Raw genomic sequence first — 121,896 nt, forward strand, 5'->3', positions numbered from 1 at the left:
TTTAAGGGAAATAAAATTGACTACATTTTACCTTTAAAAAGAAAAAAGGAAGTTAAAGGGAAATATCCCAAAGACAAAAACAAAAACAAAAACAAAAACATCAAACACTAGGAAACAACAAACAAAAAACAACTAAGAGAACTTAAACCATTCTCATTAAACTTAGTATTAGTAATAATACCATTGGTGTTGTAATTTCAAAACTATTTTATGGCCCAGCTGGTTTGGCTCAGTGGTTAAGCGTCAACCCATGAACCAAGAGGTTACCAGTTCGATTTCCGGTCAGGACATCTGCCCTGGTTGCAGGCTCGATCCCCAGTAGGGGGCGTGCAGGAGGCAGCCGATCAATGATGTTTCTCTCTCATTGATGTTTCTACCTCTCTATTCCTCTCCCTTTCTCTCTCTCTAAAAATCAATTAAAAATATTTTAAAAAATAAAAAATTTAAAAGTAGTCTACCTAATAAATGAAGGAGTAATGAAATGAGAATAGCACCATTCTGCAATGCCACGTCAATAAAGAGATCATCCACCTCACACACACACCCCCCACCCCTCAAAAGGCTACCAGACATCACGTGCCTTCTGATAAAATAACTCAGCTACCTAGGATAGCGATTTTCAATCTTTTTCATCTCATGGTTAACTGATACTAACCATGACACATACACTGATTACTAAAATTCTGTGGCACACCAAAAAATATATAGGATGCCCTCCAAAATGTATACACACACTTTGAATAATGATAAAGGCAGTGTTTATTAAAATACGTTTCCTTTTCAAAACTGAGCTACCAGCTGTTAAAGTGTGTATACATTTTTGGAGGACACCCTCGTGTTATATTTTTTTGCCGATGCGACCAAAACAAAGGTATCGTTTTGATTCATTCACACCAGGCGAATATGTGGTGCTGGCTGTTGTCATTTTTTTTTATTTGACGGTCGAAAGGAAAGGAGGTCAGTGCCCCTGACTAAGCAGTCAGGTATTGCATGTTTTAAAAATTCTTGCAGCACACGAGTAGAAAATCGCTGACCGAGGACATATTCCTGCCCAAAACTCTAACCTGATTCAGATCAAAAGTCTGAATCTAATGACCAATTTACAGGAAAGACAAAGGATTGAGGAACATAGTAAAAAGGACCACGTTGCCCTAGCTGGTTTGGCTCAGTGGATAGAGCCTTAGCCTGCAGACTGAAGGGTCCTGGGTTCGATTCCAGTCAAGGGCACAATGCCATGGTTGTGAGCTCCATCCCCAGTGGGGGGCGTGAAGGAGGCAACCGATCCATGATTCTCATCATTGATGTTTCTATCTCTCTCCCCTTCTCCCTTCCTCTCTGAAATCAATAAAAACATATTTTAAATAAATAAATTAATTAAATTAAATAAAAAGAACCACGTGGATAACAATGAAGAAAACCCAGGTTGTGAGAAACTAGCTCAGGGCCCAGTGTTTTGGTTGTTGTTGTTTTTTTTTCCAATAAACAAATTGCAAGGAAATAGAGAAAAACATCGATGTGTTGTTCCACTTATTAATGCATTTACTGGTTGCTTCTTGCATGTGCCCTGACTGGGGCTCGAACCCGCAACCTTGGCGTGTCGGAATGACCCTCTCACCGACTGAACTACCCGTCCGGGAATAAAACCAATGTTATGAGGGGACGGTGGGGATTATTTTCATGAAGTGTCTGCCGTGTTGAACACACGGTGCCTACCCTGGGAATGGCTACACTTTATTTTTTTATTTTTTTTAATATATTTTATTGATTTTTTACAGAGAGGAAGGGAGAGAGATAGAGAGCTAGAAACATCCATGAGAGAGAAACATCGATCAGCCGCCTCCTGCACACCCCCCACTGGGGATGTGCCTGCAACCAAGGTACATGCCCCCGACCGGAATCGAACCTGGGACCCCTCAGTCCGCAGGTTGACGCTCTATCCACTGAGCCAAACCGGTTTCGGCAGGGAATGGCTACACTTTAGGTGATGATTACCTATAGGAGGAAATGAAATCAATGAGAAAGAGACGTGTTTGAAGAAAAGGCTGTGGCAGAAACCCCTGAGCCGCCCATGATGTACCCGCGCCATGTACGATCAGCTCTTCTTCCCTCTGGTAGTCCGTCCTGGGAGGGGCGCCGCTTGCTTTTCCTGGACGGGCGACTTCACCTCCGTCGAGTCACCATAAATCACAGCCGGAGAAGCCTGGCCGGCCCCCAGGTATTTCTGCAGTCCTCCCTCGTGGTCAGCGAGGGCTGCGATAACGGTGCATAGCAACCCCCAAACCGCGGTGCTTTACAACAAACCACCCGGCTCCTCTGGCGCGTGGGCCTTAGCCAAGGTCCGCTGGCCGGGACGCAGGGCAGCTCCCTGGGCCGCTCACGCTGGGCCCAGGAGGAAGGCGCCCTGGCCACCTGGAGCGGGGCCAGGTCACAGCACACAAGGGTATTTAAAGCCTCTGCTTGCGTCACGTCTGCGCACAGGCCATCGGCCAAAGCAAATCTCACGGTCATGCCTCAGTGGAGAGGGGCGTCCACTCTGTCCGCCCCGCAGCCGTGGCAGGAAGCTGGGGGCGGGGGGAGAAAGAGCCCTGGACGGACAGTGTGACCGACCCGTTCTGGCATAGCCTGCCTGCCTATGCATACTTCTATCTCATCGACTATGAAAATTATTCTCTATTGCCAGCCTGCGCAACCTGCTGCGGGCGTTGACGCCCTTGTTAATTATTGGTTAGGCAAGTAGACGTTCCCCGATTTATTCTTCCTGCTGAAAAGCAGAGGTTTATTACTTCTGACCAATTTACCATACTGATGGAAGATATAATTAATGTGGATAAGGGGAAGCTGGGTGGTCTGTTAGGGCTCTGGACTACCCTCATAATTTACCTGTGAGTCTAAATCTATTCTCAAGTAGAAAGTTTATTTTAAAAAAATAATAGAGCCCTAGCTGGTTTGGCTTGGTGGACAGAGCATCGGCCTGCGGACCGAAGGGTCCCGGGTTCGATTCCAGTCAAGGGCACGTGCCTCGGTTGCAGGCTCCTCCCCAGCCCGGGCCCTGGTCAGGGCACACGCAGGAGGCAGCCAATCGATGTGTTTCTCTCACATGGATGTTTCTCTCTGACTTCCCCTCTCTCTTCCACTCCCTTTAAAAATCAATGGAAAACTATCATCGGGTGAGGACTTAAAAAATATATATATATATATATTAGAACCTAATTCGAAAAGATGTGTGGACCCCTGTGTTCATTGCAGCATTATTAGTTAAGAGGCAAGATATGGAAGCAACCTAGGTGTCCATCAGTAGAGGAATGGGTAAAGACGTGCCATATACAATGGAATATTACTCAGCTATAAAAAAGAATAAAGCCTTGCCCTGTGCGATAACATGGCTGAACCTAGAGAATATGATGCTACATGAAAGAAGTCAAAGAGAGAGAGAGAGAGACAGGTGCCATGTGATTTTACTTATAGGATGTGGGATCTAAAAAACAAAGGAATAGACAAAACCGAAACAGACCCATCGATGTAGACAAGCTGATGGTTGCCGAAGGGAAGGGGGCTGGGAAATGGGAATAAAAAAATGTAAGCAAATAAAAATCCAGGTAATATGTTTTAAAAGTTTATTTAAAAAATAACAGAACCAGGGCATCTATTGAAGATAAAGCAGTTGAGCCCTGGCTGGTTTAGCTCAGTGGATAGAGCGTCAGCCTTCGGACTGAAGGGTCCTGGGTTCGGTTCTGGTCGGGGCTATGTACCTTGGTTGCTGGATCAATCCCCAGTGGGGGTTGTGCAGGGGGCAGCTGATCCATGTTTCTCTCTTATCAATGTTTCTAGCTCTCTATCTCTCTCCCTTCCTCTCTGTAAAAATCAATAAAAAATATATATATATATTTTTTTTTAAAAAGAAGGAAGTTGAAGCATAGATTTGTGTCACATTGCTTCCCACGTATTAGTTGTATGACCCTGGGGAAGTCACCTGACTTCCCAGCGTGTTAGCTTCCTCATTTATGACATACAGTTACCATGGTTTCTTTCTCATGGGCTGGAGAAAGACATACAGCTCACATACCTTAGCCAGGGGACATGTGGTAGGCAATGTATGGTGATCGTCCTCATTATTTATGAAATGATTTATTCCATTACGCATACTCAAAGTATTCTCAGTGGATCCCGCATTATCCCTTTTATAATCCAATAAGAAAATCTAATCAGAGAATGTAAAATGGTAAATGATATTGCAATAGACGACTTGAATTCAGACACGACGTTTAGGTCTAACATTTAGACTATATAAGGCCCAGTGTATGTGTTGACAGTAATCTATACACGGAAATATGTTTTTCCTGGTAACTGAAGAGCGTGTAATTATTTGGAGACTTCAGTCAAAAAGATTATGAGTGTTCCATAAAGGAATGACCTGGCCCATCCGTGAGCAAAACCCCTCCGTGGCTCCCTGTGGCTCTTACAACGGGCCGTACAAGACTCTGTCTGACGTGACCCCTGCCCATCTCTCTCACCTTATCAGCTGTGCTCCCGTCCATCACCCTCAGCTCACTGACCTTTAAATTCCCAGAGCTTGTTCCTGCCCCAGGACCTTTGCACTTGCTATTCCCTTTGCCCCGAATGCTCTTCTCCTGGCTCCTCCTCTTTCTGCAGATCTCAGTCCCTCTTCAGAGACCTTTCCTGGCCACCTCTCTGGCACTCTTCCCCAATCCCCGGTGTAGTTCCTCACAGCACTGCCAACAGCCTCCCAGTATCTGGCTCATTTATTCATCTGCTGCCTCCATCTCCTGTTAGCGTAAGAGTTCCTCGAGGGCTGGGCCCTTGTCCAGGCTGGTGTCCCAGTGTCTCCAGCACTGTCCTTTGGAGAGAGCTGGGAAATGGGGGGGGGGGGGGGGACTCTCGATGTTGTCCTGGGGGTGCGGTGGGAATTAGGGCTTTACCGGAGAGAGGCCGGCGTGAAAGGGACCAGGGACGGGCTGTTGCGTGGGACCCGTTACTTGAGTCTATTCATAGAGTATTTTATCTTTTAATTTCTCTATGGATGCACTGCTACTCCTTTTTTAACAATAATTTCTTATTTTTAAATTACATTTGGTGTGCAGTATTAGGTTTATTTTAGGCATACAACCCAGCGATTAGACATTTATATACCCTACGGAGTGATCACCCCAAGAAATCTAGTAGCCATCTGACACCACCCATGGTTATTACAGTGTTATTTCTAAAAGGAATTGGTGTATGTGTGGGGGGGGGGAGGGGGCGAGGGGGGCGGAGAGAAAGAGAGACGGAGAGAGACAAAAGAAGAGAAGCCCCCTCGTCTAAAAAAGAATGGGACTGGCTTAGAAGCTTCGTGGCCACTTAGTTTCTGCCTGGAGTTTCGGGGCCTGCGCTCGCTCGGGGCCTTTCTATCGGTCACAGGAGCTTCTCCAAGCTGCACTCTGAGAGGGTCCACCAGCGGGGGGGGGAGGGGGGGAGCACAGAGGGCACTGGCCATGGCAGGGTAGCAGCAGCAGTTCTTTCCACTTCCCTGTGAGGAGCTGGGAAGAAACGTAGTTCCTTCATTTCAGAAGAACTGAAAATGACTTCTCCGTGGGCTGCTGGGCAACCCCCTCCCCCACCGCCACGGGCGGGCTCAGGTCCACACCCCCCTATTTTCAGGGCTCCCTTCTCGATCAGACTGTTGTCATTGAAGGTAAATCTCAAAGCAGGAATTCAAAAGAACGCCGCTCACGGCAGCTGTATCTTTTTTTTTTTTTTTTTTTTTTTACCAAAAACCAGGATATACAGTCAGAACCCACCCTTCTCTTCCTCATTTTCCTCTCTTTTTTCCTGGCAGAGAAGGGAAAACGTAGGTGCTTCTATCAGGGCTTCATTCTCAGAAAGGTAATGTCATCCTGAGGTGTAGCCGCAGGAACCTGCTCTGGGAATGGGTGCGCACACGGCCCGTTCTTAAACCGGCCTGGCCAGGTAGCTCAGTGGGTTGCAGGCGTCCTCAAACTACGGCCCGCGGGCCACAGGCGGGTGTTTTTTGCCGTTTTGTTTTTTTTACTTCAACATAAGATACGTGCGGTGTGCATAGGAATGTGTTCATAGTTTTTTTTTTAAACTATAGTCCGGCCCACCGACGGTCTGAGGGACAGTGAACTGGCCCCCTGTTTCAGAAGTTTGAGGACCCCTGGTTAGAGCATCGTCCCCAGACATCGGGGTTGCAGGTTCGATCCCCGGTCAGGCCACATACAAGAATCAACCAATGAACGCATAAGTAAGTGGAACAACAACTCAATGTCTCTCTCTCTGTCTCTCTCTCTCTCTCTCTCTCTCTCCTAAATAAATTACAAAAAAAAAAGAAGTGTGACTGTGGAAACAGCTGAAATGGCAGCGGTTGGATAGCGAGGGAGACGAGGGTGTTATTCTTCCCAATGTTCGTTTTTTGAACATGTCCCCGCGGCGGCTGATGAACCGGCCTCTGCAAACGCGGCCGTGTTGCTGTTGTTTTAAAATGTCCCCTCTTGTCCGTCCTCTCAGGGCCGCTCACCGTCTCCTCTGGCCCATTTTGCTCACCTGGTCCGTGCGGCCCCTCCCTTAGGGGGCTCTGAGGTTCTGCGTCGCGTTTCCCTGGGGGGCCAGGGCCCAGGAACCGTCAATATTTGCTCCACGAAGGGGGTCGATGACCTCTCACGCCGCGATTAAAGTTTAACTCTCCTTGGACGGCTGCTCCATCCGCGGCGGTGAAGATAAATACTCGGGGACGCGTGCGACGTCCTGAAAATAGGCATCCGGTCGTGCCCTGCGCCTGTGTAGCACCTTCCGTGGCTCCCCGGTGCCCTCGGGGTCCGGCCCGTGCCCCTTAGCCAAGGCTGCAGGTCCCGCAGGGTCTGGCTCTTCGGGGGCATCTCCAGCTCCATCTGGGGGGGCGGGGACTGGAGCCTGGGTGTGTCCCTGTGGGGCCAGTCACAGACGCAGCACCATGAGGTATCGAGGGCCAGGGACCCTGTTATATGAATGAGAACATGCGTTTGTGCAAGGATCTGGGGAGGCAAAGGTGCACAGGGGGAAGCTGAGACGAAGAACATTCGCGAACTAGTGCTGGTGCAAGTACTCAGCGCGTAGGGCAATCTGCTCCGTGTGCGGGGCGGGGGCGGGGGGGGGGGATGCGTGCGGGGGCCTCTGAAAGGGGCTGCTGCGGAATCTATAGGAGTTCGTGGCCGCCGCCTGCGTGGACTGCCTGCTAAAGTGTCTAGAGATGAGCTTGACATCGCTGCTGCCCAGCAGGCCCTGGGAGAGGTGGGCACGGTGCAGGAAAGCGTCTGTCTGCCCCCCCCTACACACCCCTCCCCCAAGGACCGCCTTCCCCGTGTGATGGCTCCTGCTTCCCCGGGGGGCTCCCGGGGCCCTCACAACCTCACTCTTGGGCAACTCGAACCCACAGCCACGAAGAGGAAGTGGTCTGGGAAACGTGGTTCCCAGGGTAAGCGAGTTGCCAACAAAATCCAGCCGAGTGGGGTCGGGGGAAGGATCAGGAAGACATGGTCCCCGCACCCAAGGAACAGGGAGGGGGGGCAGGGGGCCCCAGGAAGGCATCTGGGCAGTGTTGCTGGGAGATGTGGGATGCCATCCCCTTCTCCCTGTCTCCACCAGATCTTCCGTGAAACCCACACTCTTTGCCATATGCTCACATTGGCCTCCCTCTCTCCCTCCTCCCTCCTCCCTCCCTCCCTCCTCCCTCCTCCCTCCTCTCTCCCTCCCTCCCTTTTTCCCTTCCCTTCTTTCTTAGAAGGTGTCTTGAGTCAGATCTGAAGTTGGCCTAGAAACAGCAGAGCCTGCAAAGGTGGCTCAAGCACACACAGTCTCCATTTCACTAAAAGGGGACACGAGTCTCCAACGTTGAGAAATCACAGTGTAGCTTCGCTCTCTCCTTTTAATATTAACTTCAGATCGCGTTCCAATGAGCAACGCCTCCTTATTGGAAACCAAGCAACACAGAAGCGTAAAAAAAGGCAAAAAGGAACGGCTGTGTCTCCCCCCGCTGCCTCCCAGCCCCACCTCCTCCTCGTGTCATCATCACAAATGCAGAGGCCCAGAGAGGTTAAGTGCCTTGCCCCAGATCACACAGCACTCCTGTGGGCCTCATAAAGGAGCTGCTTAGGAGCGACCCATCTCTGAAGAGGCCACGCCCTCAACGCCTGTTCTCTAAAGTGCGGGTTGTCCAAACCAAGACGCCCCGAGAGCCTCTCCACCTGAAACGATGGGCAGAGGTCACGTGGCGGCAGTTTTCCAGGAAAGTGGGCAGAGAGGGCGCTGGCCACTCACCACGGGCTGAGCTCCCTTTGGGGTGCTCGTATCTTGGTGGGAGCAGCCCAGGTGGGGTCAGGGACTGGCCTCTGTTTTAGGGACTCGATTTTAGCGTTCACTTGCGTGACGTCAACGTATTCGTTTTGTTTTTATTTTTTTTAATTGATTTGAGAGAGAGAGAAACATTGGTGTGTTGCTCCACTTACTTATGCATTCATTGGTTGATTCCTGTATGTGCCCTGACCGGGGATCGAACCCGCAACCTTGGTGTTTTGGGACGCTGCTCTGATCGACTGAGCTACCTGGTCAGGGCTCAACTTACTCATTTATCTTGGCGGTAACCAGGGTGCGTGTGGGCACATTACCTGGCTCGGGGACTTTCAAAGTCTTTGATCATGGCCCAAGGTAAGAAGTACATGTTCTAAAGCAGCCCAGCACACACACACACATGCACATGCACACGCATGCACACGCACACAGACTTGCACCTCTTCAGATAAATGTTCCCCAAAACAAGCCTTACAACTAACTGTGGGGCCCGCTGTCTGATGGTTTTTCTTACCGTCTAGTTTCCTTCATTCTTTCACGGTGCTGCTTGCATCCATCTCAAGGTATTCCGCGACCTACTCACGGGCCCTGCGTGGCGGCTCCCACAATGCCCATTTAGGGGATTTCTTCTTGTAACCAAGAATCTCAGAAGGTCACAACGTTAGTCATTAAGAAAGTCCCCTCTTCTCTCAAATCGGGGTTGAGAGCATCCGGACATTTGGGGGGCCAAGGGCAGCCAGGCTGCCGTAGGTCTGCTGGGCGACGCCTCCTCCACAATGGGGCTCCCTCCTCACGTTTGCCGGGGAGCGATCATTGCTCCCACGCGCCGAGTGCTTTCCGTGTGCGAAGTGGTGGAGAGTTAAACACATAAAAGAAAAGAGGCCTGCTGACAGGGTAGCCCTGCTGAGGTAGATGTAAGCCGGGGGGGGGGGGGGGGGGGGGGGGGCGGGGGTAGCAGCCCTCTGCCCAGGGTCCCGCCCAGAGGTGGGGATAATGGAAAGGGACTTGTGCTAACACCTGCTGGCATCAGTGAGACGTGGAGGAGGGCAACATCTGCCGCTGACATCATTGTGGTCACAGAGTGTGATCTAGTTTTCACGCCCTGGGAAGCAAAGCAGCCATTGGGTTTGTACAAGAAGGGCTGGCTGCTCAGGTTCTAAATACGGGGGGCTCAGGACCCCAGGTCTCCCCCCACACCCTCCCCTCCCGTGTTACTGTAGCAAGATAATGAGAAGCGGCAGACGCACAGACCTCAGAGGGTCCCGGTGGGATGTTGCGGGCAGGGTCCCCCACCGCGGGAAGGGAGAGAGCGGAAGGAGAGAGGGTTGGATGGCTTGCACTGGAGAGCCCCGGGCAGGATGTGGGCTGCGCGTCTCCATCTGCCTCTGATCCAGTTCAAGTAGATTGCAGGTCACGTGGCTGCAGGCCCATGCTGCTTCATTGGTCTGTATCCGCCTGTGGAAGAAACCTTGGGCTGGGGAAAGACAGAGGCCCCCCCCCCCCCCCCCCCGCCGCCCCGTCTCTCCCTATGCCCAGAACGGCACAATCAAGGCAGTCTGCTGCCCTATAACCAAGAAGGGGGAGAGATTAGAACCTAGGATCCACATTCAATACTTCATGTGTATTTACTTAGATCAAGCAAGTAACAGCTACATCGTCCTAGAAAACATTTCTTTCTCCCCTCTCCCAGCCAATCCCTAGCAAAGGCAGCCGCTATTCAGACCGCTATCCGCATTTAGTTTTGCCTGTTTTCGTTGCATATAAGCGGATTCATACCATACACGTGTTTTTGGGTGTGTCTGGCTTCTGTAACTCGGTAGCATGTGTATATCATTTATCCATGTTCTTGCTTGTCCCAGTGGTTTGTGCTTTTTCACTGCTGTGTAGTATTCCACAGAGTGGCCGTGCAACCTTTTATCCATTCGATGGTTGGTGGATATCTGGGTTGTTCCTGTTTGGCCTGTGCATCAAGCTGCTGTGAATGTTTGCGTAAAAAAATTTTTTTAAGTTATACATAAACATTCATTTCTGTAGGATATATATTTATCCTGGAGTAAAATTCCTTGGTCAGATGGTAAACACCTTATTGTAGTCATCCTAACACACAACACTGTCCTATACATCATTCTATGTTATGTTGTTATGTTGTGTTATGTTATGTTATGTTATATGGATTATCTCAAATCGTCATGCCAAGCCTAGTATTGTTCCCACTTTCTGAGTAAACAACCAGAGAACTTGGGAGGTCAAGCCCCTTGCCTCAGGTCCCTTGGCCCGTGTAAAGAGATTCACACTGTACACTCATCGCTCTGGGTTTCTGTGTCCTGGTTCTGGCTGGATATGCTGAACTATGACCAGTTCTCCCTCTGTCACCTACCAAGTCAGTGTTTAGGGGCACAGTCCCCATGGGCCAGGTGTGATGGTGGTATTTCATTAAGTGTCCCCTCTGGGTCTGGGCGTGCGCCCTCACTCAATCCTACACCCCTTGGTGTACTGTGTGGATAGAACTAGTTCTTTTTTATTATTCAAAGTATAAAAATTTTGGCCAAACCATACTTATTATTATTAAAAAAATAGCAAGTTACTTGAACCAGGGACACAGGATTTCATTCTCCGCAATGCAGGCAAGATTTCCAGAGCTGCAATGGACAGACTCAGAACCACAAGGAGGGGCCCCCTGGGATCCCGCCTCCTGGTATTCATGCCCTTGCATAGTCCCCTCCCCTGGGGTGCGGGTGGGCTCTGGGACTGGCTTTTAATCGGTACAACATGCAGAGAGGTTGGGATGTGTAAGACTCGCATGCCCACCCTGATGGAGTAAGGAGCCGTGCTGGGGAGGCCCATATGGCTAGGTTCTCAGGGCAGCTTCTAGGAGCTTAGAACCACCTCCGGCCAATAGTCAGCAAGAGTCTGAGCTTCTAAAGCCAACAGGCCACGAGGAACTGAAGTTGGCCGTACCCACATAACCTCGGAAGCGGACCCTTCCCCGGTCGAGCTTCAGATGAGACTGCAGCCCCATGAGACCTGAACAGAGAAACCTCCCTTCCCCCCACCCCCCCACCTCCCCCATTAAGCCATACTCAGATTCCCAACCCCTGGGAACTGCGAGAGGCTAAATGTGTGTTGTTTGAAGCTGCGGAGTCTGTGGTCACATTCACTATACAACAAGAACGAATGCAAAGGCCTTTTCTCTGCAGAGAGATGCGGAATGCAATCGGGAAATCGGATGTGGCCAGCCGACTGATCTCGCCCCCACTGAAGTGCCTGTCCTGGACAACCACACCCTTTCTGGATGGGCGCAAACTCCCCATGCAGCTGCTGACATCCTGTAAGTCATGGCCCGCCGATGAAGGCCTTCGGAGCCAAGCCCCTCATGATGTCTGGGCTGTCATCCCACGGTCTTGGGAAACCACGTTCTCTCTTGCACATTTGCTGGTTGACTCTTCACGTGTGAGCAGAATCGTCCCGAGGACTCCCCAGTGGGCTGCTAGTTGTAGCAACATTTCTTGAGCAAGGGCTCAGCCGAAGGAGTTTCCTAATTGTGTGCTGGGCGTCCTCGTGGAGGGTAGCTCCCTCGGGGATGGAGCAACAGGGATGGGCGCCCGGAGGGGAGAGGTCAGACGCCGGCAACGACCGTCCTAGCACCCGGATCCCGCAGTGACCCCGGAGAACCTTGGTGGACAGCCCATCCGGCCCAGCGAGTTCCTGTTTGCATGTGCCACCTGTTTGCATGGTACACGGTGGCCCCTGGCACTTCCGAGGAGGGGCAAAGCGGGCGTTGCTTTCCGAGGCCTCCAGGGTGGGAACCCGTTGGCCCCCTGTTGCTCCTCGTTCTTGTTTGTTCAGGAAAATGAAGGCCAGGATGGACAGAACTAGCTTTTGTTTGCTTCCTCTCGTTCCCATGTAAAGCAGTTTATAAGGAAAGTCTTTTCAGAAAAAAATCCGGCCTGGCCCCTCCCCGCCCCACGCCCGCCTCCGTGCATACCTGTTCTTGGACCAGGTTAAAGGGAGGGGAAGGTCATTACCCAGAGAGCCGCTAAAGCGCTCGTTCACAAGGGCAAGCAGATCATGCCATCTCTCTCTGTTTAACGCTGTCCGTGGCTCCCTATTGCTCTCGGGACAAAAACCCAGCTCTTCCGTGTAGGCTCCGTGGCCCTGATGTTGGCCCTGGCTCAGGCCTCACCTCCTGGTTCTCTATCCATGCTCCTGCTCAGGGCTTCTCCCTAGGCCATATCTTCCACCAGGAAGCCAGTTTCCTTCCCCTTTCTGCTCATCCTTCAGTTCTCAGCTTCCGTGTCACCTCCTCAGAGAGGCCTTCCTAGATCCACATCTGATGGGGAGGCCCCCTGTGATAGGCATTCACTTAATTAAAAGACCAACTGACTGTCAATGAAGTCCCCCTGCCGGGAGGTTATTCTGTGAAGGTAGGGGGTCTCTGCCTGGCTCCCACTCTCATCCGGGTGCCTGGCACACAGTAGGTCCACAATAAGTATTTGATAAAGAAATGATTGATGGAATGAAGGAATCTGAATACATGAGTGAATGGAGACCACTCAGTCATTTACACTTTAGTATGAATTTTTTTTTTTTTTTATCTGAGACCTGGTGAGGTGGGGAGGAGAGCCTTCATCATCGGCCCATCATCAGACTTAGCTTTAGGTTTATGGTGGACTCTGATTCCCTCCAGGGGACTGATCTCTGCTCTCAGAGAGGTCAGGTCTGGGATGCTGACTGACTCAGTGTCGAATGTTGAATGTCATGGGCTGGCATGGCAGGTGGGGACATGGGCTGGCCTGTGGGACAGGATGAAGAGCTTCAGGATGGAGTGATTCCAACCCCCAATGAAGACTTAAATCAGGGGTCCTCAAACTTTTTAAACGGGGCCAGTTCACTGTCCCTCAGACCGTTGGAGGGCCGGACTATAGTTTAAAAAAAACTGTGAACAAATTCCTATGCACACTGCACATATCTTATTTTGAAGTAAAAAAAACAAAACGGCAAAAACACCCGCATGTGGCCCGCAGGCTGTAGTTTGAGGACGCCTGAAGTCTTAAATGCTTCAGAATTGGCCTCAAGAAGGTGGTTGTCTGACGGAGAGCATTCTAGACCTGCAAGGGGCCCAGATTCTGGGACTTTCTGTGATCACCGGCCAGACTCCATGCTCAGTTCTTTCCGGAAGCAAGTATCTGCCGTGGGGGGCCCTGGGAGCATCTGTGGGTGTCCCCTGGAACTCCAGCCAGCAGAGTCTTACAAAAAGGCACATCGGATGGCATCACGCTTGTCTTTGAAACCTGCCCCTGGCTTCCCCGACGGTACTTCAATTCCCTTCCCAGCAGGCCCTGCATGATCTCGCCCGCTGACCGCCCCCCCCCCCCCCAGCTGGCCCTCCCTCTTCTCCTTTCTGTATGGGCTGCCCGTTGGCTCAGCTGATCTGACCCGTTTCTAATCTGGAATCCTCCCATGTGCTGACTTCCTGAACAATGTCAAGGCCTGAACTGGAGCTTCCAGGGCGACCTAGCAGAACGCTTCTTACACTTTCACGTGCCCGGAAATCGCTTTGGGTATCTTGTCACGGTGCGGTTGCTGCTTCCGTAGGCTGGGGGTGGGGCCTGAGGTTCCAACGTTTCAGTGGAGGCAGCCCCGGAAAGCTCATGAGGAATGCAGGCTCCCGGGCCCTGCCCCAGACCTCATCTGAACTTGAATCTGCGCTTGCCAGTTTCAGCACACCAGCGTCTGGGAGTTCTGGTGCAGAGCAACTCTTAGGGGGGCATGCGACCACCTTTCTGGTGGCCCCTGGGGGTCCTCTTGGTTTGGGGTGACACCAAGCCTGGCCCAGACACCATGATTTTGTTACTGAGTCCGGCCTGTTGGAATCTGTTTATACTCATGAGCTCGGACAAAATGAGACCAGTCCTGCCCGGCTGTCGTGGGTCAGTGGTTCAGTGTTGGCCTATGAACCAGGAGGTCACAGTTCGATTCCTGGTCAGGGCACATGCCCAGGTTGCGGGCTAGGTCCCCAGTGGGGGGCATGCAGGGGGCAGCTGATTGATGATTCTCTCTCATTGTTGATATTTCTCTCTCTCTCTCACTCTCCCTTCCTCTCTGAACTCAATAAAAAAAAAAAAAAAAGTAATGAGCCTTAGCTGGTTTGGCTCAGTGGATAGAGTGTCAGCCTGCGGACTGAAGGGTCCCAGGTTCGATTCCGGTCAAGGGCATATGCCCAGGTTGCAGGCTCGATCCCCAGTGGGGGCGTGCAGGAGGCAGCCGATCAATGATTCTCATCATTGATGTTTCTATCTCTCTCTCCCTCTTCCTTCCTCTCTGAAATCAATAATATATATATACTTTTTTTTTTATTTAAAAAAGTAATGAGACCAGTCCGGGAGCTATTACCCCCAATGGGGAGACAAGAACAAGGAGGGGTGCTGAGCGGTGGGGGTGGGTTCCCTGAGGGCCGGCAGCCCACGCGGCATGCCCCCAAATGACTTGTGTGGCCGGGGCGATGGCCAGGACTTTGCTTAGCAGAGCCGGGTGGCCTTTCTTGGGTTGGCCTCGATGACATTTCCCAGCCGAGCGGCCCACGCCCTTTCCGACAGGATCTCGGAGGGAAGGCCACCAGGTTACGGGGAACTTGGCAAGGCAGGAAAATCCTGGCCTTCTGTGACCTGCATATCGAGGTCATCTTCTCGCTCCTGGAGAGGGGGGACGAGGTGGGCTCCCCAGTCCCACGGGAAAGCCAAGGCCGCCCTGGGTGTCCGGGGATTCGGGGCAGCCCACTCTCCCAAGGTCATTGCTGGCCCCCACTTCCTGTTTCTGTGGGGCTCTTGTTCTCTAGGTCTTAGGGCTGTCCCTTTGTGGCTGGCAGAGATCCCAGTGTGTGGGGGGGAGGGCTGGCTCCCCACCTCCCCTGCCACCCACCCTCACAGCCCCCACGAACACGCGTCACGGCGTTGTAAGCCTCACGGGAGTGGCATGACATGGGCGTGCGGATCGGCCAACTTAAAATGGCACAGAAGGTAGAAGGACAGACTTATTCCTGAATGTTCTCTGGACCACCCCACCCTGCAGGGCTTTGCACTGGCCACCCATCCTACAGAGTGCCTGACCTTGGGCCATCGCATTGGTCTCTCTCTTACTTCCTCCTTCACATCCTCCTCCCAGTCTCCCAGGCAAAGGAGTTTGGCTCTCTCCATCCCCAGGCCTGAAGCTCCCGGACCCGCCTCTGCAGAGCCCAAGGGCATCATGGTCTCAGCGGCGGGGGAGCTTTCTGGGCCATTAGCAGCAGCAGGGACCCGCAGGGGCCTGGCCGCGAGGGCCCGCCCCGTACAGGATGCACCCTCCTGAGTGGGCACTTGCGGTTTCCAATCGCATTTTCTTCCCTCTTTAGATGGGCTTCTGATAGAAGGCCGAGTCTCCGAGGCTCACCATCGGCAATCTTTTATGCCATTCATTCCTTCACGAACTCGTTCGATGCGTACTTAGCGAGCAAGGTCGGCGCGGTGAGTGCAGACGCGGGAGGAACCAGGACAAATGTGCTTGTTTCTGGAATCTTGGTGGCGGACGGCTCCCTTCACCTGTGACCGTGGGGACAGGGAGAGCGACGGATGCTCTAGGTGTCGCCTAATCCGGTAAAAGCCGGAACTCACCAGCTGCCCTGGAGGGGTGTGCGTATGCTCCTCGCGAAGGGATTCAGGGCAGGATTAAAGAAAGCCCGAGGGGTCCAGCCTTGGAAGGGACCCCGGGAGCAGCTCATCCACGGCTTCACGAGGCAGCGGTGGAAATGGAGGTTTAAAAGCTTAAAAGAGCCGAAGCCGGTTTGGCTCAGTGGATAGAGCATCGGCTTGTGGACTGAAAGGTCCCAGGTTCGATTCCGGTCAAGGGCATGTACCTTGGTTGCGGACACATCTCCAGGAGGGGGTGTGCAGGAGGCAGCTGATCTATGTTTCTAACTCTCTATCCCTCTCCCTTCTTCTCTGTAAAAAATCAATAAAATATATTTAAAAAATAAATAAAATAAAAAATAAAAAGCTTGAGAGACTTGCTTCTAGTTAGTTACTCTGCAGTGCCAGACCCAGCCGGCCCTATCCAGCTGTGCCGTTTCACTCCCAGGACTGGTCTCTCTCCATCATGCCTTGCGTCAGGCGGAGATACTCCAACGACTATGAGGAGGATGATAATAATAATAATGTTGTGTTGTTGTTTTCTTTGGAGGGGGGTGCTTTCTATGTCCCCGACACTGTCCTGCGTGCTTTCAATTTACCACGTTATTCTCTTAGAAATCCCAGGAATGCCCTCGAGAGAGTGCCCAGGCACAGAGAGGTGAAGCCACCGGCCTAAGGTCACACAGCACAGAAGCACTGGCGGCAGCGTTCTCATTCAGGCCGTCTGGGTTCCTGGGCCCGCACTCTGAGTCACGGCCCTCTCTAGCTTCTCTTTCAAGGGGGACGCCCTGACCAGGAGCCCCTGTAGAGGAATCTGTCTCCACCCCCCTTTGGAAAAGGAGGCTCTTCTGTATTGAACAGAATTTCCGTGCCCTGTCAACCAGCGCTGGGCTTCTTCCCTTTCGGCCGATCTTTTAAAGTACGGAGTGGCTGTGTGTAGAGCCGCCTTTAAAGTCTGTAAAGCTCTGCCGTTAAAATAGCATAAAGGCAGTTCATCTGATGTGTGTGTGTGACAATAACGGAAATGTGATCAAAAGATACAGGTGAAATGCGACTGTGGGCCCAGCGCGCATTCGAAACGCCGCAGACTTTACGGAGTGAGGTGTCTGGGAATAAACTCATTCACACCCCAATTGTGTGTGTGGTCTTCTTGAGAAGCAACTAGATGTAAGGGGCTGCTTCCCACCCCAATCAAGTGTCCCTTTTGGATTAAATATTGGGATTAATCAAGTAAGGTCAAACATCTTCTCATTGGAGCCCTGCTGGGCGTGGCTCAGAGGTTGAGCATCGACCTATGAACCAGGAGGTCACGGTTCGATTCCTGGTCAGGGCACATGCCTGGATTGTGGGCTCGATCCCCAGAGTGGGGCGTGCAGGAGGCAGCTCATCAATGATTCTCTCTCTTCATTGATGTTTCTATCTCTTTCTCCCCTCCCTTCCTTTCGGATATCAATTACAAAATATTTTTAAAGGTCTTCTCATCGGAGTCTTAGAGTTGACTTTCCCCACGTATGCTTAATTTCCAGAATAACCCTCCCATCACCCCCACCCCCAGCTTTGATAGTCCAGGGATTTCTCACTGTGAGTTGGAAGTCCCAGTAAAACCCAGAATCTCCAACAGATAATAGTAGTGAGTTCTCTGGTTAGCTTTCTCCTTTGAAGCTCCTATCAAAATTAACCCTGGAGCCCTAGCCGGTTTGGCTCAGTGAACAGAGCATCAGCCTGCGGACTGAAGGGCCCCAGGTTCAAGTCAAGGGCACATACCTCAGTTGCAGGCTCCTGGCCCTGGTTGGGGGCATGCGAGAGGCAACCAGTTGATGTGTCTCTCTCATCGCTGTTTCTCTCTCTCTCCCTCTCCCTTCCACTCTCTCTAAAAAAAAAAAGAAAAGAAAGAAAAAGAAAACAATGGAAAAAATATCCTCGGATGAGGATTAAGAAACAAAACAAAACAAAATTAACGCCGGAGAGTATAAACTTGAATGAGTCCATCTCAGCAACACCTTCCCTAGTCCAGGGAAGTGCTAGAAAAGAGAAAAAGAGAACATTCAAAGTGTGGAGTTTTGTCCATTATCACAAGCAGCCGGGAGCCCAAAGTCATTTAAATCATCTGGGGGAGGCGGAGGGAGGACACTTGTTTTCCAGGGAGCATTTCTGGCGGAGTACAAATGGGTGGCTGTTTATCTTCTCTCCTCCTTGTAAAGGCTGTAATGAGGACAGGCTGGGGATGGTGTTTAGCAACCGGATCCAGCAGGTCAGTTATGACAACTTCATCATTGTCATCCGTGCTTTTCGTTTGCAGCCAACACAAAACCCTTCAGCATTAAGAGAGTCCAGGGAAAGAAAGAGGCGGGGGGGGGGGGCGGGGGGGGGAATGAGAGAGCAAAGGAGAGGGACAGGGAATCAAGGCTGGCACACCATCAATCCCAAAGAAAGACACCCTTGGGGGATCCAGTCAGCTGACTTCAGTGGCGGAGGGGGAGATCCAATTTTGGACTCCCCGTTTTTCCTTCTAAAAGGGCAGTTGCTTGCGTTTAAGAAGGCTAATCACAGTTTGCCCGTTTGGGTTCCTAGAAACGCCCCAGGGAGCTGTTATTTTTGGTAAGGGGTCTTCCCGCTTCCAGGGTCATGACCGAACAGTCTGAGGATCTAGCATGCTAGGGTGAAATAAAGCAACATCGACAGAGGAAGTGCGGTAGCCTTTGTTGGAGACCTACTGGGTGTCAGCCAAGGTGCGCAGTTCTTTTTGTTTGTTTGTTTGCTTTGTGGGGTTTTCTTGCTAATCCTCACCCGAGGACAATTTTTTCCATTGATTTTTAGAGTGGAAGGGAGGGAGGGTGGGAGGGGCAGAGGAAGAGAGAGAAAAAAAAACCAATGTGGGAGAGACACACGGATTGGTTGCCTCCCACATGTGCCCTGACTGGGACTGGGGATCGAACCTGCAACCCAGATACATGCCCTTGACTGGGAATCGAACCCAAGACCCTTCTGTGCACAGGCCAGCGCTCTAACCACTGAGCGACACAGGACAGGGTGCAAGGTGCATTTTGGCATGCTTTATCTCCCCCGTCTTTTCAACAGCCCTGGGGGTAGTGGCCTCATGCCCACTGCGGTAAGGAGAACAGTGGAACCCAGAGATACGGTATGTTGCCTCTGGGATCACCCAGCTAGTCTGAGCAGAGCAGGGGTACAAATTCAGGGGCGTCTCCTGTCCCAATCTTACGACACCATGCTGCAACCCCCCAAAACAAACATTTCCCCCCCCCCAACAACAACAAAAAAGAAAAAAACCCTCCACCACCGAAGAAAATTCTTAACGGAGTCAAAGAGGCCAGTTTCAACATCTCGGCATTTGGAAGGCCATACAACTGCAGGCAGACGTATGTATTTATTTGATGATCTGATCATGACAGAGATGGAATGGTAAAAAGACACCATGGAAAGAAACTGCATTAATGAAATCATTACATGTGAGAGAGGATTTTTTGGGGAACTTACCCTTCCTCCTGGGGTGATCCTTGACAAGACATTCTGTGTTCCTGTTTTTAGGCAAAAAAAAAAAAAAAAAAGTGGGTGGGAGTTGAAAGCTTGATATTTGGCTCATGCAAATCAAAAATCTGGTCTCCTTCCAGCATGTTTGTGCTGCTCCTTGGTCGTTTAGAGTTCCTGCTGCCCAACCGAACTCCTCCGACGCATGCTCTTACTTCTCACACCCCGCTTGTCCTTTTCTGGACAACTTGACTAACATCGCGCCGTGGATCTTGAGAAAAGCGTCTGATAAAACTGGCCAATTGTGGTGGCAGGCATACAGGGGACAGACAGAGGGGGGGTTGGTGTGGTGAGAGAGGGAGGGAGAACCAAGGAGGGTAGGGGTTCTTGCCATGACCAAATCAGGCCGCTCCTCTCCTGCTGAGACACGACATGTAATGTCCACAATTCAACTGGAACATTTCCGGTGGATCCTTGTGGACCTCCTAAGCCCCTGACAGGACACTTTCTCAAGTCCTAGTGACTTCTAGGCTCGTGGGGCAATGGGATCCATGCGGATGAATGAAAGGGATTTAAAAAAAAAAATTAGTTCATTCCCAGCTCAGGTCTTCGGAAGGCTTCTGGGTGTCCCTGAAGGACAGTCCAGCGAGCCGCAGGGGCTCCGAACGTGCACCGGGGTGTGCACACACCGCTGCGGAAAAGCAAGAAGCAGATGAAAACCCCAGGCCCACGTGGGGAGTGGTGGTGACCAGACTCTGAGAACGCAGATCAGGAAGCTGGAAATTCCCCCCTTCGCCTTGGTGTTTCAGCTTCTGGCTTTCCCACTTCCCCAAGTCCCCCGTGGGGGTGCACACAGCGCTCCCCAATTGTCTAGAGCTGGTCACCACCAGGGCAGGAGGACTAGGGCGAATTCTCAGAGACCCCCTGAGGACCCCCACGCAGCCCTCTCGCCAGGCCGCAGGGCAGCCGGGCCCTGCCTCAGTGGGACCCCTCAGGGCAGCTCGGCTCCCAGGGGGTTGCTGTCCCCCCCACGTTGCCCGGCTGGGCATGAAACAAGCAAACTTTCTCCAGCTGTTGGGTTTCTCCTTGCAGCGTTTACATTGGGGGTGTTCAGGGTCAGGAGTGCGTTCGGGGGCGCTGTTTAAAGGGCGACCTTGACCTCGGCTTCTGCATCCCCGGCGGGGGCCATCGCTGGGGCCGCCCCAGACCTCCTGCAGGAAGGCGGCTTGAACTCCCCAGTTGGAGAGCCGCCGTGTCCCGGGCACAGAGACCTCCCTCCCCGCGGCCCCTCGGGTGGTGGGCCTCGGGTCCCCCGCACGTGGTCCTGGGGGCGGGGGCGGGGAGGTGGGGGGGGGGATGAAAGGGGCGTGAGAGCCAGAGGCTGGGGGCGGGAAGTCGGGAGGAGGGGGAGGAGAGGAAGTCCCTCGTGGCCACCCCAAGGGGAGGGCGGGACGGTGCCTGCGGGGACTCGGTCGGGAGGCGCGGGGTGGGAGGGCCCGGCGGTCAGTCCAAGAGCCGAGGGGCACTGACGACGGGGCGCGCGCTCTCCGAGCCGACCCCCCGCGGAAGGGGCGGGGACGGGGGCGCGCGCGCGGGGCCGCGGGCGGGGTGACCCCGCGGGCGCGAGGCAGCGGCGCGCGCCGGGCACTGAGCGGGGCGCGCGGGGGGAGCGCGCGCGCGGGAGGGGGGGGGCGCGTACAGGCGGGAGCGCGCGGGGGGGGCTGCCCCGGGGCGGCCCCCCCACGTCGGGGCGCGGCGGGCGGCGGCGGCGGGAGCGCGTCCCGTCCGGGTCCCGAGGAGCCGCCGCCGCCGCCGCCGGTCGCCAACATGGCGGACCTCGAGGCCGTGCTGGCCGATGTCAGCTACCTGATGGCGATGGAGAAGAGCAAGGCGACCCCGGCCGCCCGCGCCAGCAAGAGGATCGTCCTGCCCGAGCCCAGGTACCGGCTCCCCGGGTCCGCGCCGCCGGCCCTCCCCCCCCCCCCCCCCCGCGGCCGCCAGCGACCCCCTGCGTCCGGGGAGGTCCGGGCGCTCGGCTGCTGCCGCCCCGCGACTTTGGGGAGTGGGCGCTGCGGGGCTGGCCTCGCGGTCCCCGGGGTCCCCGTCTCAGAATCGGGGCGGCGGAGAGCTGTTGGGGGGACTCGGGGAGAGCGCGCCGCCAAGTGCCCCGCGCGCAGCGAGCGAGCGCCCGCCCCGGCGAGGGGCTGCGGGAGGTGGTTGTGACTTCGCTGGATCCGCTCCAGACGTGTCGCCCTTCGGTCCCACCCCGGTCTCCGCCCAGCCCCACCTCGGTCCACCCTGCGAGCCTCAGCCCTCGGTGCTCCCCTGCTCCCTCGCCGGGGTTCCCCTCCTGCCCCATCGCTGTCCGCCCCTGGTGCTCCCTTCCCCGGCTCCTGGCGGCCCCCCTTCCAACTCCAGCCTCCCTCCGCTCCCGCCGGGCTCCGGAGCCGGGGAGCGCAGGTGGAGCGCCTGTGGTCCCAGGGGCTCGAACCGCAGTTTCCAGAGCCTGTTCCCCTGGAGCTTCCACAGTCTCTAGTCACCTTCCACCCTCCTTGCCCCTCTGCTGTGTGGCCCCGGCAGGAATGAGTGGATTGGGACCCGCTCGGTGTTCGTTTTGGAGCCGAGTGCGTCACCTGAGCTGCTTGCTGCTCCCCTCAACTTGCAGATCGGCTGGCGGCACTTTGCGAAAAGGTTGAAATAGGATTCCCTTAGATGTGCACAGGGAAGGGGTGCCCCCAGGCAGGGATTTGTGGTTGAAATGACCAGAGAAGGGGCCCTGGGGAGAATTGGCAAGGGGCTTGGTGAGGGCCATACCAAGTTGTCAGTTTTTTTCTCGAAAATGGCTTATGACGGACGAGCTAGTAAAAGACTTCGCTAGTTCATATTCTTAGCAGAAAACATCCCTCATCAGATTAATGGTGAGTTTCTCATGGTGTAGCAAAAGCATTAGGATTGCATTCTCCCCTCCCCCCGGTTTCTTTTCCTAAATGAACACCATCCCCAGTTGTCCAGGGAATGTGGCTTCTTGACCCTAAGGAGATGTTGGTAGACTTCACGATAACAAGGGACATCATCTTGGCAGTGACTTGGAAGCCATGCCATTTTGTAAAATCTTGCAATCTACACCAAAGCCCTCCTTCTGTTGGAGAGCATCAGGCCTTGAAGCATCCTGCTCCCCAAGATTGCTTCCCTGATGCCTCGACATGAGGAAACAAAATCTTTCCGTCTCAGCCGCTTGGAGTTGGTTGTCGTGAAAAGCCAAATTGTGTAAATGGCTCCTTATTTTTTGGCCTCCTGGCCCCGCTGAGCCCCGGCGTCGCTTTGCTCTTTGCGGGACGGCTCTTTGGTGAGCAGTGCCAGGCGGTAAAAAAACCGGGGCGAAGGGCAGACGCTTGGGAGCGTTGTGAAATGGACACTCCTGTTGCAGGCTGGAACCCATCTGAAGCTCATTGACAAATCAGTTCTGTTTAAAATGTCCGGCACATGGGAAGGAAACCAAGTACAACAAGAACCCCCCAAAAATCAAGCCTGAATTTCATTCTTTTAAAAACTGCGTTTCTCTAAATGGGGTATAAAATGCCGAATTCCCTTTTCTCCTGCCTTTCCCACTCTTCCCTAAAGGGCCCTACATATATAGTTCCTCTATATAAATTTAATAAATAAAAACTGAAGCCGAAACCGGTGTGGCTCAGTGGATAGAGAGCGTCGGTCTGCGGACTGAAGGGTCCCAGGTTCGATTCCGGTCAAGGGCACGTACCTTGGTTGCGGGCACATCCCCAGTGCGGGGTGTGCAGGAGGCAGCTGGTCGATGTTTCTCTCTCATCGATGTTTCTAGCTCTCTGTCCCTCCCCCTTCCTCTCTGTGGAAAATCAATAAAATATATTAAAAAACAAACAAACAAAAAGAAAACTCAGGCAGTTTTTTTGGGGTGTGTGGGTGAGATACATAATATTATTAAAATTAGGAACTTCTGCTAATTTTTCTTTTTTTCCCCCTCAATGTTTCGAACTTAATGTGACTTCTGCTTTTTAGTCTCCCTAAGAATGTACTTACGTGTGAGGGTATTCACTTCCTTGTACAAATGCCTTTATTTAGGAGGTGTTCTTGAGCAAGGCTTTTTTTTTTTTTTTTTTTTTTTTTAAGGCAGAATTAGTGACTGCGAGCATATTTCTTACGATATTTTAGAAACGAGAAACATCAACAGGAGAGTAATTTTAGGAAACAGCTCCTTAGCAATTGATACTCTGTTGCTATTTTTAAAACAGACTCTTGAGTTAGGCAGTTAGGACCTCCCCCAGGGATTCTCAATTTTTTTGATTTGTTTGTTTTGGTATTTATCTCAGTGGCTTTGGCTTTAGATTTGTAACGTGACCCTTTACACCAGTGGTTCCCCAACCTTTATTTTTTGGCCATGCCCCACCTAAACATCTCTAAAATCCTGATGCCCCCTCCCCCCTCATGACACAGCAGCCTTATTATTAAAAAAAAGTGAACTCCTGTTCACGTGGAGGAAGCTGAAAAGGCCATTAGCTTGGTCTAAACAAGCGTCTAAAGAACATGGCATCCACGAAAGAGAAAAATGAAAGAACAAAAGGACAGTTGAAGTCCTGAGGAAGACATCACTAAGAAATTGTTAAAAAAAAATAAGAAGAATATGAGATATGAAGTGATATGAAAAAATAGCAAATCAAGTTTCAAAACATATACTAGAGAACTGAAATGCATAAATATGTCACAATATATATTTATATACTGTATACGAGGCCTTTTGAGCCATAAGAAATGCAAAAAACTTCTCTGTTAATAACCCATTCTTGAATTGCCCCCCTTAAAAATCAAATTGCCCCCCCGTGGGGCGTGTGCCCCAGGTTGGGAACCATCGCTTTACACTGTAGCCACTACTGCTTGGGCTGAGTTAGGATTTTTTTTTTTTTTTTTTTTACATTGAGATTATCAGGTGAAACATCTTGCAATTTTTTTCTACCCCTGGATGGCAGTTGGCGGCCTGCCTGCTTGGATTTCAGGGTGGAAGGTTGGGGGATTTCTAGATACGGTAAGAAAGTTAACTTCATGTTAAAATGCCTCAGCGGAGTGAGTCAAAAAGTCTGGTGTGATTTCACTCTTTCTGTAAAGGTTACTGGTCAGATGTTCTGTGCTTCCTCCTTCATTGTGGAGCGATCCATGTGACCTCCCCGTCTTTGGTAGAGAGAGAGGTTAGCTGTGTGGCTTTGGTATCTAAGTGAGAAACATAAAACCAGCCCCTGGCTTCTCACTGGTGACTCTTTATTTCCAGCTGATGGTTTGAAGTCACCACCGTCTTCTGTGTGTGCTTCCTTATTTTAGTGACTTTGCCTTTTCCCCCAGTTTGAAAAGAGAAAAGCATCAGAACGAAACAGTATCTGGCTGTTTTCAATGAAATGCCGGGGCTGCATGCCCCTGCTTTTCCGGGGGGGGGGGGGGGGGGGGGTGGGGGGTGTGGAGGGAGGGGGATGGGATATCAGAAAAATGGAACATTCTGCCCAGAGGAGATGGTACTTCTGTGAGATCGCAAGAGGCGACCGGTTTGTCATGTTGACACATTATTCAATTAACGGACCCCTGAGCCTAAAAGCTGACTATTGGTTCAAATCAGGTAGCTGCTTCTTTACTGAAACATTTGTGGAGCTAATGAAGCTGATAATGGGACCTATTGGGAAGAGTAAGCTGACCCGGGGAACTCCCTGTGCAGGCCTGGCGACAAACACCACCAGCATGGTAGAAAAGAAATACTTTTATTTAATAGGGTCCCGATTCATAAGCCGAGGCCTGCAGAGGGTCAGCCTCTGAAGTAAGGCCTGGAATGATCCAGACAGCTTTTGCTTTCGGCGCATTCCTCTTTTAACCCTTTTCAGAAAGAATGAAGTTCGGTTGACTGGAACTCCCACGCGGTTGCAAGAGGTTGAGTGACAGGAAACTGATCTCTCCCCCGGAGGTGTCATCTCTGCTTCTGTGGACGTTGAAAATTTTGGATCATCCGTTGCAAAGCTTGTCCTTTCGAAGTATTCATATAGTATAATAGGAAGGCCTGAAAACAACATTTTAAAAAAGATATATTTTTATTGTTTTTTTACAGAGAGGAAGGGAGAGGGATAGAGAGGTAGAAACATCGATGAGAGAGAGAAACATCCATCAGCTGCCTCCTGCACACCTCCTACTGGGGATGTGCCCGCAGCCCAGGTACATGCCCTCGACCGGAATCGAACCTGGGACTCTTGAGTCCGCAGGCCGACGCTCTATCCACTGAGCCAAACGGGTTAGGGCTGAAAACAACATTTTTAAGATCCCTTTTCGCTTCCGTGGATCGGGTAGACCACGCGTCCTCAAACTACGGCCCGCAGGCCACATGCGGCCCACCGAGGACATTTATCCGGCCCGCCAGGTGTTTTTGCCGTTTTGTTTTTTTACTTCAAAATAAGATATGTGCAGTGTGCATAGGAATTTGTTCATAGTGTGTTTTTTTAAACTATAGTCCGGCCCTCCAATGGTCTGAGGGACAGTGAACTGGCCCCCTGTTTAAAAAGTTTGAGGACCCCAGGGTTAGACCGTCTGTAAGGAGATTTGTGAGATTGTTTCTCACATCCATTCAGTACATGGTTGTAGAGCCATTTCTCCGAGCCACCCAAAGGGGGCGCTCTGAGGAGCCCTACCTGGACCACAGCCCCTTTTTTCCCCAGCTTACCGTCTAGTGGGAAATGCACAGAGTTGAGTCAAGAAAGATGTTTGCTCCAAAGTGAAGTTGCTTGAAGATCCTGTAGCATCTGGACGGCTGTGATGAGTCCGAGTTCAGAGAACACGTTACGTTGGCTCACTGTTTTAACAATACGTTGTTCACGAAGGAGCTCTCTAGCCATAATATACATAGTGATGTCACGTGGGAGTTTGCATCTTCCTATTTGTGAAACCATCACGTGGAATTGATCTGGAGACCGAGCTGTTTGTTTCTTCTTTAGAAGTGGAGTATCTTTCTTTTTTTTTTTTTAAAATATATTTTATTGATTTTTTACAGAGAAGAAGGGAGAGGGATAGAGAGTTAGAAACATCGATGAGAGAGAAACATCTATCAGCTGCCTCCTGCACACCCCCCACTGGGGATGTGCCCGCAACCAAGGTACATGCCCTTGACCGGAATCGAACCTGGGACCCTTCAGTCCGCAGGCCGACGCTCTATCCACTGAGCCAAACCGGTTTCGGCAGAAGTGGAGTTTCTTCGCTCATTTCCCAAACCCCAATCCCTGAGTGATCGGTGGGTAACTTGAAATAGTCCTGCCTGTTTCGGGTGTAGGGATATTCTCTGCCTGCACTCTCTGTTACACCCCTCGTCCTCCTCCCCGCCCCAGCCTAACTTTGAGCTGCAAAGTCGATGTTGGAAGAAAGAATCGTTTCCGGGAAGAAAGGACTCTGTTGTTGCTGGGAGCCTGTCTATGGATCACACAGCGGTGATGGTCTTGCTTCTTTTTCACGAAGGTACAGATGTAATTTGCACGCTCCAGCCATTATTTGTTGTGCCCTCCCAGCCGTTATTCCATTCTCGGTCAGAGCCGATTTGTGCCAGGGACTCGCAGATGTGAGTGCTGGGTGTAGCTGTCGGTTCTTAGAAATAGATGCTCCAGGGCCGTCAGCCTGGGACCTGGAGTCGGCCCGCGCCCAGCGCCGCGCTGTGGACGGGCAGCGCGTTTAGATCCCCGCGAGGCCCAGGCAGGCCCGTCTGTGCCAGGCAGCACCTCAGACTCGGCACCCCCTCAGCGCGCTGCCTGCGGCTCTGCCAAACATCTGTTTGGACCAGGACGGGAACTTCTGGCTCAGGCGCCGGAGCTCGCCGAAGGAGAGAGACGAGGTCTTCGGCAGCCAGGGGCTGGCCAGCGGAGTTGGGGGATTCGGGGTCTTAGAGGACAGACGCTGGGGTCCCTGTAGCCCTGACCAGGAAGGGAAAGAGAACTTGAACTTGCACGAAGCAGCAGTATAACAACGACCATGTATCGCGAGCTCGCCCTCCACCAGGCGGTTCGCAGAGGGGTCCCTTCCCTCCCCTCTGTCATCCCGGGAAGCGGCATCGGCCCCGTTTGACTGATGGAGCAGGTGCCCGGGGAGGTTTACATGAAAGACCTCTGCCCAGTGCCCGCTGAACGTGGCTCTGGTTTCCCTGCATCCGGGTTCTCTCTACCTTGCTGTGCCCTCTCTCGGACATGAATAATGCACACCCGCGCCTCTTATTGTACAAGGGGTGGACAGAATAGCCATCTTTTTGTTTGTTTGTTTGTTTGGGGAGAAATCACTTGGCGGCGTCTCCATCAGCTCCCGGCCGGCGCAGCGTTGGAAAAGTGAGGACGGCCCTCAGACAGAGCGGCTGCTCCCCCGGGCCCACGCGAGCAGTAATTATGACCAAGTGAATAAGCAGTTTGTTCCTTATTTCCCACGAGGAGCGGGAGGGTTAAATGCCCGTTCTGTTTAACACAAAAAGTGCAATCTTGCCGCTCTTAATGAGAAATCGTATAACGGACCGCTTCTCCCCCGGGCCCCCCCCCCCCTCCAGCCTCCAAATAATATTTCCACAATTAAGAAAAGAGGGCAGCTCCGGCTCCTCCCCGCCCCTCCCCGCCCCCTGCCCTCTGCCCCCCGAAATCCCCATTTCTGGGAAAAAGGTGAAAGGGCAAGACAGTATTTTTGTCTTTCTTGGCCATAAAAATCGCTTTCCATTCAAAGAGCCGTCCTTTGTGAATAAAGCTGTGTGCCCGAAGGGGAAGCTGGGTGCCGTGTGTGTGCACGACGGCGCGGTCTGGCCCTGTCCTCCGGGCCCTGGCCGCGGGGAAATGGGAATGATTTAGTTAGCCTCTTTTACTTTATTATGAAGTCATCCGTATGGTAAGCCATTTGCATGCTAATGAGGCTGCACGTCCCAGACTGCCTCCGCTGCTGCTTCTGTTTCTCGCCTCTTTATCCTTCCCCGTTTTTATCATTGATTAGAAGTCAGAACCCCCGGGTCTCTTTTTGATTACTTCGGGGGCCTAACGTGCAGGAGAAGTGATACGCCGGCTCCTCGCTCACGTCCCCCCTAAACGTTCCTTCTAATTCGGGAAGTCTTCTCCGAGGTCGACGGGGCATCAGCTTCAGCGCGGAGGGTAAACATGTTCTAGTGCTTTCTACAGGACGCTGTGGGAAGAGCCCGCCAGAGGAATCAGCGGGAGCAGTCTTGCAGTTCTAGGCCCCACGATGGGTGGTTGGTAACCGTCCGCCTTGACCCAGCCTGGGGCCTGCACCCCTGTTTGCTGCCACGTCCTTCTTCCAGGGGCTCCGGAGCCGGAAAAGGCGATGATGTGAAAGGGGCCAGGCCAGACCTTCACCCTCAGTGAACCTGAAGGCCAGCTGTCATCGGTGGCCCCTCGTTTTCCTGTGTCCTCTCTACTGTACGACGTCAGGCGCCAATGAAAGAGAAAGTTCTAGATTAGGAGCCAGGAAACATGGGCCCGATATCACTGGCAGCTTGCCACAGGGTCTCGTTAAGTCACTTCCATGTCCCCGATTCAGTTTCCCTTCGGTACAATGTGATAGCCGTTCATTTCTGATCCTGAAATGTCCCAATAAAAATCTTAGTCTCTCTGGGAGCCTTTTCTACCCATGCCATATGTTTGTAAACGGGAGAGAGGCCCCGTTTCAGACACAGACAACTCAAGAGAAAATGATTGGAGGGCGGATGAAAAGATGATTTTCTCTCCCCTGCACCACGGGGTGGTGGTGGATGGGACTGTGGGCAGGACAAGATGTAACGCCTTCTGAAAGCACAGCATGGTGGCAGGAACGAGGCAGTGCTGCACGGAGACCCTGGTGCCATGCGCTCTGAGGGACCCGGTCGGGAGGCAGGACTTCTGGACAGTTGAATGGTTGACGTGTCAGGGAAGAGCAGATGTTGACCTTAGACCCGGAAGCAGGTGCATTCCCCAGATTTCTTCTCAGTTTTCTTCCTCCAGCTCTGTTGTGGCTGTGTGTCTAGAACCTTCTCCACATGGTGCCTCACTCGGTTACTCTTCTTTCTTCCCTTCCTCTCCCCATTTATCCCCTCCTTCCCTCCCTCCCTCCCTGCTGCCCTCCCTCTTTCCCTTCCTCCCTTCATCCATCCATCCATCCATCCATCCATCCATCCCTCGGGCTCTGGGCTATGCTGGCTTCAGTCTGAGTTCACAAGCGTGCTACCCTTGAATCTAGAGAACTAAGCAATTAGGAGGGTTGACTCACGCTTCAGAGGTCTTGGCTTTGGTAAAATGCACCAAAAATCATCACCCCAAAGCAGCAGGCTTCAGTGCATTGAGCACAAGGCGACTCATTCCAGACTTCCTCAGACACCAACAGGTCGCGTATTCCTAACGTAGCGTGTAGTGCCTCGCGCTTGCAGAGGTCTTGGAGGACGGCCAGGCGAGCCTGCACGGGACGGGTGACTGCCCTCTGACATCTGGGCCACCTTGGAGGAGCGCCTTTCTACGGCGTTAGGGAGTTCTCTTGTAAACCCTCCGTGCACCCGTCTCTTCCTGTCACTTTGTGGTCCTGCAATGCAAGATCTCCTTCAAAGGTGGGAGACCTTCCAATATTGAAGGCAGCCACCCTAGCCTTTCGTAGGAAGTTGTGCCCAGTTCCTTGGGTCATTCCTCATGTCACGCCGATGCCTGCGAGTTCTGGAATCTCTGCTCGTCCGTCCGAACATCACCTGGCTAAGGAAGACCACTCAAGCTTGCCCTGGCTGGCTTGGCTCAGTGGATAGAGCGTCAGCCTGTGGACCGAAGGGTCCCAGGTTCGATTCCAGCCGAGGGCACATGCCTGGGTTGCGGGCTTGATCCCCAATGGGGGGTGTGCAGCAGGCAGCCCATCAATGATTCTCTCTCATCATTGATGTTTCTGTCTCTCTCTCCTTCTCCCTTCCTCTCTGAAATCAATAAAGAAACATATTTAAAAAAAAAAAAAAAGACCACTCAAGCTTATGAAGACTAAAAAGGTATCTGCAAAATTTACTGTGATGAATTCAGTGATGGCAAAGCTGGTCACAAATCCTATTTCAGGGGGTGTGTTCCAGTCCCTGAAAAGTCCCATTCTAGGGAGAAACTCTTTGGTCCCTCAAATGTCTTAAAATTCATTCCAGCAGTTTGATTAGGGGAATAAGGTTTCCATTAGCCGGAATCTGGAAGCTAGACACGGGGCCGCGATTGTCATTTACTTGGTGCTAAGCAAGTGCTAGGCACGCATGATTTTTAGATTGTCATGAGCTAAACTGTTTTAGGACAAACGCGAGCTTTAATTGTGTTGAAGTCTCCCTGTGAGGGTTTCAGGGTGTATGTTGCACGTATTCAAGGACTTACAGCTCTGTTCGCAAGAAAAGGCAGCAGTTTCTTCATTTTCAGCGGCACCGCTTTCCTGAGTAATCCGCTCTTGGTTTGTGCTTTGTGTAATTAAGTCAGCCCATTGCTATCCGTTATCTTATCTGGAAAGATAACGCCGGTTATATTTTCAGGCCATTTCTTCCAAGTTTTCTGTGTCTGTATGGCTTTCTGATAAGGGCTTAAGTTAAAAATGAACTAGAAAGTTCCACGGGAAGGCATTTACACAGCTGCGAAATACTGCCGACTTTCACTTTGCCTCGTGACCAAGGCTGTGATGACATTTTAGATGTATCTTTTAAAAACCACGAGGCTTTCGCTGTGTGGTATAGGGGAGTTTCATCCTCCGGTTAGAAATGGAATGAACCCTGGTGGGCGAGGTCATGGGGCTTTACTACATACACATCTTTAACGGGCCACGCTTTTTTTTTCACCTGCATTTGCTACCGTCTTCCCTTATAACTGGGAAAGGAATCATGCAGTGACTCTTGCCATGACGGCATTAAGGATGGAGTGTCAAGCTTTTATGCTCTCTGTGCTTCTTTTCTTATGTTATAATGACGCCCTGACTGGGAAAGATATGGTACAGTGCTTCTTGTCATGACCACGCTAAGTATGGAGTATCGAGTTTTTGTTTTCCATGTAGGACCTGCTTCCTCCTGTTTTGTTTTCGGTGGCAGTGGAGGGAGGCTTTTATTATTGATGCAAAACTTCTCAAATAGAATTGGTCTAGAAGGGAAAGGTGTTTTCTGCACAATAGCAATTTCTAAGTAATGAATGAGAAGCTACTATGTCAATAATGTCCCCTCCCCACCCCGCCCCCCCCCAAAAAAAAACAAGAAAAAAAACACTGAGTTTTTGTGGTGAGGAATTTCTTAGGGTTTAGTCATTGGGTTGATTGTTGTTGTTTTTTTTTAAATTTCGGGTGGAAAACCACTAGTATCTTTGTGTTTCTGTCCTTTAAATCGAGCGACCTTATCGGGGATTGATGTTTTAAATTATTTTTTTAAGATCAGGTTATTTTATTTTTAAAAAGCATATTTTTTCTCTGATCATTTCATCCTGGAAGAGTTTAATGAGGTAGATGGTGGAAACTGCTTCAGATGAGATCGGAGTTTCAGGTGAAGCCCTATGGCTTATGCAGGCGTCCTCAAACTACGGCCCGCGGGCCACATGCGGGTGTTTTTGCCGTTTTGTTTTTTTTTTACTTCAAAATAAGATATGTGCAGTGTGCACAGGAATTTGTTCATAGTTATTTTTTAAACTATAGTCCGGCCCTCCAACGGTCTGAGGGACAGTGAACTGGCCCCCTGTTTAAAAAGTTTGAGGACCCCTGGCTTATGGTTACCTCATGACTCTGTGGGGTCGGTCGGATATATGATGGCAGGACAGACAGCAAAGCGAGACTCTCCTGACGTGCCTCAGTGGACCTACCAGTTCTCACTCCGTTTCTCCCACCCTCAGGAAGCTCTCTGGGAACCGGCGTATAACTTGGATCGGTATTGACACGATCATGATGGGAGATTGACGTTCGGACTTAATATTTAGATCTGTGTGTGTATGTAACTTATTAAACCCAGTGACATCTGATACCCTATTTTATATTTATGTGATAGATTTAAATTTAGAGGAGAATAAAACCTCCACTAATACTTACATAGAGAGCTTTTTTCTAAAAAAATTTTTTAATTGATTTCAGAGAGGAAGGGAGAGGAAGAGAGGGAGAGAGAGAGAGAGAGAGAGAGAGAGAGAGAGAGAAACATCCACGATGAGAGAGAATCATTGATCGACTGCCTCCTGCACACCCCACACTGGGGATCGAGCCCGCCATCTGGGCATGTGCCCTGACCGGGAATAGAACTGTGACCTCCTGGTTCATAAGTTGACGCTCAACCACTGAGCCACGCCGGCTGGGGCTTGGTGCTTTCTAGTTTTACATGTATTAACTCTTTTTAGTTCTTACAATTCTCTGTAGTAAGTAGAAATTAAAAAAAGACACATTTATTCTAGACTTGTCCTCGATGTGGAGATGTTGAAAGGTGTGTTTTGCTTATTTGGGGGGGAAACTGGCTGGCTGCCCCCTCGCACACTCGTGTCTTTCCTGTGGTCTTGGGAGGCGACCCTCAGCCTTCAGCCTCACTGCCCCGAGCATCTCTCTGTCTCTTACTGTGAAATTCACGTCTGTCAGCCAAGTCGGCCTGACCAACCCATTCTCTTCTTAGAGGCTGGCGGTTCTTATTTTATTTATTTATTTTAAAAATATATTTTTATTGATTTCACAGAGGAAGGGAGAGGGAGAGAGAGATAGAAACATCAATGATGAGAGGGAATCATTGATTGGCTGCCTCCTGCACGCCTCCTACTGGGATCGAGCCGGCAACCCTGGCATGTGCCCCTGACCGGAATCGAACCTGGGACCCTTCAGTCCGCAGGCCGACGCTCTATCCACCAAGCCAAACCGGCCAGGGCTGGCGGTTCTTATTTTAAAGTCAAAGACCCCTTTGAGACTCTATGCAGCTAGAGGCTCCCACTCCCCAGAACGCATGAACCCACACAGTAAGTAGATGATCTGAAAGCCAAACTCTAACGAAAAGGTCAAATCCGCCACCTTCCACGCGACGCTCACTCTCCCAGGAGCCTAGATGCCCGAAGTCTGAGTGAGCAGCGCCCGCTGTCCCACGGGTTGCCCCCTGGAGGTGGCCCGTGAACGGGTCAGAAGGGGGCTTTGTGGCGTTCAGCTCCAGCCGTGGCCAAGCCATCCCTCCCCGGGGGGCCTTCCCACTGGATGTGGAAGGCTGGGATCCCCTGCCAGCCAGCGGCTTCGGTGGCACTTGTCTTTCCGTCTTCCGTTGTTTCCTGTTCTCACGGGTGGCCGGCCGGCCTCCGCTGGGTTTGGTGATACGGTCAAAGCCACGGCCAAGGCCAGCCCGCTCCCGAGCCTTTGGCCTTTCTCTGCCCTCGGTGTTACGTCCTGACTAAAAATTGTTGTTCTCCGAGGGCCGGCTTTCCCCCTTATTTTTAGATTATTTATTTATTTATTTATTTATTTTTTAATATATTTTATTGATTTTTTACAGAGAGGAAGAGAGAGGGATAGAGAGTTAGAAACATCGATGAGAGAGAAACATCGATCAGCTGCCTCCTGCACACCCCCTACTGGGAATGTGCCCGCAACCAAGGTACATGCCCTTGACCGGAATCGAACCTGGGACCCTTGAGTCCGCAGGCCGACGCTCTATCCACTGAGCCAAACCGGTTTCGGCCCCCTTATTTTTAGATTCTTGAAAACATCTCCACGATACGCAACATCTCCGTTTTTTTAGAAGGAGGAAGTTCAGGTTCAGAGAGAAGCTAATTGCTCGGGGGCACATGGATAGCACAGGGCACCGTTGAGCCACAGTGGAAATTCTGTGCACTTTATTTTATTTTTTAATATATTTTATTGATTTTTTTACAGAGAGGAAGGGAGAGGGATAGAGAGTTAGAAGCATCGATGAGAGAGAAACATCGATCAGCTGCCTCCTGCACACCCCCTACTGGGGATGTGCCTGCAACCAAGGTACATGCCCCTGACCGGAATCGAACCTGGGACCTTCCAGTCCGCAGGCCAATGCTCTCTCCACTGAGCCAAACCGGTTAGGGCAATTCTGTGCACTTTAATAGACGCCCACAGACTCTCTTTCGCCATGGGAGTCATCTCAGAGAAGAAGGTTCTTCTACTGGAGTAGAGGAACATGGTCAGTTTCACACGGTACCAACACAGCTTGCCAGTGCGTTGTCTTCCTTCAACGAAAGGTTACCAGCTACAGGAACCCGGAGTGGTGCTCCAGCAGCTCACATATAATTTCCCTGGAGACACTGATTTAATAATAAATACACGGGCAATTCCTCTAGAGAGATAAGATGTCGGCAATTTCACGTTGAGGTAGTAGGATAGCTATCCGTGAGGATGGCAGTGCTATAAATTAGGAGAAGCTACATGTCACGGGTCCTGAATATCTTCTTACCCCAAACATTGTTTTGTAATTTCACACGCACCCTTATCTTAAAAAAAACAAAATGCAAATCCCTCTCTCTCCCATGTCGTCACTAGGCACATGGGTATGCTTGGCTCGAACGTACTTGTCAGTTACTCTCAGTACGTGAAGGTTTTGTGTGGTTTTTTTTTTAATGTTGAACTTGATCATGTTGTCAGTGGCACATTCTGCGCCGTGATAGGAAATGAATGAGACAGGTCACGTGTTTGACTTGCAGGCAGAAAGGTGGTTGAGGTCACACTGGGGTGGAGCCGTGTTTGTCAGGAATTCCCTGGTGCGCCTGTTTGCGGCCGGCCCTCTGCGCGCAGCGGCACGTGGCGGGATGAATCTCAGTCGTCTGAATTGCTGCTTGATGTGCCATAAAATCGCGGTTTACCCAGCCCGTGCTCAGAATCACAAGTGCTATTGCAGGGAATAGCTTACCTGTGTGTCTTTGGACATGTGTGTGCTGCAGAATAGACCCCCCTCCTCCCCCCATAGAAAAGAAGTAAGTAAGATACGGGCATTTTCCGTTTTGCTAGGTGATGCCACATGGTCCTCTAGATGTCTAAGGATAAATAGAACCGCATTCAGAGGTCTTAATGTTATTATTTCAAGTTGTTTCGTATAGACTCCATAGATACCGCTGGGTAATAAGAATTAAGATTTTAACTGTAAATGAAGAGGTACGTGAGGACGTGACAAGAGCTGAGTAAAAACCCTGGACGGTTAACATTTGAATTGGAAAGTCATTTTAAATTCCTGATGTTTTTATTTTCTTTTCAAATACATGTATGTGTCATCCCTAGTCATGGAAAAATCTCATCTCAGCGGGCGACCGGGCCGCCGCACCTGCCTCGAGGTGTGGCCAGGGGCCGGGCCAGCAGCCAGGGACCGGCGCTTTCTGTTCTGTCCGGAAGCCAAGGAGCCCTGCGGGAGCTGGGAGGGGCTCCGTCGAACAAGTGCGAGGCCAGAGGAGGGATTCTCCTGGCCACAGGCTGGACAGCGCGAACGTCCAAAGAACACGGCTGCCGTTGATTAAAATACTTTGTCTGGCCCTGACCGGTTTGGCTCAGTGGATAGAGCGTCGGCCTGCGGACTGAAGGGTCCCGGGTTCGATTCCGGTTAAGGGCATGTACCTTGGTTGCGGGCACATCCCCAGTAGGGGGTGTGCAGGAGGCAGCTGATCGATGTTTCTCTCTCATTGATGTTTCTGACTCTCTATCCCTCTCCCTTCCTCTCTGTAAAAAAATCAATAAAATATATTAAAAACACACACACACACACACACAGAGGGTCGGTTGCAGGTGGAATTCAGGTGGCCAGTGTGCTGACGTCATGACACAGAGATGATCCCGGTTTCCGGGGGTACTGGAGCCAACGTCAGGCTGACAGCGTAAGAAGGAGTCGACCTGCCGGTGCTGGCCTTGAGGATGGAATGGGGGCCGCGGGCCCGGGAATGTGGGCGGTAGGGAGATGGAGTCTCCCCTAGCTTCCCAGCCCTGCTGACAGTTTGAGCTCAGCCCAGCGAGACCCACATCGGGCTTCTAGCCTACACATCCTTTAAAGATAATGAATTTCTGTTGTCTGAAGCCGCCGAGTGCGCAGTAAAATGTCCCATCGGCAATAAATAGGAAGCTACTATACACGTGTTTCTATAAAAGAGATTCCCCAAACAAATAGGAGCACACAACTCCTTATTGGTCCTCCTTGGCAGTGAAAATAGGGCACCCGCTCTGTTAGTGACCATCAGGAAGGCCGAGCAGTCAGCGTCTCTCTTGACCTTCTTTCTTCACTTTGCTGTAGTCGCCATTCACTGAGCAGGACTCGATGGGACCCCGTTTGCCCCGGGGCTCTGGGTTATTCTTTCTGTCTCAACTGACATCTGGTATACACACACACACATTTACAACATATATTTGTTTATATGTATATGTAATATATTTTCTATATATTTATATATCACATATTTGCCATATGTTTAGATGTATCTATTCATATTATAAAGTCTATATACTTGCAGTGCATTGTGGGAAATGATGCCATGGTGCCATTGGACATAACGGTGGACACTGAAGTGAGACTTACCTGTGCAAGAGCTGGGGAAGGCATCGCAGTGTTAGCCAGCCCGACCGGGATCCCGCAAGATGTGTAGAAGGTTTTCATGTAAAGAGAAGCCTTCGAGGGAATGATACAAGCAGGATGGTGGCAGGAGGTGGCTGATGAGCTGGGTGGGGGCTCCTTTGGAAATGCTCCCTGTAATGTGCCAAGGAGTTTGGACCTTGGGCCAAATAGAGAGGCCCTGGATATCTCTTTAAATGAGATAATTCCATGTAAAATGGCTCTTGGAGGCCAGGAGGATGCTCCAGGCTCTCCTGCCGACTCCCCTCCCCTCGCCTGCAGTCTCCCTCCCTGAGGGCTAACTTCACACAGACAGCAACACAGCAGTAAAAGGAAGCTGCTTCTGTACTGTTGCTGATTCAAAAGTATTTTGATAATAAGTGAATGGATTCTCAAGTGGTTATTGTAACCCATTGGAAGGGCAAGTTTAGATCCCCAAGTTTTAGTAGCTCTGGTTAGGTAAACCGAGGACCCCATACATTTGTTCACCCTTCAGATTGCATCTGTTTGGGGATGGATGGCTTTCGTATATGATGATGGCGCTCTGTGGCTGTGAAATTCAAGTCATGCTACATGTCACTTTAATATCAGGTCATACATTGCCAAGAAAAAGACCTTAAGAACATGATGTGGGTTGTCAAAACGTTGTAGAAGAACCGCCAAGGAATTCACATTTAGCTTAATTGGGTTGTGATCTTCTGAATGTAAATGGTGTCTCATGCCGAATTGCCTAATGATATGTAAATTATATGCAAGACTTTCCTGCCAAAGATCCGATGAACCCAGGACACTGGAGACGCGTGGAGAGTAAGCTGTACCGGGCACTTCTACAGACCTCTTCCGAGCCGATCTGGCGGAGTTCGGTGGTTCTGAACCTAGTGGTAAACTTTTTATTGCGACATTGGCTCACGCAGCTCTATTTTGAGTGTTTAATGAATAGTTAGTGGAAAATATTTAGTAACTGCAAACGAAAGAAAGCAATTTCCTTTTTGGGGGAATTGCATCTTGGTCTGACTGCTTAGTCATCTTATCTTTGAAAACAATCTGCCTTCTTGGTGGTTCGTGATGATAACGACTCTCATTGTGTGGTGCTTCTGGCCGAGCACTCTCACCACCCCTCTTCCTTGATCCTCACAGCTCTCCTCTGCGCTCTGCCTCTGGTCGGTGATATGTTGGGTGCCTCCTGCACGCGCCCGCCCCGACCAGGGCCCAGGCCAGGGAGGAACCTGCCGCCGAGGTCCGTGCCCTTGACCGGAATCGAACCCGGGACCCTTCATTCCTCAGGCCCACGCTCTAGCCACTGAGCCAAACCGGCTAGGGCTAGACTATAGAGGCTTTTCATAATGGGAGAGATCTAGCTATGTCACATGTACGGTAGTTTCTCTGCTAGTAAGGTGGAAATACAACTTAGCTTTTACCCTGTTCTTTGGCCAGGAGAGAGCAGATATCTGGTAGCTAATATTTCAGCCACAATAGTAGTAGACATTTTTAAAAAATGATGATACAGTACTTATTATACTTACCTTGTGCTTATATAGCAGGGCCCCAATAGGTCAGGACAGGGAGGGTGGATATATCTCCAGCAAGTTGATAGTAAATTAAAAAAACAAAACCAAAAAACATTAGGCCTTCAATCAGTATATTATTATCACATAACCCGTCACAGGACTTGTTTCCAGGCTATCTGAAGAAATTTTACAACCAAGTCATAAGACAAACAACTCAGTTAAAAGAGGCCGAAGATTTCACAACACATCTCACAAAAGAAGATACACACGTTCCAATAATCGTGTTCAAACACGCTCAGCATCATGGTTCACTAGGGACGTGCAGATGCAAATACAGGTCAATACAAGGTGCCACCACGCACCCAACAGCGGCTAAAAGCAAAAAGATTGACAACTGAAGTCTTGGCGAGGGACGGGGAACATCCTCCATTGTTGTGGGAAGGAGCAGCGAACAGCCCGTTTGGAATCTAGCTCAGCGCCTCTTCGTACGGTTAACTGCGATTCAGCACGTGGCCAGCAGTTTCACTTCTAGATACCTACCCGTGGCAAATGAAAACACGTGTCCATAAAAAAAAAAGACCTACACACAAATGTTTAAAGCGGCTTGATTCAAAATAGCCCCAAACCGAAAACAGCCCATATGTCTGTCAACAGCTGAGTGGGTAAACAAATGGTGGAATACAAGGCCATACTGCTTGGCAGTTCACAAAAACTACATGCTTCTGCGCCCGGCAATATGGGTGGGGCTCGCTGATGCCCAGCGAAAGAAGCCAGACCCCAAAGGCAATGTGCTGTATGAGTGCAACGAGATAAAATCCTCAAACTGGAGCGAGTCACCTGGATTAACAGGAAGGGGATCGGTAGTCACCTGGATCCTAGACTCTGGGGAGATTGATTGCGAAGAGGCACCTTTTGGGGTGATAGGAATGTTTGATATGTTGATTAGGATAGTGGTTATTTGTGAAAACTCATTGAATGGGACAATTACATAGACATTTAATTGTATACCAATTATCCCTCCAATAGTTTGTTTTAAAAAGTAAAAAAAAGCCCTGAAAGGTTTGGCTCAGTGGATAGAGCGTCGACCTGCAGACTGAAGAGTCCCGGGTTTGATTCCGGTCAAGGGCATGTACCTTGGTTGCAGGCACATCCCCAGTACGGGGTGTGCAGGAGGCAGCTGATCGATGTTTCTCTCTCATCGATGTTTCTGGCTCTCTATCCCTCTCCCTTCCTCTCTGTAAAAAAATCAATAAAATATATATTTTTTTAAAAAGTAAAAAAAAATAAAATAAAAACGCAATGCCAAATTGCTGCCCATCAATGGGTGATCGAGATTCCATTTCTACCCTTTCTACTTGGACACTTACTTTTGGGGTTCACTTCCTGAATAACCCCTCCTTCCCTGGTTTGTCTGCCTTGCTGCTGCTGCTGTTACATGTCGGAGTTCCGTGTGTGTGTGGCCCGTGTACGTGATCTCCGGTCCACTTCACTGTTTATCCGGTCTTCATTCTCTTAGCCTCATCCGCAGCCCCACTGTCGTCACTCGCTCTCTTCAGCGATGTCTAGGCCGCTCCTGAGCCCGTGCTGTTTCGTAGGCATTCTGCAAAGAGCCCCCCCTGTTACTGTGCTCCGAGAAAAACCCCCTTGGAATATTGATGGGGGGCTGTATCGATTTTATAGATCAACTTGGGTAGACTTGGAATTTTTGCAATATTAAATCCTTTGGCTCATAACAGCGGTGTATCTTTTTATTTGTTAAGATCTTCACGAATGTCTCCCAGTGCAGCTTGTAATTTTCCCTGTAAAGTTTCTGAACATGTTTTGTATTTATTTCAAGACATTTGATGTTTTTTTTTTTAATTTCATTGTCAGTGAAATCTTTCTCCTAATTATGTTTTCTTGCAGTTTTTGTTGTTGATGTGCAGAAATATGATTTTTTAAAAAAGTTTAATCATATACACAGGTAACTTTAGATTTTGTTTTAAAAAGAAGTCCATTGAACCCAGCCGGCATGGCTCGGCGGTTGAGCATTGACCTATGAACCAGGAGGTCATGGTTCGATTCCCGGTCAGGCACATGCCCGCAGGGAATCGTGCAGGAGGCAGCCAATTAGTGATTCTCTCTGATCATTGATGTTTCTCTCTCTCTGTCTCCCTTCCTCTCTAAAATTATATATATATACTTCTTCTTTTTCCCCAGATAGATATATATATATATATATCTATCTGGGGAAAAAGAAGAAGCCCATTGATGGATGAGCAGAATTGGTCACGTGTGCGCACGCATATTTTGCAAAGCAGCGGTGTTAAGGACACACTTTCCCCAAGTCCTTAAGTTATTTTTTAGGAGGAGGGTTGCTGCAGGTGAGGTTGGCCCTGGGTCGCAGGAGAGGGTAGTGGCTGGAGCTGGGGTGCTCCCAGCTTTACGTCGAGCCCCATTCGTGCAGTCACGGATGCCAGCGAGAGGGGCCTCTGGTCAAGCCAGCGTCCTCGGGCTATAACAGACGCCCGCGGACCTCCCGTTGTAGCGATGGTTAGATGGTTCCGCGCGGTGCCGGCTGCGATTGCTGAAAACGTGCCGCTCTTCTCTTTCAGCATCCGGAGTGTGATGCAGAAGTATCTCGAGGAGAGGAACGAAATAACCTTCGACAAGATTTTCAATCAGAAAATCGGTAAGTCCCGCCTAGGCATTCAGCATCTGCGCCTTCACCGGGGATGCGCTGTCACTGCAGTGATGTCCGCGTGCGGGCCCCACGCTTCGTGTGCCTGGCCCTTCAGGCCGGGAGTGGAGAGTTCCTGTCATTAACCAGGTACTGAAGGATCACTTCCATTCGTGGGAACCTGTCTTGTGAATAAGCCCGTGGGAAACAGACCAGTTTGACTCGAGGTCTTAAGGACGTTGGGGAGGTGGCCAAAACCGGGCACTTGGAACCAGAAATAAGCTCCCTCTATGGGGACCCACCTCTGAGGTCCCCAGCTTCTCTCAGGGTGTACTTTCCAGGACCCCAGGGAGCTGGCCTGTGTCTCCCCAGACATCACCCCACTCTCAAGGTTGACTGTATCTTTCCAAAGTGTGGGGCCGGAGTCCTGGATCTTGGCGGTTGTCCTGGGTCGTATGGGTTCTGTACGCCGTTCATTCGTGTCAGTTCCACACCCGTTCCTTTTACTCCTGGGGCCCCATTCAGAGCCTGTACCCTTGCAGGTCAGCAGGCCTCCCCCGGGTGTACGCACAGAGGCCCCGGCTCTGGCTAACGCTGGCCCTGGCCCGTGCAGACAGACGTGTGGCTGTGTGGGAGTGCTCCGTGGCGACCACAGCTAGTCCCCGCAGAAATGAGGACTGAACAGCCATTGCTTTAACGTGGCCAACGAGGAAGTGAGGTGGTCTCCCTGGCCTTCTGAGGCTGGCGGTGCATTTAGGGGGGGCTGTCAGCCGGTGCAGGGAAGAGCTGTCGTCTGCATGCTTTCTCCTCACTCACCCCGCCCCCCCCTCCATCAGTTCCTGCTGTCCAGAAATTTCCAAAATAACATCTTATTCTCAGCTGGGATGGACTCCTCATTGGGCCTGCCAGCCGGCTGAATTGTTCATCTGCCCGTAGTGAGGTGGTAGACAGACGAGGCTAGGGCGGTCACGTGACATCCACAGAGCAGAGTCCGAGCGAAGAGCATGCTCCTTTCCTTCCTCTGCCCCTTGCTAGCCTCCCAGAGTTACTCAGGTCAGATTCGCTGAGGAACTGGGTCTTAGTTTACAAATTATTTTACTACTAGAGGAAGGGACATTATTGAACTTTCAAGAAATGAAGGTCTTAATTACAGTTCCCTGGAACTCGAATTCTGTGTTCAGTTCTGTTTCCGCGATTCATAGGCACAGACTGACCCCTTAAATATATATATTTTCATTTATACAAATGTATATTTTTACTAATATTTTTTAATTTAAAAAATATATATTCATGTATATTATACGTAATGTGAAATTCACCCATTATATACAGCTCAGTAGTTTTTTTTAGTGTATTCGCAGTGTTGTGTAGTCATTACCACACTTATTTTATTATTATTACTAGTAGCCCATTTGCAGGAAAATCCTGCAAGAGGCTGTTGCGGCCGCTTGCGCTGCCGCCGCCTTTGCAGCCACCGCGCCTGCACCCGCTAGCCACTGCCGCCCGCCCTGCTCCGCCCTGTTCCACCCCGCCCCGCCCGGGCTTTCCCTCTGGCAGCCACCTTGCTTTCCTCTTTTCCTCCCTCTTCCTTCTAAGTTGTCTTCAGTCTTCACTCCTCCCTCTCAGTGTATGCAAATTAACCGCCATATTTGTTGGGTAATTTGCATACTCTCCCTGATTGGCTGGTGGGTGTGGCTTTGGCTGGTGGGTGTGGCTTGGGCATAGCGAATGTGCGGTCAATTTGCATATTACTATGTTATTAGGTAGGATTTTTACTGTTTTCAGAGAGAGAAAGCGAGAGGGAGAGAAAGATAGAAACATCAGTGATGAGAGAGAATCATCGATTGGCCGCCTCCTGCACGCCCCACACTGGGGATCAAGCCTGAAACCCAGGCATGTGGCCTGACCAGGAATCAAACCGTGACCTCCTGGTTCATGGGTCAAGTCTCAACCACCGAGCCACACTGACCGGGCATCACACTTACTTTAGAACATCTTCAAACCTTCCCCCCGAAAGAAACTCCATACCCGTTAGCAGTCACTCCCCATCCTCCCCCTCCCCCAACCCCTGGGTACCAGTCATCCAGCTTCTACCTCTGGATTTGCCTACGTTGGACACTCCGAATAAATGGAATCCCATAGCATGTGGCCTTTTAATTTTAATCATCACCCGAGGATATTTTTCCATTGAATTTTAGAGAGTGGAAGAGAGAGGAAAAGACAGAAATGTCGATGTGAGAGAAACACATCGATTGGTTGCCTCCTGCACAAGCCCTGACCAGGTCCCAGGCCGGGGAGGAGCCTACAACCGAGGTACGTGCCCTTGGCCGGAATCGAACCTGGGACCCTTCGGTCCGCAGGCCGATGCTCTATATACTGAGTCAAACCGACTAGGTCAACATGAGGCCTTTTGCATCGAGCTCTCAGCATAGTATTTGGAAGGTTCACACGTGGTGTGTGTAGCACGTGTCAGGACCTCATCCTTTTTATGCCCAGTGGTCTTCCATCGTGTGGCTGTGCCACATTGTGTTTGTCCGTCAGTTCATTCATTCATTCATTCATTCATTCACGGGTGGATGTCTGGGTTGCTTCCCCTTCCTGGCTGCTGTGCACAGTGCTGCCGTGAGAGGAAGGCACGTTGAACACACAGCCCGTGTGAGTGGTCCCCCGTGACAGACACGTGCTGGTGGATGGCGACCAGCCTGCCCCCCTTGCGGCTCTCACTCCAGGTTCTGAAGGGCGTTGAGGATTCTTTCCCCCTTTGTGTTCTCTGCTCCTCCCTCTCCCTCCTGTAACCCCTTTCCTGTCTGCCCGCCCCCCCCCAACACACATGCAACCCCCAAATATGTCCTCCCCACTTGTTTTGACCAATACCTTCCCTGACATAGGCTCCGGGAGCCTTTGATCTGAGCTGATGGCATGACCGTGGCCTTGAACCTTCGCTTCGGCCACACCCACCTCCTTCCCCAGGAGCTCCTTCCCTGGACACAGACGGTCTGTGAACTTTCTCTCCGTTACGCGGTTAAAAAACTGTCCAAGCCAGTCATTCCTTCCTCTCCTCCTTCCGACTTGTGAGCTCGGAGCTGCTGAAGAGAAGCTCTTGACTCTTGGGAGCTCACGGAGAACAGCGACTGGTGGGGTGGGGGTGGGGAGAGGGCACATGGTAACCGGCCGGACACAGATCTGTCATCACGCTTCGCCGTAGCTGTAGATTTAATGTGTCACATGCTCGCTTGTCTGCCCGCCCCGCGCCCCCCCCCCCCGCCCCTTTGCTCTGTGGCATTCTCCCTCTCTGGCTGGCGTTGTGGGTTGCGAAGAGTAGAAGAGGGAGGAGAAGTGGGTCCTCTCTCCAGGTCTGTATTCCTACTTCAGCTCCCTCCGCTCTCCCTCTGTCTCTCCCGTCCGGTCCCCCTGCCCCCTTTCGTGACCGTCTCCACGTGCTGACGCCCTGTTGACGTCTGTGTCACCCCTTACGGCTTCCCTGTGGTTCTCTTGCTTCTCTTTCACCCTCTGTTGTCCCCTCGCCTCTCAACCCCCTTTCTCACTGCCCCTTCCCTACCAGCATCATCCCTGCCTTCCCATTTGTGAGCTTGGAGATGGTTAGCACAGGGTTTGGGGGACGCCCCCCCCCCCCCCTCCCCCCCCCCCCAGTTGTGGGCTCTACGCAGTTTGTAAACATGTTTTGTGAAATGAAAAGAAGAAGGCGCCTTTGCTTGAGATAACGGGTGATTGGCAGGCCCGTTGGCTGCACCCCGAACTGGTTGTCGTTTCATTAGTTTTCTTATCGGTGAAGGAGGGACCAGGAGAGTAGCCGCTTCCTAAGGCCGTTGCGAGGACTCAGCAGGAAATGCGTGCGAAGCCCTTGACACAATGATTTGTTCTCAGCAGATGCTCAGTGAATGAACGCTCTTAAATGAAACGGCTTATAATGAAAATGTTTCATCAGACACGAAAGTGGGCTAGAATAACGGTCCCGCAAACATAGGCATCTCCCGGATTCAGTATTTTTCAACATTTTGCTATATTGGCTTTCTTCATCCCCTCTTTTGGTGGTTGCCGAAATATTTTAAAGCAATTAGCAAACGCCTCATAGCATCTCAGTCCTGTACGCATCTCTCAAAAATACGAGTGTCTTCACGGACGACCTCGAAACCCTTATCCCAAGCCATGAAAATGGATGGCGATTCTTAGTAGACTCTTAATACTGAGTTTGTATTAAAAATGTTCGGATCAAGATGCCTTTTGATTCTTGGTTTGTTTGCGTCACGGTCCAGATACTGCTCTTGTGTTGATCTTGTCAGTAATGCCTCTTTCAGTCCACAGCAGGAGCCCCTTCCCCCCACGCAGGTAATTGACCGATTGAAGAAACTGGGCCGCTTGTATTGTAGAACGTTCCACCAGCCTGGAGTTTTCTGGTTGCTTCCTCATGGCGTCATTTAAATCACACTTCTATTTCCTTTACTTCCTGTAAGCCAAGAGTGCGCCTGGACCGCTTGCTTAGGTTTCGGTCTGACCTTTCTTGGCGAGAGGCCCTCACGGGGGAGCCGGGTACGTGGTGGCAGGAGGGGACACTGCCCGCAGGCCTGGTCCGCTCTCCGGTTCCTCGCGAGGCTGACCTCGGCCATCGGTTCCTCTCTCATTGACCGTCTTTGCCCAAGTCAATTAGTTTATCAGGGAGTCGCAAAACGGTGCGTTTTCTAATTCTGCGGTTCTTTCCACATTCCTGACTTGTCCTCGTCCACTAGAGCTCTTCAGCCGCCTTTAAACGTCGTTCCTGCAGGAAAGGCGGGTGTGGCGGGAAGAATTCTAAAGTGGCCCCGGCGACCTCCGCCTCCTGGCCTCGCTGCTGATGGAGAGGCTGCAGGTGCGGTTAAGGCTGTGATGGGGTGGGCTTAACCTACTCGCTGCAGCCGAGGAGGAAGTCAGAGCGATCGAGAGCACAAGAGAGATTACTGTGCGCTGTCGCCAGCTCTGCAGACAGTGGGCGGGGGGCCACGAGAAGGAATGTGGGGTGATCTGGGAGCTGAGAGGGATCCCAGCTGACGGGCTGCAAGGAAACAGGGAGCTCAGTCATTTTTGTCTTTTTTTGGTTAATCCTCACCCAGGGAGATCTTCCCATTGATTTTTCAGGGGGAGTGGAAGGAAGGGAGAGAGACTGAGAGAGAGAGAAACATCAAAGTGAGATACATCAATTGGTTGCCTCCCGTAGGCACCCTGACCTGGGACGGGGAATTGAGCCTGCAACCGAGGTACCTGCCCTTGACTGGAATTGAACCTGGGACCCCTTCGGTCCGCAGGCCGACGTTCTATCCACTGAGCCAAACCAGCCAGGGTCTTCCAGTCTCACAATTACAGAACGGGATTCCCTGGAGCCCCTGGATAAGGCCTCAGCTCGCCAGCACCCGAAGGAGCCCACCTGGACTCGTGCGGTAAAGAATGGGGGTTGTTGACAAGTCACGGCGCTCGTGATAATTTAATGCCTGGCGACAGAAAACGCATACAGTGGGGTGGGGGCTTAATTATTTTGTTTTTAATTGCCAATTCTCAGAATAAAAGACTGAGAGCTGCTTTTGTCCTTCTTCCCGTTCTTACCTAGAGATTATGTCCTAATGTTTATTAATTAAGTTGGTTCCTAATTGGCTGTCAGGGAAATTGACACATTTAGGTAATGACTCAATATTCTCTCTTTGGCTCATTGAAAGAACAGCCTTCAAGGGATCCCGGTTATTGAACAGACAGTAAAGTCAGCTGGTCAGCGACGGCCAAGGTGATTCTGTCACAGGTTCCTCCTAGAACATACATGGAAACGGTCGCTTCCCCCTCTGCCAGGGAGGCACATGGCGTTTGATAGGTTCCATCTGTCTGTGGACAATCTGTTTAGCTTCTCTGTCTGCGAACCTCTCCCATTAGAGGAGGATGTTTCTGATTAGGAGGAGGCGGAATTCATGAGGTATGCAAATGCTCTCCGGTATAAAGACCCTCATGGTTAATGTAATATGACATCACATTCTGCCTCGGAAGACGCTTCACTTTATGACACCGGCTTCAGAGCTCAATCCAGAGTTTAAATACCAATCTTTCTGAATCGGTATGAAGCAGTGTTGGCGCCTGAAACGTGACTTTCGGTCAAAACAAAACTTTGCAGTTTTTACTTTCTTTAAAAAAAAAAAACAAACGGGCTCTATTGAGGTATGGTATTACATGCCATAAAATCCACCCGTCCTAAGTTGTAATTTGACGAGTTACAGTTTGATGAGTTCTAGTGTGTTTACAGAGTTGCACAACCATCACCACACTCTCATTTTACAGACGTTTCCACGCCTTAGAGAGACCCCCCCCTTGTGCCCACTCGGAGTCACCCCGCTCCCTGCTCCCTTCCCAGCTCCCGGCAGCCGCCCCTCTGCTTTCTGTCTCCACAGCGATTTGCCTCTCTGAACATTTCATAGGAACGGAATCTCACAGCCTGTAGACTAGAACCTTCTGCACCTGGCTTCTTTAACGTAGCGTGAGGTTTTGGAGCTTCATTCACCCCGTGGGTGTATCCAGTGCTTCATTCACTGCCCAGTAATATTCCATTTTGTGGATAGAGCACATTTTTTTGATCCATTCACCAGCTGATGGACGTTTGGATTATTCTCACTTTGTGTCCTTATGAGCGATGCTGCTGTGATTTCCAAAGGACATTTGCATAAAAAGCATGACTTCAAAGGACATTTACATAAAAAAGAATTTGTAAATTATTTTTTTGGCATTTAAGATTCAGGCAGAAGAAATATACTTGCCAGGGATTTTGGACAACAAAAATGAATATTTCATTTTTAAAATAGTACACCGGAAAAACAGAAATTGTACCAAAAGTCTTTTTAAAAAAACATTTCTGAGCAGCCCCTGCAGAAATACGCAGAGATGGGCATGAATTATTAGTCAACCTAGTAATTATATAAGACCAAAGGAACACTGAAAGACAGAATGAAGCAGGTTAGGGTTTTTTTTTTGTTTTGTTTTGTTTTTTGTCAGTTTCAGAAGAACAAGCTTTCCAATCTGTTTTATAATTTATCAAATTATAAAATTTGTTTAAATTTGTTAAAACCTGTTTTGTTAAAACCTGCAACTATTTATAACAGCAACTTCCAACTCAAAGGCGGGGGTTAAATGATAGTAAATTAAGCACTCTTTGCGTGTGGCCCTAGAGGGAGAAATGTTAACCTGTCAGTCTTTGTTTTCCCTTTGGTTTCCATCTTTGTTGGGCTGTGTTAGCTTCTGTGCCCTGAAGGCCTGCCCCTGGCAAAGGCTGCCTCTGATTGACAGTCACTTCAGATCTTGTCCTACAACCTTCTCCAGCCCAGAGCAACCTGCCAGGAGGGAGAAGAAACACTTTGGGGCCCCAGGCAGTTCTGCTGCCATTATCCGTGCCTCTGTGGAGACTTTTAGTGAGAGGAGGAGTTGAAGATCCGGTAAACTTTCAGACGGCGGAGATAAACACTTGACTAAGCACCGCTAATTGGATTTTCACCCCAGAGAAATGAGGGGCCCAGATTGTGCGCAGTTTCAACCGTGGGCTTCCTAATAAGAATGCTGCCCAGACGGGAAAGATGCCAGAGACGAGGGAAGCGCTGGGAGGACTTCAGAACCGATGGGCGGGCCGGCTTCGCGGCTGATTTTCTTATCTGTGCGGCTTCAGCAGGCCTGGGTACCGCCTCTCGAGGTGCAGGTGGCCCCACCTGGGAGACGTCACCGGCTGGTAGTGAGGCTGCTGCCACTCTGAACACGGGGGACATCTAAGAGGATAAAAAAGCTAAACCAGTTCTGAGAAAATGTAGTTGTCTATTGTTTTTAACCCTGTTTATTAGAGCTCGTTTTTCATTTTATTTTATTTATTCATTTTTGTTGTTAATCCTCACCTGAGGACATTTTTCCATTGATTTTTAGAGAGAGTAGAAGGGAGAAGAAGAGACACAGAGAGAGAAACGTCGATGTAAGAGAAACACATTGATTGGTTACCTCCCACAGGGGCCCTGATCAGGGCCAGGGATCGAGCCCGCAACCCAGGTACATGCCCTTGACCGGAATCAAACCCGGCACCCTTCAGGCCCCGGGCTGACTGACGCTCTTCCCACTGAGCCAAACCAGCTAGGACTGGTTTTTCTTTTTTAGTAGTGTACTGGTTAATGTGGATTTTTTTCAATAGATGGAGTTACACATATGTCGATATAGATGCGATTTGATATGTATGCTATTTTGTTGTATTGCTCCTTCAGATGACCACTTGTTCCGATCGATGGCACACGCACTTTCTGAGCAGCACTTCAAAACGTATGAAGAAGTGGAAAACTGGGTCTGAATGGTCTGCCTCAAAACAAGAAAAGTTCTATTGGGACGCTAATAATATGGATTAATTATTAACCGGTTAAAAATGCGGATTTTATAATCAAAGAAAACACGATAATTTCAAGAGAAACATCAAAAGTGCTTTATTCAAAGTAATGTCCATCGCTAGCTACACATTTCCCCCATCTGTCAGGTAATTTGTGGATACCGTCCCAATAGAACTTTTCTTGTTTTGAGGCAGACCATTCAGAGACCCAATTTTCCACTTCTTCGTACGTTTTGAAGTGCTGCTCAGACAGTGCGTGTGCCATCGATCGGAACAAGTGGTCATCTGAAGGAGCAAGGTCTGGTGAATACGGCGGGTGGGCTAATACTTCCCAGGCAAGATCTTTTCACGTGTCTTTACCTGGTTTTGAAATGTGTGATGGTGCGTCATCATGAAGCAAAATTACTCTGCCGTGTCTTTGGGCACATTGTGGTCATTTTACGATCAAAGCGTGGTTCAGATTGATTATTTGTTGTTGGTATCGATCAGTATTAACAGTTTCACCTGGTTTTAGAAGCTCATAATACACCACACCTTCCTGATCCCACCAAACGCAGAGCATTGTCTTCTTTCCTAAGCGACGTTGATGGTTGACCTGGATCAACCCATGATTTTGTGCGTTTGGGATTTTCAAAATAAAATCCACTTTTCATCGCCAGTCACAACTCAATGCAAATAGACTTTCTTTTGTGCCGTTGAAGCAACATTTTACTGATGACTTTTCGGTTTTCCATTTGTCTTTCATTCAGTGGATGTGGCACCCATTTTCCTTCCTTTAAAATCTTTCCCATTGCTTGTAAACCATCGGAAATTGTTTGCTGAGCAATATTTAATCTTTCTGCAAGTTGTTTTTGAGTGTGACACGCATCTTCATCCAATCATGCTTGTAATTGTTGGTCTTCCAACTTTTTTGGTTGACCTGGACGTTCTTTGTCTTTCACATAGAAATCATCACTTTTAAAGTATTTAAACCAGCGTTCACAAGTATCTCGAGATGGAGCATGTTCACCATAAGCTTCCTTAAGTATACGATAACTTTCAGCAGCACTTTCCTTCAAAATAAAGTAATGAATTAAAACTTCCCGCAAATGCTCCTTTTTTGGAACGAAATGCGACATAAAAATATCTATGATGTTAACACCTTCAGAAAATTTGACATATGAAGTTTTGAAGCTTGTTGTCAATACAACAAAATAGCATACATATCATCAAATCGCATCTATATCAACATAGGTGTAACTCCATCTGTTGAAAAAAAATCCGCATTATTCACCGGTACACCTAGTAGAGCCTTCATGCAGGTCCTAAGATCAGCCGAGAAAAACCCAGAAAAGCTTCCTTTTATTGGGATAACAGAATCCCTTCCCCTCAGAACGCCAGGGGTGCCGGTGTATGCCCAGTACACCTGCGGGCCGGTGGCCCTGTGACCTTGCGAATCGCTGCTGGTTATTTTCCCCGAGCATTTTGAGTCCCTGCTTGATGAGGAGTCACTGTTCCTTTAGGACCGGGATGGCTCCCTGTGCACCGCACACTGAGTGTTGCCTGTGCCGGGAAAGGAACGGGACCGCGTTCGCACCGCGCCCGAGGGGCAGAGCCCGGGGAGGCGGCACGCTCTTCACCACGCGTTTCTCTGCCCATCGCCGCAGTCGTTAGTGTGGAAATTCGCACGCATCTGCAATTCCTTTCTTTTTTTCCTTTTAAAATAACACATCAACCGGACGACTTCTGTATAACGTATCACGACACTAAAATTCAGAATTGGGGGCGATGCGCCAGGTCTCTCCGGAGCAGGTCCCCCCCTGTGCTTTGCGGAAGGACGCGCTCACAGTCTCACAGGTTTTGGGAGCCCCCCTGGAAGGGCCTGTTAGACAGAAGTGCACATGGGGGGAGACTCAGCCAGCGTCAGGCCACGGAGGGCTGCTGCCCCCCCCCCCCTCCCCGCAACCAGCTCGCCCTGCAAAGGGTGTGAAACCCGCGGGCGTCAGGTATGTGTACTCTGCCCGGGAGCTCCTGAGATTCATGGAAGGGGCCACCGGGGATGTGTCTGAGGCAGGAGTTTCCATCCCAAAGCAAGCATGGGGAAGCCACTCTTAGCCAAGAGATCAGCCGGCACCTGCAGTGGCCTCCCCTTTTAGCCCCTCCCCGCCGGGGTCCCACAGATTTTAGGAGGACAATGACCTGCCCTAGCAGTATCGGCAAGGGTGGGGTCTTAAGCACATACGGCGAGAGAGGGCCGAGGGGACCTAGGATACGTCCCCTCTGCTGGAAAAGGTGTCCGTCAGCTTTTGAACTGACGGTGGGGGCATGGCTGGGCTGTTTTAGGGTTTGGAGAGCCCAGATGTGGGGGGCATGGCTGGGCTGTTTTAGGGTTTGGAGAGCCCAGATGTGTGAAGAAATTCCAAAGAAACTAGAAACACCAATCAGAAAGGATATATGCACCACTATGTTCATAGCAGCACAATTCACCATAGCTAAGATTTGGAAACAGCCTAGGTGCCCGTCAGCAGATGACTGGATCAGAAAACTATGGTACATCTACACAATGGAATACTATGCTGCCATAAAAAAGAAGGAATTCTCATCATTTGCAGCAACCTGGATGGAATTGGAGAACATTATGCTGAGTGAAATAAGCCAGTCAATGAAAGAAAAATACCACATGATCTCACTCATTTATGGGTAATAAAGAACATTATAAACTTGAACAAAAAGATAGATACAGAGGCAGTAAAGCATCAAACAGACTGTCAAATTACAGGGGGAAGGTTAGGGAGAGGTGGGGGAGATAAGAGATCAACCGAAGGACTTGTATGCATGCATATAAGCATAACCAACGGATGCAAAACTCTGGGGGGTGAGGGCATGTATGGGTAGGGGGTGGGGGGGGGCAATGGTAAGATATGTACACATATAATACCTCAATAAAAAAAAATAACAACAACAACAAAATAAAAAAAAAAAAAGGAATTCCAGGGGGCAGCCCCTGTCATGATATCCCCTGGGTTTAGCTCTTTCGGAAATAACTTTTCTGAGAGTTACAGATACCTTATTCTTGATGGATGTAAGCATTTCTGCCTCTAGTCAAAGCCAGGCAGTGTGGACCAGGCCAGGGGTGATGACCGGGCCGGGTTTGAAAGCTGTTTCACTGTGTGCCGGGGGTTCTGCCAGCGCTGGGGAGGCATCGGTGGGCAGTGCTGAAAGCTGTGCCCTCAGGGAGCTGACTTCCGCAAGGGGACAGGCCAGCAAATACATGCAGGCAGGCCTCGGCCATACTGCGGGTTGCGTTCCAGACCGCCGCCACAAAGCGAGCATGGCAATAAAGTGAGTCACACGCATTTTGGGGTTTCCCGGTGCATATAAAAGTTATGTTTGCAGCCTAGCAAATGTGAAGTAGTATTCTAAAAACAAAAAACAAAACCCGTACATTTCTTAATTTAAAAATATGCTAAAAATGCTCACCACCGCCTGAGCCTTCAGCGAGTCATCATCTCTTTGCCGGTGGAGGGTCTTGCCTGGATGTGGGTGGATGAAACGCAGTGAAGTAAATATCTGTGTTTTCCGATGATCTTAGGCGACCCTGCTAGCGGTTCTCAACCTGTGGGTCGCAAACACAGATATTTACATTACGGTTCATAACAGGAGCAAAATTACAGTTATGAAGTAGCAACGAAAATAATGTTATGGTTGGGGGTCACCACCACATGAGGAGCTGGATTAAAGGGTCGCGGCATTAGGAAGGTTGAGAACCACTGATCTAGGGGAAGCGGGTCCCGGCGGAGGGTTCGGCGGGGCAGAGACCTTAGATCGGAGCCACGTGATAGGACCAGCGAGGCGGCCGAGGAGGCCGTGCCGAGGCGCTGAGTGTGAGTGACAGGGATGGGCCGTCTTTTGGCTTTTACTCAGAGTGGGATGGGCTGCAGCAGGTGTGAGCACTGGGGTGGCAGACTCTGATGGAGGCCGGCACAGAGCAGCCTCCTGCCCTGGGAGCCTGGGCCGGTGAGGATGCTGGGCCAGCAGCAGCGGAGCTGGCCCGAGGTCCCTGCCCTCCAGACCGACTGGCAGGTGGGATTTGCAATGAATCGTGTTGTGGCTCTAAAGGGGGTGGGAAGGACAGGGGCTTGTAGGGGACACCATGCCCTCCGGTTCGGTCAGGGCTGGAACCTGCAGGAAATAGGGCAGTGCTTTTGTTCCTGCATCCTCGAATGAGGTGACTCGATTTGCATGGCGGGCCATCTGCTGCAGAGAATGGTCACACCCTGTTCCCATCCCGCCTGATGCTTTCAGGTCAGCCCCGGCTCGGAGCGCTGCCCCTCCTCTGCTCGCTCTCCGCCTGCCAAGGAACAGAGAAGATTCTATGGTTGGGGGTAGACGAGAAATCCCAGCAAAGGTGGGGCAGGGAGAGCTGTTCTGGGCCCTGAAAGAGACCATTGAAAGCAGCGGCGCCCAAGGAGAGAAACTAGGGCAGCTTCTTAAAGAAGCACATATTCTCCCCGGGTGAGATGCCCTTCGTCGCTAAAGAAATCCTCTATTTTTTTAATTGACCTTTTCCCTGTAACTTAAAAAAACACACACATCACTGTTGGCCATCAGAGTTGGCTCTGCAGGAGTCCGTTTACTTAGCATATCCTTTAGGACTATTGAAGAAGCTCGAAATGAGTTGTTTTGTGGCTTCTACGCTTAAACCAACAAGTGGGTTCAGAGCCGATGACGGAGAAGAGACTCGACCCAGATTAGCTTCCTGGGAACAGCGACGCGGGCCCCTCCCTCCTCTCGCTGCTCTTTAGTGTCTACAGGGTTTCAGAATCTGCCCGCTTTCCTCCCGCGGAGACGCCACGCAGAATCCAGCTGTTGCTTTTCTTTCTGCTTATTGATGATGGTGCTCTCTGCCGCGCTCTTGCTTCTGAAGAACAGTTCTATAGAGGTGACCTGTGCGCACGCTGACAGGAGTCGGTTTTAAGTGCAGAGGTTGAGTTTTGACCGCTTGTGCGCCGCGTATTGCTGCACAGTCCGCACCCGGAGACCAGTTTCATCCCTTTCAGAGGAACGCGCTTGGCCTTTTCTATGGAGCTCACCCAGCCCCAGGCACCCACCGATCTGCCTACGTCACAGTGGATTACACCGGGCTTTTCTAGAACCTGATAGAAATAGAATGGAGCCACAGGCACTCATGCGTGTCTGGCTTCCTGGCCTCCGCACAATGCCCGTCCTTGAGGTTCACATATATTATTGCTCACGCAGGGATTTTGTTTCTTTCGCGGAATAGGATGCCACAGGACGGACTTCACACAGGCCACTAGTTCATGGACATTGGGGTCGTTCAAATGCGGGGCAGTTATAAATGGAGCCGCTGCAAACATTTGTACACACGCCGGGCGAACATACCCCTGTCATTCCCCTCGGGTCCGTGCCTGACCCTAGAAGCCGCGCGGGGTCTCCTAGGAAACGTGCACGCACGGTACACCGGTTAGGTCATCCCGGTGAACTGACCCTTCACCGTTATGAGAAGTCCTTTATCCTGATGGTGTGTTGTTAACTTTGTCTAGTATCGATAAAATCGCTTCAGCGTTTCTGGTATTCGTGTTTGCATGATGCGCCTGTTCTCTAACTCTTTTAAAACATATATGTTTTTTATTGATTTCAGAGAGGAAGGGAGAGGGAGAGAGAGAAACATCAATGATGAGAGAGCATTATTGATCGGCTGCCTCCTGCACGCCCCCTACTGGGGATTGAGCCCGCAAATGGAATAGAACCCTGGCCTCCCGGGTCATAGGTCGACGCTTAACCACTGAGCCGCACCGGCCAGGTTCTTACTCTAACTCTCAATTGGATTGTTTAGACCCGTGGTCGGCAAACTGTGGCTAGTGAGCCACATGCGGCTCTTTGGCCCCTTGAGTGTGGCTCTTCCACAAAATACCACGGCCTGGGCGAGTCTATTTTGAAGAAGTGGCGTTAGAAGAAGTTTAAGTTTAAAAAATTTGGCTCTCAAAAGGAAATTTCAATCGTTGTCCTGTTGGTATTTGGCTCTGTTGACTAATGAGTTTGCCGACCACTGGTTTAGACCATTCACAGTTGAATAATTAATTACCAGTGTAGTTGGATTTGAGGCTCACATCCTCCTGTTTAGTTTCCTCGTGGCTTTTTTCTTTATTTCCGTCTTCTTTTGGATCGAGTGTATTGTAGTATGTGATGCTGTTGTCACTACCGGCTTATTAGCTACCCATCTTCATTCATTCATTCATTCATTTATGTATTTATGTATTTATTTATTTATGTATTTATTTATTTGTGGTGTTTCCAGGCACCTCGGTTTCCCTGAACGCCTGGGGCCCTCGCCTCAGCAGGCAGGACCACCCTGGTCTGTGTGGGTCCCCCTCCCAGCACCGCCTTTCAGAAAGTACCTCCCAGGCTGAGAGCCGGCCCATCTCGGGGCCCTCCTAGTCTATTTCCCTTCTCCCAGGCACCCCCAGCCCTTTCCATGCCCGAAGACAGTTATTTCCCGTTGTATGTAGAGTTTTCTGGTTGTTACGGCGAGAGGTTAAGTCTGGCTCTTGTTACTGTATCATACCCTGAAAGTGTCATTTTATTTTTGAAATAAACTAGTAGGCTCTTGGCAGTAAAACGGGTTGAACATTTGAAACTGGGACTCCCTGTGGAACCCTAGACACGTAACACCACGGTTATCACTTCACAGAGTGGCAGGAGGACGGTGACCCGTTTCCGGCCTACCCCGCGGCAGCACAGGGAAACCTAGGATGTGTACTCTTTGCAAAAGTCTATGTGGCCCCGTTCGAATGACGAAGGCCTGATGCAGTCAGTGCTCTACGTCCCCCTATCACTTAGTCTTCAGAATAACCCCACCCAGCCCAGCCGGTGTGGCTCAGTGGTTGAGCGTTACCCCATGCACGAGGAGGTTGCTGGTTCAGTTCCCGGTCAGGGCACATACCCATGTTGTGGGCTCATTTCCCCAGTAGGGGGTGCACAGGAGGCAGCCAATCAATGTTTCTCCCTCTCTCTCTCTCTCTCCCTGCCTCTGTCTGAAATCAATGAAAAACACCCATTAAAAAAAAGTAACCCCACATAGAGGTCACTGGCAGCCCCATTTTACAGGTGAGAGGACACCCCTCCGAGGTGCGGGGACTTGTCCAGAGTCTTGCGGACAGTGATGGCCTGAGCTGGGGTCAGCCACCCAGAGTTGGGATCGGCCACAGTCCAGAGCTCGGGCCCTCAGACACCGTGCTGAGCTGAGCAGTGCAACCAACTAGGAGGTTTTTCCCGACTCCATGGAGGGAGTGGCCTCTGGGGCAGCAGATGGAGTTCAGGTTCAAAGCGTAGGAACTTCCATGCATGAAGTGCTCAGTTGTTTCCTGGAATAGCTACTGTTGCCAGGACAAAGGATGATTACTTTCCCACCAGAGGTGGTTCTTAGAAACCCTCTCTCTCTTTCCCTCCTTCCTGCCTTTCTTTTCTCACTCTTCCTCTTAGTTACCTCCTTTTCCCCTTCTCTGCCTGTCAAAATAGCAGAAGAGCAATAGCAAAAAAGAATGAAATAAAAACCGACCACATATATATATGCACCCCTATGTGCATGGCAGCATTACTTACAATAGCCAAGATATGGAAACAGCCTAAGTGCCCATGGATATATGAGTGCATAAAGAAGCCGTGGTGCATATATATATATATATATATATATATATATATATATGACGGAATATTACGCAGCCATAAAAAAGGAACCGAGTCTTGCCATTTGTGACCGCGTGGATGGGCCTAGAGGGTGTTATGTTAAGCGAAGTAAGTCAGCTAGAGAAAGATAGATATCGAATGATTTCATTTATATTTGAAACCTAAGAAACAAACAGAAACAAACTTAGATACAGAGGACAAATTGGTGGTTGCCAGAGGGGAGACGTGTAGGGGGTTGGACAGAAAAGGAGAAGGGGAACTAATATAACATCGTACGTCAACTCTAAGCGGAAAAAGCGGGTGATAACACACTTCTGGTGAGGCTGGGGGTCTGAGCAGGCACTTTCCAGACCCATTGCCGGCGGGAGCATGAATAGGGACCGATGCAGCGGGGCTGATTGGTCAGGTCTAGTCAACCCTCAGCGCGTCTGCATAAGTAACCTTTGGCTCCGCAGTTTCACTCCGCGGTGCGTATCCTACGAACGTGCATGAACACGTGAGAAACGATGCATGGAGAGGGTATGGCAGCAATTTTGTAAAAGTGAAGTATTTGCAACTTCTCAAATGTTCATCATTAGGGAGCAAGGTACGGAGATTACGATATTCTGTCCGCGATGGAACGCCGGGCAGCTGTAGCAGCAGCCCAGAGGTACATGGCCAGTGTGGGAAGATCTAGGTCGGTGGTCGGCAAACTGCGGCTCGCAAACCACATGCGGCTCGCGAGCCGCGGTTTGCCGCTCTGTTGACTAATGCGTTTGCCGACCACTGTCATATGCTACCCTTTACCTCTGTGCACACAATGTGTCACAATTGCCTAATCCTCACAGCTCCCAACCACACGGTAACATGTAGTCTACGAGGTGCGGCGTTACGGGGACAGGGCTGGTGCGGGCGGTGTGTCCGGTGTGGTGACAATCAGAGCTGCTATCTGAGCCTGCCCTTCTGTTGTGTGAGGAGGTAACACAAACACCTGTGACAAAGAGATCCAGAACGCCAGCGGCTCTGCACACAGACGCTTCTCTCTCAGGCGGTGACAGGGCCGGCGTTTCGGGTTCGCGTCGGGCCTCCCCCGCTCCGCGTGCCAAGCTTTCCCCTGGCCGTGGCGCGGGTGTCCCTTGGGACCCGCCGTCCTCCGCGTGTACTGGGTGAAAGAGGGCCAAGAAGTCCCACCGGTTTCTCAACGACCCTGTGCCCAGAAATGACCCATTTCCCCGAAAAGGTACCAGGAACCAGGAACTGGTTCCCGTGGGGCTGGTGGTGGTGGTGCACTGCTGGGGAGAGGCGGGGCGAGGGCAGGAAGGGGACCTCTTTCCATGTTTTTTGAACTTTGAGCCATTTTGTCCATTCAAAGAAATGGGCAGAGGTGGTGGGGTAAGAACCAGGGCTTATTGGAATACTGTTTCTATTTCACTTGAAATTATCATTATTTTTTAAATATATTTTTATTGATTTCAGAGAGGGAGGGAGAGGGAGAGAGAGATAAAAACATCAATGATGAGAGAGAATCATTGATCGGCTGACGCCTGCACGCCCCCTCCTGGGGATGGAGCCCGCAACCCCGGCATGTGCCCTTGACCGAAATCGAACCCGGGGCCCTTCAGCTCGCAAGCTGACACTCTGTCCACTGAGCCACACCAGCCACGGCCACTTGACGTTATTTTAAATCTCGCTTTATTTTAATTGTCAGTTGCTTTGTTTACAGTTAGAACCGTGATCAAGGAAAATACTGACCGCCGCCTGGTGACACAGCCAGGAATTTTTTCTTTTCTATCATTTCATAATGAGATACTTTGAAAAGGCTGAAAGCAATCCAACTATTGGAAGAGTTAAGATAGAATGTTCTTGCCCTGTATTTTCACATCTTCCTTCCAGTTTGCCTTTTTTGTTCAACCCTTTGAATTAGGAGCCAATTGCTCGGAACATTCCGTGAATTTCTCTTTGGCCACATTCATGATCCATTTGTCCTTTTGTCTAACGGATTCTTAATATTCAGGGCCCCACTGCTCTCCATTACCTAAGTGAACGACCCCATTAATTAGTACAACAATATTGTATTGGGCATGTGCATGCTGGATTTAAATTGGGGGGTTGGAACTATTTACAATATTCCTAAATCACTTTTCATTTAGAAGTTTCTCTTTCTGTAAAGTTTTAAGCCAAGAAGTGAAGGTTCTGGTTTGTTAAGTAGAGTTCAATGAAAATAAATATATTTAAGGTTTATGTGAACTAGATAGATACGTAATTAGCTAAACGTTTTGTTTTGATTTATGTTCATTCTTTCCTATTGGGGCTTGGAAGAGATGTAAGGAAGCATTACTCTATGGGAATTTGGGTAATGCGCAGCAAGGAGGGACGTTGAAACCCTGTGGAGGTTTTCTGTTTTAAGGTCGGTATGCTTTTCCCCCTTCGTTTATGAGTTGGCTTTTCTGTTTATCATTTAAGGTCGCCTTTATTTTCGCTTGTAAAGAAAAACTGTGTTCTGGATGTGTCAGAGTCATCGTTTTTGATCTCTGCCTTCCTAGGGACTTCTTACTTATTTTATCCCATGCCTCTGCATGGGAATGGTTCTCTCTCCCGTGGAAACCTGTGCTTTCCGAGAAACATCCTGTAGATGTTGAGAACCGTCTAAGGACGTGATCAGGCATTGGCTTCTAGAAATCTTAGATCCCAATTTGTGGCCACTGTTCATTCAGGAACATCTTTTTGAGCCTTGTACATGGCTCAGCTGTCTGTACCCAGTCTCATGTTTCTCCTCTCATGGTTTAATTTAAATACATTAAAATGTACCGTTTAGGTTGTACAGGTCTATGTGTTTTGACAAATGCATAAAATGGTGTATAACCACCCCCAGCATTTAGACACGGAACAATTCATCACCTCCCAAAATTTTCTAGACCATCCCCTATATCCCAACACCGTCAGCCACCGACCTGATTTCTGTTGCCATGGTTTCTTCTTTTCCAGAATGGCATGTAAAGGGAACCATTCCGTATGGAGCTTTGGAGTCTGTTTCCTTTCACTTAGCATCATGCACTGAGATTCACTCAAGGTGCTTGGTATCCGTAACTCTTTCCTTTTCCTTGTGGAGTAGTGTTCCGTTGTAGGATACATCGCAGTCTGCTAATTGCAGAACATCTGAGTTGTTCCTAGTTTTTGGACGTTGTGTGTAAGGCTGCTATAAATACCCATGTTCAGATGTCTGTGTGGATAGCTGGGATCAGTCACCCCCGCCAGCACAGTAACTTCCTCATTCGCCTGTTGATTCAGAGGCACGGGGAGTCCAAACCATTGCACAGGCTTCTCAGCCAATGAGTGTACTGGCCACAACATTGGGTGTTGTCAGTCTTTTTTTTTTTTTTAATATATTTTTATTGATTTCAGAGAGGAAGGGAGAGGGAGAGAGAGAGAGAGAGAAACATCAGTGATTTGAGAGAATCATTGATCGGCTGCCTCCTACACGCCCCCACACTGGGAATCGAGCCAGCAACCCCGGGCACGTGCCCTGACTGGGAATCGAACCGTGACCTCCTGGTTCATAGGTTGACGCTCAGCCACTGAGCCACGCCGGCTGGGCTGGTGGTGTCAGTCTTGTTAACCCTGCCATTCAAGTCGCGGAGCAGCGGTGTCCCAAAGTGATTTAATTTACGCGTGCATGAGGACCGATGACGTTGAGCCCGTTTCATGTACCTGTTGGCCATTCACATCTCTTCCTCTGTGAAGTGTGTTTGCCCGTTCCAGTGTTTTTACCCGTTCTTTAACTGGATGATTTCCTTGTAAACATTCTTTGTAAGAGTGTCTTAGTGTATGTAGAAATTTTATACAAAGCCTTATTCCGATTTAAGTTTTATAATATTTTATTCACGTCTGTGTCGAGTCTATTTTCTTGACAATGTCCTTGGGCGCGCTTAAGTTCTAATTTTTTTTTTTTTTTAGGAGATCAAATTTCCGAATCTCTCATAGATACCACTTATATTTAACACTTTCAGAAGTTCTCAGCAAGGAGGGACGTTGGCCCCCTTTTTATAAAGCAACACAATTCTTCCTACTAATTTTTGAAAAATGCTATGGTGGGACATTGGGACAGCTGGTCTTTGCTGGATGTTACAAATGCACAGAGAAGTTAATCCGTGTTCACGCAGTTTGCAGGAGTTCAAGTCCGGAAACACATCCTCAGTGATCTCGGAAGCAGGTGTTGGGTCACACTCTTTTATTCTGTAAAGTCTGGAGAAATCGCCCTGGTGAAAGGACCCCGTTAGGCAAATTATTTCCCAATTGTTGTCCTTTAGCTTTTGTTCTGATTTGAGAAGTACTTTGTTTGGTTTGGTTTTTAATGCAATTTAAGCTCCATGAAGGTAAATTGCTTTCAGACTGGAACACAGTGATCTAGAATGAATCCAAAAGGCGGAATACCTTCTGGCTGCTCCATGTGAACAGCTGCTGTGGTAGAAAGTCCAGCTCCAGCTTATGGGAAGCCATGAGGGAGACCCCCCCCCCCCCCCCCGCCTCCCGCCAGTGTGTTACCCTAGTTCTTCGGCCCATCCTACACACTGACAGAGGGAAATTTGCATTAAAGAAGTAGGTAAAAACATGTTAAGTTGGATGTTCATTCATTGAACTCCCTTCTCCCTCATCTTCCTCATTTCCCCCTCCCTTCTTCCCTTTCCTCCTCCCTCCTGTTTCCCCGACTTTTTTCTTTTCTTACTTCCCCCTTTCTCCTCCCTCCACCTTCCTCCTTCCTGCCTTTGTTCTTTCTCCTGAGCTCCCTGCACGCCCCAGGCAGCGTTCTTGTTCCTGAAAGTGTAGTAGAGAATAAACCCGTGTCCCTATGCAGCTCCCACTGTAGTGGGGCGGTAGATGGTGAAGACGTAAACCTCTGCACAGGGCCCGTTTTGGTGGTCATAACCGTAAAACAAAGTGTGTTTGTGTGCGTGTGTGTGCGTTTGTGTTTGTGAGAGGACATGGGTGAGACATGAGAGAATGAAAGTGAGAATCATAGAAGGCCTCAGGGCATTGGAGCTGAGCTCTGAAGGTGCACCAGATGCAGGGGAAGCGAGTTGGAGGAAGTGGGGGTAGCAACTTAGAAACCCCGAGGACAGATTCAGTTTGGCGTTGGAGAAAGTAGAATACAATCACAGTTCTAGAAAACACAATTGGGTGGCTCTCTGGCCCATCCTGCACACTGACAATGGAAAAAATTGCATTAAAGAAGCAGCTAAGAACATTTTAAGTTGGATGGTCATTCATTCAACTCCCGTCTCCCCCATCTTCCTCAGCGGCACCCCAAGGAGCCCACTTCCACAGAGGCACCCCACCGATGACACGGAGAGGTAGAGGCTCCCCTCTCCAACTCCTCCTGCCTGTCCGCTTCCTGAATTTCCCACCTACGTCCCCGTGTCAGCCTCGCCTCAGTGCCTGGGCGAGATGGGTGTGGCCGAGTTCCGTCTGCCTCCAGCCCTACCGAGTCCGGCCTTGCTGACTCACTCAGTCGTCCTAATACTTTTCTTTCAGCTCCAGGGAATGACCATTTACCATTTTCAAAGGTCACGCTCCCTGAACTAGGGAGGGGGACTTACAGAGCAGCATCAGGCAAATTCGAGTTACATGACTCTAACCTTAATGAAAACCTAGTCAAAGCCGTGTCCTTTGTCTCAGTTCTACCTGGGGGACTCTGGTCTCCCTTCTTCCTACAGTTTACACTTTTTGTGAGTTCCCTTCTGGGACTTATGTTTTTCCCAGCAATTCTTTGTTGTTGTTGTTCATCCTCACCCGAGGGTACCGTATTTTCCGGCGTATAAGACGACTGGGCGTATAGAAGATTTTCCTGGGTTAAAAAGTCATCTTATACGCCAGAAAATACAGTATTTTTCCATGGATTTTTAGAGAGAGTGGAAGAGAGGTGGAGAGGCAGAGAGAAACATCGATGTGAGAGACACATCCATTGGTTGCCTCCTGTAGGTGCTCTGACAGGGGCTGGGGATCTAGCCTGCAACCGAGGTACCCTCGACTGGAATCGAACCCGAGACCCTTTAGTCTAAGAGCCTATGCTCTGACCACTGAGCAAACCAGCTAGGGCTCTTCTGGCAATTCTTTAATTATTTTGACTTTTTAATTGTTTTTTATTGTCCTATTCAACTTCATTCATTCACTTAAGCTTGACCGTGTGATGGGCATTAAGCTAGGCACTAGGTTTGCCCGTGGGGAGGGAGACATAAATCAGATAATTAGAGTGTTCTACGTACTTTGAGAGAGGCATGTTGGGAAGGTTATGTAAGTAAACATTCATTCAACAAATACGTATTGACCTCCTACTGTGTCCCAGGCACCGTGCGAGGGAGGTGGTGGTCTGGCCATACAGCCCTGACCGTTTAAAGCGGGGAAGCATCGAGTTGTGCAGGAGCAAAGGGTGATTTGGGGCTGGGTTACCTGCTCTGCCAGGAGGACCTTGGTGGGGACGCTGAGGTGTAGTAAGTGGTGAGAGCAAAAGGCCAGAAAGGTTGTGAAAGTCCTTCTGTCCTTTAAGGGACTTTTGTCCTGTTTCTGAGAACAGATGACCCTTACCGACACTCCCATGCTCCCCGCATCTCGCGTTTCTGTGCTCATTCTTCCGCTCGCTGTCGTGACCAGTGGCTCTAGGTCAGTGGTGGGCAAACTCATTAGTTAACAGAGCCAAATATCAACAGGACAACGATTGGAATTTCTTCTGAGAGCCAAATTTTTTACACTTCAACTTCTTCTAACGCCACTTCTTCAAAACAGACTCGCCCAGGCCGTGGCATTTTGTGGAAGAGCCACCCTCAAGGGGCCAAAGAGCCGCATGTGGCTCGCGAGCCGCGGTTTGCCGACCACGGCTCTAGGTGGTGGGGACCACTGGCACGGCTGAGCATGCGTTTGTAAAAAGTGGAGTGTGGCGGGGGGGGGCGGAGTAGCCAGTACAGACGGAACCCCAAAGCCAGGAGGCAGGTATGGGGTACTCTTAACTTCCCCTGGAGTATTTCCCTCTAGGGCAGGCGTCCTCAAACTACGGCCCGCGGGCCACATGCGGGTGTTTTTGCCGTTTTGTTTTTTTACTTCAAAATAAGATATGTGCAGTGTGCATAGGAATTCGTTCATAGTTTTTTTTTTAAACTATAGTCCGGCCCTCCAACGGTCTGAGGGACAGTGAACTGGCCCCCTGTTTAAAAAGTTTGAGGACCCCTGCTCTAGGGTGTAACTAGCCTCTTGGAGTCTGTGTTTTTACTCTTTTTAAGGTAGGGGAGGACGAAGTTAAAGTATAAACACATGACTTTGCAAAGACCCTGTGGGGTAGGATTTCCATTGATTGCCCACCCTGAAATTTTTTATTCTTTTCCTTTAGGTTTCTTGCTATTTAAAGATTTTTGTTTGAATGAAATTAATGAAGCTGTACCTCAGGTGAAGTTTTATGAAGAGGTAAGAAGTAACTGTTTTACCGATGCTTTTATTTCAAAAGCACATTTAATCTGTACTTTGGAAAACATTACGACGACTCAAGTATCTTACAGATGTTTAGAAACCCATTGAACGGACTTAGTAGTACAGGGTAAGATACGTGGTTTATTAGCGATGCTGACATCTTTACGAATCCTATTGGCCAAGACTCTGGGGTGCTCCGGAAGTAGTGAGGAACTATGGGGCTCAAACTCCAGAGCAGGGAGGCTCATTCCGAGGTGCCCCGAGGATTCCCAGCCATTTCATGTTCCGCAGAAGCTCGCGGATTCTGGACACACAAGCTGATGCCGGGGGCCACTACTGGGTGGAAGAGAAACTGGCAAAGTTTTCTGGTCACACATCGCTGGAGTGGCCCGTGGGAGACTTGGTGGAGGGGAGCCGAAGCGATGGGCTGGAAGCTTCCGGGAGACACATTGAAGTCTCCCACAGCCGTGCAGCGCTGCATTGAAATGAAGCCCTGCTGTGGGCAAGAATCCGAAACCACAGACCGGAAAGAGACACAAGCCCACGGGGAGTGCTCTGTTGACACTGAAGAGCTGTAGCTCCTGATCCTCTGGGTCAGCTGTTGATTCTGGGCATAACAGAGTCCAGGCTCGGCCCTGGGCAGAAAGCTGCCTCTGGGAGAGGAAGAGCCAGAGGAGGTTTCTGGGGCTAAAGTGAAAAGCAAGTGGGACCGGAGGAGCCCCAAACGTGTGGTGAGTCTCGCTCTCAAGACAGAGGCCAGGTTTTGAACACGAGTGGGACAGGAGGCGGAGCGATGTTCTGAAAACCCCTGAAAGGCAGAAGGAATCTCAGTGAACTCCAGGGAGAGCCATACCTTAGGGACTGGGGCAAGCAAGAGGCAGACCGAGTCCTACAAAAATGGCAACTCAGACCAATCTCAGCTCAATCTCTCTCTTTACAATAAAAAAATAAAGTTTTTATTCATTTCAGAGAGAGGAAGGGAGAGGGAGAGAGAGAGAGAGAAGCATCAGTGATGAGAGAGAATCATTGATCGGCTGCCTCCTGCACACCCCCCACTGGGGATCGAGCCGCAACCCCGGCACATGCCCTGACCGGGAATCCAACTGTGACCTCCTGGTTCACGGTTTGACGCTCAACCACTGAGCCACACCGGCCGGGCGCCACCCGGGTTCCCATCGCTAAGAACGTGCGTGATGGCAGTCCCTGTCTCTTAAGGTTGTCGTGTGTGAATGCAACACCCCGGAACGTTACTTGACGTGTAGTCACTGCTCAGTGTGCTGGTTTATACACTTGTTTGTTCCAGTTAGGTTTGGAGGCAGCTTAGAAAAATATGGATTTGATACGGAGATCTAGAAATAAATCATAGGAAACAGAAAATAAATAGGAAAGAGAAAAGAAACAGAAGATCAGAGGTAAAGGTACTATCTAGAAAGTTCTGCACTCATTCCACCCAGTAGTTCTCAGACACCAGTGCCGGGGGCCATTGGTGGGATGAACAAGACCGGCAAAGTGCTTGCTATTTTTTCGCTTCTATTTTTGTTGAGAGAAGCAGACAATAAAACAAGTAATAAACAGGAAATGCACCAGGAAGTAATAACTGCTGTACGCAGTGACCCACGACAGATTCCACACACAGGCACTGCGTCAGGAAGTCATAACCGCTCCACAGTGACTCAGAACAGGCTCCGAGCCGACGGCCTGGGCCCGGGCGGCCGCGGGAGAGGGCCGGGTCAGAGCCGGGCTCCGGGGCGGTGGCCTCTGAACCGAGACCTGAATGACAGGGAAAGCTAGTCTTCTGAAGGCGGGAACAGGGTGGGGGTGGGGAGACCCTTTTAGGCTGAAGTCATAGCTAAGATGGAGCCCCTGATGTGGTGGGAAAGAAGACGTTGGCGTGCTTGAGGAACTGGAAGACTAGTGTGGCGTGTTTGTAATGGGTGAGAGGGGTGGGGTAGTGTGCCATCAGTCCAGAGACGTGGTTTGGGGGCCAGAGTAACAGATTTAGATTTTATTCTAAAGCCCATGGGAAATTTAAGGTGAATAGTCTAGAAATATCAATTAGGTCGGAGTGGCGGTAGTTGGGTATTATAGGTGTGTTTCCTCCCCCCAGCCATCCCCCCCACCACCACCACCTGCCAGGAGGATTGCTCTGTTAGCAGTTAGTTGGCTGTTATCTGAAGCGTAGCCTGGGTTTGTGATATATTTTGAGTATGAAGCCAGCGTGATTGGCTGATGAATTGGATTTTGGTGTGGGGGATGGGGACAGGGGTGTGAGCAAAAGAGCAGAATCCATGAAGACTATTCCTTTTTGGTGTAAGCTACTAGGAGTATGATTTTCACACTTTTCTGATAAAGAGGAGGAGGGAAGAGCGAGTGTGGCTGGGGTAGGCAGGATGTGGGCATGTCAAAATAGGTAGGTAGATCCTTGGAATCTGGAGCTCAGAGGGACAGGGGAGCCCCAGAGATCCACGCTTAGTCACGGAAGGTAATTGGTCTCTGAAACTGTGGGACCGAGCGGTTTTGCCTGAGGAGAACATTGTGGGTGAAGGGTGTCGCCCCAGCACCACGCTCTGACTAGCCCAGTAGTCGGCAAACTCATTAGTCAACAGAGCCAAATATCAACAGTACAACAATTGAAATTTCCTTTGAGAGCCAAATTTTTTAAACTTAAACTTCTTCTAACGCCACTTCTTCAAAACAGACTCGCCCAGGCCGTGGTATTTTGCGGAAGAGCCACACTCAAGGGGCCAAAGAGCCGCATGTGGCTTGCGAGCCACAGTTTGCTGACCACGGGACTAGGCGAAGTCGAGGCCGTTTGCGACGGTGCTGGCCCATCCCGCTGGGCTGGCCGTGGAGCAGCCGGAGGCGAGAAAGTGGAGACCACGACGGCCACAGACCAGAAGCGCTTGCCCTTGGGGTGCTGGGTGTTTAGGCTGCCGGGGTGTTTGGGCCGTGAGCGTTGTAACCACCAAAGCAGAAGGGGACACGTGATCAGTGCATGTTCATCACGGACGACGACGCTTCTGTTCTGCTGTCCGGGGCTCTTGGCACCTTGAACTCGGGCGTCTGCCTGCTCGGGTTACCAGGACAACCCAGCTGCCAGAATCCGAGGCGGCATCTTCCGTGTCGTGCTGCAGCACGGACGTGCTGTCCAGAGCTAACTGCGAGTTGACTGCACGATCTTTAACTCGTGGTCTCACTGAGAATCGTAAAGCTCGAATCACAGCCACGGGTGCTCCAGGCTCTGACCTTGCCTCCTAAGGGTTTCCTCTCCTGTTGTTCAAGTTGAAGTCTGTGAAGCACAAGGCTCTTAGCAAAGGCGGTGTCGTGGTTCAGGTGTCATCTGCCCAGGACACGAGACTGTTGGGCGGAGCTGGGTTATTCCCGCTCTTGCCAAGCTTCCGTGGAACCAGGTGTCACCTGCTTTAAAGGGCCCCTGGAAACAGACTTAGGTGTCATCCCACTTGTTTTCAAGGATAAGAATCCCGTGCAGGCTTCTTATTCTTCGAATTTGCTCAGATGTTTAGGCAGAAACATCGGCCTTCGGTTCAGCGGCCGGGCTACCCGCGTATTCCTAGCATCCTGGCGTTCGCCCGCCCCAAACGGAACAACAGAAGGAACCCCCCAGACCAGAAGCCTGCGTTCATTTCCCGACGCTGCTTCCGGTGCTGGTGTCTGGTTTCCGGGCCTTGCAGCGGCCCTGGTCGCCTCTGGCCTGATGTGGGACCCTTGAGACCGGCCCTGCCGAGTGAAGCTGGGAGGGTGAGCCCAAGCCCTTTGGTGATTGCCGGGTTACGTCTTCATTAAGACAGCCGGCCTTTCCCTCTGGGATGGGGCCTGGGCCCACCCCCGCCCGCCCGCCTGCCTTTGTGGCAGATTTTAGTCTCTGTTCCAAGAAGACTCCGTGACAGGTCTGCGGAGCGCAGCCTCCCGGTGTAACGCTGATGGTGCTTCAGGCCAGTGGAGACGACCCCAGTCGCTTCTCAGTGGCCTCGGAGGGACCCCAGCCTTCCACACACCCCTCTCTCTGCCCTTCCTTTATCAGAAATTCTTGTAGGATTGACTGATTTTTATTCAAACCTGTCCAACGCTGATAATATAGGAAACAGGTCACGCTTCTTTCCGTTGATTTGTACTCTCCCAGGGGAGGAGTTAGCCTCGCCTCTTATTATTCGAGAATAAAGAGCATTCCGAGACTATGGAAGTCAGCGGAACAACTGGCTACCTGGGGGAAACACTTCCCCCTCCCCCCACTTAATAAGTCACACATAGTACAGTAGGTCCTCGGGTTACGGGTTACCTCGGAGATCTGTGCCTATGGCGCGACGTTAATGCGATTTTTGCTGTACGTCGGAACCCACCTGCATAAGCACCTACGTCACTCACATGGAGCACACACACAGCAGTAATGAAGTGAAACAGTAAAAAAAATTTAAAAGAAAGATAACAATTCCTGACCTTTACTTGTGGTAAATACAGTAAATAATAAGCAAAGCACATGTGTACATACGTCGAAATGAAGGAACTTATTTTTTTTAATAAATAAATGGGAGATAGCGACGTAACCACGAAACCACGAACGCTGAGTCTCCGACGTCACCCGAGGACGGCCTGTAATTAGTCATTACAGGCGCCTCCCACCAGCCCCACATGCCATCTGTGTTTTCATCCTCTTTCTGTCTTTTGGATTAAAAGTGTATCTGTGAGTAAATAAAACAAAACAAAGCACTTATCTGACCCAGGACCGTTATCAGGTTAAGAATGACCGGGGCTACTTCCGCGTAAGGCACGTATTTCTAAAGCACATTTTATTTTGGGCCCCTCTCAGCGCTGGTCGGGTGACCTTCCCTGAGTTAGCAAGTATGCCACTTGGGGCGATCTTCCCGTTAATCCTTCAGCAGTGCAGGAGAGGTTCCGACGCTTTCATCTACGGCTCACGCTTTTCCAAAATCCTTCGATTAAAAACAAATCCTCTCCTAAGGAACCCCGACAAGATCTATGCCTTTTCTCCTGTTAGTTTTGCAATGCTGTCATTGAGCAAGAGCGGCCTCATAACTCTTAGGCCTGAATTTCAGCCAGATGGAACTTGCTCGTTGCTTTTGGAAAGGAGAATTGGCAAGCACGAGTGGCCCGTGGCTGGTGGAGTGTAAGATAATTGTAACCATGGCAGTATTTGTTTCCCAATATTGTGCTTCTAAATTTAAGGGATGAGCCTCATCATTGGAAACATCCCATTTGCAGGCTTCCCGTTGACTTGAATGATCCCACCTTCATCCCGACAACCTCAGGGAGCAGTCGTGTCCCGTGGAGTAGCCCGTCCCATAATTTGCCTGGTCTCGCGTTTTCTGCCAAGACTAGTCATGTCTGTTAACAAAGTCGGTTTCTAGGGAGACACACCTCACAACGATAACCTTTTGCAATCTAGATAAAAGAATACGAAAAGCTGGAGAACGAGGAAGATCGCCTTAGCAGAAGTCGACAGATTTATGACACCTACATCATGAAGGAGCTGCTGTCTTGTTCGCATGTGAGTGTCGCCTTTGGCTCTGTCACTGCCGTGTGGAGCGACACGCGGCGGCCTGCAGGGCGCCCAGAGTGAATGTCAGACGGGAGGAAGGCGTTCGCAAACCAAATGAGATTCATCCCGGCTGGAACCCGTTCCTTCTGCTTTGTGGTTTGTTTCCTGATAATCCCGACACAGTGTTCACTGCTGCACCTGTTCTTTTTATTACTGATTTTAGGGGGCGGAGGCGGGGAGGGGGAGAGAGAGAGAAACATTGATGTGAGGGGGTAACATCATTGGGCTGCCTCCTGCTTGCAACCCGTGCGTGTGCCCTGATTGGGAATTGAACCAGCGACCTCTTGGTGCATGGGATGACGCTCAACCAACTAAGCCAAACCGGCCAGGGCTCCATGTACTCTTGATATATATATATATATTTCCAAAAAGCAAATGCTTTCACTGCAAAAATTGATGAAGTACAATAGCGAATTCGGAGCAATGGAAGAAAAGGGTAGCCTCGATTCTAGACTTTCTCAAGGAAATTAAGCTTATTATTTTAATGTAGTTATACTTTCGCAATGAGACTAATGAGATATTGGTAAATATAAGTCTTAAATGGCTTCTTTGGATTTATAGGGAGGATTGTAATTATATTAATTGTGTTCATTAATTGTTAAATAATGGTTGAAATTCTTTTTCTTATCAATTAGATAAACAGTTTAATTCGGTCATTAGAATAAACTAGGTTCCTAGGAAATTATTCCACCAGGAGTGAGTGGAAAAATTAGTAATAAAAATTTACCATGTAATCTCTCTACATTAAGACTGTTTTTTTTTTTTTTTTTTTAAATATACACTGAGTGGCCAGATTATTATGATCTCTGAATGCATAATAATCTGGCCACTCAGTATATATATATTAGAGGTCCCAGTGCATGAATTAGTGCATGGGTGGGGTCCGGCCAGCCTGGCCAGGGGGAGGGGACATAAGCGGTTGGCCAGCCTGCCTGCTGGTCGAACTCCTGGTCTAGGGGACAATTGGCATATTAGCCTTTTATTATATAGGCTATACACTGAGTGGCCAGATTATTATGCGTTCAGAGATCATAATAATCTGGCCACTCAGTGTATTTTTATTGATTTCAGAGAGAAAGGGAGAGGGAGCGAGAGATAGAAACATCAATGATGAGAGAGAATCATTTATCCGCTGCCTCCTGCACGCCCCCCACTGGGGATCATGCCCACAACCTGGGCATGTGCTCTGACTGGGAATCGAACTGTGACCCCCCTGGTTCATAGGTTGACGCTCAGCTACTAAGTCACACTGACCGGGCCTAAAGCCTTTCTTTCTTCCTTTTTTTTTTTTTTTAAGTCTTTATTGTTGAAAGTTTTACATATGTCCCCCATTGACCCCCTCCAGCCTGCCTCCGTTGTCCCTCACCACCCCATTGTCTGTGTCCATGGGCCATGCATATCTATACTAATAAAAGCCTTGGGGGTGATCAGGCCAGCAGGGGAGGGTATTTGGGGGCAATCAGGCCCGCAGAGGAGCAGTTAGGGGGCAATCAGGCAGGTAGGTGAGCGGTTAGGAGCCAGCAGTCCTGGATTGTGAGAAGGATGTCCAACTGCAGGATTAGGCCCGATTCCACAGGGGTCCCATATTAGAGAGGGTGCAAGCTGGGCTGAGGGACACCCTCCCCAGTGCACGAATTTCGTGCACCGGGCCTCTAGTATGCATATAAGGTCCTTGGTTGATTAACTTCCACTCACCCACGTTTCTTCTTATTGTGCATTATTGAAGAAGACGTAGTTTGAAGTTTGGGGGGGAGGGGGCAGAGCTTGTAATCCTTGTCGTGCAGTAAGTTGATTCTTTAGAAGCAGTTCCCTCTGCTGTGGCTACGGCAGTGGCTTTCACCGCCCTGGCTCCGTTTGCAGTCCTGGCATTTAATTCTTAGGCTGTTTGCACGCGTTCATTTTCTCTTACACAGGAAATTCAGTTTCATAGCCGTTGTTCATTTTTAGGACCCCATTATCAGCTAATCGAGGGATATTTTCAGCTCCTAAGCTGATGATAAAGGAAGATCCTCTCAACTTCTTTTTCTCACAGGGATCTTGGATTCTCGTGGGATTAGATATCAGCCAGCTTACCCCCGCGCGCATCATTTTTCCCAGCGTGGTGTCTGAGAGCCCCGGGAGCCCAGGGGAACACATTTGTTCGGATCTTTTTGAGCGAACGCACGTTGCTGTCACGTACTTAGCTGTGTTTCTGGGTTCCCGTTTAACCAATGTGGTGTTAAATTTGCGTTGTGCTGTAACGTAACATAGAGGTGGGTCATGGTTTCTCATGGTTGCAAACAGTGTTGTTTTTGATTTTTGAAAGCCATTCTCGAAGCAAGCCGTGGACCATGTGCAGTACCGTCTGTCCAAGAAACAGGTGACGCCCGCGCTCTTCCAGGTGAGGCGCACGCATCCACGATGAGGGCGTCTGGTCTGCGTAGCAGCTGGACGTGGTGGCATGTTCTTCCCGTGCGTGTAGGGGGTGCAGGGAGGACCTGACGTGTCAGGCTGCTGTTGTCTGAAGTGTAGCATTGCTTGTCTCCTCATTGACATGTACTCTTCTTTGCGTTGCTGTTAATCCTCACCGAGGATATTTTTTCCACTGATTGTAGAGAGAGTGGAAGAGGGAGGGAGGGAGGGAGGAAGAGGGAGGGAGAGGGAGGGAGGGGAAGAGATAGAAACATTGATGTGAGAGAGACACATCGATCGATTGTCTCCCACATGTGCCCGAACGGAATTTCTCTCCTTTCAGCCATACATAGAAGAAATCTGTGAAAGTCTCCGAGGCAACATTTTCCAAAAATTTATGGAAAGGTATGAAACTCTCTCCATATATGTATGTATGTGTGTGTGTGCGTGTGTGTGTGTATGTACATATATACACATATATAAAATCTATTGTGATATTTGACATATTACAATTATCCTATCTAATAATAGACAAATATGCAAATTGACCATACCTCCGACACACCCACAAGCCACGCCCACCATCCAATCAGAGCAAGTATACAAATTAACCCATACCAAGATGGCTACAGCCACAGAGAGCAAGGTTTCCTAGGTAACAGAGGAAGCCAAGCTTTCTGCCTGCCCTGGCCAGGCCTAAGCCTCCACTCAAGTTACAAAGTTTCAATTATAGAAGGTAAACAAATTCAAACAAATGGCGGCAGAATGGAGATTGAGAGAGCAGGCCAGGGTTGCTGCTGGCAACAGGGGAAGCAAAGCTTTCCACACACCCTGGCCAGGCCCACCCGCTTAAGGCAACAAAGTTTCAATTATAACCCCAACACAAATGGCTGCCCGCCTCGGAGGGAGCCCCAGGCTTGGCTCTGCTCCAGGCTACAAAGTTTCAATTGTAGAAGGAAAATAAATTCCAGATACCAGGACCTCTGCTTGGGTTGCCAGGGGGCGTGGCCGGCCTGCAAACCATCACAGGCCCCTCGCTCAGGCCGCCCCATGCCCCAAGGGTACACCACCCTGATCAGGGACACCCTTCAGGGCAAACCAGCTGGCCCCCACCCCTGTACCAGGCCTCTATCCTATCTAATAAAAGAGTACTATGCAGATTGATCTTCACTGCAACACACAATATAGCTGCCACCATGTGGTCAAAGATCCTGCCCCCATGTGGACACAGGATGGCCACCACAAGATGGCCAGCAGGAGAGGGCAGTTGGGAGGCACCCGGCCTGCAAGGGAGGGAAGTTGGAGGTGATCAACCCTGCAGGAGAGGGCAGTTAGGGGTGACCAGGCCGGCAAAGGAGGGAAGTTGGGGGCAAACAGGCTGGCAGCAGAGTGGTTAGGGGGTGATCAGGCTGGCAGGCAGAAGTGGTTAGGGGCAATCAGGAAGGCAGGCAGGCAAGCAGTTGGGAGCCAACAGTCCTGGATTGTGAGAGGCATGTCCGACTGCCCGTTTAGGCCCGATCCCAGGCCTAAACAGGCAGTCGGACATCACTTGAGGGGTCCCAGATTGGAGAGGGTACAGGCTGGGCTGAGGGACACCCCCCCTCCGTGCACGAATTTCGTGCACCTGGCCTCTAGTGTGTATATATATATAATCTTGTACTGTGTAGGTGTACCCCACTTCACCCAATAAATGCTGTCCATAAAATGTATGTTAATTTATTCATTCACCGAGTATTTATTGACCATGTACTATGTGCCAGGCTTTGTGTTAGCCTATTTCCTTGATACTTCACATTATAATTTCGATTTGCCAGGAGGGGACAAAATAAAATAAAAGCTTGTACTTCGTAAGACCTCCCCACCCCCTTGCGACGTTTAGTTCTCCAGCCTCGAAGTGGCCTGACGTTTAAAGAGGCGGGGGGACCTCGCTACTAAAAGCTTCTCATTGGGACCCTTTCCTGATGCAAGCACACGGCTTTCCTCGTCTGACTCACGTGTTTGGACTTTGAAATCATGTCCCCCAGAGTGGGACAAGCTCGTGCCTGATTCTGATAGAATCTGACGGGTATCGGCACGTTATGTCTGTGAGCGTATGTATCATTAACATACCTACTAGGTATGTCCCTTTGGGTTCCTTGAGCTGTAGAAGCGCACGTCTGTCTGCCATACGCAGTTCTGACACGTTTCAGTGGCGTCTCGAAAGCGCTCAGCTCCGGGCAGCCAGTCCTTCCGCGTGGGGAGTATGTTTGTCTGTGGTCACGCACCGCTGGAGCCGGGCTTTCTAACCCGCATCCCCACGCGCGCTGGCTGCGCCTGTCTCCGCCCGCCCGGCTGCGAGCCAGACAATCGCCGTGATGATGTGCCCGCCGCTGGGCCGCCTGCAGCTGGGCCGTGATTGCCCTTTAAGAGCAAACGCTGCTTCACGGCAGCGTCGCTCTCCACATGTTCCAGGGATTTAGAAAAGAAACAAGCTTGTGTTGTGGTTCCGCTGGAGTTCAAGGGATAATTTTATCCTGGAGCGGAGTCAAGGCTTTGGGAAACGAATATGCATACAAATGATTACACTGTGCGGAGCGGGAGCAGGAAGTTGGCCAAAAGGCAGCAGCAGCGGCGACAAACCGAGGGGATGGGTTGCCGGCTCCGGGCTGACTCCCTGGCTCAGGGCCGTGTGTTCTCAGGTCTGACCTTTCCCACCTCGGGGTCAGCCCAGCTGCTCTGGGATCCTTGGGGTGCAGGGGAGAGATGGGGGTGATCATTTCCATTGGGGAAGAGGCTCAACCCGCATGTGGTTTTCAAAATCCTACTGAATCAGTCACTCTGACTGCATTTTAGCCAAGCGTTTAGAAATTCTGGATTTCCTGAACCAAGTACTACTTTGTATAAATGAATTATTTTTTAAAGTCAGTGAGTTTATTGCTATACCTTTTGGGGTGCTTTTTTATGTTAATACATTCTCAAATAAGTATAAAAAAAAAATCCATCTCAGACCAAGCATTTCGAGTTGGTTTTGAAAAGCACGGACATCCCACCCATAGAGCCCACGCGCCTCACTGGTCCTCAGGCCCGGCCACTCCGAGGGCCCAGGTCCAGGCCGGTTCTCTGCGGTGCGGTGATAAAGGGGAGTCTTCAGCAGGGCGGGGGCTCATCTTCCCGCCTTCTCCTCATCTTCCCGCCCTCTCCCGAGGCCCAGCAGGGACACAGGGCCAAGTCCCAGGCGGGGCTGGCTCCGGGGATGAGGCCTGTGAGCCGTGTTCAGTGAGCTTCAGCGGCTCAGCATCTCCAGCCCGAGTCCGGGGCCGGAGTGAACGCCACCCGCGCTCTCCCTGGGCCCGCAGGCACCTCGCTCTCCCTGGCTGTCGGCCCGCCCCGGCCTTTGCTAGTCTGTAATGTGCTAACCCCCCCCCCCCCCCCCCCCCCCCCCCCCCGTGCCAGCTCTGGACTCCAGTGTGAGAAAAGGGTGTGAGTGAGCCCAGCCCGCCACGTGAACTTCACGGCAAGCCATCGATTTCTAAGTGCAGAGCACACCCAGTGTGGTTTTGCCCTTTGCTCTCCCCATACTTAAATAAAAACGGTTTGAAATCTCAGAATACAGTGTTGTTTTACCAACCTCATGGAGATGTTAGGAGGATCAAGGAAACGCTCGTTAAAAGTCCTTTTAGATTCACTGTAAAAAGATGCTGTGTAATTACATGGCGCTTTTGATTCCCAATTTGATTATTAGCCTCAGAAATACTTTTAAAAGGTCCTTAGAAGGCGTGTTAGATGGAAACCCCAGAGAAATGGGATATTTGGATGCCATGCAGCATGTTATTATAATGCTGATATGATAATACCTATAACTTGTACTTTATGAGAACCCACCCCCTTGTGCCTTTTCTGCCCCCCTTCCCCCCCATTTCTTCCTTTCCTTCGTTCCTTCATTCACTCAAAGAACCCTGAGTTCTCTGCTTGTGTCTAAGAAATCCTAGCAGGGGCCAGATGAGCCCAGCAGTCAGCAAGAATGTTCTTTGCTTAGATATGTTGCTCAGTAACAAAAAAGGAATCAAAATAATGTATTTCTTAAATAGATATTTTTTTCTTACTTCGCGGGCAGAAGAGCCCTCAGCCAGCAGTTGAGTGCATTGTGAGAACACACGCCCGCACGATGGCCCAGGGCATCTTCCGGGTCTAGTCTGAGGGGGCCTCTGCTAACGCCATCTGTGTCCTTGAGAGGCAGTACTTGGTCTGGGTTCAAATCCTGTCCCACCCATTCTCTCACTGGGTGACCTTGGGCAAGCCTTGGTGGGTATCAGCCTAGTCCCTGCCCAGAGAGATGCTGGGTTGAGTCAACGAGCCTTTAGAGCAGAGGTTCTCAACCTAATGCTGCGACCCTTTAACACAGTTCCTCATGTTGTGGTGACCCCCAACCATAAAATTATTTTCTGTGTTTTCCCACGGTCTTGGGCTCTACAGGTTGAGAACCGCTAGCAGGGTCGCCTAAGACCATCGGAAAACACAGATACTTACATTACGATTCATTAACAATAGCAAAATTACAGTTATGAAGTAGCAACGAAAATAATTTTATGGTTGGGGGTCACCACCGCATGAGGAGCTGTATTAAAGGGTCGCGGCATTAGGAAGGTTGAGAACCACTGCTGTAGCATAATGACGGTTAAAGGAAACCATGATGCCTTTCATGTGAGCCACGAGAGTAGGCCCAAAGGTGGATGCACTGCGAAAAGACGTTAAAGAAAACGAACGCTATTGGAGAAGTAAAACAAGTCGTGCGACTCTTTGTTCATCTCCTAACGTTGCTCTCTCAACGCGGTTAGTTGGATGTTTAACTTAACGGTCCTTCTCTGTCTTCTCTTTCAGTGACAAGTTCACTCGATTTTGTCAGTGGAAAAATGTAGAATTAAATATCCATGTGAGTATCGTCTTTTTATCTCCCTTTTAAAATTAAAAACTCCCTCTGGCTTCCCTTCGTGAGAAAATACTTGCTTCTGGAGCCCGCTCCCAAGGGTGACACCCCGCCCGAGCAGATGTCCTCACAGCTCCGCGTACGACAGAGCCGCCCTCCCGTCCCAGCTGCAAACAAGTTGAATTTTCATTCTCTCTCTTTTTTTAAAATATATTTTTATTGCTTTCAGAGAGGACGGGAGAGGGAGAAAGAGATAGAAACATCAGTGATGAGAGAGGCTCACTGATTGGCTGCCTCCTGCACGCCCCACACCGGGGATCGAGTCCCCAACCCGGGCATGTGCCCTGACCGGGAAAAGAACCGTGACCTCCTGGTTCATAGGTTGATGCTCAACCACTGAGCCACGCCGGTCGAGCCTGATTCTCTCTTTTCATGTTACTATGTGTTTATTTCTTTAAGAAAGGACGTGTTAAGCAGTAATGGGCTCTTTCACAGAAACAGTAGTGAACATAGAAGTCTAGGTAACGTGTTCCCGGATGCCCTTGTCTTTTGCCATCCCAGGAAAGTTGCTTTTCTTCTCTTTATTATTAGGTGCAATCATCAGTCATGTCATAAGAATGATCCCATCGTTTTTAGACCAAAGTTTTACCTTTTTAAACATTTTTTTAGTTTTGAGAAGGCTAAGAGCAGCCCTCAAACTGGCTGCTTTCTGACCTGTATTCATTCCCCCGGCATTCCCTCCTCCGGCTGCTGCCCTGGGAGAACATGCCTTCTTGTCCGGCCTCTTACCGCCTCCTTTCCCTTCAGAGGCTGGCAGTTGAGACGGGAGTGGGGAGGAGGACACAGATTATCAACTAGCTTTTTAAAAAATATATATATTTTTATTGATTTCAGAGAGGAAGGGGGAGGAAGAGAGAGATAGAAACATCAGTGATGAGAGAGAATCATTAAATGGCTGTGTCCTGCATGCCCCCTACCGGGGATCAAGCCTGCAACCCGGGCATGTGCCCTTGACCGGAATCGAACCTGGGACCCTTCAGTCCGCAGGCCCGCTCTCTATCCACTGAGCCAAACCGGCTAGGGCTCAACTAGATTTTTTTGGGGAGGAGTGTTTTACTTGAATGGTCCTATTGGAAGAAGTTTTTTTTTTTTGTTTATTTATTGATTTATTTAACCTCTCCTTTCCATCACATTTCCTGGCAGGATTTAGAAGCATAAGGCAATAACACGCATTAAAAAATATCCCTCTCCTAGCCAGTTTGGCTCAGTAGACAGAGTGTCAGCCCTCGGACTGAAGGGTCCCAGGTTCGATTCCGGTCAAGGGCACGTACCTCGGTTGCAGGCTCGATCCCCGGCCCTGGTCCAGGCGTGTGCGGGAGGCAACCAGTCGATGTGTCTCTCCCCCTCCTTCCACTCTGTCTAAAAATCAATGGGAAAACGACCTCGGGTGAGGATTAGCCAAAAATAAATAAATGAATAAAAAAGCCCTTAAATCTGCTGTGGATTGTCCTTACGCTCATGCTCCTTCCACCGGCCTGGTGTCCGCCGGCTCATGCCCCTTGTCCCATGTCCTCTCAGCATCGGACATGATGAGACAGGACGCCTGTGGCCAGCTGCCCCTACCTGGCTGCAGACCTGATGTTTTAGGGGGTGGGTAGGGGAACTCTTAAGAATCTGACCCTCGGTCTGCCCAGTAGGCCTTCGCTGTTATCTGAGGGCCTCTTCCCATGACCGTGGGATTGTCTGTCTGCCTGGGCACCGTCAGATGCCGTTAAAGCTCCGTCTGAAGCAGGGCCTTGCTGACATATCCCGAACCAAAGGAAAAACGCTCATGAATAAAGCCTCTTTATTTACTTTGCTCACACTTGGTCTTGCTTCAGGCTCACATGCCCAGCACGAGTGCCCTCTCTCTTCACGGATGTGATCGATAAAAAATTCACATGGCCGGCGTCCGCCGGGCTTTCCGATCATATGGCTCACTCCCAGGGAAACGCGGATGCCCTGGACACGGGCTTATTCTTCCGCCGCGGCGGTGCCTGGGATGGCCGCGCGGTTGCCAAACTTTAGGCTTCAGAGTAGCCCACGTTGCTTTGCATTTTGTTTTTGTTTGTTTGTTTTTAAAAAAATATATTTTATTGATTTTTTTTACAGAGAGGAAGGGAGAGGGATAGAGAGTTAGAAACATCGATGAGAGAGAAACATCGATCAGCTGCCTCCTGCACACCCCCTACTGGGGATGTGCCCGCAACCAAGGTACATGCCCTTGACCGGAATCGAACCTGGGACCTTTCAGTCTGCAGGCCGACGCTCTATCCACTGAGCCACACCGGTCACGGCTGCTTTGCCTTTTGACTAGAAAGTTCCCAGACGCTTGTCTTCCAGGCGTGTGTCCTGTAGCCTAAGATGGGTGAGGCGGGCACAGCGGCCTCACCGGGCTCCCACTCCGTCACCTTCCCGTCGGCCTCTGTGCCGTGCCTTCTGGGGGTGGAGCAGGCAGGGGTTCTGGAAAGCCCTGCCTCCTCCTGCTGCTCCCCTCTGTTCCAGGAGTCGGTCGTGGGAACGGCAGGTCCCCACCTCAGAGCGGCCACGTTAATAACGTGCGTGTGTGTGTCTCGCACGGAAAAAACCTTGGCCACGTCACTTTTATGCGGTCGTTACGTTTCCATTTCGTGTTTTGAATTCACAGTTGACCATGAATGATTTCAGCGTACATAGGATCATCGGACGAGGAGGCTTCGGAGAAGTCTACGGTTGCCGGAAAGCGGACACTGGAAAAATGTAAGTTTTTTGGGGGCGTTTCTACATTTCCCCGGGACCGTTAGGAGGATTTTGTGCTCGCACCCAAAGAAAACGCCTGCACGGGGTTTTGGAAGCCCGTGATCTCGCTCCCGAACTTGTTTGCCACGGAAAGAAATAGACATTCTCTTCCAAACAAAGGCCCACCCACGACTTCGCACACGCAGCTCGGGGCGTCAGAGCATCCAGGGGGCGTGGGTCCCCTAGATGAGGAGCCGGGTGCTGATGAGGAGGGTGGACGCCCTGCTGCGAGGGTCAAGGTCCTGGGCCCCATCGCTCATCTCAGTCACTCGTCTCCTGGGAGGTGGATGTGAGGCAGGGGCGTGTGGGACCTAAGGGTCTTCTAGGCAGTGAGTGGGGGAGTTGTGAGGTGTGGGGAAGGCAGAGGATTGGCTTATAATAAACACATAGTAATGTGAAAAGAGAGAATTAAGCTCGACCGGCGTGGCTCAGCGGTTGAGTATCAACCTATGTACATGTTAATATGGAAGCAGTTTAAGGGAACATGTTTCTGAAGGCAAGAGGATGGCAAGTCTGATGTGATGGACCCAGGCCTCCCCGTCTGGTGAAGGGCCAGGCCTGGGAGAGCACTGGGCGAGGTGGGACCGCCTGTGAGGGTGCTGCCCGAAGGCATTAGTCGGTGTGAGACGGAGGAGTTGAGGTCACCTAACTCGGTGCCCGCCACCCCCGGGGCCCCCGCATCACCGACGGGGTTGCCGCTCGGCCTCTGCCCGAGCCTGCCCTGGTCCTCCGGCTGGCACGCTTCGTATTATGTGGCGGCTGAGACTTAACCTTCACTGTAACTTACCTGACTTGTGCCCATTGCCCTTCTTCCTGCTGCGGGACCCTGCCTGCGCAGGGCGAACCCAGGGCCGGGCGCCCAGGTGTCTGACGTCTGGCGGCGTGCGGAGCCGGGGTCGCGGAGGCATCCCGGTGTGGGTCGCTGGTGGGTCAGATTCCCTTCCTTTCCGGCTCGGGCCGAGCCTGTGCCTCTCGGAGCCTCCACATCGTCGTTTGTAAAGCAGGGATACACAGGAGCGCCTGCCTTGTTGCAGAATTAAACGAGATCGCACATTTGTCAGAACAGAGTCCCGTTATGAGAACTTGCTTTCGCGTTCAGCACTCACCCGGTGGACTTGGATCCTAAAGGATACACGTTACTCCTCGCTTATTCCATTTCGGGAAACTTAGTAGCTTTCCTTCACCGCCGCTCGTTGAGGTGTTGAGAATATCTCTAAGCAGTTGCATGATGCTATAGAAGTACATGCTGTCAATTTGTCTCTTCAGACACATTTGCTGTTTCACCTGACGCTCAAAAACCGGCACGAGCGGAAGGTCTTTCCATTTAGGTTTGTCTGATGCTCTTCCCGCAGTTGGATGGGGGTTGTGGGCTTCAGGAAGGAAGACCCAGAGGTGAAATGCCCTTCTCATCCCATCATATCACAGCCAGGCTCCCTGTCCTTAAAGTGACCGTCACTGTTGACGCTGGGCTTGATCCCTTCACCGAGGTCATGTTTGTCAGACTTCACCGTGAAGTCCCCCTCCCCTTCCTCCCTGCCGGGCTCTTTGGAAGGACGTCCCCCACCTGAGGAGTCGGGTGGTGGGGGGTGTACTCCTGCAGAGGGGAGTTTTTTTTTTTTTTCTTAATTCGTGTAATAAAACTTTATTTTGCATGGCACTTGGGTGCCAGTTTGCTGTTTTTAAACACTGCCCAGCTCTGTCCCAGTGTGGTGTGTCTTGTTGAAATCAGTCTGGGTGTGTCTTTGGTGTTGATTTTTCAGCAGTACTTCTGTTCCTAGGTATGCAATGAAATGCTTGGATAAGAAGAGGATCAAGATGAAGCAAGGAGAAACATTAGCCTTAAATGAAAGGATTATGTTGTCGCTTGTGAGTACAGGGGTAAGTATTCACATTTTTGTTCTTTCCTCCCTTCTTTTTTTTTGGTTTTTGTGTTTTTCCCCGAACCGGCAACCTTTTGGTGCTTGGGACCACATTTAACCAACGGACCCGCACCGGCCAGGGCGATCCTCAGTTTTGAGCATTGCTCTCTGTGTGTGCATGCGTTTGTCTGTCTTATGTCAGGACGATGTATTTAAAATGCAGGCATGTCTGGTTGAATTACGGGGCCAGCCCGTTCTTGGGTGTGTTGGAATCGATGGCAGGGAACGGCAGCACCGAGTTAATACAGTGCACCATTCAGACATGAGCAAAGTCCTAGCAACCTTCACCATGAACGCCCACAACTTCTCCCCAGAGTGCGCATCTACGATGAACTTCACCGCGGAATGTGGTTGGAGAGAAGGCAGGAAGTAATCATACCAGCAACAACAGAATCCCTTGAGTGTAGTTAGGAATCCACTGCGTGCCCGAGAAGGACTAACCCAGAGAGAGAAAGTGAGAGACTGTCGCTCCTGTCCTTCACAGACAGACAGAGCAAGCGACGGGGGTTCGCCAACTCTGGACTGTCCCCGTGGGGTCGTCCCCAGTCAGTGTTTCCTCGGAAGGTGACTTCGTCTTCTCAGCACCTGCCATGCGTTCTGTTGTACCTGCTGTGGCCTTGGGTCGTTCCCATCCCCAGGACTCCGTGTCCACCTGGTGGGCGTTTTATTTGAAGGTCAAGGCCCGGCCCGTGTACACACAAACCTTGACCCGCGTCCCCACTTGCACAACAGTGTCCCGTGCGGATTTCTTTTCTTTTTCGGGTGACGGCGTTGGCCAGGATCAAAGCCGCGGCTCTTGTTTATTTGGGCAGCTGTCTACAAAGGCACACCCCGAAACCTCACCGCCCCAGCGACCTGGCGTGTCTCTGCGCGTCCATAGGTCTGTCGTCCAGCGTTCGAGGAAAGGGATGTGATGAGCATGGGATAGCCAGGCCCACGCTAAGAAGCTCACATGTGACTTCCACGTTGAACACCAAACCACGTCCTGGCCAGGGTGGCTCCGTGGGCTGGGCCTTGTCTTGGTCTACCGAAAGGTCACCGGTTAGATTCCCCGTCAGGGCACAGACTCAGGTTGCGGGTTTGAGACCCGTGTGGAAAGCAACCCATCGATGTTTTCTCTCCCTCTCTTCCTCCCTTGCTCTCTCTCTCACTCTCCCTCCCTCTCCCTTCCTCTCTCCCTCTCTCCCTTCCTCTCTCTCTAAAGTCAATAAAAACATAAAATTAACCATTTGTACACTGTATGCATCTATAGACGCAAGCTCCCTGCAGCGGGATCCGTAGGCGTGGCTCCGGCTCCTCGTTTCTCCTGGAAAAGTCTTTGTCTTAAATTCCACACGTGGACGTGCGCTCACTGCAGAGTTTCAGGGCTTATTAAAGCATTAATTTTTAACGCGTTCCCTCGTACAATTTTCCTGTAGCGATTTCATATTTATTTTATTCAGCTGAGGGGGAATGTGGTTAATTAGTTGTGTAGTTCCTCGCCAGTCTCCCCCCTAAGGCAGTAAATAAAAAATTGGGCTTTTATTGGGCTGCCGCTTTGAACTAATTTAAAATAATTGTTTATATTTTGTATTCCAATAGCAAACTGTCTAGATTTTTTTTTTTTTTTTTTACATATAAATATAAAATTTAACCAAAAGACTTGTAGTAAAATTGTTTGGCATTGCTTCATTGCTTTTGCTAGTCAGAGGCCACTGTTCATAGGTTCGGAGTGATCTTCAGTTTAAATCGCCTCCTTAGGGTGAACTCTCCATCGCCTTCATCAACATGATACTCTAGGTGCTGGTATGAGACTGAACTGCGCTCACTCATCTTTTTTTTTTTTCTTTTTTTTCTTTCCATCTCAGGGAGTATTCCACCCCTCATCCCCCAAAGAGACCGCAGGAAGTACCGTTGCCAGTTTTCTTGTGTAATTCTTGCCTAGTAACAAGGGAAGGCATGTTCGAGATGCAGGATAAGGACGCCCACAGCTGGGAAGAGCAGTCAGCACCTTCGTTACATAGTCCCTTAGCGTTCAGCCGATGTTATTCCTTCCGTCCTTGAAGCACAGTGTAGGGCCTCGATTGAGCCACGCACTCTGCTCTGAGATCGGGGGGCGGGGGGAGGGGGGGGGTCCTAGGACTTGACTTTGGTCCTTGCTCTTGCAGACCTGCACATAGGATGAGAGAAGGTGATAGTGTCCTCAGGTAATCTTGGAAGTGCATAGGTGATTGGAACAGGTGGCGAGAGCTGTGAAAGGCGGGCATGCAGGGCTCAGAAGGCACTTACCAGGGTGGAGATGTTGCCAACCAGTACTCCGGTGACATCAGAGGGGATGTCAAGGCATGTCTGGTCCTGAGCACAGAGGGCCTGGGGACCTCAGGGAAAGCCGTGGAGCTGGGGTCAGAGGTGGTGGGGTGAGGAGCACAAAGCAAGTGAAGTTGCAGAAACAGACATTGGCCAGACCGGGCCAGACCATAAAGAGCTTTCTGGGCCAATACTGAGGGTTTTGAAACATCTCCCAGCAGTTGGAAGCATCGCGTGTTAAGTGGGAAGATAACATGATAAGCCTTGCGGTCTGCGAGGATCCATCCGGCTGCAGTGCGGAGAACTTTCTGGAAAACACACTCCCGGCCTCTTTTATCCCAGTCCTCTACGGAGTTGCTGCAAAGTGCAAGCCGTTCTGCTCACTGCCCGTGGGAAACCAGGCAGTTCTTTGCTGAGGAGCTTTATTTAAGGGTCTCCTTCTAAAAATTCACTCGTTCTTATCGGCCCTTATTTGTAATCCAGGCAGAACCTCTAACAGTAGCTGTGTCCCCGTCACTCGTTAAGTCGCTGCCTGTCTGTCCGCGCCGGCCAGCTTTCGGTTCTGGATCTCAGAGTCGACGTGCGACTCTGTGCGGATCCGCTCGGCACCTGAGAGGCGAGGCCTCCCAGTCAGTGGGCTCTGTAGACGGAACCGAGTCATCCTCACAACATAACGCTGCTGTGGAAACCCGACTGTAGCCCAGCGCAGAACTCGGAGCGGGTCCCGAGGCTTGGGGTTTGAATGTTGGCCAGCTACCAAGTTTCCTTGTGACCTTACTCAAGTCATTTCTCTTTTGGGGAAGGGAGAGGGGCTTTAGTTTCCTTGTCTTTAAAATAAAGAAGTCGAACCGGGTGATTTTTTTTTTTTTTTCTTGAAAAGAGCCCTTTCTACTCAGATCGTTTATGATTCTAAATCTACCATTCGCGCCCCACCTCAATGACGCAGGATCTTAAGGGTCCTTTAACCTTTGGACATCTTCTCGGCGCTGTCATTAGACGGATCAGGTGCCATCGGGTCCACAAATACCCCTGGGCCAGGCCTGCTTGTCCCCTAGCTGTCTCAAGGTGGGAAGGATCCCGACTCTACTAAGTTCTGGGGCCGCCCACTTCTCTGCTCTACAGATGAACTGCTCATCAGATCAGGAACCAGAGTGTGTGGGGAGCCCCACTGAGGGAGGAGCAGCAGGCTATCGGGAAGGTCTGGAGAAACGTGGGTGGGTTCTGAGGGGCAGTACCCCCCCACCCCCAATTCCCCGAAGGTCACATGGCTTTTAACAGAAAAGTGAGAGCACCTTTATTTTACCTATTTAAAGCAAAAACAGATCTTGGCATCAGGAAACACTAACACCAAATCAATAGAACTCCAAAGGAAACTAGGTAACCACCAAATGAATTTTGTAATTCATTCTTGAAGTAATTTCCCCTAGAAGGTTTGTGGAGATTGGGTCTAAGTTCATGAGTTTTTAGGAATGTGTGAACTCAAATTTAACTGGATGCCCTCGATGCAGAGGTTTGAACAATGTGAATTCTGTTTACAGATTATTCTGTTAAAACTTGAATTTAGTAATTCTTTTTTTTTTTTTCTTCTGTTAAACAAAGGTGGATATAGATCGTCTATACCATTTTTTATTTGAATCAGTGGAGGAGCAAGCATTCACTGTATATAAGGAATCTACACTGAATGGCCAGATTATTATGATCTCTGAACGCATAATAATCTGGCCACTCGGTATATATATATATTAGAGGCCCGGTGCATGAATTCGTGCATGGGTGGGGTCCAGCCAGCCTGGCCAGGGGGAGGGGACATGGGCGGTTGGCCGGCCTGCCTGCTGGTTGAACTCCTGGTCGAGGGGACAATTTGCATTTTAGCCTTTTATTCTATAGGATATACACCGAGTGGCCAGATTATTATGCGTTCAGAGATCATCATAATCTGGCCACTGAGTGTAAATAGACCTGGCTATAGATCTAGCACGGCGCTGAGGAAGTCTCCCAGGGGAGCCCACGCGTGTGCCCAGCACCCAGATCACGGGATACAGAGTTAGCAGTGCCCCTCTCAGCCGCTCGCCCCACGCCCAACTAACTGCCACCCAGACTCTTAACACCGTAATTTAGCTTTGCCCGCATTTGAACTTTATATAAACGCTCCCTTTTGTGTCCGGCTCCTCTCGCTCAGTGTTGCGTGTGACATTCGTCTGTGTCCCTGCACGTGGCCACGGTGCCTTCCGCAGCTAAACACAGGCGCTGGCACGCTATGTATAGCCTCTGGACCCGATCGGGCGTGTGACCTCCTTTTGCGCAGCCCCTGAACTCAGAACGGTGTGGATGTTTGTAACGGGTTGTAGAGAAAATCAGCAGACTGCCTGACAGAGGCTGAAGTATTTGGTGTCTAGCCCTTGGTAGGAAAAGCTTGCTGACCCTTGTTCTCTGGTGTTCCATTGCGTCGCGAGGCCACAGTTGAGGGGACCCGTTCTGGGGTGGTAGACGTTTGGGTTGTGTGCTGGTTCGGGCTGTTTTGAGCAGTGTTGTGAGGAGGGGCATTCTCGTGCAGCCCTCTGGGTGCAGTAAGCACAGATCCCCGGAGGGGTACCAGCCCAGGGTGGAAACGCCGGTCACAGGGTTTCGGACGGTGCTCGGTCTGAGCAGATGCCACCCAACAGCTTGGGAAAGTGCTGGTTCCGTGGCACACTCCTGGCAGCCACTTCCTCCGTGCCTTTCCAGCACTCGGTATTGCCGATTCTGGCCGGTTCTTGTGAGTTCCAGTGACGGCATGTGTGGCTTTTAATCTGCATTTCCTTGGGGACAACTGAGGTTCAGCATCTGTTCGTAGGCCTGTGGGCCATTTGATAGCCGCTGATGTGAAGTGCCCATGGAATACTGTCCTTATCAGTAGTAGTTGCCCTTTTTCTATTGAGCGTATGGCTTTCTCTCTCTGTTAAATACAGGAGTTTTATATATATATATATACATATATATATATATATATATATATATATATATATATATATATATATATATATATATATATATATATATACCGTACTTTCTGGCGTATAAGACGATTGGGCATATAAGATTTTCCTGGGTTAAAAAGTCGTTTTATACGCCGGAAAATACGGTATATTGGACTATATTGATGGGATTAGATATAATGGATTAGGTATATTGGACTACCGTATTTTCCGGCGTATAAAACGGCTTTTTAAGTCCACGAGGCGGCTCTCTTCGGTTTTCTTCCGGAAGCGTTGTTGTCTTGCCGTCAGCTCTGTATCTGCCTCAGTGTGCTGTGAAGTCGGGGCGATGGGTCACATTTCACGAGTCTTCGGCGTATGGAACCCGGTGGCCTCAGCACCGCTGATTGAACAGGCCATCCCGCCCTCTCCTCTGTGGTGTCACTTTGTCTCTAATAAGTTGGCCATTTGGGCGTGGGCCTGTGGGCGGATTCTCTGCTCTGTCCCACTGCTGTCTTGTCTGTCCTGGGGCTGATGCCACGCTGAATTACTGTTGCTTTATAATGAGGCTTGATCTCCGGCACTATGCGTTTTCCAGCTTTGTTTTTCTTCAAGAGTTACACCAACTTTTCTTGTCTGTCTGTCTGTGTTACCCTATGCGTTTTAAAACCAGCTTGTCTATTTCCATTTTAATGAAGATTGCCTGGGATTTTTTTTTTAATTTAATTTTTTTAAAAATATATTTTATTTATTTTTTACAGAGAGGAAGGGAGAGGGTAGAGAGCTAGAAACATCAATGAGAGAGAAACATTGATCAGCTGCCTCCTGAATACACCCCACCGGGGATGTGCCCACAACCAAGGTACATGCCCTTGACTGGAATCGAACCTGGGACCCCTCAGTCCGCAGGCCGACGCTCTATCCACTGAGCCAAACCGGTCAGGGCTGCCTGGGATTTTTAGATCCACTTCGGGGAAGGTTGACACCGTTACCACTGAGTTGTTCAGTCCCTGGCCCTGGTGTATTTTTTTCACTTTCCAAAGTTAATCTAATTTCCCTTTTATTCTCAGTGTTTCAAGGCAACAATACAGATTATATTCCCCCCCACCCCCACCCCCCATGGTTTGCTTGTTCCAACTTCAGAATCAGAGATGGAAATGGATAGTTGACCCACCGGAGCCAAAACGTAGACCAACAAGAAGTCTAGCAAGGCAGCCGTGTTGTTCTGTGGGATCTGAGTCTTGTGAGGAAGGTGTAGACGGAAGAGTCCCGACTGCATCTGAGTGAGAGGGGACCTTTGCGTTCCCCTGCTCCGTTAGCGATGCCGTGTCTCCGTGCGTTTTCTCACGCAGCCAGACCCGCTTTCCTGTGACTCTTCCAGTTCAGTTACCCCACGGGTGCCTGTGCCCAGTGCACAGGGCAGTGCGTGGCTGCCAAGACCTGGAGCTGGCCCTGGCTGGCGTAGCTCAGTGGTTAGAGCGTCGGCCTGTACACCAGCGGTCGCAGGTTCGATTCCTGGTCAAGGGCATGTACTCGGTTGCAGGTCCGATCCCTGCCCTATGTCGGGGCGCATGTGGGAAGCAACCGATCCATGTATCTCTGCCACCATCGATGTTTCTCTCTTTCTCTCTCCTCCTCTCCCCCCTCCCTACCACTCTCTCTAAAAAGCAATGGAAAAATGGCCCTCACTCCTCGGGTGAGGATTAAAAACAAAATCGGCAGCCGATGTTTGGTCGCTCCTGTGCTTTTCAGGGAAGCTTTTGCTTTCCTTACGCATTTTCATGTTTTTTCCCTTCGTTCTAGGATTGCCCTTTCATTGTCTGTATGACCTACGCCTTCCATACTCCCGATAAACTCTGCTTCATCTTGGACCTGATGAACGGTAAGCGAGGCCTGCGAGGTCGGACTCACTGAAGGACGCGGCCGTGACCCGCCCGCCGGGCAGGTTGGGTCTTTCCGATCCATAGTTTGCCCCTGAAGATGGAGGCAGCCGTTCACTCTTCAACCTAATTAAAATTCATTTAAAATGTCGACCTGGGTTTCCCTCTGCCCCTCCCCGTCTTTTCCTGGAAGTTGCATTTCCTTAGAAGAGATTTTCATAAAATACTTCCAGCGAAACGTGATTTTCTGGAATGCAGCTGGCCTGGGCCTTTAATTAGCTTGTTTCCTGGCCCTCGACTTTTAAGAGTGAAAGGACTCCTAAGACTATAGGTTAAATGTATTTAAAATCCAACTTTGAAGGATGTTCGCCCGATTTTCTGTACCTTTAGCCCAGATCAACTGTACCTTGACCTTTTAAACTGTGAATGCATGATGACCCTTAGGATGGCGAACAAGGTTTAGGTAGAAAAATGGTTTCTAATGCTAGAAAGTGACACGGGATGGACTGAAAGTCTTTTTGGTAATGAGCTGAAATAAAAAGGCATGCAATTCAACAAGTCCAGTGCCTTTTTTGAAGTTCCCGGGATGTTTTACTATGTTTTGAGTGTTTGGTTTAAGACCGGATCTGCCCAACGACATGAAGGAATTTCACAGACGTAGTAACGAACAAAAGGACCCAGACGCAGCGGCCTGCGTTCTGTACGATTCTATGCACGTGACTGTCAGAAATCAAAGGGGGGCATGCTGACTGTAGGAGGCCAGCGACTTTGAAAATAAACCCTGTGCCTCCGCCTCCAGGGGGCGATCTGCACTATCACCTGTCCCAGCACGGCGTGTTCTCCGAGAAGGAGATGCGCTTCTACGCCACCGAGATCATCCTGGGGCTGGAGCACATGCACCATCGCTTCGTCGTGTACAGGGACCTGAAGGTGAGCTGTGCGGCCGGCTCGCCGGTCGCCGGGTCTGCGCGGGGAGGCGTGTGGTCCCGGCGCTGGGACATTCCCGACGTTTTCCTCACTCAGCCCCGACACCCGTGTGATGTGGGTCTCTCCCGGACTCCAAACTCTGTCCTCGGAGCTCGTGTCAGTCCTAGTGGCCAGTCAGCTCGGTGCCTGCTACAGTGCCTGGCGCAGCTCGGGCGCTCATTCCAGAATTTTAACGGGTTAATTCGGGAAAAGCAGGGGTAGGCGCTTTCTGGTGTTGCTGCTCACTTTTTACCGTTAATTGTCATTCAGCTGACGCTCACTAAGCCACTGCCTTGGCCCCGGCTCTGTGTCAGAACTGGAGGTGTGCAGAGATAGCCAGCAAAGGACTTGTGTCTCACAGGAGGACGCACCCTGGTGAACCAGGGCATACGCTGGCCGGGTCAGAGTTCATGGGGGCGAGGCTGGCCGGCCTGCAGAGCTTCCCACAAAGGACAGTGCCAGAGCTTCACGTTTCGAGGTCACCTTAAAAACCACGGATCGACAGATTGTTTGTTCTAGATCCCTCCCTGAGCTACAGAACCCCAGCGTGCTATGCTTGGGCTTCTGTTCTTGTTTTCTTTAAAAAAATCTCCTGGTGCCCAGCCAGTGTGGTTCAGTTGGTTGAGCATCATCCCATGCACCTAGAGGTCATCAGATCGATTCCCAGTTAGGGCACATTCCCCGGGTTGTGGGCTCCATCCCCAGGAGGGAGGCATGCAATTTTAAAGCTTTCTTCAAAGCGAATAAATTATTCTCTTAATTTTCACAAGAGCATAAGGAAAAATATTGTTTTCATCGAATTAGAAATAATTAGACTCTGGCTGGTATGTGACATTTTATTTCCTCTTGTGAGTTTTGCAGAATAAGATACATGCCGAAGATCTAGGAAGGACTGTTGTAATGCATTTTCATTTGCATCTATAACCGACTTCTAAACGTCTTTCTGCCATGGTTTTGTTTTCTGAGCTATTTAGTAGGCAGTGGTATTATTTAATTTCTATTCCAACTTCATTCTCGTCACTCATGATTATTCATGCTCCACTGTTATAATAGCAGGCCATTATTTTTATTTCAAGCGAAACAATGGTGATCTCCAGCACAAAACGATTAAGACGACTGTAATTCAATGTATACCGGGGAGAGGAGCTTTGTTTTCCGTGATTATGCTGACCAAATCTAATCCCAGTGGCTACATTTCATCGGAGTTGCGGTCAGAATTGCATTTGGTCATTTGGTGGATCGGGCACCGGTCAACAGAAATGACTGATGGGGGCCCGTGTGGCTCTACGGAGTCCTTGGATTTCTTAGGTCAGCGCCAACCATCTTGCAGGATTCCTCTCTGTTCTGTGCCTCCTGGTCTCCTTCTCCGAAGTCGTTCTGATTCACAGAGGCAGTGTCCCAGCTGGAACGCGGGTGACGAACGGGCTCTTTAACTCTGATGAGCCGTGCGCACTGCCCGCGCTCTGCCCTGCGCCTCATTTTCTTTAGAATCCTCCGCTCCCATCATTACCACTCTCAGCGGAAGTTCACATGGCAAAGGTCGCTCTCAGCGTCACGCCCTCCTTGGCTGTGGTCATCCAGAGCTAGAATTTGTGTTCAGGAAGGAGCTGAGATAAGATAACGAGGTTCCCCGTGCCTGTAGCTTTAGACGTTCTCAGAGCCGCCGGGCAGCCGGGGAACGCTCTCGAAGATCACCTTCTCTTTCTCTTCAGCCCGCAAACATCCTCTTGGATGAGTACGGACACGTCAGGATATCAGATCTCGGTCTGGCCTGTGATTTCTCCAAGAAGAAGCCGCACGCGAGTGTGTGAGTAGTGCATCGCCTCTGTCCCCCATCGTTTCTCCACTGCAGCCCGTTTGTGCCCTCGGACCCCGCCCTGGTCACGCGTTATCGTCCACACCCTCCCCCCGCCCCGCCCCCCCATTTTTTTCTTGCCAGCAGTGATTTTCTTTTTAATATAGTTTTATTGAATTCAGAGAGGAAGGGAGAGGGAGAGAGAGAGAGAAACATTGATGAGAGAGATCGGCTGCCTCCTGCACGCCCCACACTGGGGATCAAGCCTGCAACCCGGGCATGTGCCCTGACTGGGAATTGAACCATGACCTCCTGGTTCACAAGTCGACCCTCAATAATAAACCTCTGAAGGTCGTGATAAGGAGAAGTGAAATAGTCCGTGGGCCAAGTGCAGAGGCAGCTGAATGGAGAGCTCTCCCAGGAAGGCCAGAGTTAAGTTTCTCTCTCGATCGACCTGTTCCTTCCTTTTCAAAATAACTTTTTTTTTTTTTTTTTCTGAAGAGAAATTAGGAATATTTTTTAAAATTAAAAACCAAACATCTACTTGCAGTTCAAGCTTTTTAACGTGGGTCAGTCCTCCAAGTGTCCACGCAGGGGCCCCTCCCTGACACCACAGCCTCCGCCACACCTGGCCCCCCAGGGCGCCCTGGACTGCGTGTGGCGGTGGCCATGCGTGATCAGGGCGTGTTGACTCTGGCCCCAGGGCTTCTCTGAACCCGGGATCATTCAGATGACAGTTGTGAGGGTTCAGTCATTGAACGAATGCAACACGTGTTCATTTACATGGGCCGTGTGCTAGGTGCTGGCGTTGCCGCGGTGACCACGACAGAAAGGACCCCTGACCTCCGGGAGGTGACCAGGGTGTGGGGTGGCGGTGCCGGCAGCCACAGCACCCCTGGCGCCATCAGTTGGGCCTCAGCTGTCCCCGGCAGGCACCACTTGCTGCTTTGAATAGGTTGTTACCTTCCCAGAAGCCCTGGAGCCTGTAGATGCCATTATCTACTTTCTGTGGTAGAAAAACCAGGCCACCCATCTGGCACATCCGGGGCCAGAACTGCAGTCCGGTCTGTCTGACTCCCAGGAAGGAGCCCCACCTCAGCATGGGCGATGCGCGGTCGCCTGTCCCACGGGGCTCTTCGCAGGAGCTCTCGGTCGGTCGGTCGGTCGGTCGGTCGGCAGGGGACCTTCCGCTCTCCATGGCTGTCCCGGTGGAGGCGGGGCTGACCGGCTTCAGATGTCGCCTCCTAGGCCGAGGACTAGTCTTCACGTTGATTTCGGAGGGTGATCCATTGAGATTCGCTCCTGTACCGGTTAAGACAGAAAAGGATGCTGGGTGTCGGATGGGTCATGTCTGTGCAGAGGCTCCATCGTCCCCGCCCCTGGTTCACAGCTGCTGCCGTTAGGTGAGCCGTTCACATTGCACGAGGTGCCGTGTTCCGCTAACGCGCCCCCCTTCCTCCTCCCCAGGGGCACGCACGGGTACATGGCTCCCGAGGTGCTGCAGAAGGGGACGGCCTACGACAGCAGTGCCGACTGGTTCTCCCTGGGCTGCATGCTCTTCAAACTTCTCAGGGGGTGAGTGAGGCGCCCCCTCCCGGCGCGTCAGCAGGGCCTGTGCTGGGGTCACAGTCACGGCCGCCAGCCGTCCTCGGGCCCTGACGCTGCTCCGGGTCCCACCCTGATCTGTAAGCCACGTGCTCATCTCAGTGAGGACCGTGGCGCCCTCTCTGCCTCGTGAAAGCGAGAGCTCTGTTCCCGTAAGATTATAGAAGAAAGCTGACGGGGTGGTGGTTTTATTCCGTATCCTGTAGGACTTACAGCATTCTTAAATCTGAAATAAGACTGCTTTGAAAAAAAAAATTAAAAATAATAAGCCCTAACCGGTTTGGCTCAGTGGATAGAGCGTCGGCCTGCGGACTCAAGGGTCCCAGGTTCGATTCTGGTCAAGGTCATGGACCTTGGTTGCGGGCACATCCCCAAGGGGAGGTGTGCAGGAGGCGGCTGATCGATGTTTCTCTCTCATCGATGTTTCTAACTCTCTATCCCTTTCCCTTCCTCTCTGTAAGAAATCAATAAAATATATTTAAAATAGTAGTAATAAAATAAAACGGCTTTGAAATATTTCCGTTGATACCCCTTATTTGAGAATAAGTGTTATTTTAAAATGTGGGTAATTGACAAAAGGTAGGATTTTTTCCCCCCCCCCCAAATGAATTACTCATGATTGTCTTGTGCGCTTAGGTCATTTTCAGGGTTACACACGTGGATGAAGACCCGTGACGAAGCCGTCTTAAATGCGCATTTATTTGTAACCCTGCTGAAAGTAGTTTGTTTTTAAGACGCAAAGATGCAGTTGTGTGATTTTGTGCTTTTAATTAATTTGGTTGTAATGGACCCTTCCTCCTAAGCTGCCAGGCATGGAGAGATCGAGGGGACAGGTGACGCAGCGGGAGCACTCTCAGAACCTGTCCTCCTCTTGAACGATGAAACGGTGTTAGTATTGCCACGGAGCTTAAGAACATTGAGCCAATTATAATTGAGAGCTTAAGTTCTCAACACGTAGTGTTGATTTTTCTTCATTCACAAAGAGACAGGAAGTGCTTGACGTGAAAACGTCCCAGTCCAGATTCTCCCGTGGACGTGTCTCTCGTGGGCACGCGAGGCTGGGATTGGCTGCCTCTCTCCCTTCCCCGTCGGAAAGCCTCCTTGAGCACCGCTCCCCTTCTTCTCGTCAGCACATCTGGGAGGGGGCTGGCCCCGCACTCGGTCCTGAGCCCCCAGGACGCCGCCGATCCGGCTGATCTCCGCTCCTCCCCCTGTCCGCTTGGGCACTGAAATTGCATTATTGCCTAGAGAGGCAGGTCTTGTCGTCGGTCCTGAATTGAATTATTGTGTTTGTGGAGCCTGGATGGGCTTAATTCCCGTCATCAGACTAGCTGACCTAATTAGGGAGCTTCTGCAAGGCTAACCAGAGAAAGCCACTCCCTCCCGAGGCATCCTGCGACCCCGTGGAGTCAGCGTGCCCGGTGGGCGCATGCCGCTCGCCGGGGTCTTTGCCTGGGCCTCCGCCGGAGAGGAGGCTAGAGATGCAGAATGCACACGGACAGGAAGTTCAGGATGATGAAAAACTGCAAAGCAGCTCAAGTGTTGAACGCATTGGTTCAAGACTCAAAAATCTGCCGTAAAATGGTCCAGGGAAACCTGCCACGGCCTTGCGTTTAGAGCTCTGTGCGCTTCTTTATTTTGCTTAATATTCTTACTCCGTTTATCATAATGTCCATGCATGTACATTAGGGACGACATGGCTTAGCAGTCTTTTTAGGAGATCTGGGGGGTTGGTTTAATTAACAGGCATCCTCAAACTACGGCCCACAGGCCACATGCGGGTGTTTTTGCCGTTTTGTTTTTTTACTTCAAAATAAGATATGTGCAGTGTGCATAGGAATTTGTTCATAGTTTTTTTTTTTAAACTATAGTTCGGCCCTCCAACAGTCTGAGGGACAGTGAACTGGCCCCCTGTTTAAGAAGTTTGAGGACCCCTGGTTTAATAACTCTATAGGATCCAGCATTGCCGTCTGTGGTTAACAGCGTGAGTTCAGTCTTACTTGGCCAGAATCCACGTCCGCAGTGCTGAATCGGAAGGGGGTCATCCCCCTGTGAAGTCCTTGGTCAGGCTTGGGCGAAACGGCACGTTCAGTGTGGCTCCTACGGAGAGGAGTCTTGGCCGACAGGACACACCCAGGGGTTGGTCATGGGGATGGGATGGGATGGGAGGGGTGAGGAGAGAAGAGAAAGAGCTAGAAGTCATGGCTCACAGGGAAGGATGAAGGAGCTGGTGCCTTACTGATGGGATGGAAGTCACGCTGCATCGCCCCAGAGGGGAGGTGTTGAGAGGCTGGGACAGGATTCCGGGTTTGCCAACGCCCTTTCCAGCATGAGCTGCCCAGGGAGGGCGTGCCCTGCCGCCCAGGCAGCCAGCTCCCTGCCCCCGTCTGTGGACCACCTACAGAGCCTGAAGGGGAAAGAGTCCTTCCAGGGTAGGATGGATCGTACCCAACGGGTCTTCCTCACCAGGATTTATGGCCTAAGGCCATTCTCAGGAAAGGATGTGGAGCTAAAACCAAAGAGCAGGGAGTATGTATTGACTTAATGGATTTAAATTAAATTTGCTGAGCATTTATTGAGCACCTACAATATGCAAGACTGTGCTTGATGCTATGGGGGAAGAGAGGAAGGGGCAGGAAGGAAGCCACATACAGTGATGAGAGAGAATCATGCATCAGCTGCCTCCTGCACGCCCCACACTGGGGATGGAGCCCTCAACCCAGGCATGTGCCCTGACCGGGAATCGAACCGTGACCTCCTGGTTCATAGGTCGAGGCTCAACCCCTGAGCCACGCCGGGCTGGCCGAGCTTCTGTTCTCTGTGATTGAATCCTCCCTGGTGGACCAGTGTGTCCCCCTGCTTCTGCTGCGACACTTCTCAGCACCCCTCCTTTTGTCTGGCCGCCCTGGAGGAATGCCCCCGGGCAGGAGGGAGGGAACTGAGTGTGAGAACGTTGTGCAGGCCTGAGTCACAGTGACAAGCCATTCGGAGGCCATGCGTTCAGGTCGGGCCCGGGTCACCGCTTCCACTGGAGATGCCGTGGTCAGGTGCTTAGGAGCATCTGTGCCTGCGCTGTGTCCAGTGGCACGTGGGGAATTGCTGTCATGGTCCTCAGTCTGGGTTTCAGGTGTCTCTAGGGGAAAAGAATAGCCCTGTCGCCTGATCTTATGCTTGTCACCATTGATTGTCCCCAGAGGTGTCAGACGCAGGGAGGGAGCCCCGTGGTGGTGTCTGGGGAGAGCTGAGCTCTGCCTGAGGTGGTTGAGGTGGTTCTGTGTGGAGAAAACAAGGCATGTTTATGAGTATGTTGGCAGCTATTGGCTCGGGTTCAAAATGCGTGCAACACCATCTCTTCGGTATTTTAAAATTAATTTTCGATGTAAGGGGTTTTGATCATCACTTGCAATGTTTTGGAACCCATTGTTTCACTGCGATGACGGTGTGTGTGTCTGGCGGTGGAGCCGTCACTTATCATATTTTGGGTGATTTTCCCACTCCTGGGGAGGGGGCTGTGCAGCTCTCCCACTCTGTCTGCGACTCAAAAGCTGCGTCTGACCGCTGCCCCTGTGAATCGCTCCCATCACGCTCCCTGGCGCGGGGGGAATATTGCTGTGCCGCCGGGGGAACGCGGCTCGCCGGGCGAGCATCGGGGAGCAGCTGTGCTCACAGGGGATCTGGGAGCTCCACGTGCCTCGCTCCACACGGAGATGGTTGCTGTTGGGGCTTTTCTTTAACGTTCTCCAAAATAGAAACCGAATCTTCGGTTTTGTTCACAAAGAGCCATCAGGAACGCGTTGGCAGCAGATGTGCGCCGGCTCTTCGCTTGAAAGACCCACGTTTCCCAGCCCCGCAGCGCAGAGCTGAGGAGCCGCGAAATGACTCCGACCCCCGACCCCTGACCCCCGACCCCCGACCCCGTCCCCTCCAGTCGGACACGGACGGTCTCTATTTATAACGTGGGCTTGGTGGGGCGAGGGCCCGTGTGCCGGAAATGTTCCTGGCGCTCGCCAGCCCTGGCTGCAGCTCCCTCGCAGGCCTCCTCCGGGCTCAGGAAAGGCTTTTTAAATTTAGCACAGACGCCTCTGCGAGGGCACGGCAGGGCAGCCCGCCCTCCCAGCGGCAGGCGCAGGCAAGCCCCGGGGTCAAGGGCGGAGTGGGCTCTCTGGCCCTGCGCCAGGAGCTGCACCAGGGCGTGGGGGGCCGCAGGAACCCCGAGATCCTCACACAGTCCCCCACACACGTTCAGGGACTTGGCGGGAAGAGCTGTGCGGAGCAGAGAGGCCAAGGTTTTAGGCAGATTTAATAACACACTTTGTTCCTTTCCTTTCGAACCATGAACGTGCTCATATCTCCCTGTATTTTGCATAGAGGAATGATGCCAGTGTGTTTTTTTAATGTTAGACTATCTTATAAATAACAAAGCAGTACTGTTTGCTGTTATATCCTATTTGATTTTCAAAAACACTTCCAATCTGCTCGGTACTAATTCTCCTTGTTAATATGTATTTTTTCAAATTAGTGCATTTAAGAGATGGCAATAACTTTGTATTTCACTTGCATGGTGAGAAAGAAAATAAGGCGTGAGGGTGCCCTCTCTTGTACAAAATGAGAATTAAAACAGTTAAGATAATAAATGCTCTGAAAAGGAGTAATCTCATCAGGAGCTGATTGAATGCATGGCTTCACTAATTCGGTAGGATGGCCCGATCAGTCCCAGTGAGCGGTAGAGCAAAAATACGTGGGATTTTAGGTTTTTTGGTAAATCCCTTTGATTTGTGTGTTCAACATTCCAATCTCTCTCATAGCATTAACTTGAGAATATTTAACATATCTCACCTCAGGTTATGTTGCATATGCCTTGTAAATAAACCTATAGGATTAGTAATTCTACAGACATGTCTTACTGTAAGAAAACATAGTCATTTACTTATATCTCTGCTGTAATCCTCCAAGAAATAAGTCAGTAAGGCCGTGGTTTTCGAATTTGCATGCTAACTGGTCTCTCCAAGTGCTAAGATTGCCTTGAAAAGCCAGCTTTTAAAAACATGGTAAAAGTAAGAATACTTGGTTTTATGGAGCTGATCAAGCAGACACTCATTTTGTAAAGTAAGGCTCAACTTGACTGATTTCACAAATGGCTTCTCCATGAGATACGGCCGCTCACTGCCATTGTCTTCCCTGCTAGCGCAGACCGTATTGTGGCTGTTCCGTCGCCGTTCCTGTAAGTTGGTGGCAGTATGCCCGTTGAGCGATGAAGAAGTTGAGGCCGAAGTTTTCAATTGACTGGCGCACAGCCAGTGTACAGCCAGTCCCAGCGTGAACCCCGGCGGTCTGACTGGGGAGACTGGGGTCCCCATAAGTAAAAAGGGAGTCAGCAGCTCGGGGCTCTCGTTTATCCCTGTAGCATCAGAGGAATTTATTGCTTACAATGCCTGTTTTCTCGAGGGGAAGCGTGTTCGTCTTGGTCATGTTTTGATTTGACTATAGTTCCTTGAGGGACTAATAACCTTTTTTCTTTTTTTTTTTCTTCTTAAATATATTTTATTGATTTTTTACAGAGAGGAAGAGAGAGGGACAGAGAGTTAGAAACATCGATGAGAGAGAAACATCGATCAGGCTGCCTCTTGCACACCCCCAACTGGGGATGTGCCCGCAACCAAGGTACATGCCCTTAACCAGAATCGAACCTGGGACCCTTGAGTCCACAGGCCGACGCTCTATCCACTGATCCAAACCGGTTTCGGCAACCTTTTTTCTTCAGAAAGAAATTATCTCAAACACTTAACATGACAACTGTTGTATAAATGACTTTCATTTTTGTGACTGCCTGTTGGCTAATCATTTTTTAAAAATAATGTTTTTATTTTTAAAGCGAGAGGAAGGGAGGGGGAGAGAGAGAGAGAGAAACATCGATGTGAGAGAGAAACATTGATCAGTTGCCTCTCATATACACCTTGACCAGGGATCGAACCCACAACCTGGGCATGTGCCCTGGCTGGGAATCAAACCGGCGACCTGTTGGTACATGGGATGAAATTCCAACCAACTGAGCCCCACTGGCCAGGGCATAATTTTTGTTAACGATATTTTAAAACATCAGTTGGAATATATTTGCTGAAGCGTATTTTATCAGTGCCGTGATTTCCTTGGCGAGAGGATCAGGCAGAGCAGATACACATAAGCCTTGTTCCCGGGCCTCACTGTCTGGTCACCAGTTTTTCCTCTGAAAATGATCCATGTTGGTGGCTTTTGTATGTCTGCAGTTTTGAATAAACAGTGACAGAACACAGTACTTTACCGAATGGTAGTCAATGGCATGTGCTGCGTTGGCTGATGCCACGTTATAACAGAGTGTCCTTTATTCCTGCAGCCACAGCCCGTTCAGACAACACAAAACCAAAGATAAGCACGAAATAGACCGGATGACCCTCACCGTGGTAAGGAGATGAGCGACTGTTTTTATTCAATTTCGTGTTCCCTTCGCAACCCATGTAAAATTGTATTGCTTTCTTAAAATAAATAAGCGAAAGATACAATCGCTAGAAGAACCTCAAAAGAGAAAAAAAATAGTGTGAGTAGATGGTAAGGCAGAAATCAAGATTTGCTAACCATCAGTAAGAAAACGATAGAGGAAATCAAGAGCGAAACCAAAGAAACCAAATAAAAAAGGGAAAATGACCGAGGTGCGGAGAAGGGGGGAGACCTTCGGGTTCTTTTCTGATTGGCTTTGGAGATGATCGACACCCGTTGGATGTTTCTTTAGAGGAGATACGACTCGGTGGTGAATGTACTTTTGAGCGCTGTCCTTACCCGGGAGGCGGTCTCTCAGGCTGGGTGGGTGCGGCGGCACCTTTTCCATGAAGGCGCTTTTGAAATCGTGTTCTCGTCCCCGTCCCCCCCACCGCCTGCCCCCCAGGACGTGGAGCTCCCCGACACCTTCTCCCCTGAGCTGAAGGCCCTCCTGGAGGGCCTGCTGCAGCGGGAAGTCAGCAAGCGGCTTGGCTGTCACGGCGGCGGGTAGGCTGGTGCTCGCCTGTCGGGGTCTCCGGGGGGGGGGGGCGGGGGCTCACCTGGGAAGTATGTATATTGTCTCATGCGTTCCGTCATTAACAAGCGGAAGGAGTCACCAACTTTTTAACAAGTTCTTTTGTTGTTGGTTTTTAGAAAGAGAGAGAAAGGGAGAGGAGAGAGAGACAGAGAGAGAAACAAAGATGTGAGAGTGAACCATTGATGGCTGCCTCCTGCACGCCCCCTACTGGGGGCCGAGCGCACAACCCCGGGCATGTGCCCTGACCGGGAATCGAACCATGGCCTCCTGGTTCAGAGGTCGACGCTCAACCCCCGAGCCACACCAACCGGGCCACACCGGCCGGGCATGGCGAGCGATATTGCTAAGCGTCACCGTGTTTCCCGTGTGGCTTTGGAAGAGGAATTTTTACTTGCTTGCTTAAGGAACAGGAAATAGCTGCTCCTCTGTGTCCCTGACAGGAGAGAGTTTTTGCAGACTATTTCTTGGATCTGTCAGTGCGCGCTCACCACTGTCACGGCCTCTCCGCTACAGGTCCCAGGAGGTGAAGGAACACAGCTTCTTCAGGGGCATCGACTGGCAGCACGTCTACTTACAAAAGGTACTCCCCGGGGGACCCCACCCCGGGCACCCGCCTGCTCCCCGCCTCTGCTTCCTGGCTCTGGCCCCAGGGTCCCCCACCCCAGCTTCCCGCCCACAGAGTCCTCCTTGCTCTTCCACCCAAGGATGGCTGGATGCCTGGCTCGCTCCTCGGGGGTCGCCCGCTGCCGCCTCTTCTTCCCTAGTTTAAATGTTTTCAGACTATCTTCTGCACATATTGATAAGTGGTGACATGGAGCTGATATGTGGCTAATTCAAATGCCCACAGGATTGAGGCTTTTTAGCTTTAGCTCATCCTCTTGACTTTTTATCTCAATGCATGACTGTATTTTTATATTTTTCAAGATAAAAATGTACAGGAAACATTCATCGTAAACTTACTTACACTTTCTAGCCCAGTACCCCATAACTTAAGAATTCACCTGATTGTATATCAGCATAATTCCCATATCTTTTTTTGAGATATTTTTATATTCTCACGGATAGAGGGAAACACCCCACGTTGAAGTTGTTTTTTGTTTGTTTGTTTTTAATGTTGATTATCAGCTTTGGACTCTTTTTGCATGAATTCAAACTGTGGATGAATAGCGATCTGTTATCCCTGCCTGCGCAGAATTAGGGTTCAAGCTCCAGTTACCTTAATATCGGCCTCAGGACTGTGTGATGTGGGGTGCTCCGTCTGCCTTGAAGGGCCCAGCAAGTGGAATGTGGCCCCCCATACCCCCTGAGAAAACGTGCTTTCTTAAAGTCGAGCTGGGAGGATATGCCGTCTTGAGCCCCCATTCCATGTAATAATTATTTAAGACGGACGTGGACGGGAGTGTGTGTTTTTTCCCCCCTTAAATTTGTCTAAGATCTGAGGTCTTCCTTTGGGGCCATTCAGGGCAGAAGCCCCTCTGTGGTTGGGGCGGGGCCGTCGGGGCGTCTGGTTTCTGACCCTTCCTCCTTTGGGCCCTCCAGTACCCCCCGCCCCTGATCCCTCCCCGGGGAGAAGTGAACGCGGCCGACGCCTTTGACATCGGCTCCTTTGACGAAGAGGACACCAGAGGCATCAAGGTGCGCACGGGCCGCTGGCCCTCCGTCGTGTCGGAGGGGAGGGGGGTTTCTCATCAGGAATCGAACCCTGAGGTCGTGTCAGGGTCGGCCCGCCTGTGGGGTGTCGCTTACCAAGGGCCAGCTGCCCATTGGCAGAACGTGGAAGTCTAGGACTTAAATGAGCGAGAGACTCTGAAAGCTTTTTGGGGGATAATCGCTCTGTGTTTGGTAAACTGCAGAACGGTCAGATTTTGACTGATCTGGGTAGATTGGTGATTGAAAGAAAATCCCAATGTGTAGGAAGCAGGAAGAACAACCGTGTGAAAGCAGACCTACTTCTCGTGCCCCAGAGCCAGTCATACTGAATTAGAATTAGAGTCACAACCAGCATTCGACGCGATTCTCCTGCCTTAGATCTCTCTCTCTGTCAGGATGAAAGGCGCAAACCGCATGCATCGCGTTGCATTTGTCAATCAAAAGTGAAGTAATCACCGTTTTTTGAATATAATCCTCTGCATTTTTCAAACTTTTGTTCGTATCACTATTTCCCCATAGACAGGCTATCATTAGGGATGGTGAGTCATGAGAGAAAATCACCCTCTTTGGGGTGCAGTCACTGCTCCCCAGCCCCCACTGTCACCACTGTCACCACTTCCCCCAGGACCGCCCCTCCCTCCTGGATGCTCCCGGTCTCCTCTCAGCTGCCTGCTTTTAGACCCTTCTTATCTAGCCCCCCCATTTTCCCTACCAGTTAGCTCCCCCTCCTGAAGGCCACACACCCATGCCTGCGAGGCGTACCTAGAAGACTGCCGTGTGAAATGCCAGGGCCCAGCAGGGGCTGTGACCAGAGACACAGAATGGGACCAATGGGATGTGGGCAGAGAAGGGGGGTGGGGAAGGGGCTGGAGGAAGCAGGAAGGCGGCTGGGCCGGGGCGCAGCCAGGGGAGCAGACGTACGGTTTTTACTTAAGGCGTGCCACTTGCACACCACCACTGAGTCCAAAGGTCACCTGAGGTCGGAGGTCAGAGGTCACCTGTACCTATCTCTCCCGCAAAGGGGAGAGCCGGTCCGGTTTGTAAAGGGACGCCTGCTTTTAGCAGGCCACCTGTTGCCTCTCAGGACCACTCGCTTTTCTGTCACAAACCTGTGGCTCCGAGGCCTAAAGCCATTTTCCTCGCTCGGTTTCCGAGTGCGGCCTCCCTTAGGGAGAAGGATGAGGAGGCTTGAGTGAGAGTTTGGAAAAGAAACGCATCATTGGTGTCATGTTGATCACGGCTCCTCTTAAAGGCCGAGCTGCCTAACCCCCCTCCCTGTGTCTTGAGCTTTCTGCTCAGGCACGTGATGGAGACTCTCCTGGCTTCTCCCTTTTCACTGTTTCTAAAAACGATAGGAGTCTATTTTCCACGTGCATCGAATATCCTCACCACAATGGAATTTTTATTTTGTTGTCGAAACCTTTTTTTAAAAAAATATATTTTATTGATTTTTTACAGAGAGGAAGAGAGAGGGATAGAGAGCTAGAAACATTGATGAGAGAGAAACATCGATCAGCTGCCTCCTGCACACCCCCCACTGGGGATGTGCCCGCAACCAAGGCACATGCCCTTGACCGGAATCGAACCTGGGACCCTTCAGTCCGCAGGCCGACGCTCTATCCACTGAGCCAAACCGGTCTTGGCATGTTGTCGAAACCTTTTAATACTCCAGATAAACGCCCGTAGGTGCCGGCTTTCATCAGCAAAACTGCAGTGAACGTTGTTAAGAAAATTGGGGGCGAAGCCACCTGACCCGGGAGTGGGGGTGAAGTGCTCGCCGGTGGCAGCCCTCTGTAGGTGCCGGCGGCTGGGCGGTCCTTGGGGATGTGTCACCCTCGAGAACCCGTTCTAAGTGACCGTGTGCCATCGTGCCGCCCCGTCCCCGCGCACCGCCACGCGCCTCCCGCGCCGCTCGCTCTGTAAGCCCGGGCGCTCGTAGACGTGTCGCTCTCTCGCCACCCGCAGCTCCTGGACTGCGACCAAGAGCTCTACAAGAACTTCCCGCTGGTCATCTCGGAGCGCTGGCAGCAGGAGGTGGTGGAGACCATCTACGACACCGTGAACGCGGACACGGACAAGATCGAGGCCAGGAAGAGGGCCAAGAACAAGCAGCTGGGCCACGAAGAAGGTAAAACAGCCCCCGTCTCCCAGACACTCTTTTTTTTTTTAAATTTTTATTTTATTTTATTTATTTTTTTACAGAGAGGAAGGGAGAGCGATAGAGAGTTAGAAACATCGATGAGAGAGAAACATCGACCAGCTGCCTCCTGCACACCCCCTACTGGCGATGTGCCCGCAACCAAGGTACATGCCCTTGACCGGAATCGAACCTGGGACCCTTCAGTCCGCAGGCCGACGCTCTATCCACTGAGCCAAACCGGCTTCGGCTCCCAGACACCCCCGAGGCAGTGCGTTTTCATGGGTGCTTGTGACGCCGACAAAGGATTTGGGTCACAGAGTGCTGTCCGGTGGAGACGGGGAAGTGCCATCCACTGTTTTCATTTTATCTGGCTTGCAAAAGTTCAGTACGGTATTTCCAAGTCTCTGGTGCACCTGTAAATAAACACGTATGAAGACAGTCAGCGGGATCATTCGAGAGCCCTCTTGGCGTGCGTGGGGGCGGCTTAGGAAGTTTTTCCATGAAGTGTGAGTGGAACAGTGTCGGGAACAGGGCCAGCGTCATGGGCGTGGGACCTGCCCTCCCCCCCACCCCCCTAACTCCGTGGGATGCTCCGCTGTCACCGTCTTGACGTCCTTAATAATTTTTGAGCAAGAGGCCTGCATTTTCCTTTTTCCCTCAGCCCTGCAAAGTATGTGGCCTGTCCGGGGAGGAACTTAGCACATTACATGTCACTTGTCGAGAGATATACATGTACTTACACATTTATATCACAAACGGCATTAAAAGAATTGCCAAGTCATATTTTTGTTTACAGTACTTGAGAACCCTATTAGGATTTTGAAAGTAGACTATATAACATAGAGTAGTAAAGAGATCAGTCATTCTTCAATCACTAAGTATTGTCGCTCTTTTAATTGTCTAAGATTTTTATGGCTTTTGGATATTTAAATGTATTGTGGGCCCACCCGGCGTGGCTCAGTGGTTGATTATCGACCTATGAACCAGGAGGTCTCGGTTCAACTCCTGGTCAAGGCACATGCCTGGGCTGTGGGCTCGACCCCCAGTGGGGGGCGTGCAGGAGGCAGCCCATCGATGATTCTCTCTCATCACGGATGTTTCTATCCCTCTCTCCCTCTGCCTCCCTCTCTGAATCAATAGTAACGTGTTAAAAGTTCCCCGAGCGCACCAAGGGGACCTCGCAGCCCTTTCACTGTGCTCACCTCCCTTCTCCGGGGAAAGGGCTGCATTTCTAATCTGTTCTGTAGAGAAACAGTCCACTGAGATCCCTCTGGGCTGCATTTGCCGTAGCAGATTTTACATCGAATTGATGACATTCTATCAATGGTCATTTGCTCCAAGGAGGGCCATGATATCACCAGAATCTTGGCAAAGTAGACTCAGAAAAAAAATAAAATAAAAATATATATATATCCCAATGACCTTGCTGAAGTGTTTCCTTTTAATTAGAGCTGTAATTAGAATGCCCCTAACAAGTTAATGAATTCATCTTCATGTATAAAGAATTAATTTGGGCATATCTAGGTCTTGGTTGAAGACCTCAGCAGTCACCTCTATAGAACAAAACAGTCTAGGCTCAGATTTCAAGCGAAAACACAAGATTTCCACTGTAGATATGCTCTAGAAATGCAGGCACTTTTCCAGGAAAACGATGCCTCCGGGAAGCTCACTCCCTGGTTCCGACCCTCTTTGGTCCCCGAACAGCCCTGTATCCTATGGGTGTTGCTTAATGTGTTTATCGTCTGACCTCCCTCTAGAGTGTGAGCTCCCTGGAGGCGAGGGGTCTTGTCTGTTGCTCACTGCTAAGTCCTCGATGCCTAGAACATGCTCAGCACTTGGCTGCTCACTTAATCTTGTTGAATGAACGAATGAGAGAGGGAATGAATGATTTTAGCCCAATCACCCAAGCTTTTCATGAAGGCAAAGCAAGCCACTTAAAATGAACCTGTTTTTGTTTTAAGAGACAATACTTCCCTATAAAAAGGTCATCAGGACTCAAGGTGAGTGTGAATGAGCTTGGTCTCTCTACGTAGCCATGTATTTGAGAGGTAAATATAACCTCAAGTCAAGGAATAAACAGTTTTGATCCTTGTGTTACTTTGGCTTAGTCAGCCATGGAAATCCCCACTCGGTTATTATATAGAAAACAAAAAGTAGAAGAGAGGGAGAGGCCCAGTCCCACATAGAGGCTAAGCTACTTGGGGCTTGCATTCATCTACTCTCTGTTCTTCCATTCTCATTATATATATAGCTAGAGGCCCGACGCATGAAATTCATGCAAGAGTAGGCATGGATCTGTCCCAGGGGCTTCATCTGGAAGGACGTCTGGTCTAATTAGCATATTACGCTTTTATTACTATAGATAAAAAAGTCATTTCAGAACAAACTTTTGCCCTCTCAGAGCAATAAGTGACCACTATGAATATATCAGGAAGTTGAGAAGCAACTATTTAATGTCAGTAGGGAAAGAGCAAAAGAAACCTCTATTTTTTCAATTCCCAGTCCCCATGCGTTTAAAGACTGAAATGATGATTTCTGCAACAAATGAACAAACAAGACAAACCAGCAAAAGCGCAGAGACACAGACAACAGGGTGGTGGTTACCAGAGTGAAAGGGGGTGGGGGGAGGTGGGAGAGGGTGAAGGGGGTCAAATACATGGTGACGGACGGAAACCTGACTTTGTGTGGTAAACACAATGAAGTGTAAGGTGACGTATTGTAGAGTTCTGCACGTGAAACCTATATCATTTTATTAAACAGCTTTACCCCAATCGCTTTAATTTAAAAATTTTAATGAAGAAAGAATGATTTCTGTAATGTCGTATATTGCCAGAGATTTGATTTTTCCAGAAAGCGTGTACTTCTCTTTTCCCGAGGCACATCTACATGAAGACATTCTGTTTCAGACCCTATTTAACTTACGGTGACTTTCTATTTCTCAGATTACGCTCTGGGAAAAGACTGCATTATGCACGGGTACATGCTGAAACTGGGGAACCCGTTTCTGACTCAGTGGCAGCGTCGATATTTTTACCTCTTTCCAAACAGACTTGAATGGAGAGGAGAGGGGGAGTCCCGGGTAAGTCTGACGCCCCTTATCAAGCAATTGCCGTAATTTCGTTGAATGGATAGCACGTGGTTATTGCATAGTGAGGACACGTTTTGTAAAACAGCCTCCGAAGCGCTGTGCACCTGTTCTAACTTGTGTGCATGCGATTTTGATGTTCAGACTGTGACTTTTAGACTTCCAAGTCAAGGAAGGATTTTGTAATATCAGAAAACAGAATGTGCTGTTCTGTGAGGTCCACAGCAGACAGGAAATTGTCCCACTTTTCAGAATATTTGAAAATTAAAAAAAACAACTTCCTTTGTTTAACATCAGGAATCTTCTTTATATTATCCTATATAATAAAAGGCTAATATGCAAATTGACTGAATGGCTGAACGACTGGTTGCTATGACTTGCACTGACCACCAAGGGGCAGGCGCTCAACGCAGGAGCCGCCCCCTGGTGGTCAGTGCACTCCGACAGGGGAAGTGCCGCTCAGCCAGAAGCCCTGAGCTGGGTTCATGGCTGGCAAGCACAGTGGCGGTGGCGGGATCCTCTCCCGCCTCCGCGGCAGCACTAAGGATGTACAACTGCAGCTTAGGCCGGCTTCTCCTGGGAAGCCGGCCTAAGCCGTCAGTCAGACATCCCCTGAGGGCTCCTGGACTGCTAAAGGGCACAGGCCAGGCTGAGTGGACCCCCAAGTGCACGAATGTCATGCACCAGGCCTCTAGTTATATATATAAAAGGCTAATATGCAAAGTGTCCCCTTGGGAATTCGACCGGGAGACCAGGAGTTTGTTCACTCACTATGACATGTGCTGACCAACAGGGGGCAGCACAGAATGAAGGAAGGCCCTGGCCAGCAGCCAGCAGCCGGGGAAGGAAGGCCCCGATGGGCCCCAATCGCCGGCCAGGCCTTGGGACCCTACCCGTACACAAATTTTGTGCACCGGGCCTCTAGTATGCAATAAAAAGAGTCAATGTCGAATGGCCCATTTGAGAAGCTGTTTGGATTCGTAGGTACCAATGAGGAAAAAGCAAACGTGTGCGTTTATGATGGTGTTGTTTCTCATTTAGGGATCCTGGAGTATTTATCCAAAAAAACATAAAATGGTAAGGTCCTCGGGACGCTATAGCACTCACCCTAAGCTATCCTGCTATAGACCTAGAGCGCGGGACACTCCTTTAAGGATGTCGCCTGTGTTTATAACATCATCTGGATGTGATCGAAATAGCGTCAGCCGACAAGCTTGCATCGCCAGGCATTTACGGAGCTGCTGTGTGAAGACTCCGCCTCACACCCTGGCTCCTGTAAATCGCCCTCGGCGCCCCCGTGTTCCCTCCCGGCTTTACTGGTAGCATTTAGATGAGTGCGTGGTGCAAAAAGCACGTCACTCAGACATCAGTCCCACGTGGAGGGAACAGCTTTGCTCCTTGGCCTTAGAGACATTCCTTTCTTTGCAGGTTTGTTTGTTTGTTTGTTTGTGAGATGGTATAGTTTGCAGTTTTGTGTATGTTCCTTTGTAGCCATCTCCCCACTTCTAGAACATCAGCAAAGAAAGACAGATGCCAAGTTTTTTTGTTCGTTTACTTTTCCTAAGTGGGTAGTTTTTGGTACTCGTTAGTAATTTAACTTCAGAAGTCATGAATGATGTGAAGTAATTGGTCGTTTTTATTTTTATGACCAGCAAAATTTACTGACCATGGAGCAGATTGTGTCTGTGGAAGAAACTCAGTTTAAAGACAAGAAATGCATTTTGTTGAGGATAAAAGGAGGGAAGCAGTTTGTCTTGCAATGTGAGGTGAGTTTTTATTACTTTTTTCATAGGTGCCGTTTAGAACAGTTCTTCCCATCTCTCTCTCTGTCTCTCTTCAGCAACGAGGGCTGCTTGGTCAGAGAGCATTCTCTTACCCCGTGCTGTGCCACTTGCAAACTTAGAAGGAAAGCCCTAAGGGTCAAGGTTTTCAGCAAATTCAGTTATTTTTAGAGAAGCAAACACTAGCGCGTGTGCGGAGGAAGTACGTGAAATAATTTGATCACGTAACTCGTCTAATGTTTTGCCGGGTCCTAGAATAGCGTTTGTGCCATAATTTCCCAGCTCTTCCCAGCGTGTTTGAGTTTGAGTTTGGGATAATTAAGTAAATGCAAGATACCAGAGTGACCCTCCGAAGGGAAATGCCGTGTATCTGTCCCTAAAACTCTATTGTAGCCCCAGTTTAATTCCTGAATCCTTTTCCCCTGGGGCACTGGAGAGAGAGAGAGAGAGAGAGAGAGAGAGAGAGAGAGAGAGAGAGCATATTTAGAGATAACCAGTAGTAGATACAAAAGTGTGTTTAATTCATCACCACATGAGAAGGAGTATTAAACTTGTCGAAACTGCTCCTCTGCTATTTGAGACTTGAGCTGTTTTGTTAGCGTCCTCCGTGGACGTGGGGGTCACGGCAGGTAGGGCTCTCCTTCCCCTGCACGGGGGCGGGAGGGAGTCTGTGCAGGACCCACCGGCCACACCACCGCCGGGGGCAGAGGAGTCGAGGGTGCGTCCATTGGGGTGGGGGGGGGATGTAGGGACACGGGCATTGCCAGCGATGCCCACGTCTGTTGGCACAGCTGTCACATCTTCCCGTGCGTTTGCGTTTCCCTGTAGAGTGACCCCGAGTTTGTGCAGTGGAAGAAGGAGCTGACGGAGACGTTCACGGAGGCCCAGCGGCTGCTGCGCCGCGCGCCCAAGTTCCTCAACAAGTCCCGCGCGGGCGTCGTGGAGCTCTCGAAGCCGCCCCTCTGTCACCGGAGCAGCAACGGCCTCTGACGGCCGCGAGGGACGCCTGTGACCGCCGGGACGAGGGTCCCGGGGAAGACGGTGCCTGGAGTACGTCCTCACGGGTGTTCTCGGCCCTGGACGCGGAGCCTTTCGGAGGAGGAGGAGGCGGCGGCTTAGAGGATGGACCCGCTCATCCCGGTTCTTGCACCGCAGGGAAGACCCAGGCCGCGGGGATGCTCCTGCTCGGGGTCGTGACCATTCTCGGGGCTCGGGCGGCCTCCCTCCCGTCCTGGGGGGCCCCCCCGCCGGCCTCATGGTTGTCCACACTCGAAACTACTGAGGACAAGGACTTTTTTTCTTGGCCACACACTCATTTTGGTACCCATGAACCTAGAACTGGAGACGATCACTACTCATCAGTTTTTACGTCTGATATCAAACATATCTTGGACTTGCCCGGATGGCATGCCACCGTCCGCAGTGTGGCGAACGGATCGCCCCCGGGTCGCCATATTTTACCCAGAAACAGTCGCTGCGGGTTTTCTACGTCGTGGCTCCAGGCTACTGCCGATGGGAGGCCAGCCGGGTGGTTCTTCTGTGCATCTCAGACCCGGCTTCGTGCTGTCCTGGGTTTGAAAGCTGAAGATGCTTTCTGGGACGGCTGTGCTTGGGCCCTCACCGTGCGCCTGCACCCCCATGTGCGGGTCTGGCCCCCCCCCCCCCCCGCCCCCCGCAGGGAGCGCTCGGCGCGCTGGGCACGGAGGGAGCGGCCCCCGAGGACACGGAGCCCGTGGGAACTGCCGGCGCTCGACCACTGGAGACGTTGACAGCGATTCCGAAGGCGAGGCCGGCATGGGGTTTTAAACTTCAGGGGAATAACGATCTGCAGAAATCTTCAAGTACACGAGCCGCACTTTCACGTGTCTGGGTGCACAGGGACGTGTGGGGGCGAGTCCGTTGGGTTTCGACAGCCCCCGTGGCGTGACGCGGGCAATCTGGTTCCTCCTGCCTGACCTCAGAGAACATACCGGCGATGGATGTGTGAAGGAAGGAAACCGTTGTACCTTTTGGTGTGATTTAAATGAATTTCATTGGAGAAAAGAATGAATGTGTCCCGATGGGTTCCTTGTGTATACTGATCTATGTTGTCATTCGTGAGTGACCCTGTGCCCTGGGGGGGGGCGGGGTCCTGTGACCGGGATGTTAGAGCTTAGAGACTCTCCACCCGATCCCAGTGGCGTCTTTTCCCCGTGGTTTTTCCCCCTGGCAAGTTCCAGGCCCTTCTCACGCCCCAGATAAACGCTGGGTTATAAGAACCAGTGTGTTTTGCCAGCAAAGCCCTCCGCGTCATCCGACTAAAAATAATAACAGCAATTTTAAAAGTCCACTTGTTTGTCCTGGTCTCAGTGCACTGTTATTGTTCATTTCTTAGTTAATAACAATATACAAAACTTGACGTCGTCATTATCTGCATCCTGTCCTTGATCTTTTTAGTGGTTCCAAATCTTCGTCCTCACATTCGTGTGCTGTGTTCATCGGGAAAGAAAGTGCTTTCTAAATGAAACTCTATTTGGGGAATTGGGAAGCTAATTACTGGAAGCGTCTTTTATTTCCCAGGAGTTACTTCGGAAAAGAAATCGGGAGGGCCACTGTCCATCGCATCTCTTAGTTGGGAGTTCAAATTAACACGCATGTTCAACTGCCTGCTCTTTCCAGTATTTCCGATGCACGCTAAGCACATGCATTCCCGAGTTTAAAAGGGAAGGGGAATTAAGTTGTTTAAAAAAAAAAGAGCAAAAACACCACCAAGACAGACGCAGTTGTTCATCAAGAGCGAGCGTCTCCCCCGGCCTGGCTAAGCGCAGCTGTCACTGCTCTCGCCACCGCCAACACGCAGGCGCAGCACGGAGACCGCAGAAACCTCGGGGCCTCGTGTGCAGAAGGCAGGCGGACCCCTCCGGCTCTGGGCTCAGCGTCTCACGCTTCACGCCTAGGACGTTACCTTCTCTGATGCGCATCTCTTTGAAAAATACAGTTTTTGCTCTGGAGTGGAAGGTAAAGTTAATCTCTCCTGTAGAAATTTAGGAATTGCTCCTAAGAGAGATGAATGGGAAGAACCCTGTTGCCTCAGACTTATGCCAAGTAAACTCTTCTATTCCCCCAACTCACACTTGACTTACAATGGCATGGCTGAGGAGGGCCTGGCATGGATGGCCTCCGTTGATGGTACTCTGTGGCCTCCGGTTGTGTAGGGGTCTGGGTGGGCAGTCCTGGGGAGACACGTCTTCTGCCTGAACTTGTGCCCACAGCCCCTCTGATGGGGGTGCCCACAGCCCCTCTGATGGGGTAGGTGTCGACGGAAGGTCCTAGAAGGTCGGAGAAGTTCGTTGGTATACGTGGCTATTCCAGACGGTTTTAAAAGTGTTACATCATTCCTAAGATGTTTGACCCTTCCTATGTTTGGACCATTTAAAAAGACGAAATTCTGCCCAAGTTTTCTCGTTATTTTAGATATACATAGATGGTTGGGGTATTTTAACATTGTCGAAGAAGATCATCGAACTGGTATTTTTATATAGTTATGGTATAATGAGCCTTGATTTCATAATTCAAAGGAATCAGTAAAGCAAAGTCTAAAAATAATAGTTTAAGCTGCTATATACAGAGTAAATTTAAAACTTTTTGAACCCAAGGTTATTATTTTTTTTTTAAACCTAAAACTTTCTCTTTCGTGCGTTTATCCCCTCCTGTCATGGGGGCTCATGATTTTTTTTTTTTCTTCTCTGTCATGTTTAAGGGTGGTTTTTCAGCAAGACTTCTAGAAATTAGCTGTCATTTCACTGCTGAGGCAAAGGTTTCATTCCTCGTGCCTCTGATTGGTCAGTTCAGTGAAATGAAAGCCTCACATTCCGGGTGCACCGAGGCACAGAAGCATCCTGCTCGGAAAGACCGCAGCAAACCTGGGAGAAATAAACCAAAAGAAGGAAGAAGGACAGCAACAAACAGCGACCTGTCTAAAGCAAGACTTACCTTGATTTGCAGTTTGAAATATACCGTAAGATACTCGAAACAATCATTTCAAGGCCTTCCCTGGCCATTAAAAAATATATCCTTCACCAGTTGACAATAGGATTTAACTAGATTAAAAAGATCAAAGTGTGGTTTTTCTCTAATGATTTTTTTTTTTATTTCATTCAGAATCCTAGTCGGGCCAATTCAATTCCATGTTTAAAATTTTGTCCTAATATAAAATGTAAGGGTAGGGAATGCAGAAATAATTCTAATCGTGTGTTCATATTACAAAGGACTTGCCACTGGGTTTGCTTCTCAGTTGATTATGTTCCATGTTGTATATATTATATGTAGTTTGTAAGCAAAACACTGGCCGTTTTTAGTTTTTTTATTAAACTAGAGGCCTGATGCACGAAATTCGTGCAAGAGTAGGCCTTCCTTCCCCCGGCTGCTGGCACCGGCTTCCCTCTGGCACCCTGGACCCAGGCTTCCCTCGCAGCCCCGGCTTTGTCCAGAAGGTCGTCTGGAAGGTCATCCAGAAGGATGTCTGGTCTAATTAGCCTATGCCTTTATTATTATAGATTGAGTTTTTCTGTGTTTTAATGAATTACAACAAATAGATTTGTGTTTTTCTGGATAACACAAAGATTGCTCAACTACATATATATAAAACAAGAGTTCTGTTTTAGCACAAAAGCATTTTACATTATTTATTGACTCCTTCCGTTTGTTTTCATCAACGGCCTTCCTTATCATGCCTGTCCCTTTTTATTTGTGTAGCTGGTTATTGAAAGAAATGGCAGCCCTTCCCATTTTTCACAAGATAAAATCGAAATGAGGCGCCCAGCAATGCGGGGCACACACCTCCGCACCGCCACGGCCTGTTTCTGCAATAGCCCATCCTCCGGTCTGAGCGAGGAGGGGGACGAACTTTCTAGCAACACCCCCGACAGCGACCTCGCTGTGAGTTACTGCTTTCATCTACCTCTTCCCAACGCCTCCGGATGCCTTATTGGCTGCACTTAGAAGAACGTCAGTGAAGCATTTCGCCTCACTCCCTGGGGGTGTCCATTTGTCCGTAAAGCCCCAGCCTGTGTGAGGGCCCCAGTGAGCGGGGCGCTCAGTTTCCCGTCGTTACGGCCATCCTCCAGGAGCCGAGCTCGCCTGCGACGCATCCTTCATTTCCTGCTCTTCCTGGGCCAAGCCCCCACCATCAGTCTTGCCATCGCCTTGAGCTTCGATTATTGCACTTGATTGATCGAGCACTTGCTCTCGGCAAATCCGCAGTGTTTAAAAACACCGCTTCCGGGAGTAGCCCTTCTGAAGGTGACCTTTCCCCGCCCCACCTCGCTGTTTCCAGATGGTTCGAAGAACGGGGTTACACTAGCCAGTGCCCTCGTGTACGATCGAAACTTGGCCAGAGGTCGGCTTTGCGAGCGGACCCTCGAGGATTTACGTGAACGAGAATAAAGATCGGACGGTGAGGGGGCTTCCTCCCGATTGCCTCTTTGCAGGGCCATCCATGAAGTAACATGTTTGCTATATTCTTGGCAACATGTAATACCCTTCAAGAAATAAGTCCGTTCCGTACTGGGCATTGCTATGCAGAGGGAAGCCAGTGCGCTGGACCTTGTACATCTAGATATCGTACCGACGAAGTGACTTGTTTTCCCATTGATGGTGCCCGTGGAAGTTTCTGGGCCTGTCTCTGTGCTCACTAGTGCACGTCTGACGTAGGGTCCCGCCAAGATGCTGTTTCTCATTTGTGGTCGCCGCCCTGGGTGCTGGTGTGTCACCGTCAGTATCACCATCTCTTACTGTCACGTGGGAGCAGCGAGGCTGGCTCTCTGCACTGATAACTTACTTCTGTACATCTCAATAAACAGGACCTGTGCCAAGACAGCTCCCCGGACGTGCTGTTTCTCTATCTCCCCCCCCTCCCCCGAATTAAAAACTGCATTTCTCCAGTTGTGGAGACGTCAGGAGGGATTCACTTTGCAGAATCCTGACTTGGGGAAGGGAGGGGGATTCGTGCAGAGGCCGATTTTATAAAGGGAAAGGGAGTGCCTGCCAGCAAGCGGTTCTGTTGATTCCGTGGGTTGGAGCACAGCCAACTTCACCGTGTCAGGGGTGTGGAGACTGCCTGCTTGCACCTCCTGCGAGATCCATTACAAGGAAAGGGTCCGTGAGAGCCAGGGCCCCGGGGGAACCCAGGAGGTCCATCTCGTCTCCCGTGTGTCCCACAGCTATGCCAGGCTCCCCAGCTTACTCTGCAGGCAAGGGGGGGGTGGGCTGGGCAGAACCGTCTGCTTGTGGGTCCACAGGCCGAGGGGGTATAGTAGGTACTTCCCGCCCATGAGCTGTGTGCTGGTTCGGGAAAGAAGGAAGCCACCATGGGGTCACGTGGCCAGCAAGTTTTCCTGGAATGTGTGTTTCGTGCTTCCCGATCTGACCCATGCAGTCAAATGGGCGCGGGGAAGCCCTAGCTCAGAGGGTTGTCAGGAACAGTAAAGAGTGAGATGGCGTGGCTCAGCTGTTGAGTGTCGACCTATGAACCAGGAGGTCAGGGTTCAATTCCCGGTCAGGGCACATGCCCGGGTTGTGGGCTCGATCCCCAGTGAGGGGCATGCAGGAGGCAGCTGGCCAATGATTTTCTCATCATTGATGTTTCTATCTCTCTCCCTCTCCCTTCCTCTCTGAAATCAATAAAATGTTTTTTTAAAAAAAGTAGAAATAGTAAATGAGTCCATGAAAGCCCTCCGGTCGGTGTGATGATTGCTGCCTGCCCATCAGGCACGTGTCCGGCGCGGATTGTTGGCTAAGAGGCAGCAGCTGTAGTTCACGGTATTTCCTCCCAGAATCCAGCGGGAACGGAGACCCGGGCTCCCCTGGCCCAATTCCTGTGGCGTCCAGGCACCTGCACGGGGCACAGGGAGGCAGAAGCGTGGGTGTGCGGCCTGGCCCGGACAGGGATGACGGGTGAGAATGTGCTTGCGTCGGGAGCTGTCCCCTCCCCTGCTCTGCGCCACCAAATATGTCCATGCTCTCCGATGCCTGGTCACCGGCCACCCCGGGCTGCCGTCCCCTGGCCAGACCTGGAGCTCACCGGCTAATTTTAGAAATGACTCGGGCACTCAGCTGCTGCTATCACACTGGCGCAGAGGGAGGGCGGGGGAGGGCCCGGGAGGAGCAGTCCGAGAGGGGCTGTGTGTGAGAGCGTGGGGAGGGGTGCCTGTGACATTTGTCCTTCGCCCCTGCGTTGCCGGCCTGCTGGGCTCTCTGCGCCGCCACCTGGGGAGGCCTCTCGGGCGGGAGAGGATCCTGGGACCCGAGGTCTCGTGTGGACAAGGTACCGTCGGCCTGGGTTTTGCGATGGGCACCTTGGGAGCTGATCGGTCGGTTTTCCTTTTCCAGGATGTGTTTTTGGGGGGCCGTGGCGGCAGGCCTCTGGTCTTGCGGTCTCCGGTAGGCCTTTCTGGAGCGGACATCACTTTCTTAGAAAACGAGAGCGTTTTGTGGGTGGATTTTAGAACAAAACGCTGGGCGGGGACTCTATTAAGAATCAGCCTTGTCAGGACGCAGCTGTTTTCGAATCCTTTTTTAAAAAACATGTTTCGAGTCACTCGATAACCACCGTTGCGGAATCTCGGCCGGCAGACAATGGGGTTCCCACTTTCAAGGGCCTGGGACTTCGGCTGGCTGTCCAAAGCCGGCTGTCTGTTTATGGTCAGGGAGCCAAACCCTTCCTCTTTCATCTTTCCAACCCTGTGCAGGGTCAGCCTTATGGCTAACGGTTTTTTAATTCCAAATGGAGCCGTGTGTGTGGTGGGGGAGGGGGTGGTGGTTCAGGGACGGAGGTTTGAATTTCATGCGGTGCTGACTCGATTCTCCGTCTTGAGGTGCTCTATCTGGCACACCCGGGACCAGGCATTGCTTTGAATGGAGACGGTTCACAGGCCTCGGGGGTGGGGGTCGGGGTGGGGACAGCGGGGGGGGCTGTGCTTTGACATGGAGCTCCCTCTCTGAGCCACGAAGGCCTCCCCAGCTGCAGGCCTCGGAGCCCTGCCTCGACAGCTTTCCCCTTCAGGTGTTCAGGTGGCTGGGTGGGAAAAGCCCCGTCGGTCCCAAGCTGCCCAGTCTGGCCTTTGACCCGGCGGGGGCCTGGGTTTCTGTCCCACAGGATCCGGAAACCTGGGCTGCTGCTTTCACTCTGTGGCCAGCCGAGACCATGCCTGCCTGGGTCAGGGCACCAGCGGGCTTCCGGTGCCCGGCAGGATGGTGGTTCCCGTGGGGACTGTCTTTGCTGCTGACCTGAGTCGAGACCTCCTGTCTCTGAGTAACCTGTCCAGGGTGGGCTGGGGGAGGGCCTGTGTGGTTTAGGCTGTGGATGAGTTCTAGAAAATAATGACAGAGAGAAAGGGGAGGAGGGGCGGAGAGAAAGGAGGAGTAGGAGATGGAGGAGGTTTAGTCTCCTGGTCTCCTGACTTTTGAGGGTCTGTATGTCACCAGTTAATAGATATCTGTTGCCACCTGCACATAGGCCTGGTCACCTTGAATAGTCTCGTTTGGGCTCGGCTGTGACCTCTCTGTGACCTTGGACAAATCCTTCCTGGTCTGAGCTTTAGTCTCCCCTCGGACACCTGCCGGGGTGGGGCCAGGTCATCCCCAGGTGTCCTCCAGGATTCAGCCCCAGGCCAGTGTTTTCCCAGTGTGGGTCCTTGACGACCTACATCAGCCTCAGCCTTCTGAAACGCAGGTTCCGGGCCCATCTCGGAACTCCTAACCCATCCTGGGGGAAGGAGCCCAGAAATCCACAGACTTCAAACCTCACAGGCGGTTCGGTGCCCACGGAGGCTGGAGGACCGCCTCTCCTCTGCTGGGAGCCCGCACAACCTCAGAGGGCTGCTGCTCAGCACCCACCTTGTCCAAACTCACCGGGGCGGGACACAGACGGGGGCTGAGTATGGCAAAGTTTTGTAGGGAGAACGATCAAGCCCTTCTGGTGGCATTTTGAGATGAGAACAGAAGGCCCGAGGGCTGAAGAGACCCTCCTCTCGATGCCAAAAGAATGGAAACTCTAGCTGGGTCTCTACCATGAGGCAGGTCTTAAGTGTCTTGCTTTCCCTAGTACCGTGGTCGGCAAACTGCGGCTCACGAGCCACATGCGGCTCTTTGGCCCCTTGAGTGTGGCTCTTCCACAAAATACCACGGCCTGGGCGAGTCTATTTTGAAGAAGTGGCGTTAGAAGAAGTTTAAGTTTAAAAAATGTGGCTCTCCAAAGAAATTTCAATCGTTGTACTGTTGATATTTGGCTCTGTTGACTAGTGAGTTTGCCGACCACTGCCCTAGTAGATAAAAACAACTGTCTGAATGGCCCAGTTTAAGCAGGTGGTTCGTTGATGTGGTATATGGCATATGCTGAATTTTTTTTAGAGCAGTTTTACGTTCACAGCCAAATGGAGGGGAAGGTACAGAGATGTCCCATATACCCCCTGACCTCACACAGGCATAGCTTGCCCCATGGTCAGCATCCCCCATCGGAGTGGTCCGTTGTTACACTGATGAACCAGCATGGACACATCATGACCACTCAGAGTCCAGCGTTTACATCAGGGGTCACTCCTGGTTGTGTTCCGTTCTGTGGGTTTGGACAAATGTGTAAGGACACGGATCCATCACTGTAGTCTCATACGGAATAGTTTCACTGCCCTAAACACCTCTGTGCTCTGCCTATTCATCCTTCCCCATCCTCCCTACACCCTGGCAACCAATGATCTTTCTACTGTCTCCATAGTTCTGCCTTCTCCAGAATGTTATTCAGTTGGAATCATACAGAATGTAGCTTTGACAGATGGGCCTCTTTCATTTCACCACATGCATTTAAAGCTCCACCACGGCTTTTCATGGTCCTCTTAATGTTCAAAGCACATGAAATGGAATTATTTGAAAAATTGTAGAAAGTGGGTTTGAGACAACGTGAAGGGCCCCTGGGTGCTGTTAAGTCTAACCCCATCTGCGAACAGCTGCGGCAGCAACTTGCTCAAGGACACACCCCCTCGTCATGAGGGCATTCGTCTTAGAACAGCTCCCGCCTTTGAGGCTGGCATTCAGAGAGCCCTGTGGGGCTCCCCATTTAAGGAATAATGTCCCAATTTCCCCAATTACCCCTACCCCCGAACCCATCTCCATCATCATTCTCCAAGCCTCCAGGGAAAGACTGAATAGCTTCCGATGAACTCCTCCCCAAGGGATATGACTCACTCATATCCGTAATTTTCTTTTTCTGCTCCGCTTCTCACGGAGCCTCTCCCCGATGACTTTTTAAAGATCCCCGAGAAGCGGCTACATGGGTTTACCAAATACGCAGCCAGTGCTCACACCTGGAAAGGCAGGAATTTCAAGGTCCGAGGTCCCAAGGGAATTTCTCTCCGCCCATGGAGGACGGAGTGCATTTTCAGCTGTGCTGAATATCGGCGGGGGGGGTTGCGTTTCCATTTCAGGGAAGGCGACCGGATTACCGGTTGAGTTGAGAGACAGATGGTTGCCCAATGGGATTAGAAGTCTCATTCACGCTGATTATGCCTGGGAGCTTATTATCCCCATTGTACAGATCAGGAAGGGAGATTTAGAGGCTTACGTGGCCCGGGGTCATGGAGAGTGAAATGAACCGGGCCAGGCTCCTTTTTGCTCAAGACCTGTCTGTTTAGTCTAATAAGCAACATGAACCAAGATCGTCAATTGTGCGACACTGCTTCACAGGCGCAGATGGCAAACCCACTCACACTCATCGCCTTGTTTTTAATACATGGAGAAGCCAGGGGGTGCACAGTTCCCGTTTTAACCTTTTGCACTCGGATGTCGAGTGTGACTCGACACGGTTAGCATAAAGGGTTAAGGAGGAGGAAATGGAGAGTCAGAGAGGTTTATAACTTGTCCAAGGGCACAGAGCTACTAACTGGGTGATGGGTCCAGGAATTCCTTCTTTTCCTGTTCTTCTGTCAGAGTGGTGCTGGCTCATTTTCTATTATTCTTCTGTTTATTATTCGAAGCACCTTTCCCCCCATACCCTGCCTTGTGCATCTCTTCCATCCGGCTGTTCCTGCGTCCTATTCATGTACAATAAACCCACCACCTAGTAAGTAACATGTTTCTGAGTTATGTGAGCTTTTCTAGCAAATTAATCGAATCCAAGGAAGGGGGTGACGGGGGAACCTCTGATTTACAGCCAGTGGGTCCGAAGGTCAGTAAAGTCCCCTTTTCACTGTGGTTTCGCTTCCCAAGATTTCAGTTATCCGAGGTCAACCGCATTCGAAAATATTAAGCGGGAAATTTCAGAAACGAACAATTTTTTGAAGTTTAAATCGAGCGCCGTCCGGAGTCTCGTTATGAAATCTCGCGAGGGAAAATCTCGCGCGATACAATCTCGCCAGATAAAATCTCGCGTGTTCTGCCCTGGCCAGTCCCGGAAGTGAGTCATCCCTTTGCCTGATAGTCAGGGTCTGCTGTCTCAGAGGTTATCTCAATGCTTGTGTTCAAGTCACCCTTATTTTGCTTAGTAATGTCCCCAAGCCTCAAAAGTCGTGATGCTGGCAATTCGGATAGGCCAAAGAGAAGCCGTAAAACGTTTCCTGTAAGCGGAAAGGTATGTGTGTATGGTAAGGTGACCAGATTTTAACATTGGTAAAGCGGGATACCATTGACCGGAGGGGGGGGGGGTTCTTGATTAAAAATTTGGTCTATATGGTGCAACAAAAATTTTCATAGAACGCAAAAATAGTATAGTAATATACTTTTTAAAATTTCAACATAAGTACAATTTACAAATATAATAAATAAAAATTATGTATAGTATTATTTTATTCTTTGGCATATTTCTCATTGGAGTGAATTTTTTTTTTAGTAGATTGCTGTCGTTGTTTAAAAGGTCATGAATTTGCCGTAACGTAAGTCGAAAGTGTCACTTTCAAGGCCGGCGCTAGACTTTTTGCCGCCACTATAAAATATGAATAATACGAGTACTGTCTGCTAAATTCAAGAAAATTTATGTATTTATGAAATAAATAAATAAATAACTTACCTAAATTATCTGAATAGCTGATTTGTAATGACATCGCTTGTTTAACTAGCTTACTAGCACGCAGCACGATGTGTATCGTCTGAGAGACAGTTACAAAATGTCTTCGTCGTTGCCAATCCCCAAAAAATGCCATTGTTCATTAAGGCCAAACAATGGTGGTCGAATTCTAACAACTGATCAACAATGCAAACTTTGATAAGCAGTTCTCGATAATCAGTTCTCAACAATTATTTGTTATTATTAAAGTTTAACATTATAAAATTAACAAAAATAATATAAAACTCATATCCTGGCTAAATAGCCACATGGCCGCCGAAAACCGTATATTCACTTCCCGTTCTCCCGCCGTTCCCTAGCTTGTTGTGCATTCTTTCCAAAAATCGGGACTTTTTTAA

General features: G+C 50.4%; 1 protein-coding gene across 2 annotated transcripts; it reads left to right on the top strand.

Annotated features, from left to right (window-relative positions):
* Positions 1-21,190: 21,190 nt before the first annotated feature.
* GRK3 (G protein-coupled receptor kinase 3) lies at positions 21,191-111,137 on the top strand. Of its 2 annotated transcripts, XM_054712628.1 has the most exons (21): positions 21,191-21,424; positions 41,120-41,196; positions 64,599-64,672; positions 70,098-70,199; positions 72,556-72,630; positions 72,985-73,046; positions 77,499-77,550; positions 80,231-80,322; positions 82,140-82,239; positions 89,324-89,402; positions 90,200-90,330; positions 92,079-92,173; positions 93,629-93,736; positions 100,137-100,203; positions 100,683-100,783; positions 101,328-101,394; positions 102,354-102,449; positions 104,430-104,592; positions 107,547-107,683; positions 109,342-109,455; positions 110,299-111,137. In XM_054712628.1, exons 1-21 carry the CDS (start codon positions 21,312-21,314, stop codon positions 110,458-110,460), a joined length of 2,067 nt encoding a protein of 688 aa, XP_054568603.1. In that variant the 5' UTR covers positions 21,191-21,311; the 3' UTR covers positions 110,461-111,137. The 2 variants fall into 2 exon arrangements, with proteins under 2 accessions (XP_054568603.1, XP_054568604.1); XM_054712629.1 differs by lacking the exon at positions 93,629-93,736.
* The last annotated feature ends 10,759 nt before the right edge of the window (positions 111,138-121,896 follow it).

Source organism: Eptesicus fuscus, chromosome 23 (assembly GCF_027574615.1).
Source record: "Eptesicus fuscus isolate TK198812 chromosome 23, DD_ASM_mEF_20220401, whole genome shotgun sequence".
NCBI classification, from domain to species: Eukaryota; Metazoa; Chordata; class Mammalia; order Chiroptera; family Vespertilionidae; genus Eptesicus; species Eptesicus fuscus.

Bases quoted from the DNA above. Each gene is read 5' to 3' on its own strand.
- GRK3 (XM_054712628.1), top strand. From the start codon at position 21,312: ATGGCGGACCTCGAGGCCGTGCTGGCCGATGTCAGCTACCTGATGGCG. The intron at 73,047-77,498 runs GTATGAAACTCT...CTTCTCTTTCAG, and splicing joins TTCCAAAAATTTATGGAAAG to TGACAAGTTCACTCGATTTT. The intron at 109,456-110,298 runs GTGAGTTTTTAT...GTTTCCCTGTAG, and splicing joins AGTTTGTCTTGCAATGTGAG to AGTGACCCCGAGTTTGTGCA.